The sequence below is a fragment of the Bactrocera latifrons genome, unplaced genomic scaffold (assembly GCF_001853355.1).
Source record: "Bactrocera latifrons isolate USDA-ARS-PBARC rearing strain unplaced genomic scaffold, ASM185335v1 scaffold_68, whole genome shotgun sequence".
NCBI classification, from domain to species: Eukaryota; Metazoa; Arthropoda; class Insecta; order Diptera; family Tephritidae; genus Bactrocera; species Bactrocera latifrons.
In genome coordinates this window covers 712,700-856,878 of record NW_017537356.1, presented here as the reverse complement: position 1 = coordinate 856,878, position 144,179 = coordinate 712,700, and the positions used below count along the sequence as shown (strand labels likewise).

Sequence of the window (144,179 nt, the reverse complement as noted above, 5' to 3'; positions counted from 1 at the left end):
TCCTTTGCGCGTTGGCCACGGCGAATATCGACGTCATTGACATAGTTCAGCGAATTAAAAGAGCGGCTACGCTGGCTAGGTCATGTTGACGGGATGGACGAAAACACTCTAGCTCTGAAAGTATTCAACGCAGTACCCGCCGGGGGAAGCAGAGGAGAGGAAGACGTCCACTCCGTTGGAAGGACCAAGTAGGGAAGGACCTGTCTTCACTTGGAATATCTAACTGGCGCCACGTAGCGAAAAGAAGAAACGACTGGCGTGCTGTTGTTAACTCGGCTTTATCGCGTAAGCGGTGACTACGCCAATCAAGAAGAAGAAGTAGCCAATTCCGGTTGTCACTCGAGACGGCATTGTGTTATTGAGAGGCTTTATGTTGGATTATTGTCAAAGAAATGTAAAACAAGAAAGCTTTCTGAACACAATGAAAGCACTATGAACATAGTGAAAGCTCTATTAAGATAATGAAAGCTTAAACTTTTATTCTATAAACAGCAATGTGACTTACTTGTATTTAAGCTTAAATAATTTGTGAAAGCAAAATAAAGTAGAAATTTACCTGAAAGAAAACAAACAAAAAAAAATTTATTAAAAACGTTCGAAATAAAAATTGTTAATTGTGAAATAATAAGAGTTTTACTTAAAACTAAAAGCAGTATACATGAAATGATAAAGTTATATAATTTCGAAAAGGTTGAGCACTATACCTCAAAGCACAGAATTTAAACAACTCCAAAGTTCCAATGAAGGCTTATCACTCTTTTATGAAGTAAAATTTTTCTTACTTTAGACCAAATTTCTGACAACAATTATTAATTTGAGATGCTGTATGATAAAAGTTAAAAATGTGTAAGAGTTGAAGCTCTGTATCTCAAGGCTTACAATCTATGCAAGATGAAAGCTTGTCAAAATTGAATGCGGAAGAATTCTACATTAGCATAGACCATATAAATTTCTGATTTCGAATTTGTATGACAAAAGCTTTAGGAACACGCTTTTTATTAACAAATGAAAATTTCAGAAATTAATTTTATATATTTGGACATTAACACAACAAACTTAAAAATAAATTTTATGTGATTTTGTCCCTAGCGATGCCATGCGAAAGCTCTGATGAAAGCATACCACAATTTTATGCATAAGATTTTTATAGTAGCTTAGACCAGATTCCTTTTAACAATTTTTGATATTGAATTTGGAAACTTACATGACAAAAGCTTTAGGAACACGCTAAAGCTTTTACTACCAAATGAAAGCTTAAACTATTTTAGATATTTCGAAAATTAATTTGAAATAGTAGGACATTAAACTAACACAACAAACTTAAAATCTAATGTGATTTTGTTACAATCGATGTGAAAGCTTTGATGAAAGCTAACCAAAATTTTATGCATTAGAATTTCACATCAGCTTAGACCAGATTAACAATGTTTGATTTTGATTTTGAGAAATTTTATGACAACAGCTTTAGGAACACGCTAAGCCTTTTATTACTAAATGAAAGCTTAAACTATTTTAGATATTTCGAAAATTAATTGGAAACGTTAGGACGTTAACTTGAAAATAAATTGAATGAGTTTTTGCCATCTAAAAGCTTTCCAATGCTTTTGCGATTTTCTCTAAGCAGCGGCCGCTGAAAATAAAAGCAAAATCAATGAAATTGCCGGCACTAACAAATGGTGTGTATTAGTCATTGAAAAATCGGTGAATTGGGATATACTAATTTGAAACAAAAACATGCATGTAATTGAATCAGCGACGAATGTCCATTAGAAAGAACATGCCCGAAAGCTGAACAAACAATAAACGCAGCAACAAATTGAGAATAAAACATAAAAATAAATTATAAGTAAATGGAAAATCTGTTCGCAGTAAAGCCGATCGACTTGTGTGATCGTCAAGGCGCGAAACGCAGCCGCAATCTGTTACTTTTTATGCCGAATTTTGTTTACACGCGCTTTATTGCTTCGCCAATCATTTTTGATTTTCTTTTTTGCTGCCCCTTTCATTTTCTCTATTTAATTACAGCATATTTCTTACAACAAATTGCTTGTTGCGCGCGCTTTGGATTTGCGCCAAGTTAACGAATTGCTTGTAGCATAGAATTTCGCCGCAGTGAGTAGCAAACAACAATTGGCTCATCGGCTGCGGGCTAAAAATACGACTGACGCTAACGATGAGTGGCAAGTGGCTTGGCAGCGTGTAGACGCATAGCTGACGGGTGTGGACTGAAGGCGTGTTGCAAGTACTGAAAAGGCATTTTTGAAAGGTTCGTCACGTTTACGAAAGTCAGAACCACTAGAAGTGCAGTAAGGTGCATTTTGTAAGGTTTGAGGCACGCTGACATTGTTGCGAAGCTAGGGTTAGGCCTTGAGAGGTTTTGAGGAGATTTTTGATGGCTTTGAGGCAGTTATTAAAGAGATATTAATCATATCATTATAGATTCTGACTGTACCTTGGACTCGCTTTCGAACTCTTCATATATAAAACTTATAGAAGCTCATTTTAATCAGCTTTATATAGCACATCCATTGTTCCTCTTCGCTGTCACTTTGTCAGCTTCAATTGGCCTCATTCACCGTGTTGCACAATTGACTTAATCCAGACGTTGCGACAGTGCCATTGGTGCCACAAACGCCGCATATGAAGCACTTGGAGCATCAAAGCAACATTAGTTTATTGAGCACTTCATCGATGCAGAAATGAAGTTGAACTAAGCTCCATACCGCTGTCTCCCACTGCCAGCGATGCTGCGGCGTTTCTGCTGTGAATAGCAAGCGGGCGTGGCGCATTGCTTGGCTGCAGACGGAGGCCAGACTACCAACGCAGCGCAGGCGCAGCCCAGGAAGACTCATCACTTTAATATCTTATGATTATTATTTCTTTGTGCTGCATATGGGCCCCTATTGCTAGCGGAGTGTGAAGCAGCAGCTGCGCACTCTTGATAAGTGCTCACTTGTTGTTGTTGTAATGCGTTGTCTGGTCGATGAATTTGCGTTTTGCGCATTTATCTGCGCGATCACTCCCTACAGCGTTATTGCGAGTGTCAGTGCAGGCTGCTTTGTATAGCTGTATGTCTGTATGTCTTCGATAATTACAGATGGCAAATGTCAGCGTGTCAAAAGTGGTAGAACACACAGCTCGAGCGACTACTTGGCGGTTGGCAACTCTATAGGCGCACATAAATACCAGTTTAGATATATAATATACATATGGGTATGTACGTATAACAACAACATCGCCGCCTCAATTGCCTCACACTTGTACATTTATTTGTGCATATCCACACACACATACGCTTACATATGCTACACACATGAGCCGGCTATGTAGGCAAGTCCACAAGTAGAATTGGCACAACAAACATTTAATGGTGGCTATTAAATGTTGCGCGCTATCATTAAACAAAGTCCAAAGTAATGAATATGAATATTAAAATGGGCAGTGAAATGATGAAACTTGTCGCCGTTGATACAAAGCATAACGCTCAAGTGGGCAGGAAAGATCACAAAAAGCAAAACAAAAAGTAAAAATGCTGTAATAAAATGGTGCTTGTGCTTTATGGGATTTCTAAGTAGGAGCGGGTATAAATAAAAATAACTTAAAATTCTGCAAATTCAAACAATTTCGTTGCCATATAATTTTCAAAATCGCTTACAAATATGTTCAGTGTAAGAGTTAATGCTTGGATTTTAGTATAATTATTTTGATGCTTTTGAATGCAGGCGCCTATAAGTTAATGACAAAAGATCAATTTGTGCTTATAGGTGGCGCAGACAATTTTAAATAATATTTTTGAAAAAATATAATAAATTTTTTGTAATTAAAATTTTTTTCCAACAAAATTTTTTTCTTCCATAATAATTTTTCAATAATATATATTTCTTTCATTACTAATACTTTTTAAAATATAAAATGATAAAACATAAATTAAAAAAATGTGTATACTATTTATTTAATAAATTTGTTTTCCAAAAATAATTTTTCTTCCATAGTAATTTTTTAATAATATAGGTGTTTTCTAAAATATTTTTTTTTTACTTTTGTACGTGGATTTTCTTACCGGTTTCAGTATTACCAACACTTTACTTCACTTATAATTGTGTTAGAAGCTGAAGACAGTGCGTATACGCAACCAGACACACAAATTTATAACATATTGCAAACAAATACTAATAAATTTTAATAATTTTTTTTTTGCTGATCGCTATCTACTGCAGACAAATAATTAGAGCCTTCAGAAATCCATGCGTTGCACGCACAACTGCCGCTCAATGATGTGTGTATAGCACACACATCCAAGTAAACAACTGTCAAGGTAAGGCTTTAATGAAGCGCTGAAACAAAGCAGTGATAGATAGGTATTTATATTTTTCCAAAGTCGAGAAATAGCAGCTTTAGAAAAATATAAATAAACAATAAAAAATAGAAAATCATAAAAAAGTTGAAAAAATGGAAAAATTATATTTACATCCAAGATGACAGCTGTGACTGTGTTTTTCTGTTTCGAAAAAAAATAAATATTAAAAATTAAAAAAAGAAAAAATGAATTTTTAAGCTGATAGTTGCGCGCAACGCAATAGCAAACAGCTTGACGCTTATATTGACGCAAACATAAACAGCCTAATCATCAAAAAAAAAAAATTTATTAAAAAAACACTGATGTTTCCGTTGCAATTTACATGCCGTCAAGTGCTCACTGAGAGCGCAGCTAACTGCTCGCCAGTCCGCACAATTAGCCACTCACTGCCTTTCTTGTTGTTGCCTTGTGTCACAAATATGGAAATTATTGCTAAGCTTTTATGCGTGTAAATATTTTCCGCTGCTGTTTTGGCACTTTTCAAGCGAAGTGTCGTAAAATTCATACAAAATACTTGAAAGCATAAATTGACTTGCCTGGTGGTCGACATAGCCGCGATGAGCTCATACATATGTGAAAAGCAGACCGGACGGCTACTCAGCCGAAAACCGGCTGTGAACTAAGCTGCGCGTGCGGTTTAGCGGCGAAGCGTCTCCACGGCTAATTGGCCGCTCATTTTTTTGCAGCGGCGTCAAGTAGTCTCACAAGCAGTTTTTTGCCTGAAGCTGACCAAAATCAAAATTTGATAACAGTAGATACGAGATGTGTGTATGTGAAATGCTTATACAACATAAGTGTACAAAAGCGGATCTTGTTTTAGTAACACTTAAAATGGAGATGAGGTACAACTCTCTAATTAAAAAAAAAAAAAAAAAAACAGTTTAAGCGATACTCCTTCTCAGATTTTGTAAAAGATCAACTATTTTGGGAACAAAAATTTGTCACTAAACTATATTTTTTTCTCTACAAATATTTACTAAAAAAATATTTTGAAAATATGGATATATTGGGTAGTCGAAAAAGTCTTTTCGTATTTCTAATCAAACTTCAATTATTTTTTTTGTATTTTTACTACTAAGTAAACAAACAAATATTTACCATTTTGGTCAATATATGTTTCTCAAAATAACTTTAATTTTTTGGCTTTGCTCGCAAAATAATAACTAAATATTTCGAACCGCGGCTGATTATATTATCGTTTAAGCTCTCCAAACGTGCGCATTCGCCGCTTGGCTCATTTAAAATGCATTTATTATGATTTGGCGATAATTGATCTTGATTAAATTCGCTGAAAAGTTAGCAAACTTCAATTGAGTGCTTCTTATGAAGATTGATATTCAATTGGCCCACGCAGGCGCTGCCTGGTGCAGCCAAATTGATGCGAAGAATACAATGCTAAGAAGCAAAAATATATACAGAAGTAAAAAAGTTAACGAAGTAACAACAAAGAGAGCATTTTTGAACAATAAAACAACACTATTTATTAGCCGTATTAAAGTCTTGAGAGTCTTGAGTCTTGAGTCAATCCAGTTTTGAAAAGTTAGCGACAGCCGAAGTGTAATAAGAAATACGAAGGGATTTTTTCGACTTTTATTAATTTAAAATTATTTAATAGACATTCTTTTCATTTTCTTTAACTAAAAATCATTCAAATACATTTTTAACATTTTTCAAGCAGTCACAACATAGTGGATTTTCTCACCTTGTAGACTTAATAATTTTCTAATTTAAAATAAACACACGCGCACAACTAAATGTGTTTGTATGCTTGCATTTATCTCGGAAAAGTCTGTTTGTAAAATGTTCGGAGCATTAAAATAAACAGTGTGTGCATTCAAGTACAAAAACAAACAAGCAAACACATTTCAAAGAAGAAGAAAAGTCATTGAGAAAATGTAAAGTGCATTTAAAAGCACAACACAAGCAACAACGGCATTGTACAAAGCGGAAAAATTAACATTGAAAATGGAACACAGTTGATTTCTTGGCACTGGAATGGGTTCGGCACTGCCGCAGGCGCATCCCAGCGAGGGGGCCAATGGGTTGGCGACAAAGCGGGTAAAAAATAAGCAACTAAATAGCAAAAAATGCGTGAAGCACAATATAGTAAATTTCAATAGAAAAAATTTTGGGGCAAGCGCACTTATTAATATGCGTCTGGCGGCGCATCAACAGCTGCAATGGCAGGTACAAATGCATAAACGGCTTGCAGGCGCTGTTTTGACTGAGAAATGAAATGCACACAGAAAGAAATATGTGCGCCAATAGAAGGCGCCTTTTTTGACATTTCAAGTGCGTTTGATCAGCTGTTCAATAGCGGGTCGGCTGTAAAGCATAGGAGGTTAAAGCATTCGCAAAGCGCTGCTCATTTGTATCTGGAGCAGAGTCTAATGCTGCCCTCAAGCGACAGTTGGCCACTGTGTGCAAAACACACTTCCTTGTCTACACCATTTGATTGAGATGCTGAATAGGTGCGAGTAAATATACATAGCTATGTCTGTGTAAGTAGTGCAGCGCATGTTTACATAAAAAATAATTGCCAGCAGACACATGTGTATGTTTTGTCTGTAATATGAGTTATTCTAATATTTACACACATGAATCTGCCTCCTCGCATGTCTTGTGCGCTATCTGACACTACAAAACCCAGATAAGCATGAATCGCAGTGGCTACTTACGCATATACATATACTATAAGTGCTGATTGGCGAATTTTCGAAAACAAATTTAGAGAAAAATGCATTATATTTTTGTGTGCTTCTTGAATTCCATAGCCAATTTTGCGAAAGAACTGAGTAAAATACTTTCATTAAGAATTATACACACAATTCAACATTTGAGCATAAGCTAGCAAAGTGGACCGAGAGGCGGAGCTCTCTACAACCAACCGAAGCTTCCAAAGTAATTTTTCTAACACTAAAGAGAAGTAAAGAAGCTGTTCTAAAAACCAGCATGAAGTTTCTTACCAATTTCGCGAACTATTCTGTGCAATTTGTAAAAGAGCAATGCTCAACGCTGATTGGTCAGTTACTAAATAGTGCGCTCTTTGCTTGTAAGGTATAAAATATGAAAGAGTAAAGGAAAAAGTGAACGTAGGGAAAAAATTAATGGTAAATATGTTTATGTAGACTTCATAAATATGTTGTATTTATATTTTTTTGTTTAGTTTACACGTGTAGTTATTTCTTCCCACTGCAGTTATCATTTAACTTATATATATATAATTGGCTTCAAAAAAGTCAGAAGTTAATGTGTTTATCTCAGACACGCTCAGCTTTAACCGAATTATAGCCAGACCTTAGGTATGTTTTTCTTTACTTTAGTTTTATTTTTGTACCCATATATACTGGCAAACGTTTCCCACATTTACTGACGATCTTTTGCACTTCGCTGAGTTGAAATATGAATAAAGGTAGAAAATATGACATGAGATGACAATGCGAGCCAGACTATCTGCTCGAAAATCTCAGCAATCCCAATGAAAAATGAGCTCACAAGAAAAAATGCTGATGGACACGTTTAAGTATTGCGCTAATGCACATTGCTTATATTGCTTGTAGGAGTTGTCTAACCTAAATCTATATACAGGGTCTTCTAAGCGGTGAATGCTGCGCAAAAGTAGCCAAAAATAAAGGGTCGGCGATTTTTTTGAGAAAATATTTTGTTGCTTAGAAGATCACTAGATGCCAGCGACTGAATTTGAGATTTAAGCGTGTCTAGCTTGTAAATGTATACTTTTAACTGCGCGCAGCTCGTATTTAATGAAAAGTAATATTGCGGCAAGTATATCACAATGTTGTATGTATTTATTTATTAAAATTTCACACCGTGGAACGAAGAGGGCTTGTGAACAGCTCTGCTCTTTCGGCAGAGAATCGGCAAAGTCACATAACTATAAATAAAGGATGCTGATGACATGTCCTGAGACTAAAATTTTTGATAAACAGCTTAAGTTAGCTGTTCAACTTTCAATGAACTTGCTCAGACTGTTTATTTACTCAATTTCTAAAAGAGAAATAGTTTTTTTTTGTTTATTTTCAATATATTCATATTTTTACGTGCGTGTTTTTGTGCGTTCGTTCTATGAGCGTTCCAATGCGTTCCTGCACATTCATTTGGCCTCATTAATTGTTTGCACACACAAGTACATAAAACCTAGTACATGCCGGCCTGCTGCTGCCCCACCTGCGCACCACTCCCGCTAGTTATCGTCATATGTTCATTGCTTTATCAATTTGCAACGCAGTAACAATAATAAAAACTAATAAAAGTGTGGAATATGAGGAATATGAACAAATAGTTCTACAGCTTTTCGATAAACGCTTGACATGCTCTCAACCACCAATAGCTAGCATATAAATGTGTATATTAGGGTGGGTACAGAAAACGAATATTATTTTCGGTTAGTAGTCTGAAAAATTATTGATAGACACTTCTAAAAAAATATCTTCAAGAATGAACTTTTAAATGTTTCATATCTTTTGTAAGAAATTGAATGATCTCTAACTTATTTTTTTAAAACCTTTTTCGTTGAGATTTTATTTTTTTTATTATTTTAAGGCAAAATTTATGAATTCCATAATTATGAACTCATCCCATTTTTCAGAGTACTCTGCGAAAAGTTCATATTCGTTTCTTTTGTAGCCACCCTAATATATATGTATGTATGTACATATTGCAACTGTTAAAAAGCTTAGCAAACATTGCGTAATATTCCAAGGTGATTGTGCGAATTTTTCTAAGATTTGCAAATTTGCCTTATCAACGTAGGCAAAGCGCTAGTCGAACGAATGAATGGAGAGAATGTGTTAGAATGGTAAGCAAATGTTTTTTTTAAGCAATTGTTGCTAAGAAATATAAATAAATTGCTTTTGCGCTAAGAATTTAGCTGAGAAAATTTTTACACTAGAAACATTTTTAGTTTGAAAAATCTTGTTTTGTGAATTTACTTGAATTATTTAGAATTTTTTAATGAACATTTTTCTTAATAAAATAATATATTTTTTCATTTTCTGTTGACAATTATAAGGGAAAAAAATTCAGATCTTTTCCAAAATACTGATTGGTTAATTTTAATTTTTTTTAAATTATTTTAATTTTATTTTAGAATTTTTTTGCACTAGGAAGAGTTTAGTTGTGAACAGTTTTTACACTAGGAAAACTTTTAATTTAAAAACCTTTTTTTTTGGGAATTTATTTTACTATTTTTAAGAATTTGTAACATTTTTCTAATAAAATAATATTTTTTTAATTTTCTGATGCCATTTTTAAGAATAAGGCTAAAAATATGCAGATTTTTTCCACAATGCTGAGTGGGTCATTTTAATTTTCTTAGAAATTATTTTAATTTATTAAAGAAAATAATTTATTAAATTTTTTTGGAATTTTTTTCATTTAAATTTTTTTCCTAAAATAATCGCTTTTCTACATAGCATTTATATACTGAATTCTCGCTACCATTTTAAGGGTAACTGCTGCATATTGCTTCCAAAATGTTCATTCGTTGAAAAATCTTAAATTTACGCCGCCCCGTTCGGCACTTGCAACATACACCCACACACGCACATATTTAGAATATCGTTATTTATGAATGCGTTTTTTAAACTTTTTTACGCCATTCATTAAGCAACAGTTGCACATTTGGCACATATGGACACAATGTGTGGCGGAACCGACTTTGCTGCCACAGTTCCGTTGGTCGTTGCGATTTTTTTTTCAATTTTTTTGTTTGTTTTTGATTTTTGGCATATTTTGCTTATAAACAACAATTAATTGCAAAATGCGCGTTCACCCGCGCCCCAAGCGCCGCCTGTCGCCGCCAGAGAGTAGGTCAACAGCGAGTCATTCCAGCTTTTTTCGGCGCATGTGGCAACTTATTTATATTAGACGCAGAGCAATTACTGCCAAACACACACACATTTCCATGTGCGAAATTGCGTGTGCCACGTCTTCGCGCTGGAATTTAATCTCACGCAATTTCTTTTCAGCAACTTTTGTGCTGCTTTTTCCATTGCCTGCGCCTTGTCTTTAACTTGAGTGCCAGTCATTTAGTTATGGGTCGCATATGGTGCACTTATGTGCGGCCGCTGTGGCATATGCAGCGCTTGTTGCATGGTTTTACGAGGCACTTGTTGGCGTAAGCAAAAAGATTTGAAACATGCTGGAAAAGTGTATCTAAATATAAAAAGAATTCAAGCCAAGTTGAAGTGCTGCAGCCCTCAATGAATGGTGCCTGGGAAAGCTGAATGAATGAAACTCAGACAGCTGAGGATTAAAAAAAATAATAATCTAAAAAACAGGAATTTATACAGGGTCTCCCTTTAAGAGCACAGAACTTTCACTTGAAATAATGCGAAGGAAAAAGAGATAGTTTATCTCAATAACTTAAAAGGAAATGGTTTGAATCGGGTTTTCACTGACAGCTGATTTTACAGCTAGCCCTTTAAAAATGTATATACTTTTTAGAAAACACCCTATATATTTTATATTTAAGAAAACTACTAACTAAGAAATTACTTATAAGAAAAAATCAAAGATTTCTTGTTTTCAGCCAAACATAAAAATTTCTCAAAAGACACCAATAACAATTAGTGCTACAATTTTGTGCACTCGTTTATTATTTTGTTATTGTCTTTTCTTTCTTCAACAACAACAGCACGCATGGTCACGCAGTTAACTGTATGTCAGCCTCGAGGTGATAAGAGCGGACTTTTGCAACGGGCCCGCTTCTATACACGCACTTACAGCACACACTTGGTGAGTGTTGCACAATAAAATGAATTAAATAATAAATTTGTAATTAAAAACAAATCAAAAGGAGAGCAACACAGATTAACGCACGGAGATGCTGACCCCTTTACACAACTTCCTATTTGATAAATGACTTTGACAGCAGCAAAAGCAACTAAAGTCAACATAAAACATAGCAGGAACAGCAACAAATGGCAGTAACGGTAACCTAAAAAGCGCATGAAGCGTTTTTAGAAAAGTGGCGCAGCTGAAGTTCAAGAGAAATCTGGTTGAGTAGAGGCTAAAAGCAGTGGTGGCGCAAAAGGAAAATATGAGTACTAGAAGCTTGCTCGGAATCTGAAAACTTTTTTTGGATTATTTATAATTTTTGGTAGTCGAAAAAGTCTTTTCGTATTTCTAATCAAATTTCAACCTATTTTTTATATCTATACGAAAAGACTTTTTCGACTGCCAATATTTAGTTAGATTGTGTGCAGATTTCCATTCACTTCAAGTATACTTCCTGCTCTGATGAGCCATGGTTGCAGATAACCCCGCGCCAAAGATTTTCGAAATCAGCGAAATCTGTGTAAATTTATTTGAAATTCTATTTTTTGGCGCATTTTTTATCAAAAGAATACACATACATACATATACATATGTAATCATATAGACATGTATGTATATATATAAAAATGCCGATAACAGCGCTTTTTCGCTCAAATTTAAGTTCAAAATCAGGCATTAAAATAGTGGCGCGCCGAAATTGGAAGACATATTTTTTTCTAAAAGTCTCTGACTATCTTTTTAGTGGCACAATGCCTTATATAATGCTTGGCTTTAGAAACAGACTTTAGTTTTAATTCACAGTAAATTGGTTCATCTTCATAAGTCGCGCTGATAACACGCCACAGCAAGCTGCTCACGTACACACACACACATGCAAAGGTCTATTATCAGCACGAAGCGCCACCGGCCGGACGCGATCGACAGTCGGCAGCGAACAATACGTCGTTTGCCAGCATAATTTGCTATTTTTGGCTAAACTTTTGCAGCAGCGCTTTTGTGTGTGTGTGAGTGTGCGTGCGCGCAGAATGTTTGAAATGTTTTGACGTGATTTATGCGTTTGTTGTTGTCAATTGCTGTTGTCTTCGCTCGATAGGCTCTCGGCTCTTCTGCCTTGGCTTCGACGCCGCTGATAACCTGGCCTATTATTTATTTGCTTTTCGCGCCACTGTGCGCTCAGCTTGAACTTTATTATTGAACTCATACGCTTTTATGATTTATTGTTGTTGCAATTGTTAAGAAAACAATGTTAAAATGGCAATTAATTTATATTTTTTATTTAATTTAATTTTTTCTGTTTTATTTTTGTAAAAGTGTGAGATTAGAAGATCCGGTGTTGGGGCTTTCAGAAAGTGGCACAACGTGTCCTTGAACAACGTAATAAATACGGCGTTTATAGGAAACGGAAATGGAAATCGATTAACGGTGTAAATGATTGAAAATATATGCACATTTTTGAAAATATTGCTTTTTTTATTAAAAAATTATAAATTCTATTTTTCCGATTATATATGGGCTGTAAAATTACATGAGCAATAAGTAGTCACACCAACACATTGTTAGCGCAAGTAACCGCAATTTTCTAGTACGAAAACCTTTAAATATTCAGTGCTTATAAATATATGGATATATGGCTGTGGGTATGTCTGTGTCGGCCGCCAAACCCAGCAATATTTATTTTCCATTCTTTTTTCCTTCCGCAATGTTTACTTTGAAGCTCGGGTCATAAAATCAAATTTTTGACTAGACACGCTTGTTAGAAATGAGTATTATAGGTGTTAACTGCTTGATTATCACACAATAATGGCGATTATCACACGCACTCTTTGCCGCTGGCATTGTGTTTACTTTCGAGTTTGTTCTGCGCGATAATTTGGGTTGGCAACACAGTTTTATATAAATTTTACCTTAAAATGTGGTATTTTATATCCACATCAGCAGGGGAGAATCCAGGGAGGGAAAAGGGGTTAACTGCAGAGATAGTCATGATCTCCCACTGCTTTTAACTTTTATTACGCCCCATGACTTTAAGGAATCATAATCCTTTTATGCCAAAATACACCAAGGTTAGGTTAGGCTGCGTTAAAATATCGGTCCTGTTATGATATGGCTTTGATATAACTTCTACACCCAAACGAGCCCGATGATGAAGTAGCTTGATGCTTTTTGAAGTGCAAATACTTATTTCTAGAAATAGTTTGCAACCCAGTGCTGGTATTATCGCGCTGTCGAAATGAATTTTCGCTTCCCTGAAAGAGGCTGCACTTCGTGTCACAACGTTGGTATAGTTCGTAGTGCATTGAAAATGACGATGAGCGCCGCTACTTGGACACGTTTTTAGCAAGTTCAGGTTTTCATACAAATAGACTAATGAATGGCTTGATTATGGTTTCGTAGACCCACAGCACTGCCTTTTGTGAGAGTTCCCAGCTATTCCCTAAAGCTGCTCAATATTCTGCCTGCGTGAAAGCTTTTCATCGAATAAGGACACTGGCACACCTACTACTTTGTATATAAATATTTCATTTACACCAAAGAATCAAAAGAATACTAGCTTGAGGATCAACAACTATCAAAACTATTCTATTGTATATCTCGAAGAGAATAAACTATGCAGATCTGAGCTGAAAAAGTAGTAGATTATCGAAAACCCATCGCGGAGAATGTTTCTCTATCTGACCTAACTTAGCAATTGGTTTCCATAATAAAATGCGATATGATACTTTGACGAGGGTTATGGCTGGCAACGGCCAAACGTGGTCATGTACTATACTTAAAAAAAAAATATGCCAGAGATAGACAGAAACAATCTGTATGCTTCTCTTGTATGCTATCTTGATGAAAGAGCCTTCTTATTGACTCATATTTTTGGGCTTTGATATGAGGCATCTATTCACTGAGTGCTCTCTTAGAAAATTTGTGCTAGCTTTTGGAAACTAAGCACTATACAGGTAGACTAGTCCACTTATGTTACAGACGCATATCCGGTTAATAAATAAACATATAACATATGTATAATATATTTACCACAATTATACCGTCATTTAACGAGCGGCTGCTTATGTAACCTTTCGTACTAGTTTTATGTTACTATTGTCTAAAATTAACTCGCTTACTTCATCTGGCAGCAAATAAGTATGCTTATCTATCGGAGGAATGGCGTAAGTAAAGACTGCAGTTGTTGTTGTTAGCTAATAGCAAAATATTGCAAAAGCAAATATTTTAAGTAGAACTTTTAACAACATTCAGCTACAAACCTTTCTGGCTGTGACTCACGAGCCGCTTTATTAGGAATTTTTTACTTGCATATGCAAATACTAAATGCCCTACAGACTAGAAGCGGTAAAGTATGGGAAGAGCAGAAATATTGTGATTTTATCTGGCATATCAGCGCTATGTTAACATGAGGTTCAAATGCTGGCGATCACTTGAGGTAACTTGCAGTAAAATGCCTTTAAGTTTCTATGAATATTTAGAACCTTTTTCGCTGGGGTTTGAACCTTTGGGGAGCCGTAAACTTACAACAACTGAATTATTTAAATATTTTGAAAAAAAACTTGTATTGCTTAGCCGCAGATAAGATTTCTAGCAAACAATCCATTATGGTTTTCAATCACAGTTTATTGCTCATTACCGCGTGAGTGGCTTTAAGTTAAGCAAATATGAGTACATTTTGAATATAAATCAAATATAACTTATGAAAGGTTAGCTTTTCGTCTATTCCTTTCAAAGAATTATGGGTTTAAGTCTTGAACTCATAAAAACTCCACCTGCAAGTCTTTCGAAAGTAAAATTTTCAATGATAATTTAACATCTAAATCTGCATTCTCAGATAGATCAGAATACCCAAGTCGCAAACCACAAGTTTATTTATGAAATTTGTACAAAAACAGCTTTTATTGTATTATTATGGGTTCGAGTCTTGGCTAAAAGTAAAAAATAAAATAACAGATTTTTTTTTAATTATATAACTAATCATAAAAACAGCATCCACGAGGAAAATTTTTCGCTAAAATTTAATTCTAGGCTTTTAATATTTTTTTAACAAACAAGTCTCAACCCAAAAGTAGTAAGCATCACAAAAACTTGAAAAAAAACAACTAAATTTCTAGAGCAACATATTTGCTAAAATTTTGCTTTACAGCCGCATGAAGCTATATATAAATGATAGTCCCAGTACACACATTTTTTGATTAAAAAAATTAAGCATTGTCAAAAAAATTTCCTAAAAATAACAAATTACCATCCAACTCACCTTAGCCGTTGCCATGTGGTAGGTGCCACATGTGGCATGCAATATCAGTAGAACTGCCACGACTTTGAAGATCATCGAGGCACTCCACAGCGTCCGCCTCGCGGCGCTCGCACCACTTTGGGGTACCTGCGCCCCCATTTCACTGTTCGCCGTCTGGCTGTGTTGGTTCACTTGGAAATTCGAATGTCAACGCCAAGCGAAATTTGAAAAATTTTAAAAATAATGCAAACTAAGAATCGCTATAAATCAAAAGTTGGCGCGACGTGCTAATAATTTTTACTAGTTTTCTTGCTTTCTTATTGTTTCTGTTTATTGTGTATGTAACTGCAAAAATAACAAATTCGAAAAGTAAAACATTTGTTTTTATGCTGTAAATTATTTAATTGGCGTTGCTTTGAGGCACTTGTGTAGAATTGAGAAGCACAAAGTTTAGAATTTTCGCTCTTGTTCTTGCTCGCGTTCTCATTGCAATTATTCTGCTTTGTGTTTTGAAATATGATTTTTTCGACGCTTTGGCGCTTTTTAGCATTTATTTGGGTACGCTTCGCGCAAAACGCGTGTTCTGCGACGTTTATTTATTTATTGCATTTAAATTTATTTATTTTTGCGGCGGTGCTCCGCGTGCGAGTCGTGTGATCGTATGGCGATGCGGGTGGGCGGACGAGCCGTTGTTTCGCTTGAGCTCAGCAGAAAGTATTGAAAATGTGCGGGGTTTTTGCAGCGAAGACAAGGCAAAGCAATGCCAGGGAATAAAGAAAACTCAAAAAAGTTAAGAAATTGTAGAAATACATATCAAAAATAAAAACAGAATGCAATGCCATGAATTCCACGGGGACACGTGATTGGCGTGGCGAATTGGCTGAAATCCGAGCAATTCGCATCGAAGGTACTCAGAATGCAACAAAGGCAGAAAACGGAAAATGCGAAAGTCTGTTTGTACGCAAAAGGGTGTGGAAAAAAATTTATAAAAAATTAAAAATCCGTTTTTGCTCAGATCATGTGTTTGTATTTGGTTTTTGAGCCTAAGTTTGCTTAGATTTTGCTTTCCACAACAAATTTTTATGCAAAATAATAAGGTTTAAAAAAATACACTGGTTTACAAATATTAAAATTCTATCTCAAAGAATTCGAATCCAAGCAAAAATTAATTTAAAAAAATAAAACTTAAATTATCTCACTTTTATGTTCGCCATTTTTTCCAGCTAAAGTATTGGAGCAGCTAAATTATTCGAGCGTTATATTTCAAATTCAAATTCAGCTTTCAAATACAAATTTAGAATTATTTAAAAAAAATTTTTTTAATTTTCATTTAAAAATTCATTTTAAAAATTTTCTATGGATTTCCAATTTTCTAGTTAAATTATTGTGCTAGTTTTACATTTTACAACTTCAGTTTTCAAATAAAAATTTAAAAATTATTTTTCAACATTTATTTTTTAATTTGGTTTAAATTATATTTTTTTTAATATTATAATAACTATAAAAAACCGAATTTGAATAATTTTGACGGCTGAGGTATATGTTCTTTTTTTAGCTCTCAAATGAGATGTAGGTTATTCGACTCATTTACAAACAAAAGATACAGTTCTATTATAAATTGTTATGTGCAACTATTTTTTTGGAATTATCTTTTGAAAAGTTTGCGTAAACGACTGTGAAGGTACTTTTTTTCGAGCGTTGAAATTTTGAAAATTATAACACCAAAATTTTTCAAATTCTATCAAAATAAAATAATAAATGAAAAAAAATTCAAATTCAAACAAATAAAAAAAAAATAAGTTTAGAATATTTTGCCGCAAATTTTTTTTTGCTCGCATTAAATTTTTTTTTCCAAAATTTACACCTTTTATTTTTAATAAATTATTTTTGTAATCTACGAAGAAAAAATTAAAATGCAAGACTATTTTGCGGCACTATAACAATTTTGTTTTTTAAAAACTGCCAAAAAGCATATCTTTGAAATTTCACGAAAGTTTCAAGTCAAAAAAGTTACTGCCTCCGCTGTCAAAATTTTGCAGTACCTTGCACTTTTTTCTTTTCCACACATTCCATGGCAAATACTTTAATCCCGCATACATAAATGCCGCACAAATTGTTTGTCCGAATTTATTTTCAATAATTTGTCCAATAGAATGGGGAAATCTCAGCTCATCACAACTCCTACCGCCACTCCCACTCAAACACGCACACGCGCAAACGTTCGACTCGCACATTCCATTCGCGTTTATAATCAAAGCAGAAAATCAAAGTAGGCTAGCGCACGTATCCTGCCGCGACGGCGTATCCTGGCTCTAATGCGCAACAAATCCACGCGGATTAACGCAAGTAATGCCGGCGACGTGAACGACAACTTTTCGAGGACATCACTTGACGTTCGTTCGGCGACACGATTAATACATTTTTTAATTCCAGCAAAGTTCGCCCAAATTATTATATTTATTCAATACCCACACAATCCTCGCAAGCTAAGACTTGTGTGTGACCGAAATACCAACTAATCACCACCAGCGAACCGTAATCGACGTCCGTACCGCACGACGGCGCACAACCGAATGGAGCTGCAGACTTCCTTTTCGTCTTCGTCGGAGTCGTTTTCGTTGGGGCGCTGTCGGCGCAGTCGCCGGCGCTGACGCTGACGCAGCGTCTTAGTGTTGGTGGCGTGCTGGCGGAGGAGAATGGCGAATGCGGCGCATAAGTACGTTTGCATATACCGGGGCCGGTGCCGGGGTATGCGGGCGTGTTGTGCAAATCACGAGAGATAATGTAGTGCTGCCGCCGTTGCAGCTGCTTCTTCTTATTCTACAAGTTGTTCTTCTTCAGCTTGTTGTGCCTGCTCGCTTTCTGCTTATGCTTCGCATGCTTTTTGTACTCGTACACATATGCATATTCGCTAGAACTTAATGTAACCGCAGGAATACTACTCACACACACACACTCACACCAATGATAGCGCTAGCCGTATGCCGGCAGCTTGTTTCATATAACCTGCACACGAGCAGCCGAAAAGAGCGGTTTTGGTGCGAGCATACAAAGACGCGCGTATGTCCATTGATTGGTATTTAGTATGTGGCAGTGTATGTGGGCGCCCGCCTAACTCTGTTTGTGTGCGGAGCGCGGAGCTTTTATAACAAAGCCGAAAATTGTCAGACGACGATAACGACGTCCATGCACAGACTGATTGTAGCGAGGCACTAGCAAGGCACTAGCATTCAATAGCAGGCAAAAGTGGTGACAGCCACAGCAACGGCGCTCTAAGCATAGGGCAACAATAACAACAAGCGGGTAGCACCGCAGAACCGCAGAATGACGCGAGTGGCTGCGAGGCGACGAAAACGAAACGAAAAGTCAACTCAAGTCAGCAGTTAACGCAATCACAACAGACTAATACAGCAACAACAACGTCGACAACAACAACAACGACCGCGACAACCGTAGATATGATTAAAAATAGAGCAATAAAAAATCGTTACTTGCCGATAGTGATATCGACCGCAACAACGACAGCGAAGACAGTAGAAAACGACGACAACAACACTCAAAAAACAAACAAAAAAAAAACAAACAGCTGGCAATAAAATGCGAGAGCAACAGCTGTTAGCAAGACTAAGGATCGGTTATCCAACTACAAGTCCAAACCATGGCTCAAAAGCCAAAAACAAAAATTATTTAAATTATTTTGAGATTGAAAAATTTTGAAAATGCAGCCAACATTCCCGCACTGTGGCAACCCTAACGTAGTTTTTCAAATAAAACAATAATTTTCAATTAAAATCACCAATGTCCAACAGTCATCATTACGACACGGTGCGCACCCCGAGCTTCTGCCATCTAAACACATACTGTTGAATTTTATTAAAATTGTCTCTCGCGTGTGCCTTTACTCTCTCTCCTACGCACGCACCGAACTGGCACTGCTTTTAAGTGGCTTTGTTATCGCAAAGCAGAGCGTATATCCAAAGATCTCAGAGAGAGCGAAAGCATGCGCTCGCATTCCGATACCAGTTCGCTCAATATTGATCGAACAGTCGTTGGGGTAATTTTTTACAGGTAACTGCAACTTCTTTTTAATTAAACGATGAGGTGAGCAACAGTTCAGCCTACTCAGAATAAGTTAGAGATGTGTCCAAAATACCATGTTAAGAAAGCAATCTCGAAAGCTTGAAAGCGGCGGGTTTTCACAAGGTTTTTGGAAGTTACGGGCTCGGTAGTAATTTATTGAAGCCATTCCTTTTAAAAGTAATTCATACATATGACACAGATTGAACTGAGGACGCAGGCGCTGCAGACCTTCCCGACAATACAATTTTCTAAGTAAATATGCAACCCTTTCCTATGGGGTTTCCTAGTTGGAGGCGGTTTCCCACCCACATGGTTTACATTTCTCTCTACTTCTTTTATGTTCCTAATAATGTTGGGCAAAATGAATTTGTAAAGGCAATGAAAAAATAAACAATAAAAACGCAAAAAATTGTTGTTGAAGTAATAGCAACAACTTAGGGCTCTGCAGAGCCAAAGCTGTCACCGCTTGACGACAATCGTGTTGGAATGCCGGTAGGCTTATAGCAATGCGGTTACAATAGTAACAACAGCAGTGACAATGAAGACAAGCGGGAGTTGCACACAAAAGCAATGCGGTGATTTTTACCTTTTTGTTTTGATTTTGACTTTCTGCGCCACCACAAGTTCGCTACGGCTGCCCTGAAGTTGTGTTGAGTGTTGTCAAACCACTTAACTGGGCCCTAAAAAACGAACGCGCAGCGCACAAGGTAAGCAGATGAGCGTTGGTGAATGATATGAGAATAAACAAACAGGCAAAAACCAAACGAAATGATAAAAGCGTGAGTGAATTGAGCATACAAAACCAGTATGCCGAGTTGAACTCATGTTGACTGCTGACTACAAAGGCAGGTAAGGGGCGGGGATACATAGAGGCAATTTTCATATAAAGTGGTGTGGCGGAAGAGACCGCGGCCATGCGAAAGTCGACTCAGCGCCGATGATGGGAGTGTAGCGCTGGGAACTACTGGAGAATGGGGGTACGCGAGCACATTCAGGCATATTGGTTGTTTATTAACTAATACTTTACTGTACGAACTCGTTTGCTGTTGTAATGGGTGGCCATAATTGAGGTGTCAAAGCGTCAAAATCAAAGCAATGTGTCGTTGTCTATTTTTACCTCAAACACAGGGTCCGCTGAGTCGAGGTGAGAAAGCTGGTTGTGTGTGGACAAAAAATTTCATTCAGTAAAATATGGGAATCGATGGCTGTGTGCATTGCTTATTAATAGAGGCGTGACATCTATACTTTCGCTGGCAGAGGCTGAAAACGCCATACTCGTGCAACAGAGGGAAGAACAACAAAAGTTGACCAGTTGAATGAGAACATAAGACGCTTGAACGAAATTCTTGATAAAATGTAAAAAAAGCGAACGGTGCAGAGCCAAAGATATCGGCATATGTTTTGAGGAAGTTTTTTAAAGTAATGAACCAGGTCAGTTTGATAAGTTGAACTATGTATGAATAATATACTTTTCTTCTATAAAAAAACAACAGTGAATGGATCTACCTAGGACAGTGAATTATAAGCTCTACGAAGACCGCAAGCAGAAAACTCGAGGCGGCCACAATTGTTAATTTAACTCATTGAAGTTTCTACGATGGTCGGAGAGGGAAAGCGTAAGCAAACAAAAAATAAAATAAATTATTCAAAATGTGTTCGTCCAATACTTTTTTATGAAAAGTTGAGCACCGTGTTCAGATATTTCTCAACATTCAAAATAAGTCTCTTACAACGACTTTCTCCAAAAAGTTAATACGATTGTTTGAACGACTAAAGACTATTTTACTCGAAAATCATTCATTATATCAAATATGCAGCTATAACAGGGCCAGAGAACCTTTAAACCGCTTAATTAAAAGGTTTCGAACTCATTCAACCGAACTCGTACTTCTTCCACCAAGTGAGGGCGCGAGGCAGCGCTTATGTCAAGTGGACAGTTGAAGCAGTGGAGCACAGCTAAGTGGTCGAGCGCGAGCAACAAACCCCTAAGCAGGCTGAAGTGGAGTGGAAGCGCAAACAGCAGAAATATGTTAGCCAAATAATAAACAAATGAAGTAGGCGGGCGCGTTTTCGACTTGTTGCAAGCAATGCGGAGTACCACAAGCTAAAAGCGAGAGACAAAAGTGTTGTAAAAAGTTAGGTCTAATGCTTTGCTTTTGCCCGCAACTTCGCCTGAGTATTTTATTTTGCTGCTTGTTGGGTTTATTGTGTATTATGCGCCCAAGTGTTGACAGCTTACTTTTAAATACATGTCATACCTGCTGTTTAACCAAGGAGAGCTGCCGCATCCCACCCACCAATCATAGATATATTTTATTTATGTGGGTTGGTTTCTATTTATAAATGAAATGCAATATAACTGAAAATAAAAAAAAAAACCAAGCGAAGAACGAGTCGTGCAGAAAATGAAGCTAAACAAATAGCTTCTTTTAAGCTATAGTTCCAGTTTCAGTAGAGTAGCAAGTAAAATTAGGCCCAAAGGCATAGGAAATCCTAGAAGCTAGACAAAAATAGCCTGCTGTCATTTCTTAATTTGGCGCAAATAATCTGAATATGAGCACTACCGGAGCTCCACCAACTTGTCCTTAAGCGAAAGCTAAGTTGCTTTTCTATCTAAAAAACTTGAATGGTTACCCCTCGAAGACATGCCCTTTGACGCATATTTTGAATTTTTCCAAAGGGTAGTTTAACGCCCAGATTTTGACATTAGTTAACTGGAGGTAAAAATTTCGCTAGAACCGCAATCTCGGTTTTTATTCGATTTTGTGTGCATTCTAGCTAGTTAGTTTTCTTGATTTTTATAATTATTTACACAATTTTTTTATAATTAAATAAGTTTCAGAAGGTAAATTTTAAAATGGAAATTCCAATTTTATCGAGACCGCGACCCAAACAACTTAGCCAGGACAGAAACCTCGTTTTTTTCTTAATTTTTTGTGCATGCTACTTAAATTACTGGACTTTTAAAATTAAATAAATTTGGGCAAAAGGACCAGTACAATATAAAATTTCCGCAGGTAAATTTTTAAAATTTAAATTCGAATTTTATCGAGGTCGCCTTGTTTTTTTATGAATTTTTGTAAATACTATCTAAATTTCTGAACTTTAACAATCAAATAAATTAGCGCAAAAGGATCAGTGGTACATAACTAAAATAAGGCAGATTTTTGAACAAGAGAGCGCTTTCCGAAGATTACAGTACTTTTATAACCTACTTTTTTGTTGTCGCTAAATACGACCAAATCTTAGCCCCTCACATAAATGATTCACCCACAGGGGAGTCTTGTCACCCATCGTTCGCCACGGCTGCACCGAGTCACCCGTCAACCGTCGGACAACCGTTCATCCAACGCTTCGGTAATTTCCGCGGCATTAATATGAAAATTGATTGTAGTGCGCTTGAATGCGCAAATATTTAAAAATTTTACTTGCTTAATGACTCTACTGTGCGAATATATTTACATTCGCAATTGTGTCGCGTTTCGGTGCTATCATTTCCCGGTATTGGCGATGCGCTCATATTTTCACAATACACGCGACGCACTCAGTGCTGATTTTTTGGCCACGGCACAAGCGCTGCTGTGCATTAGATCATGTTGGGTCCTTGCATTGCTCAGCATTTATTAAAATGTGCACGAATTGGTTGGCGACGCAATGCGACTTTTTATGTTCACACAAATCGGCGTCTTCCAATATGCCGTCAAAGTTTGGGCGTCGTCGAAACATTCGCAAAATGTTTATTGGCGTTTTATTGGAATTTACAGCCGCGACTTGAAAGCAAATAGAAGTGCAATCGGATTTTGGTGATATAATTAATTGGAGGCCAGACAATGGTATGAGTCAAGTTGAGATAAAAAAAACTATGAAATAAGGAGGGGGAAAATACATCAAAAAGTAAATCAAAAGCAATTGTATTTACGAAAAGAAGCCGGAATAATATTTTAGAAATGAGAAAAATTTGGTACCGTTTCTTACGGATAGATATACTGAGTTATTGAGCATGAGTTTTTCGCTGCAGAAAGACTTCAAAAAGTTCTAACACAATATTGGACTCATTAAGAAACAGCTGCTTTGGGTTATCGCTACTGAATTCAAAGATTTTCAATATACCGTGAAATCGGCTAAATGTGTAATCATGAAATCCTACATGGTACTTTTTAACCTTTCTTCCATATTAAATAGATTCCGTTTCACTTAAAATTCACCAAATACACTAAATTAGTGCAAAGGGTGACAAAGTATCAAATTCTCTCGCCATCTGTCAAGTGTAAACAAGACACCAGCTGGCGTTCGAAAAGTACCACTTGCTATTGGCTGTCGATGCCTACTTTGAGGCGCCCAATGCGGCTGCGCCAAATTACTGGGTGAGAGGCGACATACCACCGAAGCTTTTGCTACATAAAGAACGCACTGCTATTGGCTTATAAGTGGACCATTATAGCTGGGTATAACAGTACATAAAGACTTGAAATGTTTTTGAAAAGAAGTTCTACAATTTTAAATCTGTGAATTTTGTTAACAGAAAAGTGGTACATGAAGGTTCAAGTAGCAATACAGCAAAGTACAAAGTTAAAACAGCTGCTTTTTATGACAGAAAACGCGTCAAGGAATTACATTATGTTTGGACCTCTTCCAAATATATTAATTCGGCAAATTTCGTTCGATTTTCAGACTTAAATTTTATTCTAATTCCACTAATAAGAGACTATAAAAAAGTGTATGTTTCACATACAAAATTTGACACGAATGGACCAATGAAGACTGTTTTGTGTTTATTCATATTTTTCGCTTTAACCTCGCTCTCAATCTGGTTCGAAATCTTGCTGTCTTGTGGTAATTGTTGCTGCGGGTCAACAAGGTTTATCGCTGTCTTTGCGGAAACCATTGTTCATAAATTCAAACCTTCACACATTAAACATGAAAATGATATTTCGCAAGCCTTATACTGGGCGATAGGAACACGTACATATGTTTGTAATTTTTGATGTTTTTCAAACCATTTGCTACTGATTATTTTGAAACCGAAAAAAATTGAAAGTGATTTGCTGCTGTTAGCTCTTCTCTTATCAGCGTTAAGCGAAATTCACAAAACCAAGAAGTTAATTGAACTGAGTATAAAACAACGACACCTTATTCTAGTATAACACAGATACTTAAAAAAATATAGTGGAAAAAGGTCAAGGTTATCAATTCGAAAATATAAGCAATAGGCGCCTTTATTCTTCCACTTATTGCCTCAACAGCTTCGCTTACGAATGGAATGACCTCAGACTACTACAAAAGTTACACCGTTGACTATAAACAGAATTTTTTGAAGTAGTGAATACCTGCAGCTTTTGTTGAATATATTTAAATTTTTCTTAAACGCTACGGTAAAAATTTTCCAAAAATATCTTAAAATTAAAACTTTGTTTACACACTCCTGAACTCACCACACAGTAAAGCGCGAAGTAGAGCTACATCTGTCAACTCAGCGAGTAAAAGTTGCACGTGTGACACCCTGTATCGCCAGTTAATTCATGAGCACAGAATTTATCTACGCTGTTATTCTAACACTTCACACACACTGTGCCCATATCTAGATACCTTTGCTTACGGAAGTACGCTGCTGAAAAAAGCTCGCGTTTAAGCTTTAAAATTTGTATGTATCGAAAGCTTTAGGTGATGAACAAACTAATTGAGAGTATAACGGGTTAAAACTCTGCTAAGCACTTATATATGTAAATAGTTCTGAGCTTATTTGAAATAAACAAGGGTGGAGCAGAGAGGGTTTCAAATACGAAACTTGAAGTTAGCTTCGTTTAGACTGTTCTACAGTAGGCTTTCCGAGCAAAATAATGTGTTTTGATAAAAAAAAAATTGTATTTTGATACAAAATTTAAACATTCGGCCTGTACTCAATATTTTCCTTTGTGGTAGCACACCGTTTCATATTCTTCGCTGTCCAACGAGGTAGAACAACGGGGCGTTACGCACTTCTATTAAAAAATTGCCAAGGGATAGTATCTTTTACTAATTCTTTTGCGAACTTTTTACTAGCTATGGCGAAGAAACGTTAATGTAAAACTTCTGAAATCTTCTATTTATGTTGAAAGTTTGGGTAGCTTTTTAAGTTCTTAGACTTTTATTTATTTTTATTTAACATCTGCGATTCTTTGTTGAAACGAAATTAAATCGAACCATTTCTGAAGCGAATGGTAAAAGGAGATGAAAAGCTGATCAAATACAACAATAATGTGCGAAAAAGATAATGGCCCAAGGCGTGAAGGATTGACGCCTCGAAATATTGCGCTGAGTGCTTGGTGGTATTGGTACATTTTACTGTCAAGAATCGATGAGATTGAAGCAAGCAATCGAAAAAACGACCAGAACTGATCAACACGTCTTCCATCAGTACAACGCTAGACCACACACATCTTTGATGACTTGACAAACACTGGGAGAGCTTAGCTGGGAAGTTTTAATGCATCCACCATATAGTCCTCACCTTGTACCAATGGTCTCTCATTATTTCGGTCAATGCAAACCTCCCTTAATGGAGTAAATTTGGCTTCAAGAGAAGCCTGTGGAAATTACAAAAAGTACTCGACCAAAATGGTACATATTTGCTTATTTATTTATTAGTATAAATATAAAAAAATAAGTTGAAGTTTGAAATACGAAAAAGTTCACTTAAACAAAGCCAACTCTTTCAGCTTCGGTCATATGACGCTTTTGGTGTCTACAAAAACAAAAGTAGATGGCACGAAAATCAAATCATATATGGTTTTATTGAAATTTTTTGCAAAATAAAGAAATGCAAAAACCACAAAAAGATTATTTGTTTAGATATTTAACATATGCAGGCAGCCTTACAAGTTTTTATCGCACTTCAATTATATAGAAAATAATTACATAAAAGTGTTGCTAATTTGTGCAATTCATTTACAGCGCTCTGCCACTTTATTGCCGCTGATTTTATTGGACTCATTCACTGTACCCAGCCCCCGCCCAACTCACTGAACATATGCATGCCTTCTGTTCAACTTTTGTTAGCATTATAAAATTATCTGCCTTGGCTATTTGTTTACGGATTCGGCAAATGAATGGAATAGCCGAAAGCGATCGTAAATTTTTATTGCCGCTGGTGAAGTCAAGATCGATTTTTACAGCGTTGCTACTTGCACATTTGTACTTTCCCCTTTTGAATACAAAATCAAACGAAGAAATTTGGATTTTATGCGCAGTTTAATGAAATTTTTCAAAATTTGTGTCTGCGAGAAAAATTAGGGGGCATAAAGTAGGAAAAGTACAAACAAGTGAACGATTAAAAAAAATTTTTTTAACGCGCTTATAAAAAGTGTTTGTTATTTATGAAAATAAAAAAGTATATAATAATTTTTTAATTGCATAAGAAGTATAAGTAAAAATAAAATCTTGTAGCTAAAAGTCGTAAAAAATCGACACATTCATAAATTTGCAATTCGAATTCTTTTGGGATAAATTTTTGTTTACGATAAAAGTCTGTCTGCGAGTCCTGAAAGGGAATTTAGAAATATGTTCTCAGACGTATGATCTTAATAAATTCAAAAGCAATTCGTTTACTAAATAAAAATAGTTTTGTACAAACTTTATTTATAGTACACATTCGGCAATTCGGCGAAATCGCTGATTAAGCGAAAAGGGTGAGAAAAAGTAGTTGCATGCAGAGAAAAATTATAAAGTTTATATATTCTGACATTTTTGATGAGTGTATGTACATATAAAAAAATACACAAAAGTTTCAAAATTTTGATAGGTCAGTGGATTTAAATAAATATGTGGGTGTATGTAGGTACTTGAAACCTACAGAATATTAAAAATACCTTTATAAATAAAAATTTTTGATTGATAAGTAATTCAGATTTGATTAATAAATAAGACACAAGTGACTCTGTACGACGCTGCTGCCGTATTCATGAAAAGGCATCGCGATATTACCAGAGTAATTTTAGTGCATGAGTTTGAATATTTATTGGTAATGGTAATTTCATATGGAACACTAATCTACTACTCAAAAAAGAAAATGTCTGGAATATGTGAGAGTTTGAAATATGAACGAATTTTCTTATTTTTTTTTTAGTTCGCCGAAACCCCAAATATCCATTCATGTCTCGAATTGTATTGGTGTGATAACGAGTGAGACCACTGTCGTATTCACGAAATGGGATTACGATCTTAGATATGTTATAAAAAATATCATGTTTTGGAGCTTGACTTTATAAGATGGGTTGGATTCTTGGCTGCTCCAATTTTTGTTATTAGCAAATTCCTTTGGTATAACAATTCTATAAACATGTAACAGAATATATGGAATTCATGAAAGGGTTGGAAACTTGAACAGAATTTTTGAATAACCAAAGGAAACATATCTTTTTTAATTTTCTAAAAATAGAAAGGCGAAGGTAAAAATAGACAAATTTCTCGGAATCTCTTGAGCCTGTAGTACACTTAAACATCCATGTCTGCAGCGAATAATTTTGTACAAAGATTACTCCATATTTGCTTAGTGAAATGGATTTTCCATTGCTTACAGCAAATTGAGTGTCCCTTTCTAAATATTTGCCGAGAGTGGCCTGAATATGTCCGTGGTCATTGTAACAACGGCAAATTAACAAGAAAAATAAGAAAAAATAAACAGATCGTGCTAAGAGAAAGCGAAAAAACTGAAAAGAAACCACTCTCACTGCCCGCGGTTATGTCCATGTAAGCGTGGTTCCACTGAGCAGACAAGAAGAAGCTGGCTTCTGTTGCAAGAAGAGGAACTACTCCAGTGTAAACAAAGGCGTCCGCAAAAGAAAAAAGAGCACAGCGAGGAAACTGCTTTAAAATGCAGAAATGTGTGTAAAAATACGAGCAGATAAGATACGGCGGAAACGGATGCTGTCGCAAATGAAGTGAATGCAAGCGTGTATATATATGTAAATATATACACATACATATGCAAGGAAGTACAAGAGCCGCGGCTGCAGTGCCACTGTCTCCAATTGTGAGCGGAAGTCATAAGTCCACAAGCTGGCAGCTGTTTGGCGTGACGCGGCGAACACCATTACACACGCACGCGCCGCCTACTGTGACACATAAATGTGGGCGGCCGTTTGTGAATGCCAATTGTTTACTTTTGTGAAAGATTGCATCGGTTTGCTAATTTACTGTGCGTACAGCGAAGCAATGCCTGCGGCGCAAGAAAAACCTGATGGTGTGCAGAGTTGGTAACAGTAGGTTGCGCATATTGATGCAGCTCAATTGGCCGACGGCAAAAGCGTGTTTGCTGGAACATAGTTGTGGACCCTTGCGGTCTACTTGCGGAGAGACCAACTAACATTTTGTAGCGAAATCTTCACATTTTTATAAATCTAAAATGCACTAGCTTCAAAGTGACAAGTCTTAATTATTAAATTGTGAAGGAAGAAACCCCAAGCTTCTGTTCTGTTATAGCCTGCTTGTAACTCTAGGCGCCTATCAATATGCTTTTGGAGAGGTAATGCTAATGATCTTCGCTCTAGAATGACTGTCATCTTAAAGAAATCTCTGATCATACAGTGTTTGTCCGGAAAGTAATAGGACTCATTTTTTTCCGCCTCGACTGTACTTTGGAGCCGACTGGATTCAGTAGAGAGCGTTCTTAGGAGCTCCGAATACCTGGAGAGTAGAGACAAACATTTTCGCGCGACATGTTTCTGCGCGCAGACTGTATAAATCTACGACAGAGACGTTTGATATGATTAAGTAGACTTATCGAGATATTGCCTTGGCAAGAAGTGGTGTGCTTCGGTGGCACCAGATCTTTTTGGAGGGCCGGGAAGAGGACGCTGATGAAGATCGTGGTGGGAGAACAATGTGACTCTTCTGCGCAAAGTTTTGGACAAACCCTGTGTTTTGTGCTTTTCAACGACCTACAAATATCTATTATTATTATAATATTTCAATTCTTTCGATCAATCTGGTGTCGCTTTCAAATGTATGCTTCACTTTGCAATTTAATTTTAGCCCCGCAAGTTATACGTCAAATTTCGTCCTTAAAAGTATACTACGAATTTTCCGCTCAAACTGCATTCACGCTTAATCTGCTGCATTTACTTTCGCAATTAAAAGAGTTAATTAATTGGCATTGATGCATTGTAATGCAAATGAGAAGCGTTGTAAGGACATTTCGGTGCAAGCGAAGAAATGCGACGCTCTATAAGACACGTAGCAACTTAATGATGCCACGGAAAGGACAATTTGTTTGCGTGGATAAGTTGAAACGACTCAATGAAATTTATTGCAGTGTTAAATAAACAAAGTTGCAATTCATGTCCGTCGCTGTGTAATGCAACTGCCGTTCAATTGGCCGTTTGGCAGCTTTTCAGCCATTTGAGGCGAGTGCCATTTAAACGTGAGCAAAGGCGAATGCAGCGAATTGAGCAGCGAACGCGTACAAAATTTTTCTGCTCACATTCTTTCTAGGCAGGTTGCTGAGCACAAGAAGCAAGTGAATGTCAGTGAAGAAACAGGAAGCCGCGCTTATAACCGCTACGATTCTGTGTATGTGGCTGTGTGTCGACTATTGTGCAACCTGAAGCGATCGGTGCGGCGAAGCATGAATGTCACTGTCAATATGCCAGCAGCAGCAACAGCGTTGACAGCAAACAAAAACAAAAATAATACAATGCACAAAGAATAAGAATACGAAACAGAAGAGGAGGAGGAGGAGGCAGCTCTTGTAAATTGTAGCTGGGATGCGCAGAGTGAGCGGCGGAGACAAGCAGACAAGCAGACAACTTGAGGTAAACAACGGCACAACAAGGCAAATAACAATATAATAATTATTCTAATAAGAATAGAAACAAAAAGTACGACAACAACAACAACAAGAAAGGTGAAAGGCAGTATACGTAATGCGTACTACAGTTGTGTGTGTGCTTGCGAAACGCCTTTCAATGTCAATGTGAGGGAGCTTGCCGTCGCGCGCTGCAGGCAGCGAGGACGCAGGATGCAGTTGAGTGGAGGCGTTGTAGTTCAAGTTGCACAAGCAGAAAAATAAGAAGAAGAATGGACTGAGACAAAAGCATAATACCTTTAAGAAATAGTGGAACCGGCACGTAACGCTGTGTGCGTGTATTGTAAAGTCGAGAAGCTGTAAAGCAGATCCTCAACAGATAGTTGCACGTTTAGTAGTCAACCGTTGTATTGTGTTTGCTATGGCGCTTTCACTTGCCCATTTGTTTTGTAATGTCTAAGGCAAACGCAGAGGAATTCGATGAATGCTCAGCTATATGGAACCCGTGTGCTGATGATGCAACATTTCTCGAAGAAGTAGACAGACAAAGCGATGCACACACATACAGGAGCTGACGGTTATACAGTTGACAAGAAGACGCCACCAACAGGCTGCGCCTACACTAGTTGGCGCATTAACAGTTAGCCGATGCTGATACAGTCGCACCAACGTCTTGGCTAAAGAGTTCGAGTTATCGAACGGCTTTTAAAAATACTGAAAGGCTATAACTCTCACGCGTAATAGGCGTGCTGAAAGGTTTCATATTTCTATAGTCAGTGATGTCATGCTTTATCTTAAGCCTCTGCTTTGCTAGTGTCAATGCTAATGGCGATAATGATTGTGCAACTGCCAGACAATGTACGGCAAGGAGTACAATCACGCAGCAGCTTTTGCGGAGCTACGACGCAAGTTTATGTCATGCTTTAGAAATATGAAATTGAATTATTTAGGAATGAAATCAACAAAAGCCTGACTCGACATGTATCACATAATGTGACGTATTAATACATATGAGTCTCATATTTTACCTTCAGCCACATTTTCAGATTTAGAGTGAGAATGAGAGAAGGTAAGAGAGAAGATGTTAATAGATTCGGTCAAGCTTTCCTCAGAGATGAACAAATGTCTGAATTTTTAGACTGAGCAGGTAGAAGTTCACGCAAGTGATAAATTTGATTGCCATTCACTTGGGATTACGATTATTTTACATATGGCTCAAGCAGTTCACGGCTTCACGTCTTTGACCAAGTATCTTCTGGGTAACCAGAAAAATTCCGTTTGAAGGTGAACTGAGGAGGCAACACCTCCCCTTCGCAGGATTGTGCATTGGGTTTGGGAGCCGCCACGTAAAAAACGCTCCCAATGAACAGTAAAAACAGTCTCGGATGAGTAAACTTGGCTACGGTGAATATCGCTTTCGATGGAACCACGAGCTGTATAAGATATACGACGACATTGACATAGTAGTTCAGCGAAACACTCCAGCTCTCAAATTATTCAACCATTACAAGCCGGGGGAAGCAGAGGAAGAGGAAGATTTGCACACCGTTGGAAAGACCAGGTGGAGAAGCACCTGACTTCGCTTGGAATTTCCAATTGGCGATACGTTGCGAAAAGAAGAAACGAATGGCGCGTTGTTGTTAACTCGGTTATAATCGCGTAAGCGGAGTCTACGCCAGTAAAGACGAAGAAGAATACGAGTAATCACGAAAAGACTTTTTATACTTTTGGTTAATCGATAGCGATACGAAACCTAGGCTGGAACTTGTTTATATGGGACCGCAGCTCACTTTACCATTCCAAGACTCTCAAACCGTAAATCATATGAAATCTATTAAGTGTGCGTTACCAAAAGCCTCCCCTAAATCCTCGAACACTGATCGCGTCCTACAGGGTACCAGCTGTTTGCCTAAATTTAGAGATCTTCGAAAAATTCGGACGCTTCCAGCTCGAAATTTCTAAAAATACCACAAACTTTTACCACAACCACCACAAACTAAATTTAATTTTTTATTTACTCGCTTCGCGTTGTGCGGCAACAGTTTGCCCTAACTGCCACCGCATGTTACACGTAGCACCCGTAGTTGCAACACATGTCATTTGTGGTGCTTCTGTAATTTTTGTCACTCAATTTGCCAAAGTTGGCGCGGTTCCTGGCTCACTTCCCACCGTTTCGCATGAAAAAGCACACGGCACGCACACACTCACATGTGCGTATGTATGTACAGAGGATTACATAAATCGGTAGCATACGGACTCAACTTGTTGCAAGCAGAGTTATACAACGGAGATGTTGTACAAGTTGAAAACTAAAAAAACAAATCAAAGGAAGTCTAAAATAGTTAATAGTGTGACAAACCACGGTGGCACGCCGGCAGCGCACAACCACACCAGCGTTCTAACACTCGTTTTCGCACTAAATTGCCTTGTGGCACTTTAATTGGCCAATTGTAGCTGCCGAAGCAGAAAAACCAGAAAAGTTTCATTAAAAAGAAAAATAAAAATGTTCGAAGGTGGCACTTCGAGCACTTCGAGCCACCATCCCTGCGTCGGCGACAGTTAAAAAGTGGGGACGCTGCCTCTCTACTTCAAGAGTATGCTACGAGCGTGGAGAGCTAGAAAAAAAAAAAAAAAAAAAAAAAAAACTTAATTCGGATACTGGACAGGATCAGGGACCAACAATAGGCATAAGGGAAAGTTTAGAGAACTGTATTAGAACTAACAGTGTCCTTACCAGATGTGGAAGGCGGCTACAAAACTGAAAATTTGCTGAAATAATATATCAAAAACCAATTAGAAATAATTGAAAGCAAACATTTAAAGGCAGAAAACTGCGTACTATAACCCACGATTAAAATTGACTGCCATTCCACATGCTAGAACTACATATACCGACGGATCGAATGCTCCACCAAGAATATTAGTATAAAGTAAGTTATCCACTTTCTACACTCTTGGACAAAAATTTCATTATTTCGTGCTCATTCCATTTTCGTATAAATATAACCTTCTCCGCCATAAGTAAAAGCGTCCAAAAATACTTCGGTCACGTTGCCGCTTAAGGAACCCTGATGACCTTATTTAACATATTTTCAATGCAAGTAGACTTAGTGGTGTGTGTAAACGTTTGTTTGTACGCGCGTTTATTGGCAACTTGGCAGTCATAAGAATGAATGCTTTGTAATTATTCCCACTTGGAAGTTGATAAGCGAACAATTAAAAACTGAAAACTTTGAACTTTCTAAAAAGACTTTGTATAACCAACTTAGAAAATACAGTAGTACTTCAATATCGGTTACCACTATCGGTTAGTGCTTTTTTTCAGAAGATTTTCAGTAATACAATCAGGCTGCAACTTTAGGGTTTGTCAACATGGAGCAAATCATAATCTGGAAAGATCTTCTTTAAAACAAGAATGCGGTTTTTTGGAGAATACTTTCTTTTTTAAGTAAAGATTCTAACTTTTTTACATTATGTCATAGAAAATAAAATGGAAATGCTATAATAAAACAAATCTTATACTAACTAAACGAGCAAGCTCCAACATACAATCGAGTAGTATATGCTAATGTACTCACTTACCTCTTGTGTTGCTTTGATTAAGACTATACATAAATGCAGCTATGAATGTATTTTAGGTAACTCAAAACAAGTGATTGTATAATTTTTGAGCGGAGAGATGGACCAAAAACCTGCGGAAGAAAGAAGAGATCAAATAGTTTGGTTTTATATATTTACAAAACCTAAAAATATGATCATAACTATTTGTATAAAACTAAACAAGCGGGTAAGGTTCACAACAAAAATTTGTTAAAATGGTTCCGACATTTTTGGCCCTCAAAACCTTTGAAATTCCTCTACTACAAATATAGCATATAACAGTTATCATACACTGTTATGCTTTTGATGCTGATGGCATCGTAAAACGTGAGACTACTGTAAGCAGGTGAGGTGTGCGACTCTCTTAACAGAGCGGTCTTGAGGAAGAAAGCTAAAACCAAAGCACGTGTAGGTACATGTAGGAAGCATGTGACGCGGTCCAAACGGTTGCTTGGGTAACATATTTTTAGATATATTTAATTTCGCTAGGCACTTCAACGGACAATAATAGTTGCAAATCTCCGCCCAACTGATAAGTTTACGCGACGCGAGAACAAAACTTGAACACGCCTACGTCTCTCCAGTTTTTGCAAAATTTTCATACTTAAGTGATGAGTATTAAAATATCATATTTAAATTGAGACAGCACGCAGTTTTAATAGGTTTGCGTGTAGAGTCAGATTTAAGACTCACTTGGTTGCCATTGAGACCGTAATTGGCACACTTAGGAAGGCTATTTTGCGAGAGGCAACCCGCTCAAGTGTCGTGCATTGCTTACCCAACAGTTGGCCTCAACTGGTGAAGCCTCAAATATTAAAGTTGTCACCGCCACCGGCATTGCCATGGCTTCCTGGAGCGTTGTATAAGCTGCAGAAGTTTAAGCGGTTCACTACAGCAATGCGGGGGTATAATTTAAGTACTATTGCCGTAAAATGTGCAACAAGCAAAATACATACATATATACAATATTATTGTAGCAAACAGCAGGGTGACGAAGGCCAACAGAGGGGTAAATTATTGAAGAACTTTCTAAAGTGGCATTTAAAGGCGACTAGAGTCAACTTCAAGGAAATATGTACATGTGTTAGTGTCAGTAAGTACTCATCATTTAATGTAAAATAAATTGGCATAACTGAAGCAATAGCACTTATATAAAAGGGTACAATGCATGGATTCAAGGGAACTGCTCTTAAAGTGTCTGCTCAGGTCAAATATCATGCGAATACCTTCAGAGTCACATAGTCGATTAAACTTAGAGTTAAATAAAATACTAAATACCTCATTATGTTTGCTTCAGTCTGAAGAAGGGATAGTGTATTTATAAATATTTGGGTCGTATTAGGTTAGGTTATGTATGGCTTAAAGTGAAGTATTCCTCAAAAATAAGTGCGAACTTTAAGAGCGACTTGATATCTTAGTTTGATACTTTAACTAGTCCCTTGAACTGCGAAGCTCCTAGTTAGCTTGCGAGTTCTAGTAAAGGCTGGACCGAAGCAAAGGAGGTGTTCCAGCATCTTCTGCATGTATCGTTATTATTTACACCCATCGGACGCACATTCAATGCCAATAGGTTGTAACCAGTCATTGGACCATCAAGCAACCTGCAACCAAAAAGCATGCGTGGTTTTTTCGTGGCTCTTCCACATGATCTAAAAGTGCTCCATCTTATCCTAACCCGTTTGATCCATATTTTTCGGAAATTTCATTGCATAACGTTTTTAGTGACTTCCGTATACCCTGTACTGGTAAGGTTGCCTAAAATTAACAGTATACAAATTTATAAATATGTGTAATACATTCAAGGGGCAGAAAATGACCTCAAAAAAGTTTTATCTTTGAGTCTAATGCGTGATAAAAAAGTGCGTCACACACAGGTAGACACAGGACTTCAGAGTTCGACAGTTCCGACTTAGTTTTTCTGTACCATAGGTAGACAACGACTTCGGAGCTCCGAATTGTTATAAAGGGGAGCAGTTACAGGCATCGCCTTCAATACCACCAAGAGAAGGTTTCCTAAAGCTTGAAAATTTATTATAATGAAGATGTCGGATTTGCCCTAGAAACATTGATATCACAGCTGATTTCATGCTGGAAGTCTCAGAACAGCCAGCTGATGGTAGTAGAAGAAAGGAAAACCATCTCAAAGTTATTCTGTGCAGAAATTTACTTCACTTTACTTTACTTTTTCATAACTATTATCTGATAATTACAGATAATTACAAAATTGTAAATGAATCGCTTAAAATAATACACCAAATGCTCGCGGCGATGTTGCATAATACTTAACACAGAAATGCGTATCCGCTGTCTATCTTTAGGCAAAATTTTGTGCAATCAGTCTGGCCAAGGCAAGACGCACAGCACCCCACAGACAATTCGAGACATTTGCTCCTTGAAAGACTGCGTTCATTACACCCGACCCGACCCGACCACCCGAATAGCAGCGCGTCATCGAGAATTTTATGTAAGCATAACAAACGAAAAGAATTGATATCCACCTAGAAGTATGCAACACAATTGACGACTGCATAAATTCGAGCGCATAGCAACAAGGCAATGGAAATAGTTAGCAGCATGACAACAACATTGAAACATGAGCTGAATTACAATGCGCTCAGCTGGAATTCAACACTTGTGTAAGATAACTTAAGCAATTGAGAGCCAAGTGTGGCAACTGAATTAACTGAATGTGGTTATTATTAATGAAAGAAGCGTTTAATTAAATGAGTTATGTTAGCTGCTGACGAGACAAATTTATGCTGCCAATAATAGCAAAGGCTTTCAATGCATGAATTTCATAACGGAAGACTAGTGGGCGGAAACTTAACACAATTTCAAGAATTTTCCTTGCAAAAGTGTTGCATTCTTCCTCTTTAAGAAATCTGGTGAATTCAAAATAATCGCCTTTTATTTCTTGTTAAAGCCGACAGATTTTATGGCGCTCCAACAACACAGAAAAAATTGAACTTCCCACAGAAACTTTCTCTCGCTGCCTGTTGCTAGCAAAGTAAGTATATTCAAAAATGTCAGAAAGGTGATAAAGTGCAAATAAATTCGACAGTGTTGAAGTTTCGTGACAGGCGAGCTGGCAACTTTCGAGCTTTATTTGACGACGCCGATGGTTTGAGTGGCCAATTACTCACGCTTAGTGGGCTATTACGAGCACGAAATTGAAAGCGAATTTGGAAAAATATCGAAAATTGATAATCCAATAAAAATTGTGAAAAATTTAGGAGAGAGAGTGGCGAAAAATTGCAGCGACAAAATCAGTACAATGAAACGTTAGCAATCGCAGCAGAAGTGGGAATTACGCTGTCAATGCAGTATAAGAGCTTCATATAGGCGGATTAAAGGCTTATATTTGGGTTGTCAGCATGAGGTGAGCTGTTGAGATCATTGGCTTCAAAATCGGTGAAATGGAAAGAGTAAGATTAAGAGAATAAGAAGGGTCAACTTAGGCGAAGGTAAGAACGGTCAACTTATCCAAAAATTAGTGATAGTTTTAGTCGGTTGCCATTTTGATGGCTAAAAGTAGACGAAAGTATTTCTAGATTGCCATTGCTGCTAAGGGAAAGTTTATGGTATGTACCAAAAACAAAATCGACTCAACTGCTTTTAAATTGTAATCTCATCTGTGCTGATAAAACCCCTAGGAAGCTTTTTATAAATACACACAAACGATAAACAAAGTCTACCACAAAATCTAAATCTAGGTAACTTATGACTGCTATTTATGATTTGTACACAAAAACTATGTGTATGCCGGTTTAAAAAAAATCTCTTCGAATTTCTGAACATTTCGCTAAAAATAAATGTTTATCTGTATTTAATGACTGCTTGAAGGATTCTAAAAAAACTAGCAACATAGTTGTCGCTACAGCTTTCTGTATACGCAGCTCTACCTGAATTATGCATCGATTTGTTTGTAAGTAATATGTAGTGAGCATCAAGTTTGCAATTATTATATGCGTTTAGTTACCGAAATTGACCGTGCTTAATACATGCTTATGAAATTCAGTACAGTCGCTAACTAATGCAAAAATAATTTAAAAATAGTTAAAAATTATGCAAAGTTTGATATGATTTATACCTAAATTCGGTAAATTTTTTTTGTAGAACTAACTTATTCAGAATAAATTTGTCTTTATTATTTAACTAAATAATTCAGAAGATATTGTTCTTTCTCACGTAGCTTATATCTAAAATCAGTACGGTTTATTACCCGAATTCGGTAAATTTTTTTGAATGACTAACTACATATGTAATTCAGAACAAATTTGTCTTTCTCATATATCTCATACCTGAATTCAGTACAGTTTGTTACCTAAATTTGAACTGCACTTAAGTTACAAATTACAAAATTTGCCGTTATTTTAAATAACATTCGTTTAATATGATTCTGCTCAGTACGTTACCCAACTTCCGCACAAGTTTCTTTAGATCTAGCTAATTTAGAAAAACTTTTGTTCATAACAGTCACGTTCAGTTAACAATTATACAAAGTTTTGTGTAACTTATACCGAATTATGGTAAAAATTCGGTTCAACTTTTTTTTAAAGTTATATTTCAGTTGAAAATTACAAAATGTGCCAATATTTGAAAAATTAGTCTTATTATAATGAAGCCTACTACAAATGTTTAAAGTTCGGTATGACTTCCACCCAAAGTTGGTACAAAACATACATTTAGCAAAGAAAATTGTTTTTAGTTCTGTATATAAAATTAGAATTTGAAGTGAATCTCTTGGAAATGCTTTATTTAGTTAGCCTTCCCACTACATCACCCCAAACTCATACACAAACACACACATTGGTATTTGTATATACATACAATTGACTCGAAATTTCAGCGTTTGCTTATAAAAAATCTTCTTGTTATGTCTTTATCTAAATACAGCAGCAAAAAAATTAAACAAAAACGCTTGGCAGTTAATCCTCCGACAAATAAACAATTGAAATAATGAAATCGTAAAAATCGTGCGAGCAATCTATTCAAATAGAAGATAGCACACCTTCTGTAAGGCACGGCGAGGCTTTGCGGGGCGGTCCAACCGGTCGTATGAGCAATTTTTAAACAAACCGCGGATGTGCAATCAAAGCTCCTGCAAATAAAAGCGAACGATAAGCGGTCGTATAATGGCAGTGGCTAGAGCGAATTGCCCAACAGCTGTGGTGACTGCGTGGCGTGTGGCGTAGGGCTGGCCTCTTTGAATGGGCTTTCATTGCCAACTCATTGAATATAGTTATGCTGCTACAAAATTTTAGTTTTGGCGCTTTTGCCACAAATTCATTCTCAGTTTATGTTTTTGCACATACTCGTACATACAGGTATTTCTATTCCTTTATAGACTAAAATTGGTTTGTTTATTATTCTAATTATAAAGCTGGTATTTGTTTTACTTGAGTTTTACTTGAATGGGAAGTGAATTATAGCGTGAAAATGTAAATATTTATATGGCGATCTATTAAAAAAAATTATACAAAATACTAAAAGTAGCAAGGTTACGATCAACGGCGAAAGAAATCTTAGAAATAATTATTTTACAGTTAAGAATGCAACAAGTACATCAAAACTCAATACTTTTTTAAACTTATTTTTTTAACATTTTTTTTAAATTATTTTTCAAAATATGTAATCTGACAAGTCCTCGAATATTTCTGTGGTGCATTCCTCACTCGAAATTTAGCAAAGCCTTTAAAACGCGGCGGTTGATTGCTTGCACAGCGGGCACTTTTCGCCGTGAAATTATATGAAACTCATTTGCTGCACTTGGAGGTGAAAGCCAAGGCCAAAAATTTTTTCACTTCCAATTTCATTTTTTAGAAGCGCATTATAGAAGCGCGGAATTTGAACTTTGGATGTGATTTGCTGCTAAACGAATTGATAGCAATACGTAAATCTGCAATTAAATTGCATGAAATAAATTTGAAACGCAGCAGCAATTATTGGCAACTATCAATAGACATGATTTTGTGGTTAAAAATAAGTTTGAGAATTTTGGCATGCATGAAAATTATTTGTTTGGAAATATATAGATACAGAACGCCACACATTGGCTACTAACCCCTCCACTATGAACAAGTATTTATATTTGAAAATACGGGACTTAACTAATGCAGCTAATCATATTTGATTATAGCCAAAAATGTTGGAGTTCTATAAGTTTCGAGTCAACACCGAATTGTCGCAGAATTTTATTAGAGACTCCTTCATAGGAAAAAAATTGTGGCAGTGTTTCGTTGCCTCATGAAAGGTAATCACTGTTATAAAAAAACAAAAAACATTGTGAAGTTGCAGGGTTAAGCCTTGAACGACTTCATAAAAAAGAATTTTTTTGAAAGATTTTTAGTTGCCTAATGAAAGGCAATCATACTTACGAAATACACTTATATACAGAACATATTAAATTCAATGCATTTAAGTGTAGAAACTACCATCCACATGCTTCTGTTAATAACTCATCGATTTTGTTCGTTATCTTTAAACTAAACCAGACACAGATACATTGAAGAAATGTGCTTAAAATCAACTCAACACCTTCAACAGCAAAGAAGAAAAAAAATGTTAAGAAACGAGAAAGTCCATAATACCATCATTACCATAATCCACAAGCTACTAGCTACTAGCTACTTAACAGATATCTTACAAGCAGCTCACACACACATACACCAGCTGAGAAGTTGGTTGGTCTTCACACCGACCTGCCTCACAGTGCGCCCACCTGCCACTCGCCAACTGCACCGCTTCCAAACCCCACCACCCACTGCTGCTGCGCCGTTTTCCCGCTGCCGCCAGCCGTTATTGAGCGCTTCAGCACAGCCGCATTTCAGTCTCACAACGGCTTTCAGCAGCGACACGCGTACAACGGCGAACCGTTGCAAACGACACAGCATTCGTTTGGGTAAACAAGTGAGAAAATAGTAATAATAAGTGCTTTAGGTACGGAAAAATAAAGACGTTTCAGCAACAGCCATATGAGAGAGACGCAAGCGTGTCGAAAGCAGCAATAAAAGTGCGGGAGAACGGCGCTTAAGATTCATTAAGACATCTGTGTAGGAAAAGCGTACTTTTTCAAACGCGTATTCCAGAAACTATCAAATCACTACACACAAACGCACACACACAGAAAGCATAAACAAAGCGCTGTGGGTATTGGCGAGCAGTGTTAGCATTGCTTTAAGCGCAGATTAAATTAGCTAATTTCGCGTAAATTGCATTGAAATAAAAGCAGACAATTCTAAGATAAGCTTTTAACGCGCAGTTGAACTACTTCAGTTGCATCGAGTGAGACTGACTTGGTAAGTGCAATCGAAAATAGCAACTAGTTGTGGACTATTGTGAATCTAATATGTATATTTCGACAAGTAAATTTTCCAATAGCAACTGAATTTGTCACCAAATACTAACTAGTGCTCATAGGAATAGTAACCAACTAGTTACGGAATGAAAAAAAAATTTAAAAAAAATAAATGAAAATTAAAAAAAAGAAATGAAAATAAAAAAAAAGAAATGAAAATAAAAAAGTAAAGTAACAAATAAAAATAAAAAAATTAAATAAAAGAAAATGTAAAGAAATTTAATGGTAATTTCCAAACAAAAAAAAAAAACACAGTCTCATCAAAATTTAAGATATTTCGTTCGAGGAATTTTATATAAGAATTTACGTCTGCATGTTGGGCAACAGACATACCAGTGCCTAGAAAGCTTTTGGCAGTCCACATTTGTGAAAATCATAAACAATTCAACAAATTTTCATATTTTCAATTTCGACGTTCAAATAAAAATTGAAGCGAATTTCCAGATCTAATAATTCAGCAATTACTAAAAGTGCTAAACCATTTCCAATTGTATAAATAAATTAGTAATGGCACCCAAATTGCATTTCGCCAAATCGCTAGTAGAATTTCAGAATTTCTTTTACGATTTGATTATTGTCTTGTCCAGCTGACCGAATTTATTATTGCCAGGCTCGCTTTGATTGCGGATCAATCAGATGTCACCCATGGCGTATGCGTCACTATCACGTTCGTCTTTCTCAAGTGCATACATACATATATACATACAAATATGTATGTTTGTACGAATGTATTATATTATTGGTTTGCAGGCACTTATGCAAATATACTTATATTTATTTGTTCGGGCTTAAAATGGTGTGTAGCGCTGAAAGGCAGCAATTATTAGCACAAACAATTAGCGGACGAAGGTAATACTCAAAATGTGTGAACTGACAAAGTGCACACGTGATTAGAATGGAAATGAAGAATAAATTGCATAATCTAATATTAAGTAGAAAACAAATTGATGTAAAATATGAAGACGAGTAGAAGTTAGTGGTCAATATGTTGGTGAAATGCGGAATAAACGACTGAAAAGAATATTTACTCCAGCAATTTCAGGTTTAGTTGTGATAAAACTTGGGGTCAATTGTACAAAAACAATATATAAAGCTCTGTTACAAAATATATACAAATATTACTTTCATTAAAAGAACGAAGTTTTATCTCTAAATTTTAATTGTGAAAGCTTCTGACGGATTTTGATGAAAGCTCGAAGAATATGAACCTAAAAACGATATATTTAGGTGAAAGCTCTTTTCTTAACACGCTTAAAATTTAAAACATGCTGCATAATAACAGAGTTTATAAACGATTAAAAAATATTTAAGTATTTTAAAACGCATCGGTCATAAAATGTGTTTAACTATGCAAATTATTGAAAGCTTTCGACAGAATCTTGCGAAAGCTGTTAAGCTTTTTATATAAATTCCTCTTATGCACTAATTTCTGAGTAAACTTAAGAAAATATGAAAGTTCAATAAGTGAAATATATATAAAATCACAATTATATGTGTCTATACATAATGTTAAAACTAAAACAGACAATATAGTTTATTAAGAAAACGTACTTAATTCATTATTTTTAGTATGAAAGCTCAGTAGTAAAAATATACGAAAGCTAATGAAGTTAATGCGTCAAACTTATAAAAAGCTGTGTGCCAATATTTCATAATAATATATTTTTTTTTATTTTTTAATTTTTTAAAAACTGACACATACAATTTGAAAAATAATCTATGACTGGCAGCCATCACTCACTTAAATCTCCTGCTGCCAGTTTTTGGCTTAGTATTATTCTCTTTCATATTTTACCTTCCATTCTACTAAAGCTTGAGCTCTGCTTGTACTTTTAGTGACTTAAAAATGTTTTTATCCTTCATTAAGAAGAGCGATTCTCTATAGTCATCTCCTTTATAGCTGTCTATTTAATCTAACAATTAAGTCAATCATCCTAATTGAATTCTTGAATGCAACAAAGCCATATAAATCATTTACAGCGACTTCAAACATTTTGCTAAATACACTAGAGAGATATGCTTTGCGTTTCTTTAGACACTCACACACCTATACAAGTGTATAGAAAGAAACGATTTTCAAATAGGCTGTAAAAGGGAATCGGAAATGAATGGGGCAAAGTTTGCGCCTCACATGGTCGCTGTCTGGCGTTTGCTACTGTGCGCCATTAATAAATAACTCTAAAAATAGTGGAAAGGCTTTAGCACAGCATTTGGATTTGTATATACAATTATAGCAAATCCTTTTTGCTGCTGTCGTTGACACAGCGTCATAAAAGTAGACGAGAGCGCGAGTGTGAGCAAGTCATATTCAGTCACAATGCCATGCCCACCCAACGGACGCCCAACTCAACTTGCGGCACGCAGTTATGACCCGACAATTACTCATGTACAATTACATACGTACAAATACAATAATGATTACTTTGTCGCAGATCAAATGTTTGCCTTTGCAACCCGCTCCTCTGTGACCCCGTCAGGTATGCGCATATGCATGTGTATTTATTCAACCATACAGTTATATGTGCTGTGTGCGTGTGCCCCTTGTGCTTTGACCTGCATTTGATCTGGTTGCTTGTAATTAAAATTGAATTTTGTCCATTTTCTCAGACTGTTTTTTTGTAAGTTGGCAACTCTTTTAACTATACCGTTATTCTGCTTTCATCTGTCTATGGCAGTCCGAAATTTAACTACAAGCCCACGCAAATATTCATTTACTTTTGTGCTGCTTTTCAGCAACGCATTAAGCGCAGTTGAGTTGCTGACTGCCGTTAACATTGCATAGTTGTTGCTGGTTCCAGGAAAATTCGACTTTTATAGTTTTCTTAAACTTTTGTGTTTGTAACAACACGCTTAGTCCAAAATGCCCACCAACTTATACAATTCGCTGCCGAATTGAAATCTCTGCGCCTCTGCTTAGCCGCCCTTCGTTCACCACTCCATCACGTGGGCAGCAGTTCAGCGTCCTCTGGCTGCCGATTTCACAATTTCACACATTTTCTTCCTCTAACACCCTCACTTGATGCTTTGCATGTATTTCATTTTAGGAATTTCACTCATACTCATTAAACTTAAATGCAACTCATTACAAATTTTCACTCGCGATTCAGAAAATAAACAAAGCAAAGCAAATATTCGGATTTGGTAATTACTAAAATGGGTTTCTAAGTGAAATTTTAAAATTTTTTAACTAAAATTGATTTATAAAGACATATTTTAAAAACTTTCACATGCCTATATTTGTCTGCATGAAGTGGTCTATACAAATCATTATTTTCTTATTCGTATTTATACAGACGAACGGATAGACGGACATGCAGAAGGACATCGTCAAAACTTGCAATTTTACAGTTCAGGGATCCGGGTCATTCACACTAATCCGCAGAAAAACTGTTACCATAAGATATAAACTAACTGAAGATAAAGCAATACCCTCCCAGAAAGAATATTTTTAATTATTTGCTGAAATCAAAGAAATTCTACTTGTTCATTGGAACTCTCTCTTACGTAGTCTACAGTCTGTCATAGTATTTAGTTGTGTTTCGCGAAGAAAAGTAATTAATTTGCACACTACTAAGAATTCGCGGCGCTTAACCGCACGCAGTTTAAAGACTTCAAGACAGCAAAGTGTAGCCGAGAAAAAGTGAACGAAATTTCCGTTAATAGCACATTCACCCAATCGCCGACCTCAATAAAATTCTGCAAAAAGTTCAATAAATTTCACTTGGTGGCAATAAAAGCCTTCGAGTGACAACACAGCTGGAGCGCAGCTTCCTTGCAACAAAGTCTAAGCACTTAATTTGGGCTTTATATCCGTTTTTCACTTCGTAGGCTTCACTCGTCGTCTCGCATGCAAAGCAGCACTCATGGTAAACGGCCCTCAGCCCCCTAACCGAATTACCACACAATTAAATGTTGCCCATACGCCCCTACGGCCGAGCCTGTACAATAGGGCAGCACGCAGCGGCGTGTGCGGAAGTCAGCTGCAAGCGCTCAAAAATTACAATTTAATTTTGTTTTTCACTTTTTGTTTGCAAATATATATGTATGTATATGTATGCGACCGCCAACTCGGCGCAGCCAGCATGGATGTGTGTGTGTGTTTGCTTGCATTTTTGCATTTTTCGAGCGTTTCGGCAGAGATGCAGCTATTTTAATTTCCTGTGTGTACGTGCTGTCTCTTATACACATCTAGATGTGTATAAGAGACAGATGTATATGTATGCGACCGCCAACTCGGCGCAGCCAGCATGGATGTGTGTGTGTGTTTGCTTGCATTTTTGCATTTTTCGAGCGTTTCGGCAGAGATGCAGCTATTTTAATTTCCTGTGTGTACGTGCGTGTGTTTACGTATGTGGCAGCGCAATGCGAGGCTGTTGCATGTTGCATGCCATCGCCATGACGCGTGGGCGACTTACGCTGTGCGGCGATGCAATGATTACGACCGAAACATGCTTGTAGCTGTAAAGAGCTGGACTCACCTACACACAGATGCAATTATGCCTACATACACACACACACACACACCCACAAAAGTCGTAAAAATCGGCGCTGTAGCGCTTGGCGGTCAGCATGCTCACTCAATCGTTTTTGGCTGTTTTTACTTTGATTATAATTTTTGCTTGCTATTTACTTTGTGGTGGGGCAGTCATGGCAACAACAAATATTTTTCAAGTACGAGGCATCGCTTGTAAAGCATTTTGTTTCACAAACTAGACTCTAATGTCAATTTTTTGCTTTCTTCGCGCCGCTGCACGCTCCCACCTATTTGCCTTCGCTTAATTTATTTGTTTATGTTCACAAGCCCTGCCGCCGCTTCGTAGTCGCATAATCTGCTGCCGCTCAGCTCCCAGCATAGGCTTTCCTTGCCCAAACTTTGCCCTCGTAGTGGTATTTGATATTCGACTTTATTTTACTTTTTCCCCTTACGCCGGCGGTACCGCCATGGCGTTGCCTCATAAAAGTCACGTGCAGCCAGGACATGCGCTCACACGCCTATCAATTGACGAGCCTACCATAACTGCCGACTCACGCCACTTGCATCGGCTGCTTTGTTTTGATATCTTTCTGTTTCTGTTTTCATACGCATATTCTCCGCCAGCAACAACAACTCAACCACCCACTGCATCGTGCCTCACGGTCTCAGCTGTTGCCACAGCACACCGACAACAACAACAAAAAGAACATTTGCTTCGTTGCGCTTCGTCGCTTACCCCTTGGCGCTCAGACTGCTCAGCTCCCTGCATGGCACTCGCAGTTCGGCAATCGCCACCGGCACAGCATACTAACTGAATCAGTTTATAAACAAACTCACACCGCCACAATTTGTCTTTACTGCTCTTCGTATTCGTATATGTTCGTATATATTTGTGTATTTCGTTCACTTGTCGTACAATTGTTGCTCTAAATGCAGTTGGCATATGCTGTTGTCCTGCTCACACACCCGCCGCGTATCGCGCCGCCGCTATTTGACTTTGCATCTTCGGTATTACATTCGCTTCAGCGCTCGGTCGTGGGTATTTTTGTTGATGTGTGTGTGTGCATGGCCTTATGGCTTAACAGTAGTTGCATCCTGTCGCCGTGTGGCATAACGTGCGCGTCTCTGATGGTGTCCGGTTCATTCGATACGCTCGCCAGCGCTACCATTTCACACACGTACCTCTCATACATATACAAATTTCGTTTTCGCTTCTTCGATTTTGATTTCGGTTGCAACTACACGTTTTGTGCATGCTGGCTGTTGATTTGAATATACGGATAATTTATGTCGGTGCAATAGTGGCTTGAATTTATAACGGTGATTTATTTTATTACATTTCAGTTGCCGGAAGTGTAAACTTTTCATTGTTTGAATTGCGCGAACATTTTAACGGTAAAAATATATATAACGTGTTAATTAAGAATCTGTTGCTATCACTTATACCAGGGATTTGCTGTCATAAAAATCTTAAAACAGGCTGCAGTTGGCATAATTGCGAATAAAAGGTGAGTTCTTGGTTGAAGAAAAATCTGAAAATTCAGTTTAAGTCTAGAATAGTTACGGGGACTTTTCAACTGCTTCTTAATTTCCATGCACCTTTAGTACTTTGAGTTTTGTAATTTCACAAACAAAAAAATAAATTTGGAAATTTCGGTTTAGACTCTAACAAAGTTTTACTGCTAAAAATTGGTTTCCTCAAAATAGCACTAACCATTGCTCGAAAACTGTTTAATTATACCCACTAGGTGGTATTAACAGCCTTTCTGTCAAATAAGACTTTGTAGTCCAACTCTTTTAACCGTTATTTCAAATATATCTGTAAGAAAACTTTAAAAGTTTTTTTTTTTAGTTTAAACTTTTTTTGCTCGAAAAAAAATAAAGGTTCCCTAAAGATTACGCAAATGTCCGACACTTTATATGAAAAGAGGTTTGTTTGAATATCTCTTCTCTTCAGAAAAGAACCAGGCTATGAAAACACAGTGACTGTCAAATTATCGTTCATTGAAACTAGAGTCATTAACTCGGCGTTGGGCCGAAGTTATCACGATTTTCATCTTTTTTTTTTTTTTGTATACGAATCACACCTCCTCAACTTTTTCATGAGACATTAACGGCGCAGAACTTTACAGATAACCGCCGTCTTCACTATCTCTTCCTTTTAAGCAAAAGGGAACTTCAACTTAAACATGGTGACTTCGGCAATGAATAAAATGCAACAGACTTGCTTTAAAACAGATTATCGCTCGAAAGTCAGTACAGAAAACTTATCCGGCCGCGCATTGCTGTTTTATGCATTTTATATTATTATTCATATAATAAACTATTAAATACAGTGAGAATTTTATTTTCGAATAAAGGCGAAAACGTTTTTGTCGGCATAAGAATCCAAGGGATTGTATTTGATGTTTAATTTTGAATATGTTCATGCAAATAAATTTCATTGGAAAAAATAACAATATCTAGTTACCAGTCTTTGTGGGCACTTAATGGAGATGTCCGCTAAAAAGCGCGTCCATTTAATAGAGATTTTACTGTTTTTCCATTTTTGGATGGTTTTTATTATCCTATCTTCTAAGTTGGTTCGAACTGAACACAGAGTGCTAAATTTTACTAAAACCAGTTCAGTAGTTTAGCAGCCCAAAGTGACACATAGTTTTTTTTATAAGAATATAAGAGTTATTTCCACTTGGAGTCTTATATAATACAAATACTCCTCATAAAAATGAGACCAACAATGCGGTGCTCCAAAGGATTTTAATTACAGAAAATAACTGCAGTGTCTTTCCTCGGTATATTACCACTTATCTCTACTTTGACTCGCTTGGTGCAGAATTCTTACAAAATTACCAAGTCAAAGGTTTCTTAGATAAACAACATTTGCAGAAAAAGTCGACAACAAACCCAAACAACCGCATTTGTACTTACAAATGTTGAATTACAAATGTTTCAAATTCTGTCTGCCAGCTGGACACATAAAAGCTCTCCAAACATCTTCACAGACGCAGTGTCACTTGATATTAACACACCTCATTGGACTCTTCACAAAATAAGAAAAATAGGTTATTGCATACTTTTCATCTTGCGAAATTCAAAGCAATTACAGCCTTCTTGGAATGCTTGCCTACAAACGTAGCAAAACTCAATGTAAATAGTTATGTAAATGCAAGTCTGATTGCCGAATTCCGTGCAAAAAATATGGGTACAAGTTTAATACAAATTTCTGTGTGTAAGACGTGCGACGGAATTGGTAGAAAACTCTGTATGAGCATTTGAGCGAATGTAACTTAACCTGCTTTGCACGGCTTCAAAAACCGGCATGAAGTTTCATATATACTTATGCGTGTGTGGCGCTAGTTCAAAATTCTGCATAATCAACTTATATGGTATGTGCGTGTATATACTTAGTTTTTGATACACATTTAATTGGTTTGCGATGAAAAATGATAATTCTACAAAATATCAGACTAAAATTTGTTTTTGCTTGCTTTTTCAGTCAAAATAAGCACCAAAACATGCTGTCATTTTATATGCCACCCAAATAAATAATAATCAAGCAATTCAAGAGTTAATCAAATATATGCACGCATATATACAGACATACATGGTTCGGACAAAACCACCCAACAATTAATCAATCAGGCCAATTAATTGCATTTTAAAACTTTTGCAACAATTCTGCGAAAATGCAGTAAAACATTTATTATGTCATGCCACATAACTGTTATTACGAGCTAAGAGCCAGACACGCCTGCAAAATGTGCATCGATTACATATTGAGTGCTCAACAGTTCAAATTTAATGCAAGGCTGTCACACACACAAGTCAAAAGGGATACAAAAACAGCCAGCTATATATATTAGGGTGTGCATTATATGCCAAGTTAAAATTTTTTCATTCAGACGCGCCTTAAAGTTTCAGTATATTCTTGTTTTTTTTTTTTATATAATAATTTTATTTAAAGTTATTCATAAATATATCCAAAGTGTTGTTCTATGTTGCTCATACGCCATGGTGCTGTCCGCTTACTCAGCGCAATCGATGTATAACTTTAAGAGGTTATAACTCAAAAGCATGGCTTCATAGAAGAAATACCCAGATGATTTTTGTAGAGCGGAAAATTTTGTATTATGGAAAAGAAAACTGATTTAGACACGGTTGAAATAGAAAATAAAGCGCTGCCGTACATTGGATTAGTTCTTTAGAAGAAAAACTGAAGCTTCGCTCAAAATAATGAGCAGCCTAATATAGACACATGTGGACGCCACCAAATATCTAGCCACATAAACCCACATACACATATATAAATATATATAGGTAGCATACCAGATTAAAATCACAACATTTATAGCAGAGTTAAAGCCACTGGAACAAATTATTTATATATTATATGTGTTTATGTACTGCTCGGCATACTCTCACACAGAGTCACATGCAATAGTTCAGCTTTACGTCGACGCCGATATTTTCAATTCATTCCATTTAAATAGAAATAGATATGGAAGTGATTGAAAAATATTTATTATGCGCACATTGGTGTTATTTTCTTCGCTCGAAGAAGATAAGCTATGTCAAAAATATATGTAAAAATGAAATAACGACGCTGCAAAGGTGATTGGAAACCACAATATAATGACAGCTTTAACTGATTGAAAACTAACACTGTATTTATTTTATGGTAAATATATTAACAACAAAACGAGTAGAGAATTCAAAAATTGACAAGGTCTAGATATAAAAAGAAAATATAATTCGGTTCGAAATTAATACATAAAATATGTGTGAGGGAAAAAAAGTTTTTCTAACAACAAAATATAGTCAATTCAGACAATACAGCACATACATATTATAATGTAATAGTATAAGTTGGTTGAGAATTAATACAAAAAACATGAACGAATGAAATGAGGCATTCTGAAAACAATTTCACTGTCAAATCACTTCAATGCCAAAATATACTTGTAATATTTTAATAATCGATAAATCGTAGACCGGAATGAGTTGCGTATGTTGTGGGTTCTTAATAGTTGATTATAAAGTATGACTTCTACAGAGCGCTGATTTAAAACACAATCTTTGAAAAATTAAAAAAAATATATATACATATAAATGAAATGCTTGCTACATTTATGATATTTGTCTTAGAAAATATTCAAATCAGAGTGAAGTTTTAAGTTAGAGAATTGCAATGGTGCGCTGGACAGGACTTTTAGGAATCAGGTAATGATATTGGAGTCCATGATAAGCCATCGTATATATCTCTAACAAAAAAAAAGGTTTATCAACCACCAGAAATTGCTTCATAAAAAAGAATTGAAAATCTCGTACTTTTTCAGCTATAATGCAAGATCGTTCCTGCTAAACGATTCTCTTAACGTTTGAGATTTCCCGGCGTCATCAGCATCTGCTAAAAACGCATTAAAGAATAATTGTAACACTCGCAAAACATTTAAGGAATAACTTGCCAGTCGGTAGCTTCGAAGCATGGAAAAACATTGCACAAACAAAAGCCATACATTTCCCTCACAACAAACTCACACACACGAAAGCACGCGCTAAATACCTTTCATCCTTCAATGCTGTTGATCTGCGCGCTGTTGTCACTGCATGAAATATGCAACGACTCACGGATGCTTTGCCACTTGTAGTGCGGAAAATCAACAGAGGAAATCAGACTTGCAACACTTTCTTGGCGCTTTTCGCCCTACTCGGCGCAGAAAAACAGCATGCAGGACCGTTGCATGTGGAAAGTGGTAAAAAGCCACCAAAAAACGCTACTAAATAATAACAAATTGCTGGCAGTGATAACAAGAAAGCACAAGTTACTGTGTTGGGGCAAAACAAAGTCGCACAAGCCATTGAATTGGGGCAAGGAAAAGCGGCGCAAGAAATGCACATTACACGGCGGAGTGGCAAGGCAACCTATGTATATCTATATATAGCTGTAAGAATGGTGCATAAAATTAAAATGCAGCGACAACAAGCAACACATGTACACATGCACTACTTGCCGTCGAGAGGGGACTTGTTGCAAGCCGTTTGCTCAAGTATGCTAAGTAAATATGCATGTGAGCATAAATTCAGCAAAAGTGAAGAGCTGTTGCACAAATTGAAGGCAGTCACATATTTGCGCAAGCATTTCCGGAAAGCGCCTTCCGCCAATTATAACGACTTTGAAGCGCGCCCCACACCCACGCGCATCGCAGTGACAAACTGAGATGGCGAAGGCTGTCAAGGCAGCGCCTTGTATATTTATATTAAATTTCGCGGGTTAACGGTAATGAAAAACAAAAGCGCGCGCGCAAAAAGGCACAAGCGACAAAAACCGACCGCGTTGAACGTTAGTGTTGCAAAACCTATTTATTTACAATTTAAATGTTGGCGCTTGTCCTGTCTTTTTACTATATATTAGTGTAGACCGCATCAAAAACATGCGCCAAAACGCTGCCGCGCATACTTGCAACATATAGAATCTTACTGTTTGACACTTTGTGTTACCACTGACGTTGCCACTCATTATGGCGCACAACTAATTAAGCAACCAGCAGCGAAATTGCATCAACAGCAGCCGGTGGTTTGCTTTAAACAGCTACGTGGCGCTAACTCGATTTGACAAACACAATTTTCGTTCGCGCTGCAAGTAGCGAAACTTATGCCGTGCATGAGCAGACACGTGGGCGTCAGCGAAAAATTATTCAAGTGAATCTAACGCGCGTCGCGTGCTTGCCACACAACTCTAACTTAAATGTTAATATTACTCCTTGCTGCCACATGCAATAACTTAGATATAAGCGACGCGCAATTTGCTTGCTTTAGAGGACACGCGCGCTTTTATTAAAAATTTACTTTGCTTTTAAGAGATTTATCGATATCCGCGGCGCGCGCTCAGACGCAAACGCACACATGCGCCGTCACACTAAGCCACTCTCGGCTACATTGTAGACACAAAGCTTGAAATTCGGCACGCTTCACAGCAGAACGCCAAAAAATCGACGAAAAGTGCGTAATGAATAATAAAAAATATTGCGAAATGCAAACTCTGCGTCCACTCAGTCGACAACAACAGCGCAGCTGTACACAAAGCAGACCGAGAGTAGTGCGGACGTTCTTGGCATTAAAAAGCACTTTTGTGCAAAGCGGATATATTTTGGGCCGCAGTAGTGCAAAGTGGCGCTTTGCTTATGAATTTTAACTTTTTAATTGAGTTTCAGCGCTATTTTTCGTAGCAGCTATGGCAGCGGGTATGTGTGTGTTTATGTAAATAATATAATTATAGTTGCCGCAGCAGGTTGCATGATTCTGTAAACATTTTCGGCGCTGATTTATTTGACCAATTTAGCGCTCGGCAGCAGCACAGCTAATCGAAAAGTTTATAAATATATTTGGGCATAAAAGAGCGGCTACTTTGTATGCTTGTATTGCATGTATGGCGTTAGACTGCACATTAGACTTACAACAGTCGAATAACTAGCCGTTGAAACCAAAAAATAAATATACTGGGTAGTCGAAAAAGTATTTTCGTATTTATATTCATATACTCGTATTTGAATATTTACAATAGCCGAATCCAATAAATAATCGTTGAATTCAAGAAATGAATATGTTTTGTCTACTAAAATTATCTGAAAGGAAATTTTTGAAATCCAACAAACGCGAATGATTGCGCATGTGTCCAAAGTAACGTTGTCGGGCACAGCCGCCGCAAACAATTCGTGAGTTTAAGCACAAAGGCAATGATAATTGCTATAAAATCGGGCAACAATGTGGCAAACAGCGGAATTTAATGAGCAATACATATTTGGATTAGAGATAAATTCATCACGTTGTGTGTTTCAGTGATTTATTTGCAGCTTTTATGTATGTCTGAAGTGATGACTTTGCATATAGCAGAAAGCAGATTTCTTCGCGCATGAATATTGTATGAATGTTGTAAGGGAACGCGATCATATTGGGTAGTCGAAAAAGTCTTTTCGTATTTCAAGTTATTTCTTATATTTACTCCACTCCACACACCATTGACCACTTTTTGCCGTTTTTCCACTAGAGACACTATTCCATCGGTGCAAAACTTTGAGTTGAGCTTCACCACACTAGGACCATGATTTTTTTCGCACATTATTGTTGTATTTGATGCACTTTTTGTCTCCTGTTACCATTGTCTTCAGAAATGATTCAATTTCATATCGTTTCAGCAAAGAATCGCAGATGTTAATTCGATACATTAAATTTTTCACAGTCAATTCATGTAGTACCCAAACATCGAGCTTCTTTTTGTACCCAGCCTTTTTTAAATGATGCATTGCTGCTTATGAGACGGTCCTGGTCAATCTCTTCCATAATTTCATCGACTTTTTCAACGATAGATCAACCAGGGTGAAATACATCCTTCACATCGAAATTTCCAGAACAGAAGCGCGCGAACCATTGTCGTGCTACACGAACTGTTACAGCATCGCATCCGTAAACTTCACAAATGTCATCGGTGTTGCGTGGCATTCTTCCGTTTTTATATAAAAATTTCAAAATATTGCGAGTTTCTTCATTATTTTCACACATTTTTAAACAGTTGTAACTTCTCTTGAACTTTCCCGAATTAAATTTGTTTTTGGTTAAATAAAGGTTAAAATCTCACTTTTTCAACACTATATGGGATGACACAATGTGATTGATAGCACTGGCGATATACGACTGCCACGACATCTATTGATAAAATGCGAAAAGACTTTTTCGACTACCCAATATTCTTACAGCTCATCTATAATCACACACTCTTAAATGTGAAAATCCGAGACAAAAGTTGCGACAATTAAAAAGCGTGAAAAACTGGACTGTATTAACCGCTGAAGTCAATATTTACGATAAACCACCTCAACTAGCTCGATTATTACAACGACAGAGAAACCTCTCTAATAATATCTTTAATTTCCAGCCAAAGCGTAATCTATTCTAACAGTATAAATAAAAGTCGTATAGTAAGCACTTGTAACATACAATTCTCTGCTAAAAATATACTTTTCTTCTCACCTCAGCTCCAATTTGCTTGCATTACATACAAACAAATTAACACGCACACACATACACACACATATTATGAAGGAATATAAATGGAAATACGATAAGATTGCTCATTCGACACGACACTTTCGAAAGCAGCACTAGTAAGCATAAAAATATAGATTACGTGTGTACAAAAACTAAACGTGTGTGTGTGTGAGGTGCTCCCTCACTATGTATATGGCAAGCTCACATTTCCTTTGCCATAAAATATAGAATATATAATTAAAATATATAGATATACTACATGTATGTTGTGGTATAAAAGTATAATGCAAAGCTAGTTTTTATAAAATATAGTTTGGGTTAGGTTAGGTTTGATGGCTGATCCAAAGTTCGCATATATCGAACTTCTAAGTCAGCAAAACGTCTTGTGGGCAGTAAAAATTTATTTAAACGTTTGATTTCTACTTTCTTGGAAAGTGGGAACTCCCAAGTACTTAAGCCCAGATCTCTCAAAGGCGGAACAATCATGATAGAAGTGTTGCGATGATAACAACTCGTTTTCTTGCATACAGCTCTGCAGCTGGTATCCGGGAAATTACTCATCCTTACAGCGTGACACTAGATTGATGAACGGCCAGTTAGAATCCCCATATGTAAAGAGAAGCTAGTGCGTCCGTGTTCGGTGAGCGGTCTAACCTTTTACCAATGGCCTCTCTGTGGCAGTACAAGGCAAATATTGCATTCTTTGCTCTCTCCTCGATATTAGGCGTCCATTAAAACTTTCTAACTAGGACGCGTCCTAATTACTTTACATACTTTCATATAATATAATTACAAAGCTCCATTTTCTTGATACTGTTTAAAATGTTTTCCTGTTTTATGTATTTATACTCATATCGTATGTGATTAGATACTGCGAGTATTAAATGCATATTAAAATTATTATAGAGACGTACGTTTCTCCGTATTCGTCCGTTTTATCTCTTCACCACTAATGTGAGAATGTTTTGAAGTTTGCGAAAAGTATTTGCGTGCCAAATTGTACCTTTTCCCCAGTCACGAACTGCTGCCACTTCCTCACTCCTGATCAACAACTACCGGCTACCTAAATGCGTCCCTGCTCTCCTCCGCAAATTTTACACATTTACCTTTTGAAATTTCAAGTGTTTTGTGGTCGAATATGGCACATTCGCAGTCGTAGTAAGCGATACTCATACTCCGCCGTCACTAACACCTGCTTTCACCGCGCTTGCTACCTTTCCCTCCCACAACTTGCAGCCCACTCTCTAGCAACTTGTATGCCAGCTCACATGTCGCTGCTAACTGCGCATCAGAAGGCTGTATAAATGGTTATGTAACAAGTTGTTATAAAGAAGCATATTCCACAACCGCAAAGGAATGCTCATAAACGCTTGAAATGCTCAAATTTTAACCGCAATTCGACACTGCTTCCAAGACAGTTCTAGTAATGCCAAGCGAGCTCTACGTACCTTATGTATATATGGATGTTTCGTGAAACAATGCAAATGGAATGCATGAATGAATATTTTGTCGACAGACATGGTATTCAGGTGGTGCAAGGTGAATTGGAAAGAGAAGTGTGTGTAGCAACTAGCAAGTGTTCAACAGAGTCAAAGAGTGTGAGAAGAGAAGTTAAACGTAAATATGTGCTCTATCTCGGTATATATAATATAAGGTATTAAAATGACAAGTCTTTGTGGAAGAATAAAATATGCTAAATTTGTTTGTTAGCAAGTAAGCTATAAAGCCTTCAATGGAAGCCACTTTTGAGTTAGCAAAATATAAACTAGCGGTAATTTTGCAATTCCATACGTCTCACTCAGCCAAGGTATGCATCAACACAAGATTCTTTTCTCGGAATGAATTGCTGAATTTCTGGAAATGAGAAGTAGAAATTTCTGGAAATGAGAATAGTCCTGAGATGACCCACAGGGTACGCTGAGAGCATCTGCCATCACTATAATGTCAGATTATTCAAAAGATGATATGCTTGGGGGTCCGATACGACGAGACTCATACCCAAAACATCGAGTACAAGACGATCCGCAAGGCTAGATTACACAAAGGATGATTAAGCAGCACTTGTTTGTCAAAAAGTCATCAAATTTCGTCTTAGTTTCACATTTAAATGAAAGACATAGGGAAGAAACAGAGAGACGTCCAAATTCACCATGAACTCACATCTGCACGCACGCTTCTTGACACAGGTTCAACTGTGTTTTAAAAGTAAACGTAATTCATTTTGCTGTTTCAACTGCTGTGTTTGGTCCGCAAGCAGTTTATATTTGTTTTTGCTATCTTAATTTGCATTACTTGTTTACATTATAGTGAATTCCTATATCAAGTGTGTGTAAATGTAAATGTTACTAACTGAGTGTGTCCACTTGTCCGTTTTGAATCGTTTTGATCAAGGTAACTAAGCATTCTACAAAAGAAAGGTTCATTTTAGCACTCTACGATAGGTTTTCAAGCAGTCAAGCTATAGTAACCAAATTTACACACGGTCCAGTGTGGCACCGTTTCTCCAGGCTTACTGAACCGATTTGAATTAAATGCTTTAGGTAATATTATTCTGCCATTTCTAAGTGAGAGCTTGAAATGGATAAAATCAGACTAAAACTATTCCCCAGTCCCATATAACACAATTTTTAATTCCATCTGATTCGTTTACTTAATAATACATAAATCAATACCCAAACAACGTATTCTTAAAAAACTTTGCTCGAATAGTGCCTGATGAACGAAAATTGTTCAAATCTCATCGTCACTTTTCAAGCCCCCGTACAGAATAACATATAGTACGTGGCCCACGGAGCAAACGACTGACTTTTTATCGAAAGTATCGATCAATCTGTGAAATATAGAATTGAAATTCAGACAGAATCTCTTCCTGAAATATTAGTTCTACGCATCTAAAATGGATTGAATCGGATCAATAATTCTCATAGCCTCCATATACCTAATATAAAGGTTTTTGTACATCCATTTGACTTTAAACCTCGTATAACGGCCAAAATGTGAGTTATCGCAATGAAAATGTATTATTCCTAACAGTGTAGCTTTGTGCTTAAAATAGGTAGAATTGGGTGAAAACGTGATCTTGACCACATATATATATATAACTTATATCTGGATTTCCAAACATCTGGTTGACTTCAGTCCTCATATATATTGGGTAGTCGAAAAAGTCGTTTCGCATTTCTAATCAAGCTTCAACTTATTGTCGGAAAAGCTTAAAATCGCACCTTTCCAACACTATATGGTATGACACAATGTGATTGGTGGCACTGGAGATATACAACTGCACCGATATCTGCAAATACGAAAAGACTTTCTCGACTAACCAATATATTGATTATTATAAAAAATTAACTAATATATTGTGCAATTGACTTTTCTTAGTATTTAATATGAGTAAATATTTATCACATACTAACATGGAAACACAATATCTCAAAATTTTCATTGAACTCGACATTTTAGAAATGTACAAGAAGTGTCTTCCAATGTCAATGATATCAATGTATTTTAGCATGAAGTAAGCTGATCACACATTTAACACATCAAGAGTATATATGTATGTTTCTTTATAGAGAGTCAATAACTTTTTCTTTGATATGAGGTGTAGAAATGTAGTTATTTAGACTGTTGTCACAGCCGCAATACTTGGAACTTAATTTGAGTATTAGTTATGATTTGCTCAGCTCACAGATAGGTCACCTTTTGAGAAAATTTTTCCATGAACTCAAAAATGCACATGTATATAACCCTTCGAAGAGGCATTTTTTCACATTTTGGCAGCTGAGCTTTAGCCAAACTCAAACAGCGCACTTTATTATGCGACACGGGTTTATTAACACTGCCTCACCATGCGCACAGCCTTAGGTCGATGGCTGTAGTTAGTAGTAGTAGTAAGCGATATAATCAACATCAAAGTCGAAGGCATAATTTCCAGTTGACATCTGTGCTTTGTTGGTGCTTGCATAACGGGAAACCCATGCGCAGCGTGAAGAGAGTGGAAATGCGCTTTCTTGAAGCCACGGAGCCACGTATTTTAATTTACATTTCCGCGAGTGTGTGTGCCGCTGTTGACTTCAGGATATAAGACAGCTCATATATTCAACCTGAGAGCTGGCACACGCTTCAATGCGCAGTCAATGCACATATAATGCAATTTATTCTTGCACCAAGCAAGCAGCTATGGCAACAGGCAGCTGGTGCGCTGCTGTTTGCAATACATAATGTTGCACTGAGTAGTAATCAAGATATTTCAGGCATAACGTTGTCACATTTATATAGACTTTGAAATCAAAGCTCAGGAGTCACTTACTTTACACCTTTGGCACAAGGCACGAGAGTGTTTCCACTTGCAACACCTGATTTGCCACACATATATTTAATGCCTGTCATCAATAGTGAAACTCAACGTAGCGAAAATGTGACAGCAATGGTTTCTAAATATTCTACACTCTTCTAGGCAGCTTATTTGCCTCAAACTGCAGCGAAATATAGTCTGATCATCATCATCTTCCGCCCTCAAATATTACACAATCTCTTGCCTTCGTGCTTATTGATTATTTTTCATATTATACCCATTTATGGCGAGCGAATGAAAGGCGTAAAAGCAATGTAAATAAATAAAATGTGAATGCATAAAAGGAAACGACGAAAAATTAGAAACCTTCGCTTTACGAATATCCTGCAATAAACCAACACACATACACACACACGGACTCATATACATACACGAATTTAAATGCACTCAACACATACTCAACGAGCAGCACTTTTGCATGGCCATTGCGCCTAGAGTGCAGGCACAAACGGCCATACAAACGTACCCAACAGCGAAAGCAGCGCTGTGGCACAGAGCGAGGGGCGTGCAAGTGGTTGAGCGCGTGGGTTTAATAGTCAGACTGTAGGGATCCCGCTTTAACTGAAATACGCATTTGAGGCATTTGAGTGTAGAGGTGGTTCTTAATTTTTTTTTTTCCTTTTTCGTTTATAGAGCGGGGTCGATTCTACTTTGTACCGCAAAAATTCAGGGGTTAGACTATGTGTGTCGACAACTAACACTTTAGAGTAATTATATAATAGAAAGACGCATCCAACCATACAAGTTTGAGGCTGAGCCACCATTTAGTTTTCTGCTCGATTAACCTACCGATATGAATCGATATATCTTGAATTACTCTGATTTTTGACTACTGCCGAACCAACTTTTGCAGCGAGGGTTTTCAATGAAAACACCTTTCATATTTTTTCTCGGCTCTTTGCTTATCTTTCCATTTTTTGTGTCCGTGATTCACAGCAACTTTTAAATCTTGAAAGTCATCTTATAAGCTCGAAAAGAGTTGATCGTAAACAGAGAAGAAGCTGGGCGATTGCTTTAGTGGATATTTATGTATAATCACAGATTAGTTTTCCTCTAATTTTATATCCACAATGAGAATAGGAGCAGTTCACTCTCTCGATGAGAAAAAAGTATGCTCCATAAGTCTTTTATCATTTACACTCTACTAAACTACACAGGAATATGGAAGATAACGGATCGATATGAGAAAGCACTTGGGGAGTTCGAGAGAACTGTTCTCGGATAGGGCAGCAGTCGCATGAGTGATGAGTACATCTTGGAACCACAAACTGTATGAACTCTACAGCGACATGGATATACATATTTAAGCGCATAAATATACAACAAATGCCAGCACATTAGCAGCACATATGTCATACGAATAAAAGGCGAAACTCTAACGAAAAGCTCATTCAATTAGAAACAAATGGGTGGACAATGGAAGCAAGGGCAAGCCCGTCCAGTGGAAGGCCGAGTGCACAGCTACAGGTATGCACTTAGGATGTACATGATCTCGCAAAGGAGAGAGGCAACTGGCGATGTTTTGTGTTCTCTGACAGAACCGACCCACAATTGTGTGCCAAAAGAGAAAAAGAAGTGTGGATAGTTTGTTGAAACTTTCGTATTCGAAGCACCTAGGGTTATTCATAACCAATTTGACATTATAAATCGGTTCTCCCAAGTCGCCGCTGGTAATATGTAGACTATTGCTCATCCAACTCTCCGTTAATAGTTAAACCCGCAGCTTCATTTACGACTATTTTCCACACATTACCACTGCCAGCCAGGAAGCGAATCCACTTTGTTTTAATTTTACTAGTTTCTCTTTCCTGTAGCAGCAGTTGTAAAATAAGCTTAACCTAGATTACATTTTAATTGCTGCCAAGAACTTCTTCCACGGTTTCGCAGCGCAATTTTGATTAAATAAAAGCTGAATATTTTGAAGATTCCGCTAAGAATTTGTTATAATTCTATTAATGTTCGAATAAGCGGTTTGTTTGCTCCACCAATTTTGACGTCGCTTACTTATGCAGCCGCTTTCGCTTTGAGGTGCTTACATTTTCCGCCTCTCACACAAAAATCAATGCTGAAGTGCGCGAGTTTGTCAGTGCCTGCTCAATCCAATGCAGTTTACAATGATTTGCCTAACCTTATGGGCTGTTGCCACACTGGCTTTAAGTTTCACGGCTCCTTACGGTTATTTTGCATTATTTGCATGCACATTTTGCTTCACATTTATGTTAAATTGACTGCAGTGCATTGCAAATTCGAAGTACTTGAGTACTTAGCAGCTTCTTGTGCGCACTTTCGCACAACCAATATAAACGCAACCTGCTTTTAGGCGCACAACCAGGCGGAAATGCAATTGTTTGCAATCAGACAAAAAACGGCAAGGGAAAGTGGTAAACTTTCGCAAAGTTCATAACTCAAATGATGTAAATTACATACATGGAATGCAAACAACGCGACTGATCGACTGTCAACTGACGTACGGCGGGTGTTTACGCGACAAGTTGCCGAGCAAAGCAGAAACTTTGTTTGCTCATTCGCATAAGGGCCAGCACAAGCGCCTGTGTGTATGCTTGACTGTTTGTGTCTCTGTCTTCGTCTGCCTGGAATTTTGCGTGCAAACACTTGGGCGCTCTGATTTGCCGCACTTCCGACTGCGGCGACTTTGTCACGACGCACAAACTATTGATGTATGTATTTTTTGAAGGAACTTGTATGCGGCAGAAATTTGTTCAATTGTGTCTTTGCATGTCAGCGTGGCGAAAGTTCGCACAAGGAGCGCACTTATCCTTGAGCGTCGACGTGTGCAGCAGAATGCGCGAGCGGACCGTTTGTGCACAGTGCATAAAAGTGCTCAGCAACGCTTTAGTATAACGAACAAGTTAAAAATAAGCACATGTGTGTGTCTATGGCATTTTACTCAAGATCTTTAAGCAGCCACCCTGTCATATCCGCCCACCTTTCCAACAAAGCCACAGTTAGCAGTATATCATATTTTAAGCAACAACTGTAATCTCTGCACTCACACACACATGCATGCCAACCGCTGAATCGCTTGCCAGCAGTAGGTCCTTAATAATTTATACCTTATTGTTGTTGTAGGTGAGCTGGTCCTCCGAAAAGTAGGTGAGCGACTGGTACAGTTTAAAATAAAAAGATCTCGGCCTCAAGAGTGGCGGCTGGCTGTCCGCTTAGCTTGGCATGGATAATAATGAGTGACTGAGTGGGCTGAATTGAGGGCTCACAAAGGAGGCTGGCGGCTCGAGAGCGCCAGACAGTAAGCCACGCAGAGCCCATCAAAGCTCAAGCATCCAAGTGTCATAAGTGCAACACGGTACTAGGCACATACATAGGTTGCATGTATGTAGGCAACGGTGCGCATGTGTGTGGGCAGTATATCTGCACACACAATTTAGCGCAACGAGAAAAATGTATTTCAGGTTATGTAAATGAATGCTTAAAGAGACCCTCATGTGTTCATAGTGCCACAAAGGGTAATTTTGAAACAAAGAAAAATAAGCGGAACAATCGCTTCCCTCGTTGGAAAGTGTAAATTGGACTAAATTTAAAGCGGAAGCATTAGTTAGTTCTGTTTCCTAGTAGCACTTAGATTCTTATATTCTCACATTTCTTCTCTTTTTGGCCTTACCTCCAATCCCTCATATATAAAAAACTCCAAATTGCAACGGAGCTTCGATTTTTACGATATTTTGAAACTCATATTCTGTTTGAAAGAGCCTTTAGGCCAAGCACAGAGTCGGAGATCTACTATGTTGAGGGATCAGGCATCTAATCTAACTTAACTCAACCCGTTCCCATGACAGTTGGGTCTATGCAACTGGCCAAGGACTGTGAACTTGGCAGAATTCTGCCGCCACAACAACAATAACTTAACTCAACCTAGGTAGACAAACTACTTAAATCAGAAGAAATCACACATCTCATCACGATAATTTACCTAACCTGAAACACCAGCAATATTCAACAAAAACCATGACTCAGCCACGGAATATTAAAAAGATAAAATAATCTTATTTTTCCTTTGTTGTCTTGTACGCATACCATTATTTAACAAGAATATTGTGACATTTTCCTCATGTCCTGAAATTGTCTTCGTTTTACTGCATTTTTCGCTTCTCCTCCGCTTTGCCACATTCTAAGCAATTGTGTTGCCCTCCAACAAATGCTCAGAGACCCGGCTGAGATTTCAATTACGTCTAGCATTTCAATGACAGTATTTTGTTTATTTCCGTTGTTTATTTGGCCGTCGGCAATGCGCCTTGGCAGCATACATGTGAAGGAATGCTGCAAATATGCGTCGGGCCCTTCCACATTGAGAGCTTGCTGGTCCACCTCCTCACTGTGCATTGCTGACAATGTTGCCATTGTCTCACACACGCACACACACACACTCCTTTCTTTGTCGTCTTAAATATGCAATGTGTTATGCATCAGTGCTGCCAGCTGCAGCCACTTAATGAAATTCTCAGCCAATAACTCTCAATTTTGCCAGATTTGGCCGGGCAAAAGGCCAGCTGAGCTTATGAAGAATGACAGGAAATTATTGCACTATGAACTGTGTGGCAGGCTTAGCTCGAAAATCAATTTCCAGTGCTTTGTTAGAAGGAGGTATAAAAGCCCGTAAGCCAGGCAACTAACTTTTGAAAGTGATTACTACCTGACACTCAGTTGATTGCGATTAGGCATTTTTTTGGATATCCAACACAGTAAAATGCGTCAGACAAAATGAGCGTGGAAATAAGGGGTAGGAGTTTATGTCAAGAGGTATATTTCGACGCACATGAGCTTAGTTCCATGTTTGTGTCACTGATATGAAAGAGTGAAAAAGCGATGAAACAGGAAAGGAAAAGTTGAAATAATGAAGGGAAGAGATTAATAGACAAATTGCTTAACATCTAATGACTTTTCTATCCTATGTGGATTCTTAAAAAAAATTCATAGTCTACACATCGGATGTTTAATATCATGCCTAACGTCAGGGTGGGCAAGGAAGGTATCTTTGGCGCAACAGTTGGTAAATTCAGCCACCACGAGCAAACATCCCCAATCTCTGTGGTACTAGATACCAGCACATAAAATTCCACTATGCTTCTTGGCTGTCTCCCGATCGAAAAGTCACCAACTAGATCGATAATGTTGTGATAGACTCAAGAAACGTCTCCAACGTTTTAGACATGCTTACGCTCCGAGGTCCTAACATCGACTAGGACTACTATCTTGTTGCAGCCAAGATACGCACCCGCCTCTGTGCACCAAGAAACGCCCGTCAACACACACAAGGTATGTCTGACGTAGAAAAGCTGCAATCACAACAGACAGCCGACCGATTTTCGACTCGACTTGCACTCCTGCTCTCTGAGAGCACTCGTGAATAGCTCGGTATAAGGGAACTGTGGAACGGCATTTCGAACTCCTTACGAACAGCTGCAACCGAAGCAATTGGTTTTCGGAAAATGCAAAAAAAACAAAAAAAAAAAAACAGAAAACAGCTGGTACAATTAGGACGGACTAGAGAAATCAGATTGGCTACCTCGCAACGTTACAATCGACCACAACACGTGCGGGATAGGATAGATACCGAGAGTTAAAGAGGGAAGCGAGGCTTTAAGATATAAGAAAAAAGTTTTCAAGGAAAAATACATATTCCACCGCAACCATCTCTAAAGTGCTTCAAAACGTCTCAGAACGCCTACCTAAATTTACATATTGTTTCTATTTTCATTGAAATTAACATTAATTTTTTCTGGGAATTTAGCACGTTATAGTTACATAGTTAAATCTATATTTAGTGCTGCTATGACCGCAATTAATACACAAAACTGTCAGCTTGCAACAGCTGTCACTGATGGCCATCGATAAGGATTCACTTGGTGACAGCATGACAAACGAGCTGTTAAGCATTTTAAATTACATCACATTAAACTAGATTAATTCACTAACTAAGGAGAATTTGCGTTTTTATTTGCGTGGATGCGTTGCACCAACCGAAGAAAGGTGTGTGTGTGTATGGATTGTTATTGGACGGCAGCTGTTAAGCTCTCATGCATGCGCATGCAGCTAATTAGCAATGTACCGTTACGTTTGTAACATCAAACAACAACAAACGAAGATTAGTAACTAATGCAACGGCTAACTAGCTGGCAACATGTCATGCAACAACAAATGGAAAAACCGTCTCATTGATATGATAATACATACGGCGACCCGCGGCCAGTGGCCGAGCGACTACCGCGACGCAGCTCACAGCCAAATATACATACACCTATGTGTGCCATGTATGTGTGCGTCTAATTTATGCATTTATTGGTCATTAATGTCAATTTGTATGTCAAGCCATAGTTAATTAACCGTTAGCAATGGCAACGTTAGACGCGTGCACTAATAAGCGCCGCGCACATAACCGCTATGTCATATACATGTGTCTGTATGCAGATATTTGTGAAGCTATGACTTCATATTACCACACATCAGCTTGTTAGTGCGAAAGTGTTTCAAATGCGCTTGAGTTGATGTAAGATGCCACAGCGGCGGAATGCCTTGCTGCTGCTCGACGGCGAAACAGTGGCATATATTGGGTAGTCGAAAAAGACTTTTCGTATTTGTAATCAAACTTCAATTAATTTTTTTTTTTTCTACATTTATACTGCAAGATGTCTTCCGAAGTAAACAGGACTTTTTGAATGTAGCGCCCCCTGGTGGTGCCATCTATATGTCGACTGACGCGTTAGAATCTGCTATCGTTGTCGATTGTCCAGTGAGAATTTCATGCAATTTCATAGATTGGAAGTGAAGTCAGTATGTTTTTGTTATCGGTGCGAAAATGAGCTTCGAACAAAGAGCCGACATTAAATCGAACATAAATGACGATGAACATGTGGCCAATCAAAATCCGGGATTACCGGAAATGCCATCGAAACTCTACGTGAATTCATCAAAACTCAGCCGAAATCATCATTGCAATTCATGGAAATGGAATTGAACATCTTAAAAACATCGATTTATCGCATTTTGACCGAACATTTGATCTTACGAAAGGAGTGTGCACGGTTTGTTCCACACAAATTGACTGACGACCAAGAATTGCTCAGAATCCAACATTCGAAGGACATCATTGTGAAGGATTATTTGACCAAAAATCATTTAACCATTAATCACACTCCCTATTCACCTGATATGGCACCGTGCGACTTCTTCCTTTTCGGAAAAAATGCAATTGTCCATGAAAGCAACGTGTTGTGCAGACGTAGAGGCCATTCAAAAGGCTTGCACCGGCATACTGGCTAAAACACTCGTTCGACATATTTTTGGACCGTGCAAATAGCTGTATTGAAACAGAAGGAGACTATTTTCAATAAAATTAATTAATTTTGCCGAAAAAACCATTTGTTCTGTTTTGTAAGTCCTGTTTACTTTAGAACGTACCTTCTATATTTATAATGAACTTTAATTAAAATACGAAAAGACTTTTTCCACTACCAATATTAGTCCGACTATAAATTTTTCAGAAAGCACTACACAAAGCAATGACTAAAATATCTGATTACCCCGCTAGGAATTACATGAATATTCATTCGTAGGAGTGAAACTGAATAAATGAAAGCGCTTATTTCAACCGCGCTCTAGTTTAACCTGAGGGCTAATGCAGTGTGAGTTTTAAATAAAATATGTGGCGTATGCTACACTACAAACTTTTCAATTCACTTAAAACTATCGCAGAAAATTAACCTAAATTCACGGGCTTTTGCAAACATTTCCCAACGTACACGAATTCCCAAATTTGCGGCATCATTTAATAGCTTAAACGAGCATGCCGCTGAGAGCGGGGCACTTGAATGTTGTAAATTAAAAAATTACATAACGCGGTGCATTCGAACACGTGTATGCGCGCCACACACACACACACAGTGTGTGCCAAAACGCTGTTGCGTGCATTAAATGTGGTGTTTTATCACAGTAATGCAGCCCATTGCATAATCACTTGCTGAAAGTGCAACATTAAAATGCACAATAATGCGCTTTGGCGCGGCGACAGACACAGACACACATATGCAAATGCCGGCGCGCAAGTGCGAATTTGTCACGATAAGCTAATGCACATTTGCGCGTGGCATGCTTTTAGGCGCACACTATATGCATTTTTGTTGGAGGTATGTGTGTATGGGTGCGTGCGTGTAATTAAAAACAAAGCGCGGCTGCTAAGTAAGCTGAGAATTGCGCAAATTTCGCTTGCCACATTCACGAGTGAGCATTTGTCAAATGCACACACACTAATACAAGCAAATATATATACATATATACATGTTTGCATATGTGCTTGCACGCAAATAAACACGCACGTGTCTAACAATTTTTAAAGCATACTTTCGGCTGTTCTATTTTGTTTCGCATTGTTTTTGTGCAGTGTTAATTTTTTTTTTGTGCTTTTCATTGCTGCTGCAAGTCATGAATGAACGATCGAATGAATGAAATTGTGAAATTTGAAAGCACAATATTTTTGCCATCAAAAAACTCGACAAACAGCACACACGCATACACATATCTCGTTGTTGCAACACACACACGCCTGCACACTTGCCTGCAAAACTAAATGAAAACTGTCAACATAGCTCCCGGACTGTTTACTTTGCTTTAATTGAAATTTGCATTGCGCCACCATGAAGTTAAAGCCAGCGATTGAGCGCCGCGCAAAATAAATAAATGCAGCGCCAGCGCAATTCAAGTGCAAAGTGAAAAGTTTCTCCACTTCGACTGGTATGTGTGTGTCTGTGTGTAGCCAACTGTACCACCAATTGATTTCACTGCATAAGCAGTTGAAGTGAGTTACAGCGGCGCAGTGCAGTTATAAAAATGTACGCTTAACGGCACGCTTCAATTACCGTTCGCCATTGCCATTTGCCATTTGCATTTTCCGCCTTGTTTGCTAATGGGCTTTCAGACTGTGTACAGACTGCGCCGAGTCTCAGCGGCGTAGACTCCTCTCTTGTTTTCGTTCGTAGTGTTAATGTGTGCTCGCAGCCTTCGCTTTTTACTGTTAGCATCAAGTGATACAAAACAAAGTGTGTTCAACTCGACTGTATACTAGAAATAAATTGGAATTGTATTGAATTACCATTACGTTGTAACGACGAGGGTATGTATACCACATTTTCACGTTGCCTGCACACCGACTAACGAGTACTGACCTCTTTTAGAAAAGTGCTAAACAAAAACGATAAAATCACTAAAATCACAGATTTCGGTTCACTCATGGAAGACTAGGAATATAAGAGATTTATTCTCAAGGAAGGCATTCGAAGACCCTATCAAATATCTATGCATAGAAACGATAAGGGTAGGGGGCTAAGGCATATCTTGTCCCAAAGACATAACGTATAGCTCCCATACAAACTGAACGATCAAAATTTAATCTTTGAATGACAAACGTCCGTGTATGACGAGAAGAGCTAAAACAAACAACCCCTGGGAAATACCAACAATAAGTACGTTGCTAACTTGGTGAAATAAGTTTAGTTTATCTTAGATGGCTGATCCAAAGACCGCACTCGGACTTCTATATGCAGTCGTTTGTGATGCTATATATTACTCCTGTAATTCGAACTTATAAATCAGTAAAGCGCACTGTGGTAGTCTACTTCTATTTCCAAAAATTCGGTGCGACAGCTTCTGAAGCATTGAGTATGTTTCTCAACCTTACAACATGGGCAACTGCCCGTAAGAGCCACCACAACTGGATAAAGCCAAGTCTTAATCAGGGCAAAGAGCTCGCTGAATCGCTTGCGATCAATCTCGGTCAAAAAGGATCTTGCGGCAGCGCATAAACCCATGGTAGCCTAGATCTGGTGTAGCTACCGCGACCCACCTATCCAGTAGTAGAACGCGATCCGTTCATTTTCTACTGATAGCACAGTTAGGGTCTACTTCCTTGAAAATGCACCAACTTTACAGTTGTCTGCAATTGATAACGAGGTTAGCCGTTTCTTAAGCACACATAGTAACGGCTCACTAGTGCCGTTGGAAACCTGAGAAAAAATACTCCGAATATTCGTTAAGGATTCTTTGCCTCTTTAAAGACGCGCATAACCGCTCAAAGCGGCAAGAAATTTCCCCAACACCTCCCCCTTTAATACCACAACCTTGCGTATTTCCGTCCAGTGCAGTATACAAGAGATATTCGATTAAAAATTCAATGACCAACGAAGCACAAAACCACGACAATGTGAAAAGCGCTATTAATATTCATGTTGGCATACAAGTAAATAAAATATTTTAATGTTAAAAATAGTTTACCCTTGCACAAACTCATATGTGTACCTGTCGTGCCTCTATGCGACATTCATCAATGAAAAGTGATGAAAAGTATAGCCAAATGTGTACAAAAATATCACTTAAGCCGCTTATTTGCGTCCTCGCGAGCTCATGACCGCCTATGAACCCCTTCGAAACCATATTACACCTACTACCGCGTACGCACTTCAATGAAAGGCAACCGATATGTGGTGACAATGCATGCCTCTGCAGCCGCAGCTCAATTTGCCACGTCATTATACTCGGACGACTTTATGCAAATAATAATGAATGTGCCCTTGCCGAGGCTCCGATTAATGTGGTGTGCACGCTGAAGATGCGGCAACGCTAGCGGATTAAGGTGCGGAACATTAAGTCACAACTCTGTATGTCGCGCACAGCACAACGAGTTCGAGTCGCGTTGTCCAACTTTACTTTCCTTATTTGCACTGCAATGTACGCTACAGACAGCCGCAGACGCTGACAAGCGGACGTCTCGGCAGGCAGCAAGGCGCTGCTCTTGCGACGTCGGTAGTGGCAACAGGCCGCTGTTTGCAGACAATACACGAAACGTTAAGTGAATAAACAGGCATGCAAATTTATCCACGCGAAGGGATGGCAAAAGCGAACGGCAGACAGCAGCTTCCGCTGGTTTAAATTTTCAATAAATATGCTGTCGCTGAAGTTGAATCGAATTAAGTAGCTCACTTGCTTGCAACAGCTGTTCATCAGTCGAGCTTGTAATGCATTAATACTCCGTTTGTTGCTCATTAATAATAGCGCCTCAAAGTAGACGACACCAATGACATTGGCTGCGAAATTCGAAAATGCATTGAAATGCAAATCAAGCGCACAAGTAAGGCGAAGCTGAACGTTGGAAGTGGGTTACGCAACAACTAATCTTAAAGTTTTCGTTGCTTTTGGCAATCATAAATTATAACTACAACTTACACGCTCGCACGTGCCTAAACTAAGCTCTCTTTCGCACCGCCTTGACAAGTTGGAGTGTAGCTACTAGTAATAAAATTCGTATTTTATACATTTAATCTTCTTAAAATATCTAAACTAATTGTCACACTCCCCAATTAGGCAATATTTTGCAGACACCAGCAAGTTTGGCTTCTAAACACACTTTTGAACATAAATAATCTCCCTTTCAACACAGGTAAGAAAATTACTTAGTTACTCGAACATACACACATTCATACACCAACATATACATTCAACCATGTCCACAAATAGGTGCACTGCATTGCAGCACAGCATCAAGCCCTAGCAACTTATTATTTGACATGAATATTAAAATGTTGAAAATTTTCAGAAACCGTTTCAACGTACTCTCGAACCACCCAGTGAGAAATGTTATCCCAATAAGGCAAGTAAGAAATGGCAGCTTATTTTTGAAACGGAAATTTGAACTTCTAGACATTAGTAGATAAATGCAAACCTGAAACTCGAAATTATGACTTTCCTCCAAGCTCAATAGTAACTAAATGCGCTCATTGACTGGAACTTGTATATTGCTAAATCTTCTATGTGCATTCTAAATCTGACTATAAACGCGATTGACTTTGATTTCAGCACTAAACAAATTGACAAAAAAAATCCGAAAGACTTTTAAAGACTCAGCTGCTGCTCGCTGCTGGCTACACTGCAAGCCAGGCAACTACAAGTACAAGCGCTTTTGGCTCGTTGCCTCTTAGTTTAGGGAAGAAAAAGAGTAAAGTGCTGACGAGTTGAGGTTTAGGCTCCTTTTGCATTCGAATGTAGGCAATTTCACTAACTCGCCTTGCAACACTGAGCCTATTTGTGGTGTAAAGAGAAGGTGAGCACTCCGAAGGCTTGCTTTGTTGCATTCAATTTGAAAGATTGCAACAATGATTGGTTGCACGAACCGCCTGTTTGTTGCCTACAATCGGACATTAGACTAATGCACCTAGCCAATTGCTGATTTGTAACGGTGCTGTGTGCTAGAGGGAAGGGAATTTACTAACAATGTGTGCTTTGTTAAAGACAATGAAGGCAATTTGCTGAGATTGACTGGCGTCTTTCGTGCTTGGTTTAGATAAAGTATTTGCGCTCCTGGCGCTTTGGGTGCGCCTTCGAGCACACTCTTTGGTCACTTGAGTGCCGTTGGGAAGTTTGTTGTGCGATTTGCTCGTTATCTATATGAAGCAGTTAACAATGGAGCCGTGCGACAAGAGACATTGATTTTTTCCATACCTATTGCATTGCCTATTGTGGCGATTCCAATAAGGCACTTGTACTCGCTTCGAGCTGCTCAAGTAGGTATTTTCTCATTTACACTCTCACCACTTTTCTCCTGCAAAATTGTGCTTTCAACACGCGATATTCATTTTCATTTCCACACGAAGTTGCCACTTTCCCTGTCGGTAAGTGCGAAATTTCGCAACGCATGCAAAGTGGCAAGCACTCGGTACACACTTGTAATCGGCTTTTGCGTATCTTTTTTAACGGCATTTGGATTTGTAAAGCATTAGTTTTTTTCGCGTTTCTCTTTTAGCCTTTCATTGTTTGTGTTTGATACTTCGACCTTTCATTACATGCCGCATGCTTGCCATTTCAAACCGCACTGCAATACCAAGCTATTTTTGCCCTACTTTTGCAGGCTCCCGGCTGCTTTTGTGTCTCGGCCTTTGTGGCATGCAATAAGTTGTTGTTAAGCTTGTCTCGTTTCAATTTCAATGTGCAAGGCGCCAGCGTCGCGCGGTCTTTGTAGCTTGTATTGCCGTGAATACAAGGTCGTCTAATAGTCTAAGGTATTGTGCCTTTGTATTTGTTTATTCCAACGCCAGCCCCTCTCTTTGCTGCTCGCGCACCCATAGAAAATTGCTGGCCTGGTTTGACAGCACGAAATGACGCACACAGGCGCACAACAACAGCGACAGTGTGCAATGTCATTCAAACTTCCGCAGTTTTTGCACTCGTGCGTTCGCCTTTTCGTTTTTCAATAAGCTTTACTAGAACGCCGCGTGCTTGCCTCCAAACACTTAATCAAATTTTACGGCCGTTCGCAGCCAACTCAATAACGGCTCATCTTGCAACATACCTTCGACCAACTACCGAAACGAGCACAAGAGTAAAGTCGACAAAAAATAATTAAAAACTTTTGGGTCGAAACTCACTATCCTACCCAACGTCTATCGTCGTTACAGCCACTTGGGGCTCGCACTGCCGCTGATTGGTAAATGTGCAAATAGTTTGATGAACAGGAGTTAGCGTGCGGCAATGGCCACAATGAGCCATTACAGGCAGCCTGCGCTAGGGCTTGGACTTAGACTCAATGTTGTGGCGGCTAAGCGCGTGGCAGAGCTGCAACATATAAATTCAATTGGCACCGCGGGATGCTTGATCCCTTTACAAGTGTATAGTTTTGTTGGCATTTTGTGCATCGCAATAAAAGTTCTTACAATTTGTCGGCTAGAAAATTTTCTATTTGCTTTGAAAGCGAAAGTTTCTAGTTTTGAGGTGCACGGAGCTTAGTATCACAATCTCTACTCTCCCTTATACATGACACAATAAAATACTCTAAATTTAAAAAAGTGTTCACCCTGAATAGTCTTTAACATGAACAGGAACGGGAAACGGAGGGTAATGCAATAACGAAAAGCAAACAGAAACCAGAAACCAGAAAAAATTACAAAAATTAACATGCTTTTGTGGTCGAGGAAAACAAATCCACACATTCTGCTACAGCAAAGTCCATTGCGAAAGGCAGGACAGCAAAAAATTACAAAAGCTGCCTCGTATTTATTTTAAGCAACGATAACACTAATTACAACAAAAATAGCTGATGCAACAACAATAATAGAGTGCTAATTACTGCCGCTTTAGCTAAACAATCGCTTACAAATAATCAACATAGCGTTGGCCAGGTGTTGCAACAATAGCTTTACCCCCATAGCATGCTGGCCACCTTGTTGAAGCACACGGCCAGGTGCACGGGTGCCACCAACAACAGCCAGTATTCCATTTCATGTGTATGCAAAGCAGCATGCCAACGAACTAAATATAAAATTTAAATTAAACCACAACAAAGATGTTACATTAATGTGGCGCATGGCAGGCGGGTTCAAGTGCGCCGTTACTACGTGTATATGCACTCATTGTTCACATAACAATGAAAATGCGAATATATATATTTGTTTTTTCAAATAAGTAAATGAAAACAAGCTGAAAAGAAAATGTGTAATAATAAATGTGGCAGCCACACAAGCATAAATACATATACAATATTGTTTGCTCTTAGCTAACAGCAGCCAACGTGTAACAAAAGCGCATAATGCCTCTAATCTAATACTGCTAAGCGCACTTTCTCCCGGGAACACAGGCGGCGACAGCGAAGAGTTAAGCTGTGAGTAGTGAACCGCTTGCCGCGACTTTGCAAATAACTATGCCCGCCTTCCCAGTTTCTTGTAAATAACTTTTAACAGAGGCGGTGGTGGTTTTGCTGCAAAAAAGTCGTTGTTATGGGATTAAACAGATAACATTCACATGAGAGACATAATTTGAATGTAAATTAAAAACAAACCAAAAAACGAAGAATAAACGGTTTCACAGAAGCTATAATACCCCTCACAAATATAAACGGTTCCTTAAATAATTTTATTTAGACCGGTCATTTTGTATGCTATAGTGATCCGATGACAACAACTTCTTCACAGATTAAAGAGAAGTCTTAAATAATAATCCATGCCAAATTTCATAAATATAACTCGTCAAATGAAACAGTTTTTCATACAAGAGCAGCTACAGTAAACCGACATCGGTTTCAACAAATGAGCAATTACCCCCGAAAAAAAAAAGAATGTGTGATCGACATCTCAAAAACCGAGAGATTAGTTCTCGTATATACAGACGCACAAACAGATGGATATGGCTAAATCGACACGTCATGCTGATCAGTTATATATATTTTGCTTCTGTTGTTATAAACTTCTTGGCGAGTGAGAATCAAAATTTTCCAAAATAATGTACAAAAGCAACATATTCTCATCGGTCAAAGCGCTAAATATCGTAGCAAAGCTATAAATATGTATTTAAAGCTTTCAAAATATGCATATATAAATAAACTCCGTTCATATTTCAGAATGCAAATGTTTAGAGGAAATAAAATAATCTGTATATTCGGCAGCGTATTCCTTGTGGCTCGACAACCATATCATCGAACCACATTTTATGTCAAAACCAACCACAAGCACCTGCTGAGTTCAATGTGCCTGCACTTGAACTTGACTAGGAGCCTCGCTTAGCTTCTAACAGCACGTGGCCCCAAAGCATGCTGAACTCCTAAACGTGTGTGTATGTTTAGAAGCAGCGGCTAAATAACAATAAATTAGTCATAATAATAATAACACATCCATTTATATGAGAACTTCCCATTGCAAGTTCAATGGCAGTGAAATGCACACGCTACAAAGTCACCTTGATATTGACAGCAGCTGAAAAGCAAAATTTGTGCCAGCATCATCACCTCTTTATGTAAGTCAATCAATGTCCTGAGCATGCAATACAATACAAGATATCGACAGCAATGGCAAGTATGAAGCGTGCGGATAAAATGAGGAGCGATTTATAAAAGCAATGGAGCGAAATCTCAAAGCATTCAGACACTCGCAAGAAAAATGTACATATATAAAACTAAAATAAATACAAATCTGCTGGAAATCTGCTTGCTAATAAAAGATTTATTTCGTATTTACGTAAAGCATAATGCTTTATTCGTTAAATATAAATAGCGATTTACAATTAAGAGTTTGTAAGTGAGTATGTGTTATATATGCACTTGTTAGAATGAATTGTCACACTGTTATTACGTATTTTTTAACGATTTTTCTTTCAATTTTACCAAAAAACGTTTATAGTACGAATTTTTTCGCTCGGCTTGAAATCCTACATTTGCAATATGTCAATAAAAAAATTTATAGTATTTAAATGCTAAACGTAAGGTTCATTTGAAATTGAAATATGCACAGACAAATGAGAGAGACATGCATACGTTTCCGCTTTTCCACGGTATTCTATTGCCACCGGCAATGAAAACACACCGAACGGCAGCGGAAACACAGCATATTCCTACAAACTTATTTATGTACCCGTGTGCATTTATCAGGGAAACATATAGATAAATGAATGTGCACGCGGAATATAAAGGCACTGTACAAAATTATTCATGCCAAATTAAACAAATAATATTCAAAAAATAAATGTCTTGTGCTTAATATTTGAATACGCATTTATAAAAAAAGAAGTATATACAGACGTGTATCCTTTTTAAAACCCAAAATAGCAGTCTCCTTTTATGTTGCTATTTGGTTTTTTATCACATTTTATATACATTCATAGAGATAAATATGAATTTGCCATGTTGCATTATACACTATTTTAAATAAATTTACTAAGTTACATTTTTTCTCATAGTATTCTCAAGTATTTCCGAATATTCCTATTTCAGAAGATAAGCTCTCAAACTGGCATGCATGTATGGAGTAATAAGCGAAGTGACAGTTTGAGAGCTTTTCTTTGCAATGACTAACATTTTTCCATTCTCACATATTTGTTGGTGCATTGCTACTGATTTTGCTTTTATTTAGTAAATAACAAATATTGCTTTATATATGTATATATGTTTGAGAACTTACCACAAGAAGCATTCATTAATGTTCTTATCGCGTATTGATATTCATTTATCCCGACATTTTACCGAAATTTCACTCACGACCAACGCGTCGGCCCGCAGCACTTACGCATATTCTTTACACCGTTTAAACCCGATTTAGAACAACGCCCGGAATAATATTTGACATGAAATCGATTATATACAATCCGCACTACAATATTTTAACTTAATATTTTCACTTCACAATGTTTTAACTAACAATTTTCACATTTTAATCACTACGGCTTTATAGCATCGAAAATTTACACACGCGAAAATTGAACTGACAAATAACTGTGACTTGGCGGCTGTTGTTGTTGAGCAAGTGCAGGGTGCCACCCATATTTTTATATGTTTTGTTTATTATTATTTTAAAAATAAAAGGAAAATAAAGTATTTCCTTTTCCGTTGAAATAAATTTTGTTGAAAATAACATAATATTTGCAATATTTTAAAATATCTTTAGAAGTTATTTTGATTGCTATTTACTATATTATAAAATTGTTAGGAGTATTGAGGGTAGTAAGTAAATTACAGAGTTACACTGAAACTCGTAGAACAATTTTGAATTAATTACCATTTTGTAGATGCTATAAAATAATATTTTTTATATATTTTTTTGTTACACAAATTATAAATATTAAATTGTAGTAATAAATGCAACGCTGTGCACGTCAATTTTCTTTTGCGGCCATAAAATTGCTAAATGTCAATTTCCGCTTCCAGATGTTGAATATTAAGTGTCAAACTGAAATTAGAAATTTTGTACTTTTTTATGTTTGTGAATAGCTCGATAAGTTTTTAATATAGTATAAGCGCTAACGGTGTGTAATATTTGATTAATGTAGACGATTCGTGTGAACAACCACAAAAAAGTGGTGCGGTAGGTCTCTTGCTTACGAAAATATAGTGTAATCTGTTATGTGTATGATGACAAGGTTATAGTCATAAAATTGAACCATACGTTGAGTGAGTTTATTTTTGCTCAATTGAACGAGGATTCGCGATGCGATCACAATATCAATATGATATGCAAAAGCAAAATATCACGTTCATGCATGTGCATATGCTGGTTACCGACGGCACACTCAACAAGTTCATGGGCACTCCTATGTGTTTACATTAGCTTCCAAACTGTGTGGCTAGATCAAAGGTATTAAAAAAGGTAAATTTCTGCGACTTTAATATGAAAATGCTATTAATTTATTATTTTGACTATTATTCAATGCCTATTGCAGTTTAATTTTCAAGTTTTTGCCTGCTTAGACCCTGATTATTCTCGAAGAACATCATTTCAACCTTTTCTTGTTTCACCCACTGCAACTGCAGGGCGTCGGTGTCTAACTGATTTCTCCCAATGGATTGGTTGCACTCGAATGCGCTGCTTGTGCGAAAATCGCTTTTGGCTAAAATTTCTTCCTCCTATTTAAATGTCAAAAATGCCACAAAGTCAGCTAAACTAACACATATAAAGTGAAAATCTTTCGTGTACAACCGCAAGAAATCATTTGCTTTCATCTTAGTTGGCTGCAGCCACTTTCTGCGTTTCCTCCGCGTGTCGCTTTGTTGCAGTGATTTGGTCGTTGGCTGGTGTCGTCATTGAACTGAGACTGCACCGCAGAATGCATTGTCCTTCAACTTTTCTTGAGCGCAACTGCTATTTGAGGAGAGAGGCAGCGGGGTGCGTTTTTGGTAGATATTTGTTCCCGGCGCTTGCCTATGCTTTGTATGCGACTCATGTGGAAAATTGTGTGCGCTTAGGCGGAGCAGTATAGCGTTTGGAATCAGTCAGCATTGTTGATACTGCCAATCATTTATTATTTCAAAAAATGCGCTACTGACAAACTAATTAATATATTTTTATAGCAGAAAGCATTATTCTACTGCAGATTCGTCTATGGTTTTCCTATAAACCGATTATTTTTGTATAGGAACTAAACATTATTTTTTGGTTCTGACAGCACTTAGTATTGCAAAGTTAGTAGCAATTGAAGGCTACGCAGCTTGCGCTCAAAGTTTTAACCCCGCTACTTAGTTTTGTAATATTAAGAGCTCACCCTTTCAAACCGAATCATGTATGCGCGTCCAATAAATCAAAAGTGCTGAACCTTTCACCTCGATCCCCATCATTGCAAATCCTATGGGCGCTGCGGTAAGCGCTTGAATTGGGCACTGACCACACTATTTGCAGGCGAAATGAATCGGCGCACAAGCTCCACTATTGTCTGCTCAACCGTTCGGTTCATTATGTGGCGCCACGCCTAATTGTATGCAACAGAATACACTTTGGGACACTTATTTAGCGAATTCGTTGAGTCAGCGGACAGTCCAAGTGGCACACACACCAGGCAACATGCAAGCGCGACTAATTGCTATACGTTTTGTGGTAGCAGCGCGGTCATTGTTGCTACTATGGGCTGCTGGTAGCGCGTGTAGCCATTGTTGCAGCACGTTGGCGCATGCTAAAGTGGCGCACAAAACGAATTCACGGCAAATTTGCGGTCTTACACGGTGTTTCCGTGCATTTTATTGTGCGGAATTGTGGCAATTGTGGACAGATATGTGACTTTACTCGCTAACTGTCGGCATAAATGAGAAATTGTTTCAATATTATACTTCGCAAGCTTGCAACACAATATTGCTGGACTACAAAAATGCAAATAATTGAATTTCGTCCTCAATTATCAGTGAAGTACTCCAAAGAAATGGCATTTATATAACGAAATTGTATCAACTTGCAGCGTGTGCTTCCTATTTGCTTAAAATGACGGAATTCTATTCTTATTTACTGTTTTTTCGATGTTGTTCAAATCAGACTGCACCTGCAATATGGTCCAACAGTTGGCGCAACACATATAACAGGACTTTACAAATATTTTAACACGCTGATGGACAGCGCGCAACGTGCAACATGTCTGGGTGGCTGTGACAGGCTGTCATGTCGTCGCTGCTAAGTAGACAGCAGCTTATGTTGCTGGCTGGTGCAACACAGTTCTGCCGACACTCAAAACGCACACTTTTTATAAGCTTTTAGCACAAAAACAACAACAACTGCAATAAAAAGTGGGAAATACTCAAAACGATGCACACGAACGGCTGCGCGGCTGACGGGGCATGTCCGAAAATGTTGAAAGATTAGCAGCAGATTTTTATACAACTGAATGGATTACTGTTTGTAAGCGCAAACAGTTATTTCGTCGCTGTTCCGCACCGGCGGTGCACGTATACCCGAAATTGGGTGTCTGCATGGTCAAACTTTAAATTTTACGCTGAAACTTATACAGTTATGCAAAACTTTAATATTTTGTTGAACACAGTATATAGTCACTACTGCTTGCTTATGTAATTATTGCCACCCCTGCATACAGACACTACTGAAAGCGCAATGTGGCTCAGACTTTTGTCTGCAGCAAGTCTTAAGCGAGCTGAAAGATGAAAGCTTTGCCTACACTTACACTGTCATAAACAGTTACAACTCTACTTCCGGCTGCTTATCGCACATTTCATCTGCTCCTTGCTACTTACAACTGTAATCTGCTCAACTGCTTGGCATTAGCAACACATATGAACTTGTTGTTGGCACTTTTCTTTGCTGCCAGCAAAAGTTTAATGCAAACGCCTACACTTTTCTCACACTGCAAAGAGTTTTTACTTTCTGCCGTTTATTTTAGTCTGCTTGTAGCTAACTGTACTTTGCGCTCATCAACGTTCGCATAATCATCTCACAGCACTGATTTCCGCTTGTAACCCGCCGCCGCTCGCCAGCTTGCCTCCACTTTTGATATGCCTTTGTCGGCTTAACAAACTAAGCGGAAGAATTTTTGCGCTCTTTGGTCCTTTCCTTTATTTTTTTTGTATTTTTTGTTTTTGTAGTTGTAGTTGTTCTGTCCTCGTTTGGTTATTGTCGACGAACTACAGCCGCACTGTCCAGTAATACATACACGTGTTGCAGTTCTGCCAAGTTGAATGCCGCAAAAGTTCTGCCATGCCACACACACGCACTACAACAACAATTTCTAAGACTTCTGGCATGATTTGCTGCTTTTTCGTCTAATTATTAAATAAACTTGAGGCAGCCACAGCGCCAAATGCTTGCGTATGTGTGCAACAGCCACTGTGTGTGTGTGTATGGATCACAACTCGACCATGCATGTATGCGTGTGCATTGAAGCGAAAATTTGTACTTTTTAATAAAGATTCTCAAAATGAATTTATAAGCAGCCGTTGAAGTGCAGCGGCGGGCGGGGCGTTTTGCAGCACAAAACGCTTGAAGTGAGTTAAGCGGAATTACAACTTTTGTGCACTTGCAACAATGGAATTTCGCCTTTCAGGCGTTAATAAATTCTAGATGATTTCGGAGAATTTTCGAAAACTAACTGTACTTTCGTTTAATTTATATTTAGTAGTATTGGGTTTTAATTATAGCTTGCCACAACGGCAACGAGTGGCAAGCGCACAAACTAACCGACGCCAATTAATTTCGTTTCAATTCATTTCCATTCGCTGCTTGTTGCTCAAAAATTAATTTATTCATTATGCAATTTACGCAAATGCCTGCTGTGGGTGTCAGTCAGCACTTGTGTATGTGTGTGGGTGAGTGTGTGTTTGACCCAGAGCGAAATGCATTTAAATGGCAAATGCGTCCAAATTCTGCACTAAAAATTGCAATTATTTATGGCTCATCAACTTTTATGTTGCATCATTAAATGCTCTACTTGCAACAGCTGCCACAATTGACAAAAATTGACGCGCAGATGCGACTGTTAACTCTTGACCTTAAGCGCCGCGCATTCACAGCCGTCTGCTAAGCAAGTGGTCAGCACTGACAACACACACACATTGACAGGGATGTGTCACGCCTTCAACGAAGCGTTCGCAGCGGCCAGCTAATTGACTTGGGAGCTTAATGTGGCAGAAAGAAATGAATTTGTTCTAAAAAGAATACAACTACAACAAGTATAGGTTAAATTAGATCACATAACGATATGAACTTTCGCCATTATTTCCGTTTAACGGCTGTTTTCTTTGCTGCATAAATTTCCCTTAATCCAGTGCATTACCGCTAGAGAGCCTTCGGAAGGAGGGAAGGAAATGTCGACGACTGCCAACGTACGAAGCTCTGACCCTTAGATAAATACGAAGAGACAAGGCAACTGACTATCCGCAGTTTTTCGAATCTTCCCGGAGTTCAAGCAGTGGGATTCTCTAAAGTAGCAACTTTGGAGGAACGACCGCCGTCTTTTCACTCTTTCCTATTTGCTGGGTGTGGCTGCAATTACGGAAAGAGTAGGATAGGGTCTTGTGATAACAGTTTGATATTAGAGTTCAGGTACTCTTCCTCCTTCTTAGAACTTTATTGAACCACAAATACTAGATCTAAAAGACAGAGCTTAGAGAATTCATCAAATAACTTATGTATCGCATCCTATTCTCAGATTTGCTCTATTGAAAGGGTCTCATCGGAGCTATTGCTTTTCTCTCAAAACGTAGATATACGAGTACTCCATGGACTTCTTGAGATCCACGTCGTAACGTCGACTTTGCCGCTTCTATTCTCTGGTCTCATTTTGAATGCTTTAAATTATTACATTTCTTATAACTGCGTGCCTTGCGAAAAACAACAACAACAGCTTAAGTTTGTCGGAAATCGCACTGGCGGCAGCTTGAAATAATTGAATTGTGCCACAGACGCGCGCGCAAATTTAATAAAATCTCAGCAGCAATCAAGTTAAACGTCCAATGCGATAACGGCCGCAGCAGCAACAGCAACAACAATATGTGCAACATATTCCCCCGAGCGCAAAGTGGGCAGCCTACAGCGCCTCAGACGAAATATGCGCCTATGCATGTGTTTGCGGCAAACAGCTATTAGGGGCATGCAACCGAATGCCACTGGCACTAGCACCAACTGCCTCATGAAATAAATAGTAAATGCTTTCCTATGCGTTTGATATCTGTGCGCATGTGTGTGTGAGTGTCTGTGTTTAGCTGCAACTACAACGGCCGCCGGCAGACTGGCCGTGTTATCTGATGCAAACAGCCGCTGCTGGTCGCCGCCTGCTCAGCAAATGGCGCTGCGAATGCGTTTAGCTGCTAACTACGTGCAATGTGGCATGCAACAAAGCTGCAAATGAAACAATAGTAAGCGAACGGCTATGGCAGACACAGTCATTGCAACAATCATTTATACCGACCAACATGCTGAGCGAGTTCGCCACATGCCACCTGACCTTGCAACAATGCTTTTTTTGCGGCTCACTGAATGTGAATAGAAGACAAACAGGCACATATATGTACATACAACACACATACAGGTCTGTATGTCTATAAAAATAAAAGATTTTGTGGCAATCAAAGCAAATGTGGCATAAGCCCCCACGTAAATATGTATTTGTAAATACGCAACGATAATATTGTTTTTCAGCCAGTGGATAAGCGGGGCCCCGAGCGCTTATGTAATATAAATAATATCTGCACATTTGCGTGTGTGTGTGTGAGCATTGGTTGCCTTGGAAAAAAAACCACTTATTTTTTTTGTGACATTTAAAAACCTTCAAAATTTTGACAAATGTCTCAAAGTCAACTCAAAATAACTCAAAAAAATCTGTGACCTACCTAGAGTTGTAGGCTTAAGCGCACAAGTGTGTTCACATGTATAATTGATGAGCTTCTCCAAATAACAATATTTGCCAACAGAGACGCATTCTTGATTTGCCTTTTTGGCATGTGCTTAAGGAAGCTCATCGCGTGTGGTAGCCTCTTTAAAAGGAGGCTGTGGGCTTAGTCGAGTAGGTGAAGATACTTGAGGCTTTGCTACTCCCGACCTTCACTCACCACTTGAACTTAGGAAACCCCTAGCATGGATTGCGAAAAATGCACAGTACCACCACAGCACTTACCCTGTAAGAGAACGATCCTCTTAGCGTTAGACTTGTCAAAAGCCTTTGACACAGTCAGTCACACAACGCTACTGCAGGACATAAAACAAACTACGCTCCCTCCAGGACTGAAGTGGTGTACAATGAACTACCTGAGCGATGGTCAATAATCCGCACTATTTCGAGCAGAAAATAATAATAATAAACTGAGAAGAATTAAACAAGGGGTTCTGCAGAGTGGTGTCCTCTCCACGCTATGGTTTAATTTTTTTATCTCGAAACTCACACCGCAGCCACCAGAGGATGTTTCCATAACCTTATCCGCTGATGATTGCACAATATTGATCTCGGGAAATAGAATCGATGGCTTTCTCAATTTTTCTCTGCACGGGCCTTAACACTCTCCTCCACCAAAGCCACAGCAACCATATTTAAAAACTGGACAAAGGAGTACAGACTTGACATTAATAATGTAATCGATGGCGTCAAGATTGCCACTGTTACTAATCCTAAGATTTTAGGTGTAACTTTTGATAGTCTACGCTCCTTCGCTCCTCATACGACCGCGATTATCGTCAAGGCACAAAGCCGCAACAAAATCCTCAAGTCGCTAGCCGGACAAAGGCAACTTACAAGCCAATCGGCCGGCTAGCTCCCAACTACTCCGGACCAATATGGTGGCCTAGATGCTTCTAGAGGAAGCTTCAGACTTGTGAGAACACTGCACTTCGGATAACGACAGTATGCCTCCTGATATCTTCTATTGCACACCTAAATTGTGCGGCGCTATGCTCCCAGTTAAGGATCATAATGAACTGCTCTCCAGGCATGAGCTCGCATCGCAGACGATGAGCTCGAGTTCCCAATATATGTCCTGCTTACAATGAGTCTGACACCTCTTTGCATGCCCTACTAATCCCACTCATCTAACACCCCTCTCGCTTTGGTCCGACCCCGTCGAAACAGCACTTTCTTCAGCCTTCAACAACAGCACAGTCTAGATTGGTTAATAGTTTAAATGTAATCTAATCACTCGAAATTTTCGGTCGAAACATGGTGTAAGCTGCGCTTCAAACTCCTCATTTTGTTCTGCTTAAATTTTCTTTGAAGGAAGTGCAATAAAAATTCTATTTCGCAACTATTTATTTGTCCAGCTCTTTTTCTCGCAATACTTGCTGTCATTTCACTTAAATCGAAACTTTTCTCATATCTGCACTTAGTAGACAATTTGCAAGTTTGCTTTCGGCACGACCCAGCGAACTATTACAGAAGCAAGATGGGAAATTATATGCTGCCGTTGTCGCTTAAAGGCGCCCGAAGCAAAAAGTTGCAGCAAGCGCGCAATGCAAAATTGTGGAAATGCTTGAAAAACATTTCACTTTGAGCCAAATAAATGGCGGTTGGTGGAAAAACCAGCGCGCCGACTGGCACTCACTTTCTGCCCTAATTGAACACCACCTGGCGGCGCTCCTGCTGTCCTCTGCCAGCAACAACTTTTATCCAGCGCGTTGTTGCAACATTCCAGCTGCTAGTAACTACTAATTGCTTGACTTTTTTCACAATATTTTAATTTATTGTTATTCTTCAGCGCTTTTCTAGTTGCAACAGCTACACAATTAATTCGCGCTTACTTGCAACACGGACAGCATGCCAACAGTTTGCTGTTTTGTCTTACGCCTTTGTTTTGCGCTATTTGCGTGCAGCATATTATTACGGTGTGTGCTCGTGCATGCCACTGTTTGTTGCAAGTTGCCACAACAACAATACGTGCAACATACAAGCCTTAATGCCACTCAATAGCACATTAGTAGCTTGCTTTGTACGCCTCACACTGTCCCGCCGCTGCCTTGGTGGCACGAGTGCTTGCCATTCGCCACATTCAAGAGCAAATTTGAGTCCTTGCGTTGAAGCGCAACCAATGCGTGCCACACACACGCACGCACAGTGCTCGGCAACTTGTGAATCGAGTGAGTGCTCTCGGTAGCGGTTAATAATGTCTTCTGACAGCAGCATTATCCTACTCCGTTGCTGCTGCCACAAGTGCTGCTTATGTTGCCACCACTGAAGGGCAGTTCTATGTGCTTTCACCTTGCATTGTGGCACGTTGCTTGCCGTCTAGCTGCATGCTTTCTCAATCTCTTCGCTTTTGATTTCTCTTTGTGAGTGTGTGTTTATGTATGTGTGTGTGGCATCCAACCCGTTCAATGTCAAGGCTCTCCGTTGGCAAGCTAACCGACAACTGTTGGCTAGTCAACGGCGAAGCTATTTGTTACATTGTTGTTGCTGTGTTTTTTTTTACTTGCTTCGGCATTTGTTGCATTGTGGCCAACATGAAAAATAGACGTGCAACTTATTGAAATTGAAACTTTTACCACAAATTCGCTTTTGCTTACTGGCTCCTGAGCGCCGGTACTCTCCAGCGAACACACAGACGCGCACACACATACCCACAGATACGGTCATTCCTCATTGTTGTTGGTCGTGCAACCAATTGATTTGGTATGCCACTTCGCTATCGTTCGCCTTCAATATCCCCAGCGATCAGTTTGGCGTGTTTGTTGAATAATGTACTGTTGTTGTAGTTGTTGTTGTTGGATTGATTGTATTTAATCATTAAACAGTCACAACAAGCAAACCAATCCTCATGTTGAATATAAAATGTCCGTTGAAAAGTTAGTTCTGCGCACCAACCGGATACACCACAACGCTAACCTGCAACAACACGCGCAACCAAATCGACACACACACCCTACTCCATTGTGGAGTATACATATGCGAATGTGTTGAAAAGCGTGCGTGTGTGTTTCCCGTAATGTGAGTATATTGCATGTTCTTACTCCTCAGCATGCTCTGGCGTGTGCATTCAGAGACGGTGTAAATAACGCATGACACAGATAACAGTTGTTTCTTACAGGCCAACATTTGCGCAATGTGGTTGCCGAACCCTACCCCTAACCAGGCTTTGATCTAGAATTATACTATACTGCTGTACGCAATGCAGTTAGTGAGCATACAAAGGTGCCCAACAGTCCATAAGCTTTCTTTTAACAAGTGGAATATTCCAATAACCAATTCACACATAGGTATTTACTTCACATCTCTTCAAAAAATTCAGAAGTTACCTCTTCTGTTTCAACCCCTCGACTGTCTGGATGAACTAACCGAGAAAGTCCAAGACCTGGAATAAATCTCAATAACCTATCGGCTCATAGAAAGGTGCCTTGGCACCTTCGCCAACTGGGCAAAACTGTCTTTTCAAAGGAAGGACAAAAATCTCGAAAGTCAATCTCCTCTCCTTTAGAGGTAAAACTATTGCACTCTCGAACTCGGAGCACCATTTCCGAAAAGTGGGGTTCAGGACCCCATATCGAATATTGGATTTGCAAAAACCAATACTAACATATAAAGTTTGTCCGAAAAGTAATAGGATTGCTTTTCTTCCGCCGCGACTGTACTTTCGAGCATGTGCGCACCGACTGGATTCGGTAAAGGGCGCTTCTAGCTAACGAACGAGCGTCTTTTCAGTTATCTCCGAGCACCTGGAGAGTTCGCGCGACGTCTTGCTATAAGTGGTACAGGCCATTCATTTCTGTGTGAAACTCCGCCTTTTTTGGGAACAGCTGCCTAACTAGGCTGGCATCTTAACGCTTCCGCAGCTCCCTACAGCAATGATGTGCAGAAGGAGCCTATTTTGAACGTTTTTTAAGAATTGTAACGATTAGTTGAACAAATTTTTTTAAATCGACTCAGTCGTATTGCTTTCCGGCCTAACTCTGTAAGATGCGGTGGTATGGTGGTTGACATTATCGAAATCCCTGGAGGAAGTACAAAGGAGCAATGAAAGTTACGTCAACTAAGGCTCTTGACGTTATTCTCGACATCCGCGCAATACAGATATAGTACAAGTGAAGTATGAGACAATGATTCCAGCCAGCCGGCTCATGAAGGGATACCTGTAGGGAAGTAAACACAACGTTTCATTCCCCAAAATAGAAGAATGGACCAAGGATTCTGTGATCGACAGCTTAAACGGACAAATATACATATTCACCGTCGAATTAAAGTCTGAAATAAGAACAGGAGCGGGCTCCTTTTTTAGTAATTGATACACAGAAGATAACTTTAAGGTAAATGTTTATAATTCAGTCTTCACTGCCAAGTGGGCCTCGGCTCTAACCAGTACATAACGGCCCTACAAGCTGACCGGTCCAAGAACCTTGAAGAAGGAAGATTTTTGTGAAGAGCGTTAAAGCTTAGGGTATTGAATCCTCCCGGCGTATCAGGTCACCCGTAAATTATTTTTTCCTTAATCTTTGTTATTTTAACTTTCGTTTTCGTTGAGTTTGAACCTTGTTCTCATGTTTTTTGTTCTCAAAACTGATCTCAACTCTCGAAATTAAAAAAATTTAATTCAATTTTTTCATATATATAAATATGTGTAAAAATAATGTTGCACAAAGTAATGCAAATGATTTATTTTCAAAGAGAAAGCATTTTGTGTAAATAAGGAAATTCATTAACTGAAATTTAATTAATTTTCCCCTCACATATTTACACATTTAAATTGCAGAAAAGCGGAGAAGCCTGGCGTGTTGGGGCGGCCATAAGCAACGCGACGCAGTAACTGCACTGGGAGCTTTTCCAACCAGCAGCGAAAAGAATAAAAACAAACAAGGCAGAGGGACAAAGAAATTGATAAATATTGCAACACAAATAACTACAAATAAAAAAGCAACCACACACGCCACTGCTCATACACACACCTAGAAGCAACGCTTAACCCACCAACTATCACAAAGCGAAAAAGCGAGCATTTAAAGAATTGAGTGACAGTCGCATATGAACCAGTGGCACTGAGCGCTGACAATGACAATATCCGAAACAGCGGAAACGGATATCAATGCACTGAAAACCAGCGCGTGAATGCCAAAACTGACAGCAGTGACGAGCGCCAGTTTGCAATCCTTGCGCCCGCACCTCTCGCCCCACTTAACCCTTCACAACGCGACAGCGGAGATGGCCGGCAGCGCGCGCGCGTCCAATTTCAATGGTCAGAGCGCAAGCAATAAATTATTGCGCGCTTTAATCGACGACAACAACAACCGCATCGAAGCTGACGATAACCATAACACAAGCATATCGAACAATTTGAGCGCAACCATCACCTCGGCGGGTTCAAATGCGACGCGCGTTTTGTACACATACTTTCAGAACATCACCGACCCGCAATCCTACACGGCCATGTCCAATACGACTACGACAACAACAGCGGCAGCTGCCAGTGGGAGCGTCATCGATAGCGCAACAACAGAAAGGCTACACAGTCTCGTCAGCAATGCCAGTGAACCACAAATTGGCAGCAACGATCTGGCGGCGACAGCGCGAAGTGTGGGCGCCACGCTGCTCAGCACCGCCAAAACATTTCTGCAAGCGCCTATTAGCGCGTCCGCGAATGCCACGCGCACAGCAACTGCATTGGCGAATGCAACCGCGTCAATTTCAGCCTCCGCCGCGACCTATGCCACCGAACTGCTGAACTCGACACTGTCGCGTACGCTGACAACGAGCGGGAGTGACGCTAGCTCGGCGCCCAGCACCATCGTTTTGACCACCTCGCCCAACGTCACTTACCTGCCGCATCAGGTCGCCATACGCAGCTTCGAGGACTGCGCTGCGCTCTTCGCCAATTACACGCAGCCGCAGAATGGTAAGTAGCCACGGGCATAATAAAATAACAGCCAATAACAGCAAGTTACCACAGCTTGCAACAAATGCTTAAATATGTATACGTTTGTGTCAGGGTAAGCGGTTGAACGCGCTTGTTGTCGCAATTGTAATTTTGTTGTGCTTTATGGTCACTATTAAATCAATTTTGTGGCGAATTGCCGCGGGCAGGCGCGCGCTCCGTGGATGCTGTCAGCGCAAACGATTGTTTATGCAAATATGTCCGGTTACACACACATACACACACAGGCAGCCACACTGTCATCAATGATAGTTCGCCATGATTTATGACGTTCTGAGGCAGCTGCTTTTGATTAGTCACACACCGACTTGCCTACTCTCTGACGCTTAGTTTCTTCGTTTAGCGACTGGATGTGCGCTAATTCAGCGCATTTACTCATTATTTTGATTGATTAAGCGCTTTCCGCTAGCGATTAATCAAATTCGCTATAAAAATATCACAAATGCATGGTAGAGTAAGTTAGGGGCCACGATAGAACGATTTGTATGACCAATTTAAGCCTCGATACTGCAGGATGGCAGTCACGTAGTCTTCATTCGGGAATTACATGATCTGAGCTGGTTTTTTGATGAATCCGTAATGGATTAAAAAGCATCCTCAGATTCCATTGTAACTCAGTTTTTTCAATATGATTTGAACCCAACCTTAGTAGAGAGAAACACCTGAGATCGACATATAGGGTTTGTCCGGAAAGTAATAGGACTGAGTCGATTAAAAAAATTCTCCGGAATAGCCTTGAGAACCTGGATGCATGCTGCTTGGATTCCCTTTCATCGGCCTTTTCAGGCAAGGAAACAAAAAAAGTCCGAGGTGTGGGCCACATATAGGCTGTAGAGCGGCTGCAGAAGCGTTGAGATGCTGGCCTTGGTTAGGTAGCTGTTCACAAAAAAGGCGGTGTGAGCCGGGACATTATGCAACATAGCGGGACGTAATGCAACTTCCAATCGGCTGCGATGTCTTGTCGGATCCGATTGACCCTTTGTTAGAGTCTCTTGAGGACTTCTGCGTAAAACTTGGCGTTGACGGTTTGTCTAGAAGGAACAAATTCATGGTGGACGATATCAGAAAAGAAAATGAGCATACTCAAATATCCATGATTCGTCACCTGTGATTACGTAAATCAAAAATTGGGGTCACTTTTACACATGTTCAAATTTTCTTGGCACACTTCCATTCGCCGCACTTTCTGGTTGTACCTCTGGTGTAACGAATGCTGCATTTTCGGCTTGCACCTCTCACAAAAACACGTTTCTCGAAAATTTTTATCCTAACTCTCCATGTGCTCGGAGAAAGCTGACCAGCCACAAGTTCGTTATCTATTAACGCCCTCTACCGAATCCAGGAAGAAAATCAGCCTTATTGCTTTCTGGGCAAACCCTGTACATATACGGGCTCAAAGACTGAGAAATGCAAGTGTAGATTTTGACCGGATCCGGATATTAATTTAGTGAAAGGCAGCTGTAGTCTCTTTCTAGGAATCACAAAACCGCCAGAAGCCCTCTTCTTAGTGTCAGCTAGGTATTTCTCCAATTTGTTGTACTAATTTAAGTCTAATGCGATAACCGAACCCGAGAACGGAGTTCATTCCGCTATTCACAACCTAACCTGAAATATGTAAGTAACAATTATGAACGGTGTAAACAGACACCCTATTTGCCACAGCCAAACTTTTGCCAACACCTCGACAAACTGGCGACAGCATTAAAGTTTGTTAACACAAGAATTAGCAAAGCTATTGGACGCTGGCGTAACTGTTAACTGACGACTTCTAGAACAACATTTCGGCTGCAACTCGTTCAGTATTTGTTCAGGTAACAAGCAAGAATGAGATGGCGAGCAAATAGGAAGACGGAAATTATAATGAAGTTGAAGGAAAATTGCATTTGAGTTGCCGAGCAGAGCCAACAACAACAACTGCAGACTGTTAATTGGAAACAACGTTGTATTTGACTAGAAATGTGAGGATTCAGTAGACGCATTTGTGATGTGTCAACCGGTTGAATGCTTTAATGGCATTAGCAAAGGACATTTGGCAGTTGAACTGCCCATTTGACTGCAGCACAGTTGCACACACACACGCTCAAATAGAAACTATGATGTGTCTATTTGCGTAACTCACAATCATAGGCTACCAAGCGGACGACTGCAATGATTGCACTGCCGCTTCTCACTACTTTCTAGCTTTGCTGAGAGGGGCTCGCCAGCACTTCAAGCTCAGCCAAAATCGCTGACATTGTCTGCTGCTACATAACAGTGTGGCGCTTGTCTGACCAGCTGCTGCATATGCAAATCAATTGTGGCATGCAACACGCACAAATCAAGACAGACAAACGTTGGTGTGGCATACCGGGGCGTATGAGTGTTTAATTTGCGATTGACGACTCTCAGCACAACTGAGCTTTCGCTTTTTTTTTTTTTTTTGAAAGTGGAGTGAACTGCTTGCCAGCCAATTGTCTGCCGCAGTGCGACGCCATTTCACATATGCAAGCAGACCAGACTTATTTTTAAACATTTTCTATCATTTGAAGCGCTGCAACAAAGGCGTTGGCAAGAATTTGCTTCCGAACTGCCAACTCACATCAACTTTGTCAGTCTCCGCCGCAACCAAGTCAACTGAAAGGCCACTTTGAAGGCTGTCGTTGCCAGAATGGAGCTTGTGACGCAGATAAGCGCGTAAGGGAAGGGGAGCAGGGAATATTTGTAGCAAAAGTCGAAAGCATAGGCGCAGCCATTAAAGCAGGCACGTTTAGGCTATATGTGGCAAGACATATGATGGCGGAACTAGAGCTGGAGCCTCACCTTACATTTACTGACTGACTGCTAGCTTAAATATAGTTTTATTATAGACAAGAATAGCCTGCGGAGGTCAGCAGCGTAGTAGGCATTGCCAGAAGCTTGCCACATGTGCAATGCAGTGCTGAACTGGTCACTGCAAACTGACAGCCAGCCTCGAGGCTAGCCACATCTATGGCAATTATGCCTCCACCCGCATTTGCGCATATGTTTGCAATCAATTAATTGGAATATCGTAAACAATTGCCAGCAAATGATAACAACAAACCGCACAACCTCGATTGACTCCGGCAAATTGCTGTCAGGCAGTTGGATATCCTTGATTGCAGAGACATTTTCAAATGCATTGACCCAAATATTAAAGTCACTGGTGTAATCGAAGTGAGTGGCTACTAAAAAATGTAGCGGCACATTGCTCTAACAGTGCAACTTGTATTTGCAACCAGGTAGCCAATGTGCCACAAGTGTTTGTTGACGATATGAAGTGGACGAGCCAAGCTTGTGATGGCATGGACAGCGCACATTAATCAAAGCGCATCGCGCTGACAGCCTAATGACTAACAACAACAGCAAGAAGAACATGTCATTAAACTCTGCCAACGTGCTCCACTTTCAGACTTCGGTTGGTTCTTGCATGCTCGCAAAAAAGTCGTGCTGAGTTTTTCTGGGTAATCTCTATGGAGGAAGCAAACCTTAGTATGTACACATAACGATATGTCTGTCCATACTTTGTCGTACCCCCTGTGTGTTTGTCCGTTTGTCGGCTCAGCAGAGGAGTCACAATCATTGACTGTCTTGCATATTCATTTCATTTGCGAATGCACAAGCTTTGGCATGCAATTGTTAATTGCAGTGTTGCATGCAACGCTAGGCATTTTCAAGAAACGTTTATGCAGGCGTGCGTGACTAGCTTGTGTGGGTGTGCGCGGCGGAAAAGTCTAGTGGATACCACAACAACGAATCAATTGTTGCCACGGCAGAAAGTCCAGTCTTCTGCTTGCTATTTATAAGCTTTGTATGTAGAAGTCGCACTATTTTTATCTCTGCCGTCTGACCAGTGTATTTTTAGCCCCCGCCCCAGCGGGCTTGGCAACACATTTTGCTGATGGTTAGACCGCACCGCGCGCTGTTGCTCCGCCAGTTATTTCATTATTTTAGCTGACCGTTTGCGTTGTGTCTTCAATGATTGTCATTATATTATATTTCTTTTATGGGCAGTACATATAGGTGTCCTACATTGTGCAACACTTTTTATTAAAGAATTGAGTAAAAGCAACTAATAAAATTGCAAAAAATAAGGGAAAATACTAGCCAGAAACCCAATCCAGATATTTTAAAATTTCAAAGCCTTTGCAAAGAGTGAGCTGAGTTCAGAGAATCCAAAACCAAGCTTCGTTAAGCAATCCTATTTTGAATAAAATTGCTGCCTAGTTACATAGTGAATGGATATAGACAATCCGAAACTAAAAAGCTTAGTCAATCGAATATTCGGAACATAGTTCGATCCGAACAGTCGACTCTCGACTTGCCGTTCCAAATTGTGTTAGACTAACAACCCTTCGCAGGATTAAATCTGGGTCAATTCCGGTAAAGTAGCACTGGCTGTTGTGGGAATTGTCCAAATAGTCAGCAAGTGGTATCGAACGAAGTCCAATTACCACTTTGGAGTATAATTCTAGTTGTTATAACCAACTTACTGGTTACCACTGCAAACAGGGTTAGATACCCGAAATAACAGCCCTTGTCAGGTTAAAAACTGCGTTCCACAAATTCTCACTGTAGAGGAGAATCTTCTAACGCATGAATCCTTAATGCCAGACCTTTTTATAGCTGTTACGCAAATAATCATACTTCTGATTTGCCTCTTAGATACATTTAGTATAACTAGAATAGGTAGAGCGACTCTAACGGCGCGGCAAAAATAGCACGAGAAGTCTAGAAGCTTCCGATAACTAAATTTAATACCTATAAATGAAGTTTCGAAAAGCATCTGAAGAGTTCAAAAATAGTCATGTCGTCTGTCTGTCTGTATGTATGCGAACTACTCCCTACCTTTTGCGATATCGATCTGAAATATAGCAAACGTGTTTTTCTCTGCAAGAAGTTGTTGATTTGTCGGAACCGTCGATATGGGACCACTGTAGCATATAGCTGTCATGCAAACAGGACGAACGGAATCAAGGACAGCTTTTTAATTTGACGAGATATCTTCTTCGAATTCTACATGGCATATTGCTTAAGGATATGATGAAATTTTCGAATAAATTGTTCAGATCGAATCACTATAGCATATAGATGCTCTTCTTAAGAGGGTAGGAGGCCCAAAAACTTTTTAATAATTAAGACTCAATTTGATATCCACGAAAGCTGCCAATTTGCTTCAAATCCGACCAAAGCACCTGCAACTATGTAATACGTATGTTGCACGTGCCGCACGCACGAACAACCAATGAAATTACTTTCTAGTTGCATAAACATTTGGTGGCTTTAAGGGAAATTCGAAAATTTAATGCTATGACCAAGTGGACAAGCGAAAGCGTCAAGATTACATAAACCACACTTTGATTATGGAGATTATATAAATCAAATAAGCTTATACATACATACTCGTACAACATGTAACTATTTACACATGTCCAAACGTGCCACAGCGCCGCCACTGCGCAGCACATATGAATCTAGAAGCCAGCAAACCTGATAAACCTGACATGACAAATGCATGTCAAGAGCTCAAAGAACCTCGAAGTGTCTCAGTGTGTATAAGTGTGTGTGGCACGTTGCACGATTTCTCAAGAAAGTGCAGAGTAAATATGCGTATAAATCAAGAGTGAAGAAAGATAATGCGGGCGAGCAGGAAACAGAGCAGATAATAAAATCAGAATTCACAAGAAATTTTGCTGCTGCGGCACAGTCACACTCACACTCACACATGTACATGCGTATAAGAGCACAAAGTCAGCGTTATTGAGATGAGACTTTGAGAAGCTTGCTCCTTGCTCCTTCCAGACACCAAGAAGTCTTGAAGCGCACATGTGACGCTCGGAGGCGTGAGTCGTTCATGCAACAAAGCAGAAAATGACAGAACAGCGGCACAAACGTGGCATATCATAATGCTGATGTGCTGGTAATGTGCAAGTAGCAAGTTTGTGTGCTTGTGTGTGTTCACTTTGCATTGCAGTGCATGGCGTTGCCACAGTAGTCGCGAGCTAAATATATTTGCAACTTGTTTAGTTTTATTTTTATTGCCATCACCGCTGACCAGCAGCAGTAATAAGATACATGATAATAAATTAGGGCTCGCACAGCCTCAAGGGTAATGCACTGCAACCTTTTTATGTTGCTGCAACAAAATTACAAATTTCAATCAAATCGTTGAGTTATATGTGTAAATAGGGCGGCTCGTGCGCTGTATGCGCCCAGGCAATTGTGTAATGTGTTTTAGTTGCTTTTAGTTACGTAACATTCGCTTTGGCTAGAAAGCAGGACCAACAGCGGCACATATGTGCATAACTGAGCACATAAATCGATTTGAAATTGAATTGTGTGGGTTCAAGGACAACATTATTGGCAATTTGGCAACATTAAAAAAAAGAGCTTGGAAATTCGAAATGTTAAGCGTTTGAGAAACTTTACTTCCTTAAGGGAGTTCTGCATTGACCGAAGAAAATGGTAGTCCAATGGTGCAAGGTCAGGGCTATACGGTGGATACATCAAAACTTTCCAGCCAAGCGCTCCCAGTTTTTGTGGAGTCATCAAAGATGTTTGTGGTCTAGCGTTGTCCTGATGGAAGACGTAGCCCTTTCTATTGATCAGTTCTGGCCGTTTTTTCGATTGCTTGCTTCAATCTGATCGGTTGTTGACAGTAAAATGTAGAATCAATCGTTCACCAGGCTGGATCAGCTCATAGTGGATGATTCCTTTCCAGTCCCACCAAACAATCAGTACAACCTTTCGTCAATCCTGGCTTTGAGATCATTTGTAGAGCTTCAGCATGCTTGGACCATGAACGACAACTATGGATAAAATACGAAAATACTTTGTCGACTAACCAATATTTTATTTTATCTTAATTTTCATTTAAGAATATTTAATGCTTTCATTCCAACAAAAAGCATTGCTCAATGTATTTATTTTGTTAGCAATTAAGCCTTAATCCGCAAAACCATATTTTAATTAGACTCAAATAAGCGGTTAGTCCGCAACGTCAACGCTACCAATTAAGGATTTCCAGCACACACACACACACGTGTTTACGTTAGTGTAAGTGTATATGGTGTATAAATACACACTAATGCAAATAATTAACTCTTAATTTCGGTGTGCAATGATGCAACGCTGATAATCTATTTAGAATTACATTAGAAGTGATTAGCAGCGGCATTAAGCCTTGCCACAGTGACCAAATGAAATTTCACGGAACCTTGAATTGCACACACACGCACATATCATGCACATATAGTATGTGTGTTGATATGGCTGCACTTTAATCTTTCATTGAATTGCGCACGCACACAGACACCAAATGCCATATACAACTATATGTGTGTGTGTGTGTACATTTCTATGAACTTGCCACTAATTTGTGCTTTATGTAAAATTTATGACGAAAAAAATTGCATTTTGCATAACAAAAACCTAAAGTTAGCGTTAAACCAACAGCAACAACAGCGCAGCCGCAGTCATGCAGAGGCGTAACTTGCGGCGTATTAAGCCAGTAAAGCGACATTGAATGAATGCCTGCAATTTACACATAATTTTGAATTTTTGTTTTATTTTTATATTTTCAATGAATTAATTAGCTGACAAGGCGCTGAATTAAATTTGTATTCAAAAAAAGCGTAATTAATGGGTCGCCCTCGCATGAAAATAGCTGCGCCAATCAAGCTGAAATGCAACCGCATTTTTTTCCCCAAACAGTTAAGAACAAAAAAGAATTCACGTTGATTTCAAATTGATTTTCACAGATTTGCTTTCAACCACTCATTTTCATTTCGTTTTGCAGGTGTTTTCTGCAACTGGACCTGGGACCTGTTCCTCTGCTGGCCACCGACGCCGGCTGGCGTGTTGGCGCGCATGCATTGTCCGCCCGTCGGACACGGCATTGACACAACAAGTAAGTAAACAATACAACGTTGCCTTGGCATATATTTATATATGTATGTATGTGTGTATACATGGATGGGTGTGTGGCCTGTTGACCCATTCTATTTAGTAAGTCAACTGCTTATTAGCCTTCGGGTAAATTAGACGCTCTGTCATTCACTGGTCACTCTGCATTACAAATTTACACGCACACATCGAGCAGTTGCATGCCTTCAACATAACCTCAATACTCGCATTTGATTGTGGCACACAACCTATGTAGTTTTTTGTTTCGGTCAGTAGTTAAGAGAAGTCAATTGGACAATAACTCAAAGCAATGACAGGTTATAAGCAATCAATCAGTAATTTTTTTGCCTGATAGACAATGAAACCGTTTCTATGAAAAAAAAAAAAAAAGTTGAAAAGAGCTTTCAAGGAGCTTTTTTTTTACCTAGCTGAGTCTCATGGCTGATTATTTGATTTGATCTTATTGATTTGTTTACTTTTGTAAACTGAAATATTATTTGATCAATTAGGGCTCAAGATAGTAATGAAATTTTAAATTGAATCCTGAAAGTTCTGGATTCATTTTCTGTATACGGAAAATAAATATTCGTATATTTTATTGCCTGATAGACAATGAACCGTTTATAAAAACTGTTTCTATGAAAAAAGTTGGACTGAGCTTTCAAGGAGCTTTTTTACCTAGATGATGTTTGAGATGAGGAGTTCTAATTAACACGTATGGTTTATCATTTGATTGGATCTCATTGAATTATTTATTGTTTCAAACTAAAATATTATTTTAATTAATCCCAAAATTTTTAATTGAATCCCGAAACTCGAATATTTTATTATCAGATATGAAAAAAGTTCAAATGAGCTTTCAATGAGCTGTTTTTTACCTAGCTTAGGCTTTCTGGTGTCGAGTTGTAATTAGCACTTATAACCGAGTACTTTTGTGAACTGAAATATTATTTGTTGCATTAGAAATGGGAATAATCCCGAAATTTTGAATATAGTCCCGAAATATCGGCGTTAATACTAAAAAAATTAAAATTGGTATATTTATGTAACAAACGGGTGCTGTAGTAAATTTGTATAAAATTCAACTAAAAGTTATTAGTTTTAGAAGAAGATCACAAATTGAAGCCTATGCACAGGCGCTGAATATACTTGAGCGCAAGTAAATCAGGCAATTGTTGTTAGATTTCAGTACTTTGAAGCTTTTGCTGAACCGTTGAATAAATATTTGCTTTCTCGTGGAAATGCGAGCTAAAAGTTGGTCTTCAAAATCCGTGCTAAGCTAGCGAATAAGTGTGGTGTATTGCAAAGTTTTGTAAATTGTAAAATTCTTTAAATATCAAACTGACTTAGTATGTATGTATGTACATATGTATCTAAGCAGCCAGGGACATATTCTTAAGGCTCATGTATGGCTCATTTTGTTGTTGCACTTCCGGTTCTGTTTCCGTTACCAATTTCCTTTGTTCCCACACTTGCGGCATTTTTGTTGCTTTTGCCGCCAGTCATCCGCATGCGGCAACACAACAACAAGTTGTGATGAAAATAACCGTGTCATGCACGCAGACACCCAAACACAATGACAACGCGTCTGTGGCGAGCAAATGTAAAATACATACAAATGATTTTCCATTTCCCTTTCACACTTCCAACTCATTATATTTGCCGCTTACAACGCCACCAAAAGCGACGATAACATCAAGCGCCAAACAGCAAAAGGCAGCATGCCTACCTCAAGGCTCCTCACTTGGCGTGCCACCCCAATGCAGGTTGCAAGGCTGTGCGTAATTTCGTTTGATTTATTCATGCAACGCAGTGAAAATGTGTTGGAATTTTAACTTAATTGCATTTGTGGCCGAAGGTTTGCGGTCTCTATTTTTAAACCTTTGAGTTTTAAATTTAAATTCCCATTATCATCACAAAGTGGCAAATGGGCGGCCAATGAGTGGAAAATGAGCAAAGCAATAAGAGTGTGCGTGAAGCGAAAGCGTTTAACTGTACAACCATTTAAGCAGAATATTACTTTTTGCCTTGAATAAACAAATTTAACTTTTAATTTGACCTTGAAAATATAGTTAGAGCTTTAATTTGGCATTTCTTCTCTCTTCACAGAGTTCGCGAACCGCAAATGCGAGCTGGACGGTAGCTGGGGCCGCCGTCCGAATGACACGCAGAACAACACGAACGGCTGGACGGACTATCAGCCTTGCTTCAAGCCGGAAGTGAACGACATGCTGCAGCGTGTGGATGATATTGATGTGCGTCATGCCGCTAACATGAAATATATTCACACAAAAAATACCTAACTCTCAAAAATTTTACCCTTAGGTCTTCTTGGACATCGCACGGCGCACGCGCACGCTGGAGATTGTTGGACTCATATTGTCGCTGATCGCGCTGATACTCTCGCTCATTATATTCTGCAAATTCTCTTCGCTACGAAATAATCGCACGAAAATTCACAAGAATCTCTTCATCGCAATGGTCTGTCAAGTTATTATACGACTGACACTGTATCTCGATCAGGCGTTTCGGCGTGGCAGTCAACCGGCCACGTCGAATACGAGCACAGCGGGAATTGAAAACACGGTATGTGAGAGAAGCTTACGAAGAGGCACTCGAAAATCGTATTTTGTTTTAAAGCTCACTCTGAAAGCTGTCTGAAAAGATGGCGACAGCATTAAAAAGCTTTTGGGAGAGCTTTGGAAAACTAAATAACCTTAATTCTAAAGCTTTTGATGAGCTTTACACAAGTACATAAGCTGTTAAAAGCGCTTATGGAAAACTTTAGCAATTATAAGCCCTTCCCTGCGTAATGCAATCTCTTCTCTTTCTAGCCCTACCTCTGCGAGGCTTCCTACGTGCTCCTAGAGTACGCTCGCACCGCCATGTTCATGTGGATGTTCATCGAGGGTCTGTACCTGCACAATATGGTGACGGTAGCCGTGTTTCAAGGTCGGTTTCCGCATAAGATCTTCTCGCTACTCGGCTGGGGTCTGCCCGTACTGATGACCACTGTCTGGGCCATATGTACAGCGATGTATACGGACAGCGCACATGACTGTCTATGGAACTACAATTTGACGCCGTACTATTGGATACTGGAAGGACCCCGTTTTATTGTCATATCGGTGGGTGTCCCTCACTTATCAAACACATTAATATCTTATCAAACTACGATCTTTTTGTGTTTTGTGCAGCTCAACTTCTTCTTCCTTATGAACATCATACGCGTGCTGGTGATGAAATTGCGCCAGAGTCAAGCCAGCGATATCGAACAGACGCGCAAAGCAGTACGCGCCGCCATTGTCCTGCTGCCGCTGTTGGGCATCACAAATCTACTGTACCAAGTACCTGCATTGAACCTGAAGCCACCATGGAAATTTGCCATGTGGTCCTACGTGACGCATTTCTTAACCTCATTTCAGGGATTTTTCATTGCCTTGATATATTGCTTCCTAAATGGTGAGGTAAGTACGAACGCAACCCATTCAACCCATTATTTCCACAACAGCCACTGAAGTGCTCATAATTCACATATTCTCACACTCTCTTTACCAACAGGTGCGCACCGTTCTACTGAAAAGCCTCGCCGTCTACATGTCCGTACGCGGCCACCCCGAATGGGTGCCCAAACGTGCCTCTATGTTCTCCGGCGCTTATAACACTGCACCCGACACCGAGGGCCAAGGCGGTGGCACTCCGCAGGATGGCAAAAGGTAAGCCAGCTACTTGGTGGACCTACCCCTCTATCTTTCTCCATAACCACCCAAATGTAATGACTTGCTCGTCTGTTCCTTTTTTTCCGTTCTCACTATCTTTGCTTACTGTCGCCTACAGAAACGATCAATCGCCCACCACACGCCGCCTGAATGGTCGCCGCTACAGCGCCGCCAACACCGTGCACATACCGGCGCGACGTCTCTCCAGCGGCAGCACCTACCGCCAGCAGCGACGCGTCAGCAATCACAATAACAACAACAACATTGGCATCCATGCCACACGCGCTCAGAGCAACACTGGCAGCGGCAGCAGCAACAGCACCGGCGGCAGCTGGCTTTTGACGCTGTGCTTTGGCGGTCAAAAGGTACTAAGAGTACCGCCAGCGTCAACCGTACCACCCGAGTCAGTTGTATTTGAGTTGTCAGAGCAGTAGTTGTACCGTCTTACGCCTTAAGCCCTCCCCCCACCACCACCAACAACAACACCTCTCTCACTTGTATAGCAATGAATTGTGCAACCGCAACTATGAAATATTTAGTCGTAAACATGCAAATACTTAGTAGCTTTTAAGTATTTCATGCTTAGCCAAACGCTTTTGCGCCTGAAATGCTGTGACGAATGCCAATTACCCTTTGCAAGCCCTTCACCACGCCGCTTGCCTCCCCAACCTTAACACCAATGTATTATAGCTCAATATATTTACCCACACATGAATGTAGCTCCACCCCCGCTACCCAGCACTACACAACTCATTACTATTAAGGCGAATCGCACTCAAATTCGTACCGTTTAGTTTTTGTGAATTTTGTATAAAGTACTGATTCGGCAGCACGAAAACGCTAACAGAGTTACCAACATATCTTAAACGCAAACAAATTTAGGCGCCTATAAAGAAATTAAAAAAATATACATACTACGTTATATATAAAAWTATACAACATTGAACAAAATTTTGAAAAAAAACACTCGAAAATATATAAATATTATAAAAATATATTTAAATCATCAATACATTAGCTGCATGCGTACAAACAGGCTCGCTGTGACTAAACCACATTTATACAACTTTAGTAGCTACAACATAACGCCTATCCCTAATTAGGTGCAAGCCAAAACCACACTTAGCAACAACTTGTGGCACTTAAATGACGCAAACAAACCGAAAATAATATTTTGGAAAAATACTATGCACAGATAAAAGTTTAAAAAAAAATGTAGAAAACTTGCTTGGCACGTAGCGCCCGAATATTAGGTCACACACGCACACAGGCAAACATAGAAATGTTTGCGTTCGTGTTGCCTAATTTTTGATATGTTAATTCGCTGCATTAACAAATGCTGCCCGTGTCTATGCAACATGCAGCGTTGTGTGGCACAGTTCTGCCTTGCTGCGTTTTCATAATGGACCTGTTTTCTACACACACACACACGATCATACAAGCACACACATTCATTAGCTTTTTACATATTTTCTCCAAATGTGCTTCAAGCAAAAATGGCCGACGCGGCAATGGACGAAATTTATTTGCTGCATTCATTAACATCAATAAATGTGTTGAGGCACTTTCCCTGCGCCCTAAAACAACAAAAAAAACACGTTGTACGTTCCGCGACAGCTAAAAATACAATACCAACAAAAACAGCAACAAAGACAAAGCGTCACCTGTGCGCCGAGTGGAAAGTGTTGAGCGCTGACGCTACTTTGTTATAAGTGGGTAGCGCTGTGTTGTTGTTACTGTTGCTGCTGTTGTATTTTTGTGTGGCAGCAACGTAGCAACGAATTATGCGTAACGGCAAAACCATGAAATTCATGCAAACTAGCGGACGGACACATTTGTCCAAAAATTTTAGTAGCCAAAAGAAGTGAAAACAACAACAACAAAGCACACCAAATAGCAGAGGTAGAAATGAGCAAAGCAAAAAGGTTAACTAATTTCAAGCGCCGTTGCAGCGGGGCACTGTATTATACAAAATAAATATGTATAAAATTTCGGTAAAAAAGAGAAAATGCACGAAATGAATAAGAAACGTGTAAAAAGCAATTAAAATTAAAAACGAAACGTAAAAATCGATGTGGCTTCGTATATGCATGCATGTTGAAATAGCAGGCGTGCCACAAACAGCGACGACGACGATGTCACTGACGCCGCGTTATGCGAACGAAGCAATAATACGTTTCGACATTCCGGCAATGACGTCCAATATGGGGCAAGAGCAAAGTGCCAGCAAGCATAATTCACCGACTAGCCGACGATATGCAGCGCGTGTGTGGCTAAAATTGGCTACGAGCAGCGAGAAATCGGCGCTGCATATTTATTCAACACAATCAAAATAACAAAAAAAAAAAAAAAACAAACAACGCTGAGGAGTAGTAGGGTTAAACTAGCTGAAACATTAACTATTTTCTTGGCAAGCGGCTGATTTCATTTTAACTTATTTCTTTCAAACTGATTTGCTCTACAAAACAGTCAGCATGTTGAGGGGATTCCCTAACTGTCAAGCACCTTACAAAGATAGAGCAAATATTTACTTCAACAACACGATACTCGAGTTCGGCAGAATCGAAGCTATAATACCCTGCACAGGTGCTTTCTTTTATCATTACACTCTATTTGAGATCATTAACTTCGTTTTGATCGTTCAGTTTGTATGACAGCCATATGCTATAGTGGTCCGATTTCAAAAATTTGATCCGAGGTTGCAGCGCTGCTTTAGACACTTATCTATGCTGAATTTCGTATGGATAAAAACTCAAATATGTAAGCTTTTCATATAGGCATCTGATTTGAATCCTTCAGTTTCTATGACAGCTATATGTTACAGTGATCTGATTTGAAGAATATCGACGACTATTGGAGCGTTACTTTAGACAATAGTTTATGCAAAATTTCGGCAAGATTTTTTGTGAAATGAAAAGTTTTTTCTACAAGGACTTGATCTGTATAGACAGACGCACAGATAGAAGGGAATGGCTCGACTCCAGAGTATCCGACTTTTCCTGAGTGCGTTTAGAAGGACGGGAATGGCTAAATCGACTCAAAAGTCTCCGACTTTTCCTGAGTGTTAAAAACTTCGTTGAATCTAATTTACCTTGTTCAGGGACAGGCATTATGAAAAGAGCACATTTCAAACAGAATGAAAAGCATCACGCAGAATGATGGACCGATATTTCTGAATAAAATAATAAAACCAAAATAAGTTATGTGTACGAAGGTTTGTATGGTATTAAAAAACGTCGAATTTTTAATTTGGTGTGGCAACAAGTAATGACGCAAGATCTTCAGTGATAGTACTAAGCTTATAAGTCGGCTAAACTGTTAAGAGTTGCCAGTGGTTACCTGGATTTCCACCTAACACAAATGCTAAGTGGGCATGTGTGCTTTAGAGTCTACCTGTACAGTTCACAGTACGGTATTAGTCCGCACTGTCGGACGTGTTCTTTTATTGCTCTCCTTTTTTAAGTACAAGGGAAAAACTTAGAACTACACTCGGTGGTAGTTTTACCATGGAAAATTTTACGACACTTATGTGTCAGTCTTTTGAGTACTGGAAAGCTGTCAGTGAAGCGGCAGTTTCAATCATGATAAAACTGAGATATATAGAGCAGAGTAGGCGTCTGTCAGTCCAGTCTTATCACTCCCAAAAAAACAGGTTAAGTTTCTATTTATCTTAGTGGATCCTGGCATATCTAAAAGGCTGCAATAAGTCATCACGTGAACAAATCTAACTACATTTCTGTGGCTGCAAGCCAAGGATTATTCGGTGATTGTACACCATGATCGTGCGACCGATAATCACGTATGGGGCGGTGGCTTGGGTCTCAAAAGCTTCACAGACTTCGGTAAGGCTCCAACTGTCGAAGTTGCAACGACTAGCATGTATCTGCATGTCTGGTGCAAGGCGCACTTTTCCGACGGCAGTACTTGAAGTCATGCTAGACAGGGTGTGGCAAAGGTAAGGTAATCTCGTTCAAACGGATGAAAGAATTAACGTACAGTAATACCTAAAGGGTTAAGGGAGCAAAACTAAATGGAGCGGCTCCATTCTCGAGCTCCTACTGAGCGATAGTATGATCCACATCTATGGGAAAACAAACGCAACTATCGCAATGAGTGTATAACCATACTTAGCGATAGTCAAACGGCACTAAAAGCAGTCTCCTCCTGCGGCATCAAGGATCCCTAGGGACTTGAACTGCTCGCATTTTACATTTGCCACTGCAAGCTGAGGAAACATTTACACCTAGCTGCTTGCAAAAATTGTCGGTGCTGCGACGGGAAGCCTACATAGCCGTCTATCGACGGTGAATATTTGTGATTTAGGAGGGGGCACAATAGACCTAAGGAACTTTGGATGAGATCTATGCGATCACCAAACTATATTTCAACATAACACATAAATAAATTGGAACAACAATAAAAAGGTTTTTAGCTGCCTGAGCTCGCTCAGAATATTCTTAAGTTTTCTTCAATTTCGAATAAGTTTCCACATTTGCAAAGCACTCTTAAAGCCAGCCAAATATAATTTGCAGAAGCTTTAATATTCACTTTTGCAGCATAATTTCTATAACACTGTCATCAAAAATAGAGCAAGCGCCACTTGGGTCAAAAAAAATTGTAACTTCATAATTTTCCATTAACACCAAAATGCCATCAGCGAATGAGGAAAGCCAAAAAAAAAACAACAAAAAGCAAAAAAGAAAAATTACAGCAACAACGACAAAGGCAATAAAACGGCAACAAAAAGCAAACACAAATTCGCTAATCCCGAACAAAGGACGAAAAATAGGCGTGCACATACATATAGACAATTCAAAGCATATACTTATGTAATGTCATGTGTAGCACAATTACTTACATGCCCCAGCGGAAAACTCATTAACTAAGTGAGCATTTATTGCCTACTCAACGCCATAAACACGCGCGCGCCATGTCGGCTTGTCAGTTTCAAGGACTAAAAGATTTCCAAAGTGGTCAAATAAAAGCACTATATACACTTAAAATATAATATGGCCAGAAACTGGCTAGAAAAGGTGCATATGTGCCTGGACGCGCACTAAATATCATTTAAGTTGTATAATACAAGGGTGCATATGGACTTAGCCATTGGTTATATAACGGTAAATGGCATTTTAAGGTAACCACATTAGTTTGGCAGTGCAAAGCGCAAATGGTCAGGATTATATTGGCATACGTGAGGTGGTGGCGCGCCGCGGTAAGCATGGCTAAAGCTACTGTATCGCCTATATATATACTTACTAAGGTCTAGCGTGAATGCTAGTTGCCATTTTGGCTTAATGCCAAGTGTAGCTGTTGCCATGCTACGTTTCTTACATTTTGCTATTTTCGCAAATGCCTTAATAATGGATTTCATTAAGCTTTGGTGTTTACTAAGCAACAATAATTACAAATAATGCGCTTCAGAAGAACCAGCAAACCCGTACGCCATCTATTTGAGTGTATGTTTGTATGTAATATATATATGCATATAAGTATCCAATACGAGCGCGGTGAACCTCGCGAAAGTTCAGCAAGCCCTCAAATACATTAAACAGCCGGCAAACAATACAAGCTGAAATTAAAATCCTCGAGAAACTTCAATCAGCAAACACAAACAGTCGTACAAACAAAGCGAGCAAACCAGAAATAAATGCTAATGAAATAAGGCGTAAGAGAAATAAAAAACTTAACGCTTGCAAACAGAAATTAAAGCAAGCAACAAGGACGCAACGCCGCTCAAACAGCCGAAAAAGTCCAAAGACGGAAGTGCAGCAACCCCACCGTCAATTAGTACTCGAAATAGATTTGAATATTTATGCTTATTGCCTAACCAGCCACACTCCTAAAACAACCCCCTTCCTCCCCTCACTACGCCAAAATGAGCACAAGTGCGCAATAAGAAAGCACAAAGCTAGGCGCTGCGCAGGTCAGCCTGTAAATTAGGATTAAGTCAACGCCGCAACAAAGGAAACCCCCTGACACCAACAACAGCAGCATAATCAGCATCCGAAACCACGCGGCACAATCATCATCACTTCGCAATGCCGAAAGGCAAAACGACTGTGCCAAAGTGTTTTTCCGGGCAGTGCTCGTAATTAGAGAAAAAATCAACGCGCATCCACACCAAAGTGAAGCGTAAATTAATTGGATTAAAATCCGAGTGAAAGCTGTGGTGTATATTGTGAAGCGGTCGCTCTTTTGCACGGAATTGCAAATAAATAATGGGTGAAAGCGCCCATAAAGAACTAACAAAGTGCCAGGCAAAGAAATTTTAATCACCTTAGCGAGGTTCCCTGCTGCGCGTGGCGCACTCAAGCAGTCAAACGCTTGTAGTCCTTGCAATCCTTTCTTTTTGATTTTCTAAGAAATCTACAATTCTGCACGCATTCTTTTCAATGAGCGTATTGTATAAATAAGGCGCTTGATTTTAAATGTATTTCTGAAATAGAGTTATTATTCTCAAGCATTAAAGCAACGCTGCTTAAACTAACGGCGTTTAAGTGGACATTACTTAGAAAATAGTTGATTTAGCAGTGCGCTTTAGAGATAGATTTATTGTATGACAGGTAAAAATAACGTCAGTGAAAAAAAAATATAGCAACCGTAGCTGAGAGAGTACAGGAAGCCACTGGAGAGTAGATACGGCGACGCTAGCAGCAACGTATGGAACGACTTGGCGCATTTTACGTTGAGATCTTAAATTGAAAGTGTACAAAATACACTTTGTGCAAGAACTGTAGCCGTTCGCCCTTCCTAAGCAATACCGCTTCGCTCTATGGGCTCCTGAAAAGTGTCAAGAAGATTCAACGTTTTCGGCACAAATTTTGTTCAGCGATGTGGCCCATTTCTGGTTCGATGGATATGTAAACAAGAAAAATTGATGTCTGAAGGCAAAGCTTGTGATCTTGGAGACATTTGGTTTCAACAAGATGGCGCCACTTCCCTCACATCGCATCAATTAAAGAACACTTCGGTGAGCAGATAATGTCACGTGTTGAGTCGGTCGATTGACCCCCAAGATCGTGTGATATCACACCGTTAGACTTCTTCCTCTGGTGATATGTAAAGTCGAAGGTCTATGCGGTCAATCCCGCTTCGGTTCACGAGTCGAAATGCTCAACCGAGTCATCGAAAATATCGAAGAAGACCTGAATGAGTCCATACACCATCGCGCGCAACAATGGGAGCTGTGCTTATCCATTTTATGGAAGTATTTGTGGAAAGGTCTTGGTTTTCGGGCATAAAAAATCGCACTCGTGCAAGAATTGAAGACTACCGACTTGTTTTACGATCGGTTAATCGGGGCCTTTGTATCAGGACATTAAAGCTAGCGGCTCCGACTGCGAGCTTGACGTCTTGTCTTATTATAATCAAACTACCGCTGGAGGTATGCGAATAAGCGTTGTAGTAGTGGTCACCTTCAAAACTTTTTGACAGCAGTGATTGATTTGCAATATGAACTTCAAAAAAGTATGAATGCCAAAGTTGTTTGGAGGCTTGGTTGATTCACAAGAGAGGCGGAGATGCAAGACCGCAGAAGACCATTATTGGACTCATTGTGCTTCCAGTTGAAACTTATACTAAACATTATCCAGGAACTCAGTAAATTTATTACAAAAAAAAACCGATTTTTCCCACACTGGCTGACCAAAGTTTCTATGTAAGCGCCATGTAAGATATTCGATCTCAGTCGGCTGAAGACTGACATTCGCCAATATAATGTTTCAGTGTCCCGTCATCCTGCACGCATGCCTTTCATTCCGCGGAATCCACTTGTTCAATTTTCTGAAGGCGAAATATTAAGTAAGGCGACCTGTGATGACCCCTACAGATTTAATTACTTCCTTTTTGTATAAAATAGAAGCTTTTTGATCTGTCCACCATTTGGATAGTCAAAAGTAACTTTGTGATATGCTCTAGGTTCTATAGTTGCGAGGTATTCCTCTAGGGTTCATTGGTTCAAATAACTCTGGAAGGAACTGAATGGTCTGGGACAGCTTAGTCATTTAGTTTGAAGGTAGCCGCTCATGTTCCTATTTCACGCTCTGATTCGTCAATTAATATTTAGATGTAGGCGTTGGAAATGGCGTTCACAGAACCGTTGGTCAATTTTTCTTTACTGAGAAATAAAAATGTTGTGTTTAAATCCTCATGGATCTCTCTTTTCTCGTTCACATTGCCAATTAAGTCTAAATTTATTAACAAGTTCGAGTATAATACCATGTCCGCGGTGACGCTGAGTCTGACTCCAATGAGCTAAATTAGAGAGACCGACTGGTCGTAAGCATACATATCAACACAGACCTCTATTGCCATATTTCACTCGAATATGGGTTCAGAGCCTTTGTTGATGTAGCTTTCATTGCGTCCGGTCTTTTAGAGACTTATGATTAACTTTCTTTGTAGTTATGCTGACTTCGGTTAGACTTTGCTACTTGTAATTTTCTGAGTTCAGAAACTAGCTGCTGCCTATAGAGGAATCTCTGTTAACAATTTTTGTAGATCAACTTCTCTATTCAATTATTATCTTAACATAGCAAAACAACCTACAGTCCAACCCGACACCCAAATTTATGATTACTGGCGAAGACTAGTCAACAAATTTGGCTAAGTTTCAACAAAATTCGTATCAACACAGGTCTTTATTTGTTTATTCGCAAAACTCAGATAAAAATGAAAGTGTGCTTGAATTCTCCAAACTCACAGCCACCAGACGGACTCGCTGACAGGGCCAACAAAGCGTGCGCTCTGCGGAGAAAACGTCTGAGCGCCCCAAAAAAGTCGTAGAATTGCTCAACAGATAAGCGCCAGCAAACGAAAAACCAACGACGACACTGTTGGAGCAAGCAAGATGGACGAGTAGCAAAACAAAAAAAAAACCAAATAACAACAACAATGATAATAACGAAATAGCAGCATTGACTACAAAAACAACACGCAACAAAATAGTCAAATAATAATGTGGTAGACAAAATAATAAAAATGTATATATTCAGCGTGGTGTAGGCAAGAGCGGTCGTGTCGAGAGAGCGGGCGGTCAGTTGAGGTGCGACTTGCCTATTACTCGTCAACCTTAACGTCGCTGTCAACGACGCAATCGCAATCACCCAGAATGTGACAAACTAATGCGCCAGCATTAGGCAAAAGTTATTTGCTGTTGCTGTTGCTGTTGTTTTTGTGTTTGCGTTTATTGTTTTGGAGCCGATCGCACACGAACGAGTGCTACACACAGCACCTAAAAATATCGGATCGAATGTCTCTCTAATGCGTCAGAGCACTTCACAATGCAATTTGGCCGCTCATAAAAGCCAAACACCAATAACAACAACAGCAGCACTCGAAGAGCCAAAACTAATTTATTGGAGGAGCAGCAGCGGTGGTAGTCGACCGCAGAAACAGTAAAAGCACAACCGCAAGGCAGCGACGAAACCGCAACGGCGACGGCAATGAAAGTCACAGCGACAACGCGCTACCACACTTAGTGCCAGTGGTAGCGTTGAAGGGCAGCAAATGTAACAACAACAAACGCAGCAAAGCGAAGCGTTACGCAGCGAAAAGAAATTCATGAAAAAGTTGTAGCAACAACAACTGTTTCGCACAACAAATATTGAGTTTTGTCAACACAGCGAATGTCGGCGGCAGCGGCGAAAACATACCGAAGTCCCTCCCGACCGTCGCCAACGTTAGCGCCCACACAAGCCACATACACATATCGTATATGAATGTGTGTGTGTGTGTGTGTGTGTGTGCGCGCTCAAGCTTTATGTGTTGTTGGCTCCACGCTGTCGTACAGACCAGACCAGATCCAGTGGCAAATCAATTTGACTAACTTGCTAGTGGGCCAGCTGGCTGGCTGGCTGATTGCCTGGCAAAGCGAGCCACCAAGTTCCAGAGACTCGCTCCACGCGCTTGTCAATGTGTGGCGGCGAGGTGTTGTTAACGGCGGTGTGCAAACAAGCACAAGGGACGGACGTGGTGTAAGGTGGCACAGGCGAGTATTTTTGATAACCGTTGCGCTTGACACATGACAGCAGCAGCAGCAACAGCAGAGACAGCGACAGCGGCAGTGACTAGTGACTGCGACGTTGTTGGCAGTGAGTGACAGCACGGTGGCAAATAGCCACAATGTGTGTATGGAAATCATAACACACTCATACATGCATATGTAGCTACTACCAATGCTTCAAGTACTCTTCCGCTATAGCAGCGCTGAGTGGCGAGCAAAGTTGGAGTGACAGCAACAAATGCTAGCGCTGCGATTGGAAGGCTCTGAGAGCAGTGTATGAGTAGTTTCGCATACGGTATACAGAGTGTGCGGTTTTGTAAAGCGTGTGCATTAGCGTCGCTATTTTATTAGGAGCGCAATTTTTTTAATATGCAGGTTTAATTTTTTAATATTTTTTAAATTTTTTGAATCTTTTAAATTTTTTTGAATTAAAAAATTTTTTTTTAAGTTTTTTTGATATTTTAATTACGAAAACTTATTTTAATTGGATTATTACTAATTGTTAGTCTCAATAAATAAAAAATATACTAAAAATAATTTAGCTATCATGAAAATGCAATATAACCTCAAAATCGTTATTTATGTACTTTAAAATTCATAACTCTTCTGAGAACCTGCTACAGTTATAGCAAGTTTATTAACTTAGTATTGAATAACGCTTGAAAATTTTATGTTATTCTGTCTAATATGTTTTGATTTGTGAATTATGAATCACCCTGTATTACATATGATGATCCATTCGGCGCTACAGTGTACCGCTTCGACGGAGTACACTCAAACTGTCGTTTTCGCATTTTCTGGGAAAACTTACCACAGAAAGTGGGGATTTCAAAAAAGAAAAAGCATACTAATTTAATAAAATCTCAAATTTTGACGAGAGATTTTTCAACGATTTAAGGAGAAATGATTAATATTTTATGTGAAGAAAGTCTACATAAAAATGTAATAGATCATTACCTACAACATTGCCCTCTTCAACATTACTTTATAGGACTCGTAGTTTTGCCGGCAAACGAGACAAACCGTTCATAATTTAAGAAACTTTTTTTTGGGCAAGAAAAAAATAGAAAACGCAAAAACTTGGTTAATTTGAGGTTATGTGAAAAAAGTGTTTAGACAAAAGTAATAGATCGTTTCATTAGTTGAAAAAAATAAACCGTTTATACCCTAAAAGAGAAATTTTTGTATGCAAAACCCAGAATTTTCACATAAAGTTTGAGGTTATGTGGAAAAGCGTATATACAAAAGTAATAGATCGTTTCATTAGCTATATTATTTCCTGTTAAGTTCTCTCTATAACTTAAAGCGTTTATAACCCTTAAAATTTCAACAACTAATCGAATTTTAAACATTAAAAAACGTCCATAAATCAATCCATTAACAGATCGAATTGTAGACACAAAACACTTCCACAAATCGATCCGAAGGACAGATCGAATTTTTACATACAAAAATTCAGAAATATCAGAAGATCTATAAATCAATCTAAGGAGTCAGTTTGAACATTTTACTTAAAAAATACCATAAATATCGGAGAATTTTCCATTTACCAGATAAATTCAGTGGAGCGACTTTGCTTATGTGACTAAACCGGTTCCTAGTCAGCGATTTTGAAGGCAAAATCAAAAAAATCTGAATAATCGATTGTATGGGAGATATGTGTTATATTTGGCCGATCTGACCGATTCCGACAAATGATCTATAGAATATTAAAATGCACCTACATACGTATTAAATTCGAATGGTACTTTGAAACGTAGGAGTATCATGCTCACGACAATCGGACATCTCAAAAACTGACGAACAAATTTGTATAATATCTAAAAAATTTCGCCTTAAAAATCGCCGGCTCGAAATCGGTTTCGGACCCATAGTCTTTTATGCAAAGTTGTTGTTTAGAATGAATAGAATATTTCACACATAGGCGATTTGTCCATGTTTTTTTTTTTCTTTTGTTTGGTGCCTTGACCCGCTCTAATATACAGACAGAAGCCGCAAATGAGAAAGAAGAGTAAGTAAGTCAACCAATTTTTTTGTTTTTTGTTTTTTTGCAACCCATAACTGTCAGTTTATGACACTTTAAGGTCTAGAGGACTCATTACACCTAAGTTCGCGGTTCTTGTCTAATTTATTTTAAACTCTAAAGCTAAGAAACGACTCACTGTGCCAAGTCGTAAATACCGTACTTAAAATATATGCGAACGTGTACGCGGAAAGGTGATACACAGGCGTCGGGAGTCGGGAGGTTATGTGTTGCGCTGTATTTGCTTTGGCTGAAGCCGCAACTGACGGCGGCATTGCTAGAGCTTGTGTGCTGGTCACTGATTATGGCGAGGTGAGAATGTGACGAGAGATGTAGAAAAACACAAATAGAAACAGCGATTCAAAAAGCAAGTGCTATGGGCGAATTACTTTGCGCTCGCCGCATGTATACATATGTACGTATATACATATTGTGTGTGTGTGTGTGTATGTGTGCTCCAAAGCTGCTACAAACACATAAATTGTGCGCGTTTTTGTTGTTGAATTTTATTGCCGTTGACTGGCATTACTAATGTTGTTGTGTGTTTTCGAAAAATTCATTGCTTCGTATTTTGCTGTTGTTTTTGTTATTGTTATTGCTGCAAGTGATCGCGCTCGCGAGTAAACACACAGCACACACTTGAGAAGCAATAAATAAATGGCAGCAAAAGCACTCGCACGAAAACACACACCATTGTGGACGGACAAATGTGGCGAGCGTAGCAGCAGCAGGCTGTGGGGGCGGCGGGCGGTCAGGCAGGCAGGCAGTGAAATACGAAAAAATGCGCAGCAACAAAACTCAACTCGCCAACGCCGCCACACATGCCAACAAATGGAAAACAACAAGAGTAACACAAAGCTAACGCGCAACAAAAACAAACAACTACAGCAACAACATGCACGAGCACACACATACACATGCATATAGTAATGTACATATATGTATATGTAAGTCATATGTATGGATGTGTGTGTGTAATAACCACAAAGATAACAACAGCAATAAAAGCTGCGGCAAGCAACCTTAACAGCAACACAAACAACAACAGCAACAAGTGCGCTGTACAAATGAGTAACGCAAACATTAACGGAACGGCAGCGCACGTCAAAAAAAAACAACAACTTTGGTATTTTGTCGTATTTTCCGATTTTTAACGATTCAAGCAACCCGCAACTGCAACTACAACAATATTAATGGCAGTGGAGACCCCGAAAAAGCTGACACAATCGCACACGCATACACACAGTCAAACATTTTTTCCATATTTTTTTCTGTTTTTTCTACAATAAAATACCCGCGCAGCAACAACAACACGTGCATGGATGCAGGCAGGCAGGCAAGCAGTGGCTTGCATGTGGAGACACCGACTGCACACAGGCACACCAACGCACGCGCTGCCGCATACAGACAAGCGTACATATTTACATGCATAATTACGTGCTCATGCGATGCGAGGCAGCAGTGCTGCTGGTAACAGTTGCCACACCACACAAAAAGCACAAAGCCAACAACGACAAGGCGACACGCGACGCGGCGGGGCAAAGTAAATGCGAGGCGGAAAGAGAAAAGCACAGCTGAGCAGCGCTTGTAGTTGGCAGGCATGTAGATGTTGTTGTAGTTGTTACTTTTATTACTGTTGTTGTTATTATTATTATTATTGTTGTTATAGTTTTTGTTATTATTATTGCAGCAGAAGTTATTATTATTTTTCTTGTTGTTATTACTATTATTGTATCAGTTGTTGCGCTTGTCTTAATTGTTGTTGTTGTTTTAGCTTCGCTCACTGATTTCGCGGTTATTGTTGTAGTTGCTGTTGGACGACTTATTTAAATTTCTCAGTTGTTGTTATTGCTGTCTCCGCTGCGCTGCAATGCAATTGTGTGACTGCCAGCCGCCGCGCGTTAACACAAAATTCCAATTGTAAGTGCTCGCTGTTGTTGTTGTTGTTGTCCGCTTGGCTGCCAGTCAGCTTTGTGACTGTTGCTGCTTTTCGAGTTGTTAATGCCAGTGGCGTTGTTATTCCAAAGCTCCAGCATAAAACGGAAAAACACAAACTGAAAGCAGCGCACACACATACACACACACACACATGCACATGCATATGTTAAGCACAGCCTAGCGAGCAAAGGGCAAGAAGCGTGTGAGTACAGCGTGAGCGTAAAGCAGGCGCACAAAAGAGAGCCAATTTGAAGCTTATGAGCGACGAAGGGGCGACGCGGCGCCTAGCGGTGCGCAGTGGTGAATGGAAAGTGGCGAACGGTGGGGAATAGTGTAAAGCAGCACCAACAAAAACAATTGCCTAACGAAATGTTGTGTAGCGCGCGCGGAGGTAGAAGGCACGCGCGTTAAGGTAACAGTAGTAAGAGTTACTCAGCGCTCAGCGGGAGAGTGTAAGGTGCGTTAGAGACGAACGCGGTGGCTACGAGTACGGTTATGGCAGTGGCAGTGGTGTTGACAATTCGTTGTGACACAGTGAGGCAATTGTACGGTACGCGCCGTGTTAGCAGCCAAAAAACGCATACCAGTGCTACTACAAGTGTATTTGCATATTAATTAGCGAAAAGTTATACATTAAAGCACAAATAACGCGACATTTTAGTGTAAAGTGTAAGGAAACAGTGCGCGCACATGCTTATATATAAATATTTAAATATATACATATATGTATGTATTTGTTGTATAATAACAAACGCAAAGCAAATCAAAAATAAGTTAGAACGCCACTCAGTCAGTTAGTAAGGCGGTTAGTTAGTGGCAGTGTGCGCGCAAGTAAACGCGCGTCAGTGGTAGTCGCGCGGCAGCAGCAGCAACAAAAAGCAGCACTTGGTGTGCGCTCAACAAGCTTTAACATATAGCCGAAGAAACAACAACAATAAGAAGCAACAGCGCCGATAGCAAAGACGGCCGCACCACACCACACCAGCATACAGCCGAGTGGAGCAAGTACAACGAGCAGCGGCCAACAACGCGTCCGCAGCTGCGATGACAGCGACGCAGACGACGGAGCATGCCACACACAGTTTAAATATGTGAAATTAGTACAAATCGTGATTTCAACGGTGAACGACGAACGTACGGCGGGCTGCACACAACACAACACGTTGTTGCGGAACGGACGCGCAGGCAACACACTACGGAAAAACAACAACACAAACCACAAAAAGTAAGCGAACAAGCTAGCAAGCTATCAGGCGAGTAAGCAAACAAACAAGCACAAAGCGAGCCAGCCAAGCCAAAGTAAGCAATCGAGCGAGCGAACGAGCCTCAGCAACCACAAGCGCGGTGGAGGAGCGAGAGCAACGCAAGCGAGTATAGCAACAAAAAAACAACAACAATAACAAGCACGCCAGTAGTGCTGCAGCCAACACGAAAGCACAGCAGTAGCAAGAGGAGCTAAAATAATAACAACAACAACAACAATAGCAATAACAGCGACAACAACAAGCACTGCGCCGCGCCACAAAAACAGAAACGAAAAAAAACTGCAAACACCTCCAAAAGCACCAGTGCATGCCAGGCAAGCAGATATTCGGACAATCAGCTCAGCCAGTTTGCCAGCGAACACAATAAAAACAAGAGTGAAAATACAGCTGACGACTGCACGACACGACGTACGAGCTAAACATCGCGCGCGCACATACATATTTACGGCACACATCACACACGAGCGTACAGGCTAATCGAATCGAACGAGGCTAATGCGAGGCGAGTTGAATTGTTAGGCGAAGGGGAAAGAGAAACGACGGCAGTTGCAGCGCACAAGGCGAAGGCAACTCCATGGTCACGAAGCTACTAATACTAAACGATTGCACGGCTAGCAGCAAGTCAACGCAACAGCAACAGCAACACGGCAGCACAGGACACATTGTCAACTTCCCCCATTCCTAATCCCAACCCTGTAGACCCGCAATTGCGGTACCAACCCTCACACTTAACCGCACCTACTAGTCGCGCTTTGCGGCGACGTCTAACGCGAGAGCAGCAAGTGAACGCGATACCGAAAAAATTGCAGGTATCAGCGAAAACAGATAAGCGGCGAGACGACAGCACCAAGAACTCCAACACCAACACCAAAGTTAACGGTTGTGCGAATAACCGTACAACACGTGAAGGTGACAATAAGTGTCCCCTGGCGGTTTTGACAGTCAGTAGTGTAGTGTCAGCGCTGGCGAGAACGAAAAGGCAACGCGGTCGAAGGCGGCACGTAGCGGCTACGCGTACTGAAATCGCTTACAATTTTGGCAAAAGAAAAACGGGCAGCGCTTTAGGAAAAACGAGCAACTGTACAACCAAACGTAATAGTGTTAGCGGTAATAGGCAACGCGTGTGGAAAAGCAACAATACGGAAGAGCCAAACAACAACTTATCAAACGTTATAACTACAATTACAACTACAACAAAAGTGCTTGAAAAATCATTGAAGACGTCGCCCGCAACGGAGTCGCAGGTATTGGAGCGGAGCGCCAGGGGGCCTAGGCTTGATTCTGACGCTGAGGAGGAGGAGGAGGCGACGACGACGACGACGACGACCGATTCGGCTCTGTGCCCGCCCAATACCGATAAAGCTAACAACATTCCCCCACCACAGTTACGTCGTCGTCGCAAAGCGCGCCTGACTTACAAACGCGCGCCACCGACACCATCGCCGTCTTCCATGTCCCTGTCGGTGGCGCTGCCTGCATTGCACGCAGCTGCCTTGACGACAGGTGCGGGGGCGGCAACTAATGGCAGCGGTAGCGGCGGCACAGCCGCACTTTCACCCACTTTTGGCGTGGGCGGCGAATCACTGCCCAGCCCAACAAGCGATCGCGTCGAATGGTCACGTTCCACCATACTCGATTTCATCGAGGATTACCGCATGCATCGCGTGCTGTGGGATCCCAACACCAAAGGTTATCACATCAAACAAACCAAGTATGAGGCATTGAAATTGCTGGGCAACAAATATGGCACTGAGATACGCTCGATACGCAGTAAAATTAAAAGTTTACGCTCGTCATTTCATCGCGAACATGGCAAGGTGATGATCGGCAGGCAAAAAGGTGTCCACTACCAGCCCATGTGGTTTGCATACGACGCCATACGTTTCATACTTGACGGTGAGGGCGGCAATGGCGGCGGCGGTAGCAATGGTGGCGCAGCAATGCGCGGCCAACACGCGCAAACTTCGGCCATCGGTGCGGAGGGCGAAGCTGACGAAGTGGAAGAGAAACTCGCATTGTTACGCGACGATAGCGTAGACGGTGGCGGCGGTGATGACGGTGCGGACGGCGCTCGCACAGAGAGTGGCGAAATGGATGATAAATACGCGACAACGATGGAGGCAGCAGTGCGCGCCATACAAGCAGCGGCGCTGGCTGGTGCGCGTGAGAGTGGCGGCGGCGGCGCCGTGACGTCCAGAGCGAATGCAGCGGCAGTGGCGGGCACCACTGTTGATGAGCTAAAAGTCGAACCACAAGCCACAAATGTAACAGCAGCGGCGGCGGCAGTGAATGCCGCAAAGACAACAGCAACAAATATACCAGCCACCGTGGTTTATGGCATAAAACCAGCCGCTACGGCCACTTTAGTCAATAGCCAGCTGTTTAATGCAACATGCGCCGTGGCAACAACTTCTACGACAACCACAACAACAAATGCCACTACAGTAGCGGGTGAAACGCTCAGCACCACCGCATCGTCCACGAATAGTACGGTCGCGTCTTCAGCAACAACAACAACTGCAGCAACGCTATTGCCACACAATAATAATAATAATAAGCTACACACCACTGGCAGTAGCAACAACAATAATAATAAAAACAGCAATAATATGAACGTTAGCAACGCAATGGCCATGATGACAATGACGACGCCGGCGTTGACAATTATCGGCAGCGCTGGCCTGGCCATGGGTCTTGGCAGCCTGGCGACAATGACGACAGCAGGCGGCGCAGGTAGTCTGAATGGTGTGCTCGGCGGTGGTGGTGGTGGTGGCGCAACAGTTGGTGGCACAACAATGTCGCACGCGTTCGGCGCTACAACACCGCTGCATCATGCCGCCGCCAACGCGGATGGCGACGACACGACAGTGGCGAGCAACAGTTTAGTGGCGCGTGTGGCTGCAGCTGTGGCGGCAGCAGCAGCCGCTAATGCTGCCGCCGCAGCCAATGCAAATCGGAATGTCGCTATCGCTATGGACGAACAACAACTAGCTGCGGTAAGTCGTCGCACACATACATACACATATATATTATATATGTATATATTTACCAGCATATACATACATACAGTAATGTGCTATGTATATACTATGTAAGTATATACATTTTTCTTTATAAAAGCATGCATGCGCTGATAAGGCGCGCGGGTGGCGGCAGTAGCAGCGCAGCGTCGGTAAATTGTGACTACTGCTGCCATTAGCTGGTGTCGCGCTGCTGCCGAAACTCATACTGTTATTTTGTGGGGGCTTATTCGGACTCTCGATATTCCATTCTGTTTGTTTACTTCATTTTCCTTTTATTTGTCTACATTTTTATTCCATCATTTTTTGCGTTTTGCGTTCTCTGCGCGCTGACTTTCGTCAGCATGTCTAACTGTGTACACATGGCTGTGCACACTCTCATATACATACATACATGCATGCATATACACATGCTGCGTACATACATAAGTAGTGCCATATATGCTTTTGTTATTGCCTCGTTTTTTTTTTTTTTTTATTAGTGGTTTGACTTGTTCGCATTATGCTGATGAGTTGTGCGCCGAAGGTGTGAGACGTCAGTTAACGTCCACCGTGCGTGTAGATATTTGAGCGTACGTATGTATGTTTGTGTGTATACATATATTTAAGCGATAAGGTGTGTGTATTTCGTGCCTTGTGCTTCGTCGCCATCGTGCGTTGAGCGTTGAGCGCAGCGAGTACGGCTTACCGTATTGCGCTGCAATGTTGGAGCATGAAGCTTTGTCACCACAGCTCCTGCTTTTCGGTGCCATATGATTCGTTATTCAAAAAAAGTTATTCGTTATTCATTGTGCATGTTTGTTGTAGTGTTAACTGTCGTCGTAGAATGCATGGACGACAGCGACGCGTCATTCAGCGAAACATTTAAAGCAACCCAGTGAGGCATCAAGTCGACACATGCTCTGAGCTGTTTTCTTGAAAAAAAAAATACACAAAAAATATTTTTATTGGAGAATTGCTTCAAAAAAAGCTAGTTGAATAGTTCGAGAAGTCTCCTAAAAAAGTTGGATACATTCTTATTAAAATATTGGTTGAGAGGTTCCATAACAATTAAATCGCCTGGAAAAGTTGTATACCTTTTTATTACATAAAAATATAGATTTAATAAGGTATCGCTTTACAAAAAAGTGCGGAGCATCTTAGGAAATTAGCGTGCTTGCTTCAATTTTCAAGTCCTTAGTGCACGAGCGCCAAATATCGGAGGCTTATAACTGCTTAGAGGCGTATATGGAAAAAGCTCTTGGAAGTCAAGTGAACTCAGCTCAGTTAAAGGTTCAGTGTCAGGTTCCTATGGTCAAATCCCCGCCTCTGGCCGACCTAGTCATATGGCATACAAATTTGTGGCAGCTCAGCTAAATCAAATTTTAAAGTTGTTCAAGCCTTTCAAAATAAAGTTCTTCACACTATAGTGGATACACCTTTTTATATAAAAAATTACGTCCCCCATCGAGAAATCGTCTAGTGATTTTTCTAAAAGACATCTAAAAGAAATTATAGACGTTATAAAATATAGTTATCTCTCTCGATAGGAGACCCACGTCCTCCATCGAGACCTCAAAATCTCTTAAAGACCCCTAAAGAAACAAATTGAAATTATAAGGTATAGTAACCCCTTTTGATTGGAGAACCATGATAACGTACTTTAACATACCGACTCAACTGCTGGATAATAGTCAATAGTGTAGGAAAATAAGAAGTAATCATATATTCGCGCCAATTGATCTCAACTTCATTTATGTAAACTATGTTTCATTGTACCTCAAGATTATTATTTTTGCAAGAAAAATGTAGTTATTTTCATTTTAATAACACAAAATCTAATAAAACAGTATATCAAGAAAAAAAGTTAGTACAAAGTATAAAAAGTACCTCAAAATTCTAGAAAATTGGCAATTGCCCGAAAATTAATATATGTTTTGCAAAGAAATAAATATATAGAATAAAAATGTGTCTGTTTGTTCTTAGATATTTGACTCAGTTTTTTTCTTTTGAAGTTCTTGGAGTGTGGCTACAGAACATATTCCAAATAAAGTTCGAGAATCCTTAAGTCGCCTAAAATGGTTGAATATTGTCTTATTACATAATAAACTTATCTGATCATTAATGGTTGTTAGATATTTTTCAGAGTTTTTTGAAGTACTTCGACCACATTACAAACCATGTTCTAATGAAAGTTCTCATGGTCCTTAGACTGAGTTTTTTCCTCTGTTGGAGTTATTCGACCATGTGAGAAACCATCATTGAAAAAAAGTTGGATACTTTCTTTGTAGATAATAAAATTTATCCGTTCGTTAAAAGATTTTAGATAATTTACTGAGATTTTTCTTCTGTTGGAGCTGCAAAGCACCAATGAAAACATTGAGAATCCTTAATTGGTCTAAAAAAGTTATTAGATTCTTACCAGCAGTCTATGCAGACCAAAAATTCAACTAACAATGTTTGCCTAAGGATCGCTCCTATTGGAGACCAACTTTGTACATAACTTTTACGTTTTCAACTTAGAAACATACGGTCGAATGCTCATATAAACTTGAATTTGGTCGAATCCATGGATAGGTATAACGATATAACATCAATTTGTGTCTTTCAGAAAAAAATAAAAATTATTAACTTTCTTTTGAAGTAGTACTAAAGAGTTTGATAATCCTCAAGTGATCTAAAAATTTTGGTTAGAGTCGTACTGGGAGCCTATTCAGCTCAGAAATTATTATTTATTGTATTTATTGTTCGCCTTGTAACGGCGTTTTTTTAGAAAACAACTTTTTACAATTTTTCAGAATCTAACGCGGCTCTTGTGAATAAATTTATGTTCAATATTGGTCAATATCGTTATTAGATACAAACTCAATTTGTGCATTTCAGTCAAAAAATATTTAAAATTATACTCTCCACAAGTACAAATAAATGTCAGAAATATGTTTTCTCTTTTATTATGCTCTCTCAATGTTGACTCGCCAACAGTGTGTCCAAACGCTAACAAAATCCTACAGGGTATTTAAAAAGTGATTTACAAACGAGTGCGCGCTGCGTCGCATGCGCTGCCAACAAAAATAACAACGTTGGCAGCGCGCTGACTGCAGTTGCTGATAAGCTCACGGCAACAAATGTGCTTTACTCTTTAAACGAGCGTGTGTGTGTGCGTGTGTCAATGTATGCGTCAGTGTATGTGTGTTTAAATTATTAACTGTATGCGTGCAAATAATTCTCGGTAAAGCTGATGCAACAACACAGCTACAATAATGACTGCAACAACGACAAAACCAACAACAACAGACAAACAGCTTTGGCATGCGGGCACTGCGCTGTTGAACTTGTAACCACAATCAGTGTTTTTGTTATTTTAATTTCGTACAAAATTTCTGTATTAATATGCATGACATTGTGGTTGGTGCTGTGCCCGAGCCTGTGCCAGTCGCTGAACGTTTTGTTGTTGTTGCAACAGCTAATGCCTTAACGTACGGCACATACACAAAGCAACGCACAACAAAAGCTTTTGCATTTCGCTTTTTGCTTTGCTATTAGAGAGCACAGAGCTTGTTGACATGTTCGACTGGTTTTCACTTGCAGGCGCGGTCCACGGGCGCGGGGGGTGCGGCAGCTGGCATGAACGGAGCTGGAGCTGGCGCTGGCGCTGCCAATGCGACGGCAACGACGTCCACCGATTACGAAGCCGATATACAAAGCTTTTGTTGCAACATCAGCGCGGACGATGTGAAAACCGAAATTGTAAGTACACCTTCTGGCAGCGATTTCACCGCTCGGCAGCCTACCTAACTAATGACTAATGCATAAATTTCACTAATTTTTCCCTTTGCCTCGGCGCACTTTGCTTACAGATCGAAGGCGACACGAATGAACTAGTCATGCTCGAACAACAGCAACAACAACAACAGCAGCAACATCAACAGCAACAACAAACACAACACCCACGTGCGTGCAGCGTCACCCCACTGACAGCGACGGCGGTCAATTATTATAATTTGCCACCGATGGCCGAGTTGCCAATGTCTTCCAGCGTTGGTGGGCGTAAACGTAAGCTGCTGAGCTTACACGCTGATGTGGCCTCGCCATCCAAAAAGTCCGCACTGGCGCTGCAACAACACCTGCAGCAACAAATACAATTGCAACATCAACAGCAGCAACATCAACAACAAACACAGACGCAACATTCCAACGCACAAGCGAGTTCCAAGCAGCAGCGCGAACGTGAGTTACTAGCCGCCGGCGCTGGCGGTGCCGTCACTTTCGCCGCCGTCGCAAATATGCATAGTCAAAGTCAAAGTAGTGGCAACAACAACAACAGCAACAATAGCGGCAATACTGCAAACAGCAGCAGCTTGCATAATCTCAGTGCCAATCAAAATCCAAAGGCCAGCAATGGCAACAGCGGCAACAACGCCAGCAGCAGTAGTGGCAGTCAAAGCAACAACAACAACACTAATATGCAAACGTTGAACGATGAGTATGGCGTATTTGGCGAGTATGTCGCGATAACCATACGCAAATTGAAGACGCCAAAGTCCAAGATTGTCATCAAGCATCTCATCAACAACCTATTGTACGAGGCCGAAATGGGCAAATACGATCACGGCATGCCATCGTCCAAAGAACCACCGCAATTGTACAAGATGTGATGTAAGGACGCCAGGTTGTACGCGCCGCACGCGGCCCCCACAACAACAGCTGTGTCGCCTTGTTGCCGCACAACCAGCTGCCACGACGCTGTTATCAAGCTGGAAGCGTTGCCGGACATGAAAACAGACCATGACCATGTATCTGGCAGTGCGTACGATTGCGGGGGTCACGGTTGTGGTCGACAAACACCTGGACACTAGTCATAGTCGAAGCAAAGCAATCTGGCGCCGCGTTAACCAGCGCCAAGTTAAGTGAAAAGTGTAGTGAAGTGACGGGAAGTGTAGCGAAAGAGGTGAAGAAGCAAAAGCAGTAGAAAAAGCAAATCAAAGTGTTGTGAAATGAAGTGCAAGTTATAATGAATTAGCAATGTTAAGACAATGTTAAGAAGAATGATAGCAAAAGTAGCAGTGAAATGCGTTCAAATCAGGGAATTAAAAGAAAACAATGTGAATTTCAAACAAAAAATAATTAAATATATATATAACTGTGTATATATAAAAACATATGTATGTATATAAAAAAATATATATGTATACATGTCAGAAATCTTATGTATATATAATATGAACTTAAACCTAAACAAATCTATTTGTAGAACAAAGCATATAAGTGAGTAATAGTTAAAGCTTTTAGCAAAATGGGGAATGCATAAGTGAAGCGTTAGGTAATAGCGTACGTACAGCATTGGCTGACACGGTAAAGCAAGTTAAACACACACACAGACACAGACACAGACACACAGCAACATACCATACAATTTTACTACTTTATATACATTAAACTCAGGTGCCTTTTTGATAGTCAAATAAGTTGTTATTAAATATATACTTTATTGTATTTATCTTTATATAAAATATATATAATATATATATATATATACTATATATACCCTGTCTCTTATACACATCTAGATGTGTATAAGAGACAGCGTATGAATTAAAAACAAAACAAGCAGAAACTTTGCAAGCAAGCAAATTGCAATAATGAAAATTTATAAATTTATTTACTAAATGAATTGATTGAAGTGAAAAACTACTTAATTTTAACTTTATATTTTATTTTACTTTACTTTACTTACATTATTTGTACAGAATGTACCTTTTAAATTGAAATGTTGAAAATTGCTAAATAAAGTAACATGAAGTTGAAATGCGTCTAGGTTTTTTGGCTTTTAAACAAGAAAAATTTTAACTAAGAAATGTTAACCCTTCAAGGAAGAAAAAAGTTTCCAGAGCTATTTCAGGTTGCCTTAGAAGAAAATACACGCGAATTTCCTGTAAAAATAACGGGGCAGCCAAGTTGAGGTAATTTTTTTTCAAAAGTCTTTTTTCAACAAAACAACACGTGAGTCGTGTCAAGCTGTCATGTTATTTCTGTTTAATAGTGTTTGGCATTTCATCATGGAAAGACTTACGCCTGAACAACGTTTACAATTCGTTCAATTTTATTATGAAAACTCATGTTCTGTAAAGAATGTGTTTGGCGCACTTCGCTCAACTTATGGTCAACATAATCGGCCTATTGAGCGTACTATTCGCAATACCATCACCCATCTTGAGACCCAGCATACATTATTTGATAATATTCGACCGTATAGACCACGTTCAGCACGCAGCGAAGATAATATAGCTGCCGTAGCTGAGAGTCTACACAAAGACCTTGGAAAGTCGATTCGGCACCGTTCGCAGCAACTCGGATTGACGTATAGAACGATTTGGCGAATTTTACGTCGAGATCTTAAATGCAAAGTGTACAAAATACAACTTGTGCAAGCACCGAAGGCGCTCGATCTTCCCAAGCGTCATTGCTTCGTTCTATGGACTATTGAAAAGTTACAAGAAGTTTCGAATTTTTAAGACAAATTTTGATTAGCGGCCCATTTGTGGCTCAATGGGTATGTAAACAAGCAAAATTGCCGCATTTGGGATGAAGAGAAATGTGAACAGCCTTATTATTTAGAAAAAAAACAATACTTTGGAGTGGTTTGTATGAGGGTGGAATCAACGGTCCATATTTCTTCAAAAATTACATCTTTGTGAACGTAACCGTCAATAGCGACCGTTTATTGCGTCATGATAACTGACTATTTGATGCCTGAAATTGAAGCTCTGATCTCAGCGACATTTGGTTTCAACAAAACTGCGCCACTTCCTACACATCGCAACAATCAATAGATTTAGCAGATAATTCCTACACATCGCAACAATCAATAGATTTAGCAGATAATTTGACGTTTTGGACCGGTCTATTAGCCAAAAAGATTGTGTGATATCACACCGTTAGGCTTTTTCTTGTGGGGATATGTAAAGTCTAAAGTCTATGGGGACAATCCGGCTTCGATTCAGGCTTTGGAACAAAACATCACGTTAAGAATTTGCTAGTTAGACCTTCGCCCTCTTCACCTGATGAACATATTAAAGAAGTAAATGATATGTTGTTTGAAAATCATCAGAAAAGTGTTAGAGAGATGGACGGAGAGCTCCACATCTCTCGCGAGTCCATTCGAATGAGTTTGGTGAATATTTTGGGTATGAAACGCGTTCTTGCTCAACGCGTCCCGATGAAGCTAATTTTTTTTAAAGTGTGCGGTAAACAGCGATCTTTGGACATGCTTGACCACCGTGCGAAATCTGAACCCACATTTATGAAGAGCATTATAACTACCGATGAGACAAGGTTTTATGAGTTTGACATGTAAACAATTCGACAATCATCAACAAGTCCTGGTTTAGTGTATCATGAATTTATTAAGGTGGGACCGACGGCCAAGAAAAAGTTATATTTGGCCGTATTGAGTGGGAACATCCGTCGAAAACGGACGGCATTGTGAAAGAACAATTCATGAATTTTACTATGGTAAAGCTAAACATGCAGTGAATACCATCGATCAATCACCGATTTGCTGAAGGAGCTGAAGGCCATCCGAAAAATGCTTATAAAAAGTGTTTCGAGGACTTGAAAAATCGTTGGCAAAAGTATGTTACTTCTAGTGGGAATTACTTTGAAGGCGATAAAATAAATATTGATGAATAATTAAATATTTTATCACTTTTGGTCACTTTGGCAGCTATATGTTATAGTGGTCCGATATAGAAATGGTTTTTTCAGATATTTTGGCGTTACTTTGGGCAAAAATCTATTTAGCATAGATGGTGAAAATATCTTGTCAATTAAAAAAATGTCTATACAAGTATTTAATTCCGATCGCCCATTTTATATCAGAGCTATATGCTAAAGCGGACTAAACTGAACCATTTCTTCCGAAATTGTATATTTGAATTTAAGGATAGGCCATGCTAAATTTTAAGAAGATATCTTATTAATTAAGAAAGTTTTAAATACAAAAACATGATTTTGAATGTTCAGTTTGTATGGCAGCTGTATCATATAGTGATCCGATCGCGAAACTTTCTTCAGGTATTTTAGAGTTGGCTTAGGCAATAATCCCTGTGTGTTTCGTGAAGATATCTCGTCAATAAATAAGTTTTTTTATGCAAGATGCTTTAAGAAGAGAGAAAGCTCACTTAATTTTTAAGCTTTTACTTAAAACAGTTTCTCAACTTCAATATTTTCAGCCACCGTTAAATATTGCATGCCACAAGTTTCGTGCTGGCATGCGCCGCCCACTTGGCAAGTATAAATTTTCATTTTTTTAAACTTTGGCTAGCGAAGTTTTAATGAATTGAAATAATACCGAAGCTTTCAAGAGAATTTCGCTGAATTATAATTATACAAGTAATATTACATATCTTGGAGGAAAGGTAAAAATTATTGCATAGCTCAGTCGACAAAAAAATGGACACTGATTGAAGGCGCTGCAATTTAAATAATTACGCACTTGGCTATATATTTATAAAAACAAATAACATACAACTGATAGTATATACATATGTACATATATATAAAAAAGCTGAAGTGCAAACATTTTCTTTTGTATACATATATATAGGTATGTAATGAAAATTAATTACAAAACAGGAAATTCCTATGAAGGATGTGGAAATGAGTACAAGAAACGACAGCAATACTAGCACATGATGACCGTAATAATTGCAACCTTTCAGCTACATGCACATACATGTATATACATATGTATATATAGTTTATATATTGGTGTATAAAATGTATATTTAGTATGTGTCGATGTGCAAACCTCCAGCTGACATGCCGAATAGTAAAAAAGTAAATAAAAAGGTAGCGAGTGCAAAATGGCAGCGGAATGGTGTTAAAGGTGTTGCACAGGCATACATATAAAGAATATTAATTTTTATGCGTGTTTGCTAACACACTACATAACAAGTAGAAACTTTAACTACGTTTGCACCGTAGCGTATAATACCCTTCAGAAATAAAGAAAATTTTCCATACAGAACTTGATTTTGAGCGTTCAATTTGTATGGCAGCTATATGATATACATAGTGGTCTGATCTGGAAAATTTCTTCAGATATTTTAGTGTTGCTTTGGACAATAACTCATACCGAATTTCGTGTAGATATCTCAGCAAATAAAAAAAGTTCTTCATACAAAAACATAATTCTTTTCGTTCAGTTTGTATGGCAGCTATATGTTACTAGTATTCCGATCTTGTAAATTTCATGAAATATTTTAGCGCTACTTTGGACAAAAACGCATGCCAAATTTCGTGTAGATAACTCTTCCAATAAATAACTTTTTCATACAAAAACTTGATTTTGATGGTTCAGTTTGTATGGCAGCTATATACTATAGCGGTCGGATCTCCAACAATTCTTCGGAGATTATTTCGTTACCCTGGATAATCATCCATGCCAAATTTCATGTAGATATCTCGTCAAATAAAAAAGTTTACCATACAAAAACTTGATTTTGATCGTTCAGTTTGTATGGCAGCTGTAAGCTATAGTGGTCCGATATGCATATAAATTCTATAGGAACTCCATTATGTACTCTGTTCAGGGTATAAAAATTTATTATTATGTATGTATGAGCGGCGCACAGCCAGCGCCTTGTATGTGGAGATGCCTTTCTGCTGCCATTTCCCGTGTACATCCGGTTCCGGTCATTAAAATAAGGTAAAACTCAGACTTGCGCTGCCGTGAATATAAATAAACACATTGCAGGAAGCTTGACACATATACACAAATATAAATGAGTGTGTGTTGTTGGTAAGTATGAATCAAGCGTATCAACAACGCCTGGTAGGCTTAAATTATGCATACAAGTACATACAAGCATGTATGGGTTTCATGTGCGAGGTGATAAAAATAAGAGCACCGTATAAAATAAACATGCATGAAAATTTGTCAATAAAATTGAAGGAATGCCAACAATGCGGTTGAATGTGGAATTGTCTGTAAGCGCATCTTACATTATGCACATACATATGTATGCGTTTACACGCCTACAAACCCCTTTTAATGGACAGCGCCCATTTCTATGGCAAAATATATCCTTTAAGGTTATTTCGACAACATATATACGAGTATATGCGTAAATTTGTTAACATGTTTCAAAAGTTCATTAAGTTTTAAGCGTTGTGTTAGATATTTATTAAATTTTAAACAACAACAATAAACCTTGGCATTTTAATACGTTTCACTGCTGCCAATTAACTTTTCCATCATAAAACCAACACAAAATCCGTATAAATTGTCATTTTAGATGGCAATGTCGGCAAATAACTGCGTGAGTGCCATTGTCGGGCCAGAAACGCTCATGAAATGGCTGTGTGCTGCACACATTTAAGTTCACGTATTTTCATGTTACTGAAGTTAGTAACTGAAAAATTGTTGCTTTGAGTAGATGCGGATAAAATTCTAAATTAATTTCGTATGAAAGTAGATATTGTTTGTAATAAAAACTTCGAAATCTTGACCGAAAATTTCTTTAGAATAACATATTTTTCTTTATAAGTATGTAGTATGTATGTATGTATGGAGCATGGATGCGTGAGTAGAAGTTCACGCAATTGAGGAAAGTTCTCTCGGCGCCATTCACTAGGGCGTGGACAGAAACGATTCTTTTAAACCTCTCAAAATGGGTTGTGGCTGATCGACTCCACAGGGGCCTGAAATATGGTTGTCTGTTCCATCACAAGAAAATTCATCAAGCTAGCTGGCCATCTCCATATCGAAAAGTTCGAAATCAGATCGATCATATTGTGATATAGAGACTCGAACTACTATCCTGTGCAGCCTACCGCGCAATGTCGCGATAAACCACAACATGAACGGGTTGGGATAGACACCGAGAGTTTAAGATAGAAGCGAGATGAATATCCAGACACAAAAACAAAGAGGCCGATATGCATAAGTATAAAGAGCTTGGGAAGCCGGCGGTTTCAAGACCGGAGCTTACGCTTGTAGGACCCAACATCGGCCTTGAATTCCTACACAGAATCCCTCGTGCCAAAAGGTGCTACTTTAAACTGAGTAGGCAATTGAAAAGTAAAGTCCTTTCTTGACGAACAAAGTCCCTTCCTGCTATGTGGCTTGTACAATGAAATCATCTGATGAATTGCCTTAGGAGTGTTCGAGAGAAAGGTTTTGTGGAAGATTTATGGTCCTTTGCATATTGGCAATGGCGAGCGCAGTCAATGCAACGATGAGCTGTACGAGATATAGGGGGACATTGACATAGTTCAGAAAATCAAGAGTTCGGATCGAACAACTATGGCAATATTTCTGCAAATTTTCTTTAAAAATTGTCATTTTCTAAAACACTCTCGCATACATATATACGGCTAATGGTATATTTTGGTTCATTACGAATAAATTCGTTCTAAAATAAATTTTCGTCTATCATAAACAGAGTGCGTTTAGGCATAAATTCTCATAAAATTTGAACAATTAACTCAAACCTTACTAACTTTTACTTTTTCAAATAATTTTATGTAAATATACGTACATTTTTTGGACTACATATAGAGATGCTTGTGAATACCCTACAGGGAAATATTCATCTAGTGACTCTCTCTTTGAATAGTCTAGTCAACGAAAGTGAGATACGAAGTTTGTAGTTTAAGCTTTCGAAACTAAACTAGTACCGAAAAGAACTGATTTGGACCGAATAATTCTCTTTCAAATGTTGGCTACGGCTATGTCTCAGCTGGTACATCCGTTGAGTCCAATTTTCGATAACTTGTTTGAATATTTCGAGTGGTAACTGGCGAATAACAACGACGATATTATGCTCCAGGGCCTGAATTGAAGCGGAATTGTTCGCATAGACTTTAGGCTTTACATATCCTTACAGGAAAAAGTCTAATGGTGTGATATCACACGACTTTGGTGGCGAATCGACCGACCCAAATGTGAAATCTATATCATGTGTATGGTCTATCAATGAGTCCACTGATTGAAACGATATGTGAGATGTGGCGCAGTCTTGTTGAAATCAAATCTCTTTCAGGCATCAAATAGTCGATTATCATGGCACGACAACTGTCGCCATTGACGGTTACGTTCTCACCATCATAATTTTTGAAGAAATATGAAAATATAATGATTCCGGCCCACAAACCGCACCAAACCATTGTTTTTACTGGATGAAATGACAACTTTTGAATCTCTTGAGATTGCTCTTCGTCCCAAATATATCAAAATTTCTTGTTCACATACCCATTGAGCCATAAAAGCGCATAATGACTGTACAAAATTTGGCTCGAACGTCGGCTTTTCCTGGAACTTTTCAAGCGCCCATAGAGCGAAGTAAAAGTACCTCTAATTGGATCACCCGATATATCATATCTAACATATATATGAAAAAGTATAAGCATATTGAACTTGGAGATTGCAAGACTAACCCATTTGATATCATCGTGGAAGAGATAATAATTATTTGTGTGGAAAAAAGACTTTCCGTTGGATTTTTGGTCACGTTAAGACTACTCGTAAAGTAGTTTATAAGTGGTTTATTCACCGCATGGTTACTACATTAAAAACTTTATACGGGCATACTATACATACAAACATTTATACACATATTTCTACATTTGTAATCATGTGCGTGGCGCATGTGAGCAACAAAAGTCATTTTACCCCAACCAGCGAAGTGTAAAAATTTTTCATACAACTGCCTCAACAATAAAGTTGAGAAACAATTTTTGAGCAACATTTGCTTTCAGCTCCAACATCTCGGAAAACCTGGTACATCCTGCTACATGCTCTTACACATACACATGTACAAGAACAGGTAAGTCCATTTTCATCTTGAGAGTACGTAAGAGTGTGTAAGTAATCGAAGGAAGACTTGTGCAAGAGCACACATAAAAAGGATTAATTGCGCACAATTAAAGGTAATATATTGCTAAGAAAGTGAAGAATCAAACATTACAAAAGAAAGACATAAAATTTTAATACATAACATTTGTGTAGGTAACTTTTCGCCTTGAAATATACAAACAGCATGTACAAAAGTTTGTAAGCTTATGTAAATATTATATGTGCTGTGGCAGTTAAGAATGATATTTTATGAGCAACTTGAGTCATCAAACATTAGTTTAGACAATGGCAATTGCTGCTACTCAGCATTTGTATAGGAATTTGAATATTTGCACGTATATACACTACAACTGTATGTCACAGACATAAAATATAGCATATAATTTCAACTTTGGACGGAAGTGTAAAAAGGTAAGAAATACGGGAGAGATATTGCCTTATAACTAACGACATATTGGTCGATAACTCTATGGCCGCCAGAAATATTCAAATTAAAAAGAGTTCGAGAGTATTTAGAAGCAATGTTGAAGAACTATCGATTGCGAAGAATATTTTTGAAAAACTAACAACAACTTCACCGACAGTTTTACAACACTATCTGGCAGAATTATCTTTTTAAAGGGGTTCCCTTAAAGGGTTACATAAAACTACGCGAGATAAATATAGGGTTATATATACATACATGTATAAATGATCAGAACGACGAGAAGAGTTGAAATCCGGATTACTGTCTGTCTGTCCGTGCATCCCTCCATCCGCGTACGCAGTAACTTCAGTACTTGAGTAAAAATTTGGATATATTGATGAAAATGGTACGCGCGTTCCTTGGCAGAAAAAACTACGAGTTCGTAGATGGGCGTAATCAGACCACTGCCACGCCCACAAAACGCCATTAATCAAAAACGTACAAAGTACCATAATAAAGCATTAACTTAGGATATAGAAGTGAAAATACATTTTCGGGAAAAAACCGTTTAAAACTTGAGTTAGAACAATATTCCTGAGATGTTTTAGATTAAAATAAGACAATAAAAAAGAGATTTCTTGAAGTCGTAAAACCCATAGAACCTCTTACGGCTTCAATCGTGAAGGTTTCGTCCAAAACAATCTAGGAAACAACTTTGTATACGAAAATTATACATATTTGTGTGGATTGTGAAAGTTTTCAAGAAATCTCTGAACGAATAAAAATTCCTGCAGGTTAGGTTTAGATAAAAGTAGTGTACCAAGAAAGAATGCTGGCTGGGAAGAAAATCTAGTCAAATCGGCGAAATTGAAGCCTACTTTTAAGTAAAGCGCAAATCGTGCTAAAAAAAATAGTAACGAAAAGTAGGTAGGTTGCTATAAACAGAATTATACTTGAAGTGAATTGTGGTGCATAAAAAAAACGAATTTTTGGAAAAAGGTGTGTTTTACTAATGTAGATCATGGATTTTTCAATTGACTTGGTAGAACACTGTTGTTGCCTCTGCTCCAGCTGCTGACGAGAAGAAGGAAGAAGCCAAAAAGGATGAGTCAGAGTCCGAGGAAAACGGCGATATGGGTTTCGGTCGCTTCAACTTAACAGGTCAACACTAAAGTCACGATAAAAAGAACGCGATGAAACGTTAACTTTGCTTGTGCCGAAGCCATAATACTATAGTGGAGCCTGCAACTTATATTTCTAAATTCTTGGAATATAATTTCGACTAATTTATCGAGGCAAAAAAATATGAAAATTACTAAACTTCATTGATAAGCAAAGTTACGAAATTCATTAACCAAAGCAAACAACTTTCCTGAACCACGTGCATGCTGCAACAAACTTTAACAAAGGTTTACGGAATTTTAAGGCTTTTAAATCTATTTGAGGTTATGAACGGCTTCCGTAAGTTCAATAGTGCAAAATTTATATTTTCAAGGCACATACATATATACAAATATGAAGTAGAAGAAGTACATATTTTCTGTCGATTATTCGTTTGCTTATTATGTTGCAAGCAGTTTTGCAAGCAACACCCGCAGTTGCTGCCAAATTTCACATACAAATATGAACTTACAATACATAACTAAGCAAGCATATGTACTGCATGTACTATATATGCATATACAAGTACATATGTATGTTTAACGAAGTATTTATATACTGCTTGCTCATAAAGTATGGCGCTATAAACTTTTACATCGGCACATAAATATATATCACAGAAAGCCATATATTTTGTACGCACCTTTTTATCCATTGAACATCTTATAACACCACCCTTTTTTCTTTCCTTTTTTCGGGAGCACATTCAAGAGCAGCACACAGCAGCGCTATGGAGCAACTCAACGCGTGTAAAATAAGGTAGTAAAATGGCCTGTGACTCAAGGCATGTGGTACCAAGGTATGCAGCGGCACACAGCAGACTTCGCAACATCTAAAATATACAAATATTAATATATTAATGTACATATAGTTATTTTAAGGATATTTAGGAGGATGGCATAAATATATATCGTCAGCTAAAATATAAAAGAAAAATGAAATCACTTCACAGTCGAAGGAAAAACGATATAGTCAAAATCACTCATATTGAAACAAAGTTTGAGTTTTGGTTATAAAATGGTTATATATTAGTTACATATTGGTTATATATAGGTTAGATATTGATTATATATTGGTTATATCTGACAGCGGAAGGTTAAAATTTTATGATACATATGTATATGCAATATGATGTAGGAAATCGTACGCAATAAAAAGCTCAATTTCGCTTTTTTTTGGTACTACGTATCATTTCAGAATACGATTTGCAACGGGTTTTTCAACAGGGACGCTACAAAACTAGACCGATAGGGACAGCAAACGACGTCATATTTTTTCTCGCTCTTTTGACATTTCGCTTCAGTAAAATTTTGCCATTTTATCATGGAAATATATACAGTCCAACAACAAGTCGAAATTATTCAAATTTACTACCGAAATTTGAAATCAGTGACACCAACTTTAAGAGCGCTACCTCCAATTTATGGTCGTCATAACCGTTCTGTCAGACATTCAATAATTGAGCGTCTAGTGGAAAAATTTGAATCCACAGGCACAGTACAATATGTTCCCATGCCAGTAAACAAATAAGTGCCCGTAGTGTCGAGAATATTGCTGCCGCTAGCGCATCAATTGAGGAAGACCCAAATCAGTATCTCACACGGCGTTCTTAAGCGTTGGGCATCTCTGTGACGTTGTTGTGGCGAATTTTACGATCTTGACCTACATCCTTAGGCACATCACTTCTGACTGAATGCATTATTGGTCAGGCAGTAAATCTACATGTATTTCATAAGTTCGTATTGCATACCGAAAAATTACGATTTGGTACGGTTTATGGGCCGTACTTGTTCCGTGATGATCAAGATCGGCACGTTACTGTAAATGATAATCAATGATAATCGAATATATTTGGAGCGAGTTGGATGATATAGACTTGAACAATATGTGGTTCCACTTCGCCACCAGCCACACAGCGAACGTCACAATCAATTTATTGAAAACCCAGTTAGGTGAAGGTGTTATCTCACGAAATAGTCCATTGTCCTTTCTTTTCTAACCAAAGCCAACAGCAACTGCCTCTTAAAAGCATAGTAACCAACTAGTTCCCTTTGAAAACGTTTAAGCTTTCTTTGCTACATCGAAAATACGTAGTCTATGGAGTCTGCGTTATCTTACATTTTTATTGCCAACCAAAAATGAGAAAATCAATTTTGTACGCGCCGCACAATAGAAGCACACACTAACTATTATTGCTGTTTGCCACACCTAGCGGTCTTTAAAGCGCCCTGTTGCAAATTGTATACCACCAACAACACATATGGTGTGTAGTATTTACAGTTGTAGGCAGCCGAAAGCCTTCAAGTAAAACAAAACTTTAGTGTTTGCGGTTTGGGTTATGCATTTTAGGTTCACAAATTTACGAGGCAACAATATATTTTATTTACACACACATAGATACATGCGCGCATATGTAATGTGGATGATTTTTTGCCAATATATAGGTGTATATTTTTATGCTGCTGTATAGTTACATATATACATATGTATATACATATAAAACAGATATAGTTTTAGGCATACAAGAGCGTCGAAATGTTTACATATTTACAGATATATACAAATATAGACACACACACACCTACACTGCAGTTGCATATAAAGTTTACCGATTTCTGGCACATTTCATGCTTTCTTGCTACCCGTATATCTCTGGCCCCAACTGTCCGTCCGCCCATTTGTCTGACTGCCTGCCTGGCTGCTTGGCAGTATTTCCTTGTTGGCAAGTTTTTTCGTTGTGCCAAAAGCAGTATTCCACAAACAGCCAGCGAGCCAAGTAGATGATTTGCATGGTGACGCTGCCTTTACACACACACATATACATATGTATATCTACACATGTAATACATGCATTTATTTGTAAACACATACATATATAGTACATATGTATGAGCCTACAAACATATATGCATAATCGGTCAAATTTGTGGGCTTCATATTTTAACGTTTTTCGCTTCGCTGCTTTTGACATACTCATACAACATTTCCTACCACACACATACATACATGTGTGCATATGCTAGCTTAAATATTAAAGTTTTTGCGCTCAAATTTTCAAATTTTACAAATTTTATTATGCAAAATCGTTCTGTTAGAACTAATCGCTTTCAAACTCACAAAAGTAATTTATTTATGATTACTGAGGTAATTTAACAACTGAAAAACTAATTAAGAAATGGATTTGTGTAAAAACTTTCGAATAACATGTCTTTTTATGCTGTCAAACTTGTACTTTTTTGGACCTAAATCAGAACGTAATTTAGCTCATAAATCTAAATCCAAAAGTTCAAAACACAAGAAAAAAAACACGTTTTTAAGAAAATGTTTTGGGTGTCTGAAGTAATAATATATGCAAAATTTCATGACGATATCTTCCMAAATAAAAAAATGTTTCATACAAGTACTTGAGTTTGAGCAGTCCGTTTGTATGGCAGGTATATGCCATCCCCGTCTAATCTGGAAAATTTTTATTGCAAATTAGAACAATGACTTGAGCATTAATATGTGCCAAATTTCGTAACAATATCTTGCTAAATAAAAAGATTTTCAAACAAGAGATTGAGTTCGATCTGTCAGTTTGTATGGCAACTATATGCTATAGTGATCCGATTTGAACAATTTCTTCGGAGATTACAACAATGCTTTAGATAATAAAACATGCCAAATTTCGTGAAGATACCGTTCCACATAAAAAAGTTTTTCACACAAAGACTTTATTCCGAAGATTTACTTTGTATGTCAACTATATGCTATAATGGCCCGATCTATGCGGTTTCGACAAATGAGCAGCTTCTTGGTGAGAAAAGAACGTGTGCAAAATTATTCGTCTCGATAACTCAAAAACTGAGCCACTCGTTTGGGCAAACGGCCAGCCAAATGGACATAGCTAAATCGAGCCAGTTCCTTGTCATGCTTATAATTTGTAGATAAAGCACTTTATAGGGTCTTGGCATACTGTTCAGAGTATACAAATTTAAGACATTGGTACCTTAAAAAATACATGGTTTCTTTTGTTGAGTACATCCGTTGTTGTGCTTGTTGTTTAGCGGTAGAAAACATTCCCCGAATAATTTTGAGGAGGCTGCCGAGTTGACAGTCTCTTATAAAAATTCGACTCCATTCCGCTTACTTAGACCCGACTGTCGTGGAAACAGTCACGGACTACAGTTTTTTTTTCTTTTGGAATACATACCAAGTGCAGTCAGGCCGCTATGCACTTGGTCCTTCTATTGGATGCGTGGGCAGCAGCTTTTCGCTGGAGCATTATCTTCCATGCAAAGGACATGGCTTAATCAAGCAATTCGTTGAGTTTTTATGCGCTTAACTATATCCGGAGACTGTCTACCGCGCAACGTTACAATCGGCAACAACACGTGCGGAATGGGATTGATACCGAAAGTTGTAGAGAGAAGCGAGACGCATTTGCAGACAAAAAGTGAGAAGAATGGTCGAAATGCGTGAGTACGAAGAGCTTGACAAGCTGATCGACAGGGGTAATGCTCGAAAACTCTACGAAGAGTTGCAGGAGAAGGTTTCAAGACCGGAGCATACTCTTTTGGAACCCGCAGAGGTGGTCTAGTCACTGATGCCCAAAGCATACTGAAGTTATGGAGGCCACACTTCTCCAGCCTGCTAAATGGCAGTGAAAGCATAACACCAGGAAATAGTGAACTCGTTTCCTCAATCGAAGACGATGGAACTGATGTTCCACTACTGGTCTTTGAAAAAGTTCGAATAGCAATTACCTGTCTGACCATTCCCCGCAATTTGCATGTAAGATGTGACAAAAAGGCGACTTTTGAAACAAGTAATTGGCCATTTCAATATGGACAGCGCTGAAATATGAAGTTAAATGAGATTCCAGTTGTTTAAATACCTACTGGCACGAACTACTAATGGATTGGCGCAAAAAATTGCAAATTAACTGCCTGCAGATACTTATCATTAAATGTTTAACTAAATTGCTGCAGTCGGGGTGTTCGTAACGGTATTTGAGAACATTGTTATAAAAGCAAAAACTCAATGCAGCCACCCGCGGCGGTAACAACGAATTAAATATCACTTTTTATTGTTGTTGCAATGCTATCACTGTAACTATGCACCAGAACGCTTAAAACGGGAATTACCGATTTCATGTTTAATGTTGTTGCCATTAATTTTATTTGTATTTTTATTAACAATTATTGCTGGCTTAATGGCGGAAATCCAACTGGACAGCGCAGCGTGTTACGCCAATTACGCGATTGCAATTTCAATTTCTATAAACATTTCAAATCACTCAAGACACCCCAACGTCTGGACCACATTCTATCGAGCAGTCGATCGTAAATTTATGGAGTGCACATGAAATCACGCAGGAAGCATAATAATGCACTGGAAGTCGCGACAAATTGCGAGTATATAGACATATGTATAAATATGCATGAGTGTGTGTTTCCATAAAACATTTTTTTTTTGCAAAAAACTTCTAGCGTGCACATAAAAAGTAGTAATTATCGTTAAAAGCGACATACATAATTGAAAAGCATTTAAAAAACTATTAGTACTGACTAGTCAGGCTGGACAGCAGCAGAGACTACAATAAATGGTTATTAAAAGTGCTAATGATTGGGTTGAAAAACTGATTTGGGCTTTTTGCATGTTGCACACATAATACAATTGTACTGATTAGAGCTTCTGAGGAACTTCAATCGACTGGCGCGATGTTGTTAACTCGGCCACAAGAGCGTCAAGTTAGGTTATTTAAATAAATCACACACTGATCCACCCTGTTTTATTATTTAAAGTTTTTTTTGCATGATTCAAAATAAATGAACTTCAAGCACTAACGTCTCGACAAATAAAACCAGACTTCAGTATAATTAAACAAAATTATATGCCACTAACGGAAAAAAGCGTCTGAAAAACCTGTCTCAGAAACGATTTGAGGAAAAAATGCAAGAAACAAACAAAAAATCAACAATCAAGCAGGTGGACACCAGTGAAACAAACGCAGACACAAGCGCAATTTGTATAACATTTGAATAGACCAAAATGTCCAGAAGAAATACAACACAAAACAAAAGCTCCAGACCTATTGATAAATGGTCAAAGGCGAGGAATTAGCATTAAGAGACAACAGCAAATCGGCAGGCTGAGTAAATCTGTTGCACGCGAAACAGATTAACCAAGAAATCAGCGCTCTGGGGCAAGCCACTTCAGCGTTTCCACTTACATACATATGTGTTTGTATGTGTTGGTATAAGCTTTAGGCACGACAATGCAAGAGAAAAAACGTTAATCATAAAGCTGTTGCCAAAGTACAAAGCTGTGTAGAAAAGCACTATAAATATGTACGGAAAAGGTGAAAAAAAATCTTGCAAGTCATAAAAGCCAAAAGAAAAACAAACCAAAAAACCTGTCAAACTAGTTGATGCGTGTTTCGACGCGGTTGCGGTTGTGCTGCACAAGCTGTTTGGTGACTCAAGTGTATGTATGTATCTAAATGCGTATAGAATGTAAATATGTGTATGTAATTTCGTACATGCAGCATAAAGCTGCTTTCTACGAAACATATGACTAGGTATTATAATAACTTTGGAAACTGCTAGAGCTCAAGAGTGAGGAAGTAATGCGAACCTTTTTAGCTTAAATTGCTTACTTTGACTTAAATTACATGCTTTTTTAAAAATGCATGTATGTCCACTATTTGGCAACATAAATGTATGCATAACCTACATATGAGTCACCCACGCAATAACGCAGGCTTGCTGTAGAATAAAAGCTGCGTTAAAGCTTTCACGAAGCCATACGAACTAGTCCTTCAGTTTTTGAGATATAGAGCTTAAATTTTGCACACGTGATTTTCTGCACTAGAAGCGGCTCAGTTGTTGGTACGGTCATTATCGGACCACTATAGCATATAGCTGTCATACAAGCTGTTTGATCGAAATAAAGTGCTTGTATGGAAATATTTTTCATTTGATGAGATATCACCACAAAATTCGACTCGAATTTTTGTCTGAGGCAATATATCAATCTCCTAAGAAATGGTTCAGATCTGAGTAATATAGCATATAGCTGCAATACAAACTAAGCGATCAAATTAAAGTGCTTCTATGGAAAGCTCTTTTATTTGATGAGATATCGCCAAAAAATTCAACTTGAATTTTTGTCTGAGGCAATATTTCAATCTCCTAAGAAATAGTTCAGATCGGAGTACTATAGTATATAGCCGCCATATAAACTAAATGATCAAAATAAAGTGCTTGTATGGAAAGCTCTTTTATTTGATGAGATATCGCCAAAAAATTCAACTTGAATTTTTGTCTGAGGCAATGTTGTAATCTATTAAGAAATCGTTCAGATCGGAGTACTGTAGCCTATAGCTGCCATACAAACTAAATGATCAAAATAAAGTGCTTGTATGGAAAGCTCTTTTATTTGATGAGATATNGTTCAGATCGGAGTACTGTAGCCTATAGCTGCCATACAAACTAAATGATCAAAATAAAGTGCTTGTATGGAAAGCTCTTTTATTTGATGAGATATCGCCAAAAAATTCAACTTGAATGTTTGTCTGAGGCAATGTTGTATTCACCTAAGAAATTGTTCAGATCGGAGTACTGTAGCCTATAGCTGCCATACAAACTAAATGATCAAAATAAAGTGCTTGTATGGAAAGCTCCTTTATTTGATGAGATATCGCCAAAAAATTCAACTTCAATTTTTGTCTGAGGCAATGTTTTAATCTCCTAAAAAATTGTTCAGATCGGAGTACTGCAGCCTATAGCTGCCATACAAACTAAATGATCAAAATAAAGTGCTTGTATGGAAAGCTTTTTCATTTGACACGATATCGGGAAATTTGGCATGGGTTACTGTCTGAGATAACGCAACAATCTCCTAAAAAATTGTGCAGATCGGTTCACTATAGCTTATAGCTGCCATACAAACTAAACGATCAAACCCACGTCTTTGTAAGGAAAACTTTTTTATTTAAGAAGATATCATCGGGATATTTGACATAGTTAGTAGCATTGCACTTTCAACAAATTATTCAAATCGGTTCACTATAGCTTATAGCTGTCACATAAACAGAATGACTCAAATACAGTTCTTGATGGAAAGCTTTAGTATTTGTGAAAGGTATTAAAGTTTCGGTGAAATCGAAGTTGACATTAATTTTTGTTTTAACTTGCGTTTAAGCATTCATTACATTTCTTTCATTTTAACAAAAGTTAAGTGCCATAAATCAAAACATCCCTACATCAACACTTCATAAAAGCACTCCACAATCAGCTTACAGCAAATATGGCAATCTAAACACACATAAATAAAATGAAATTAAATTTAAATTTTTAATTAACACAACACCTATTTCAATTCCAATTCAATCGCACTTTTAATCCCCCACCCTTGGCTCGCTTGGCACTGCAAATTAAATTATGGTCTCCCACAAGCAATTCCTTATATTTGTTTATAAAACAATAGACGCGATAACAATCAGCAAAATTATTTGCACACTTCAAATTTTCACTAAAGCAAACATTTGCACAAAATTTTTTCTCCTCGATTTCACAGCTACATATGCGGTAAAAGCCCACACATTTTGGCTGGCGACCTTGAACTTCGTTTTATACATACATACTCGTATATAGCATAAGAGTGATCTTAGCAATAGCAGCTGTCTAAAATGTGAATAGTTAAGTGAGAAAGCATTGCGGTTCTAAAATCTAAAATTGGCAGTAATTAGGAAAATCGATCAGAGATTCCAGCATGGTGTCCGCTACCAAAACAAATGCCACGCTGATAGGTTCGTTAAACTTTTAAATAAATAAATTTAGTTGAAAAATATGCTGGATGTTTCTGAAATTAAAACATGCCATACCGCAATTTTACAAAATTGCTGCAGTCAATTAAACAGGCAGCCTTTTTGCAAAACAAAGCAAAAAATCATTATCAATTTTGCACGTATGCAAGTTGGAAACAAGTGTTAGAGAATTCTTGCATTATTGGCACCCAACAAGAAAAGCTTTATGACAATGTTTCTTCTTCTTTATAGACGTAGACACTACCTATGCGGTCATAGTCGACTGTGACAGTGTTTAGGCCAGTTAGGTGTACTGGTCGACCTATCGTTGAAAAATTCGATGAAATTAGGGAAAAGATTGACCACGACCATCACATAAGCTGCCAAGACATCGCAAAGGAACTTAACGTTCAACATCCAACGGTTTTTAACCATTTAAAAAAGCTGACTACAATAGAAAGCTCGATGTTTGGGTACCACATGAATTGTCTGCGAAAAATTTAGTGGACCGAACTATCATCTGCGATTCTTTGCTGAAACGAAATGAAATCGAACCACTTCTGTAGCGAATGGTAACAGGAGACGAAAAGTGGATCAAATACGACAATAATGGGCGAAAAAAATCAAGGTCCAAGCGTGGTGAACGATTGATTCTACATTTAACTGTTAACAACTGCTGAGATTGAAGCAAGCAATCAAAACAAACGGTCAGAACTGATCAACAGAAAGGACTTAGTCTTCCATCAGGACAACGCCAGACCACACACATCTTTGATAACTCGGCAAAAACTGGGAGAGCTTGGCTGGGAAGTTTTGTTGCATCCAATATATAGCGCTGAACTTGCACCATCGGACTACCATTTGTTTCGGTCATTGCAGAGCTCCCTTATTGGAGTAAAGTTGGCTTCAAGAGAAGCCTGTGAAAATTACTTGTCGCAGTTTTTCGTCGAGAAACCAGAAAAGTTTTACACTGGTGGAATAATGCCTCTAGCGGAAAAATGGCAAAAAGTGAACAACAAACTGGTACATATTTGGTTCATTAAAGTTCATTATAAGTACAAAAAAAAAAAATAAGTTGAAGACTGATTAGAAATACGAAAAAACTTTTTTTTTTAATTCAAAGTTCTCTACTGGGCTCTTCAACTGCATTCCTTAATATACTTTAAATGAACAATACGAACTCTTATATAAATGTATCGTACATAAGTTTTTATGTATTCATATCTCAAATTCTAATATCAAATATTTTCATTAAGTGAAAAACCCCAAGCGCTCCTCTTATTTAATAAAAAAAAGAGTAAATGTTTAGCAGTTGTTGCATGCCGTTCCCTCTCATATACATATTTACTAAATTGTAAATTACAACAAAAACAATATACATACTTCTACATATGTACATATGTAAATGAATCTAAACAACGCATATCTTTTCCACACTCTTTCATGCACTCACGCCGTGTCTACAGCCGACTGATGCAACCAAGCCTTCCGCAAGCTATTAAAAGTTCTGTTGAGTAATTTGTTTGGAATAAATTTTTCAAGTGTGACGTAATTTTTTTCAAAATATATGTATACTTGCTCTCACTAACGCCCTTTAGCATCGTGTTCTTAATGTCTCTCCAAGGTCTACAATGGAGACTTATGCTGTGTTACATATTATTACAAACTGCTTAAAGGTCGTTTTCTCAATGTCTGGTTAGTAGCGATCTATCGGTTGAGTTCTGAATAAAAAGAAAAGTTCTTTGCCGAAAGAAAAAGTCGTGGTTAAGTTAACCAGAACTTACCCGACAGCTTTCTGCTAAAGAAAGGATTGAGAACGGGTCTTGATTAACTAACCAGATATAGCAACCATCTGGTTAGTAGCTATCTAAGTTCTGACTAAAAACAATTCTTAACCGAAAGAAGTAGTGTTGGTTAACTAAGCAGAGCTCAACTGACAAATGACTGCTAACCAGACATCGGGAAAACGGTGCTAAACAGCGAAAATTTATAAACAAAAAAAAAAGCTCCGAGAAGCCAAATAAAACCGATAAGTAATTTTTGGATATTTATTTAGAGAAGACCTAACTGTGGCAACACCTTCAAGTTCAATGAAAAAATCACAACTAATATTCACTAATAATATCCAAAATGTAAAATGTGAAGCAATTCCCTTATCGCTTAAAAGTTAAGTACTACAGTACGCTCTCCACCATTAAAGCAAAATCCACCATATTTTCAGTTTTAAGTTTACTTTTATTTTTTCTACTTTTCTTTTGTTTTACAATTTTTTTTGTGTTTTTCTCCAGTTTTATACAAAAAATGAACACAAAATATATCACAGCTACTTATCACAATTTATCAAGAATCCAAAGGTGCAGAGCCAAGCAAAAATTAGCCGAGTAATATGCCATCGTATATATTACATGCAGCAATTTTTAGTTTTTTTCCTTGCTTTTAGA

The 144,179-nt window shown here is 38.8% G+C and overlaps 3 protein-coding genes across 18 annotated transcripts in view; 2 read left to right on the top strand and 1 right to left on the bottom strand.

The window, feature by feature from the left end:
* Nucleotides 1–17,945, bottom strand: part of LOC108975652 (basement membrane-specific heparan sulfate proteoglycan core protein) — a 146,287-nt gene extending 128,342 nt beyond the window's left edge. For all 14 annotated transcript variants that reach the window (XM_018944321.1, XM_018944307.1, XM_018944308.1 and 11 more), the window contains exons 1-2: nt 17,855–17,945; nt 15,408–15,731 (exon numbers count right to left, since the gene is read on the bottom strand). In XM_018944321.1, coding sequence (XP_018799866.1) covers nt 15,408–15,545 — 138 coding nt within the window. In that variant the 5' untranslated portion in view covers nt 15,546–15,731; nt 17,855–17,945. The remainder of the gene's footprint in view (nt 1–15,407; nt 15,732–17,854) is intronic.
* A 22,754-nt stretch (nt 17,946–40,699) lies between these two features.
* Nucleotides 40,700–101,248, top strand: LOC108975646 (PDF receptor). Of its 3 annotated transcripts, none has more exons than XM_018944298.1 (9): nt 40,700–41,144; nt 87,494–88,630; nt 96,465–96,575; nt 98,681–98,826; nt 98,897–99,157; nt 99,406–99,699; nt 99,769–100,038; nt 100,133–100,287; nt 100,409–101,248. In XM_018944298.1, the coding sequence occupies exons 2-9, from the start codon at nt 87,847–87,849 to the stop codon at nt 100,722–100,724; spliced, it is 2,337 nt and encodes a 778-aa protein (XP_018799843.1). In that variant the 5' UTR covers nt 40,700–41,144; nt 87,494–87,846; the 3' UTR covers nt 100,725–101,248. The 3 variants fall into 3 exon arrangements, with proteins under 3 accessions (XP_018799843.1, XP_018799844.1, XP_018799846.1); XM_018944299.1 differs by lacking the exon at nt 40,700–41,144 and adding an exon at nt 46,816–47,185; XM_018944301.1 differs by lacking the exon at nt 40,700–41,144 and adding an exon at nt 76,869–77,210.
* Nucleotides 101,249–114,729: 13,481 nt separating this feature from the next.
* Nucleotides 114,730–123,840, top strand: LOC108975687 (serine-rich adhesin for platelets). The gene is made up of 3 exons (XM_018944383.1): nt 114,730–118,518; nt 122,110–122,268; nt 122,379–123,840. The coding sequence occupies exons 1-3, from the start codon at nt 116,974–116,976 to the stop codon at nt 123,174–123,176; spliced, it is 2,502 nt and encodes an 833-aa protein (XP_018799928.1). The 5' UTR covers nt 114,730–116,973; the 3' UTR covers nt 123,177–123,840.
* Nucleotides 123,841–144,179: the final 20,339 nt, after the last annotated feature.

Coding starts and splice junctions, on each gene's coding strand:
- LOC108975646 (XM_018944298.1), top strand. CDS start 87,847: ATGCCAAAACTGACAGCAGTGACGAGCGCCAGTTTGCAATCCTTGCGC. Junction 96,576..98,680: donor ACACGGCATTGACACAACAA/GTAAGTAAACAA, acceptor CTCTCTTCACAG/AGTTCGCGAACCGCAAATGC. Junction 99,700..99,768: donor CCCGTTTTATTGTCATATCG/GTGGGTGTCCCT, acceptor TGTTTTGTGCAG/CTCAACTTCTTCTTCCTTAT.
- LOC108975687 (XM_018944383.1), top strand. CDS start 116,974: ATGTCCCTGTCGGTGGCGCTGCCTGCATTGCACGCAGCTGCCTTGACG. Junction 118,519..122,109: donor ACGAACAACAACTAGCTGCG/GTAAGTCGTCGC, acceptor TTTCACTTGCAG/GCGCGGTCCACGGGCGCGGG. Junction 122,269..122,378: donor ACGATGTGAAAACCGAAATT/GTAAGTACACCT, acceptor CTTTGCTTACAG/ATCGAAGGCGACACGAATGA.